General features: G+C 41.5%; 1 protein-coding gene across 4 annotated transcripts; it reads right to left on the reverse strand.

Annotated features, from left to right (window-relative positions):
• Window positions 1-13492: 13492 nt before the first annotated feature.
• LOC136867383 (uncharacterized) lies at window positions 13493-99635 on the reverse strand. Of its 4 annotated transcripts, none has more exons than XR_010859679.2 (3): window positions 99561-99635; window positions 16563-16722; window positions 13493-16483 (listed from the first exon to the last, which is right to left on the reverse strand). XR_010859679.2 is itself a non-coding variant. In XM_067144560.2 (3 exons), the coding sequence occupies exons 1-3, from the start codon at window positions 41649-41651 to the stop codon at window positions 16108-16110; spliced, it is 708 nt and encodes a 235-aa protein (XP_067000661.2). In that variant the 5' UTR covers window positions 41652-41694; the 3' UTR covers window positions 13493-16107. The 4 variants fall into 4 exon arrangements, 1 of the variants encoding a protein (XP_067000661.2); XR_010859678.2 differs by lacking the exon at window positions 99561-99635 and adding an exon at window positions 55505-55642; XR_010859677.2 differs by lacking the exon at window positions 99561-99635 and adding an exon at window positions 55497-55601.
• Between the last annotated feature and the right edge of the window lie 44544 nt (window positions 99636-144179).

The raw sequence follows: 144179 nt of genomic DNA on the forward strand, positions 1-144179 counted from the left end.
GAAACTAATATAAGACCTTGTACGAAACGGTATGGAGTGGCACCTCAAAGCGGTATTTGTTGGAATCAGCTCTAACATAGAGGTAACTACAGCACTAGCTGCAGTTACCAGTCGTTGCGCAGGTAACTGTGAAGAAGCCGATAACTTTTGTTTCGGAAACTCATTTTAAACATATCACCATGTTATCTACAGATAACTGTCATTTCAGAAACCGGCCATAAATGTGTCTGTGCAGTTCTATCTAGTGTCAGTTACTCTGTTAGTTTGTAGTCAAATACTAAATTGCATTTTAATTGTATAGGGAATCACGCCGAACTTCTACTTAATTGTAACACAATACATGTGTGCACAAGGGTGTAAATCTATCGCTAAAAAGTGCGCAGATAATACATTCCCCTGAAATTTATTTCCGTGTGTCTTCTTTTTCTCTTAACCTCACACCATCAGTCATCTTCCATTCTACAACGCTTTGATACTTAACAGACTTAACTCAGTGAGTAATGTTTTTTTCTAAAGTAGAAAATATTTGCCCCTGTTTCTCTTCCATTACTTCTATTACTACCAGAATTTCAAGCCTGTCACGAAAGAATAATACAGTCTACTACGGGACTGAGGGAGAAAACAAAATACCGCGCTTAAGAGATTGGTACGATAGCTCTTTCCAGCGAGAGTTAATACGGTGTTAGCGTTAATCCTCTGCCGAAAAAAGCTCGGTGAAACGCGTGACTCGCAAAAATGAGTTAAAATATTAGCTAGAAGCTAACAAACTCCCAGAGTGAGAGCATGTTTATAAAACCGGGCCTTACAAAAAAAAAAAAAAAAAAAAAAAAAAGTGAAACACACAAAATACGAAATACCAGCAGGCAGCGAGGGAAGAAAAGGCAATAGTGTTTAATGTTTTCTTAAAACCATGAATGAGTAATATAATGTAAGGTGTTCTGAACGAATCATTTACAAGATTAGGAAGGAGGAACAAAAATACGTTGTTTTAAGAACAGCTGGAAAAGTAAAACCGCAAAGAAAAAGGAAACAAACACAATCGACGAAAAACAAGGTTATGACGGTATTGTAGCGCGTAGTTCTCACTAGTTTCTTTGCCAATATTCCTCCCACTCTAAACGTAATTTTAGCTAAAGTTAACAGTGACACGCAACAGAACTTGTAAAGCAACCGGTGTTCTTCTTCTGCTTTTTCCACTCCGGTGAGATCACAGGTGCAAACTGTGTCGCACATGTGGATGGACTTCGTCCTGTTTACACGGCCGGATGCCTTTCCTGACGTCAATCCTATGTGGAGGGATATAATCACTTTTGTATGTATCCGCATGGCTTGGAAGGTGTGTTATGTGAATATGAAAAAGAGTGTGCTGTAGCAGACCAAAAATACCCTATCCCCAAGCCAGGGGTATTAACCATATGGGATAAAAATCCCCGGCGTGGCCAGGAATCGAAGGCCTCAACGCTGACCATTCAGTTAAGGAGCTGGATTTATAATACAACCTGTGATTCAATTTATTACTTGAAAGGTTTCTTCTTTGGAGTGATTTACCAAATCCCAATTACGGGGTGTGAATTACGTCGTATTTACAATTGAGGGCATCTGAAAAATCTCGCAGACTACATAATGACTGGGTTTCTGACGTGCGCTCTCTAGAACAATATACTGTATGAATACTACCTGTGACACTGTTCGTATACAAACCAAATCAATTGAAAATGTGCGTCACTACATGGTATGACGTGTGGAGACTTGCGTAGTTATCCATGACGGACATTTCAAGTATTTGTTGTAGCTGACCTAGGTTTGCCAAATCCGCCGGAATGGCCGGGGATCCCCCAGAACCAAATGTAATCTCTATCTCCAGACAGAGAAAGATCAAACATTTTCCGGAATTATGACACAACCTCTAGGGGCTGCCTGGCCGAGGCGGTAAAGGCGTGCTCGGTTCGCCCGGAAGGACGTGGGTTCGAATCCCCGTTAGCAAGTCGTAAAATTTAAGAAACTAGATTTCCACTTCCGGAGGTGCATATGGCCCTAAGGTTCACTCAGCCTACACCAAAAATGAGTACTAGGTTAATTCCTGGGGGCAAAGGCGGCCGGGCGTAGAGCTAACCACTCCACCCCATCATGTGTCGAGGTTAACAATGGTGGAAGCCTTTACCTTCCACTCCTCCAAGGGCCTTCATGGCCTGTATGGAGGTGACTTTGCTTTGCTTTGATGACACAACCTCTAATTTTCAATGTGCCCATATTCGTTCACCAGATGTCGTCGAATTGAGTTACACTATTATTATTATCAAGTCGGGAGAGCGGAAATAAAGTCATTGTTGGTTCAACGTTACGGTCTCAGTTTATTTAAATTTGAACACCGATTGTTAATACGAGTTTCAGGCAATGTTGCCAGATTGAGGGAAATTTCCCACAAACAAGGGAAAATGGACTTGATTATGGAACCCAGGGATAAATGGGAAAAATATTAATAATGACCAGAAAACGAGGGCATTTTAATATCGTCTCTCCTGAGTTACATAAATTATTTTACTGTTACTTGCTATGTTTGAACAAATGAACTGCCCTCTTAAAATGAGAGCCATGCTTTCATTTTATATACAGTAGACTATTGTACGTCTGCGACAATGTGGTAGTCACTCAACAATCGGTTGTTCTAATTAAATGGTTTAAGTTTCGAATGCATTTATATTACTTAACAATAATATTTTGAATGAAAGTGTACAAAAATATTTCACATTTCAGATTTTAATAATGCAGTCTGCTGGTAAATTTGGGTTTTATGGTAGGTATTGTCGGGACTGTTGGAGTGCTCCTCCGGTTCAGCAGTTACTAAATCTGAGTGCCCATTGTAGGAGCACAAATAATAAGAGTGATTTTTTAATTAATATAATAATAATTTGTGAATTACATGGCGCGCATAAAAGAAAAGGTGGATTTTCAGGGTGAATTATCAGGTAAGAAAGTGGGAGAACAACTGGTATATTACACCAATTACTGTTTCTGTTTAGTTTTTTTACAGCAACGAGAAGCATAGTTTGGCATTTATAATTATAAATATCGGACATGTGGGAAAAATAAGGTACATAAGAGAAATGTTAACAATGTGATGTGAATTTTAGTTGTAAATATCTGGCAACAGTGGTTTCAGGTTCGTATTATCTGTAGGACAGTGACATTGGAAGTAAGTTTATCATCATTCTCATTGCTAGTTCCGGAGCAAAACGAAGAAGTACTATCATACGTACAGGTGGAAAAAAAAACCGAATATGAAATTTTTGGCATGTTTAGATATTTAAAATGTAGACAACACAAATACGTTGAAAAATGATTATTATGGAAACGTGAGTATGTAAGACTTTAGTCACGAAGGTGCACTTTGGAAGGACCTGCCCACTTTTACGAAGGTTTACATTTGAACCCACAATTTCTAAACTATTACAGATAGATTTCTGAACTCACTTCCGTTCTACTTGATAAATCACACTGTTTATGTTGGTAAATACGAAAAGTTCTGATATCGTTTGTTTGTATTTACACAATCGTATATATATGTCATGGTGTTGTGATACTGTGTTTACCTAGTATCACTGCTGGAGTGCTCCTCCGGTTCAGCAGTTACTAAATTTTAGTGCCTATCGTAGGAGCACAAGTAATAAGAGTGATTCTTTTTGTTAATAATAATAATAATAATAATAATAATAATAATAATAATAATAATAATAAGTGAATTACATGGTCCACCTAAAAGAAAAGCTCAATAGAAAGCTTCTTGTAAGAGAAAGTATAAGGGAAATCGTTATACATGGAAATGTTACCGTGTAAATGAGGTTCGTTTCGGTGAATACGCGAGCGATTCAAGTTTGGAAGAGGTTAAGGTTGCAGAAAAAAACCACCACCACGTGCTCACCACACGTTGAACTTAAACTTGACGCAGGTATTGCAGCTACATCAAGTTCTTCAAAGAAAATATTTCATTCTCAGCAAAGATGGAAGAGATGAAAAGCAGAGCCAGAAGAAAATGGAGGAGCCTAAAAGTAATCAAGGTGGACAAAACTAATCGAGAGCATGGGTCAGGAACATTCTAAAAATTGTCTCAAGTTAAAATTTGAGTTGTAAAATTTTGGCATAGTTTTTTTCAGTTAATTTATATATTTTTTTGTACTTTGGTACCATTTACAAGAAAACTTCTAATAGTAGGTCCCTGAATTCTTTTCTGCACATCAACATGACCCTATTTAAAAGTAATAAGATGGGATTTTCCATGCAACACAACAAGCTGATAGGCCTGTAATGTTATTCACTTTATTTTTGTCACACCGTCCTTTTTACCCTGGGGCTACCGTACTCCATCAACTCTCCTTTTATTTGGTATAACTGTTTCATGCAAACAGTACTCAAATAAGTACTTCAGGTATGGTACTAGGTATATCGCATATTTCTAATTATAGTCTACTTTGTACCTACATGCTGTGGGTAGTAACAGTAAAAATATCATTCATGACACATGAGTAGTCTCCGAGTTTACCCTTCCGATAGCTTGGAGCGAATTTGCAGCTTTAAAACATTTTATTTATTTATTTATTTATTTATTTATTTATTTATTTATTTATTTATTTAATTTATTAATTTATTTACTCAGGATCAGCAACAGCATAACGCCAAATTATAAAGATCCGAGCTAGGTACAATAGATATTAATCTAAAATGAAAAATATATAAATATTTACAAAGGACACAAATATACACAATAAAATTGTACAACCATATATAATACATATTTACATAAACAACGACATTAACAAAGGAAAATACATTTGCAGTAAATACAGGAGCAGAACAGGAAAGAACAAGAAGGAAAATTATTTTATATGAGAAATATCATGACAGAAGGAAGGAAACGAAGATGTCTATGTTCTTATTGGCAGATAAGGTTTTAAACATTGCTGGAATACGTGCAGAAAGGGACCTTTGGGTGAGAGAAAGCCGGGAATAAGGAATATGGAATAGGGTCTTCATACTGGTATTACGGGATGGGACGTGGAGGGGGAATAAGGAAACTAAATCTGGAGACCTAAATAGACCATTAGCTGCTTTGTATAGCAGCTTTAGGTCGGCTACTTTCCTCCGAGCAGAAAGAGTCTTGAGTTTCAGTTTCCCAAGCACTTGGATAGTGCTTAAGTTGCGACATGCAGGGATCCTGGCTCTGACGATAGCGCAGAAAAAAGATTGTACACGGTCAAGGTGGCTGAGATTTGAAGAAGCAGAAATGGACCAGACTAGAGAGGCGTATTTAACAATAGGTAAGATACAGGAAACGTAGAATGCTCTGAGGACATTTACATCTGTGATGTCAGAAAAGCTGTAGAGTAAACCAAGGAGTGACATAGCACGTGAGGTGACCCTCTTTATCTGCGAGACAAACAACAATTTACCGTCAAAATGCACTCCTAAGTCTTTTTGATTGTCAACAAGTGGAAACGGTTGGTTCATTAGGTAATGTTCTTGTAGAACAGGGGATTTACGAAGTGTGAACGAAATGGTGGAACACTTGGAGGGATGAGGTTTAAGACGCCATGTAGTGCACCAACCTGACAGTGAATCAAGTGCATTTTGCAATTGGATTGTATCTGTAGGAGAATCGATCTGCTTGAAGATTTTACAATCATCTGCAAAGAGGATTTCACATGAATGGTGAGAGACAGTATCGATAAGGTCATCAATAAACAGGGGAAAAAGAAAAGGACCTAGGAAACTGCCCTGCGGGACACCAGAGAGGGTGGTGGTGGGAGAAGAACTGCGTCCATCAAGGATCACGCGCTGTAGTCTTTCGCTCAGAAAGCTATTAATTAGAGCTAAGAGTCTCCCATGCACGTTACATCGCTCAGAAAGTTTGTGTGCAAGAAGCGTGTGATCCACGGTATAGACGGCTTTCGCGATGTCGATATAGCATACATCAAGTTGAGAGTCCGCGTGGATGGCAGACGTGGCATGATAGAGGAGGATAGCTAAGTTAGTTACGCAGGAGCTTCCAGGAAGGAAACTATGCTGTTGGGGGTATATATATGGAATTGTAAACGCAAGCAAACGCTGGTGGATGATCCTTTCACAAATGATTGATAAAGCAGGTAATGTAGAGACGGGGCGATAATTTGCAATATCCGATTTCGGAAAGTAGCCGACTGACACGCACCGATTGAATATCACGCTAATAAGGTATGAAAGAGTTACTGCTGTATTCTTAAGGAAGATAGGACTGAGACAGTCGGGGCCAGTGGGTTTATTTTCTGACAAAGACGAAAGTAGGGAGTACACTTCAGATTCAGTGGTAGAAATATTAGTGAGGCTATGGGAAGTAACAGGTGTGATTTTAGGAAAATCAGCATACTGAACAGGTTTAACAAAATTAGAGGTAAAATATTCATTGAATAATTCAGGTCTATCTGCTCCACTGGCTACAGAATGGTCCCACGTCACTACTTCCGGTTTTCGTTTAAGACATAAATTGTCATAAAAAATTAACTACGAAGTTTAACCAGTAACTAATAAGCTAATAACAATCTACAATGCTCATTCATTGCACATGATAATATTTCTCCACCTGGAATAAGTATTTCTGTCCATATTATGATGAAAAAAATAGTGATTTTCTATTACTTTACTGTGGTCTTCACAGACGTGCGCCCTTAAAACGATGTCCGAACCGCAACGTAAATCGTGGATGTACTCTGGTGGGATCACGAGTGTAAACTGTGTCGCACATGCGGATTTGGTCTTGTTTATACGGCTGTATGTGGAGGGATGTAATCACTATTATATGTATCCGCATTGCTTTTGAAGAGATGCCACCTAGCACAGTACGCTGTGCCGTTTGCTCAAAAGAAGTAAAATACATATGCAGAAATGCTTGTGGGAAGATCCGGCGCTTAAAAGCACATAATATCACTGAAGGGGAATCGTCACAGAGAATATCTCCGGCCCGGTCTGCACCACAAGAAGCTACTCTGTCGACAACAATTGCGAGATATCCAGGTAGGTATACATCTTGTTGTTGTTGTTGTTTGAGTCATCAGTCCATACACTGGTTTGATGCAGCTCTCCATGCCACCCTATCCTGTGCTAACCTTTTCATTTCTACGTAACTATTGCATCCTACATCTGCTTTAATCTGCTTGTCATATTCATACCTTGGTCTACCCCTACCGTTCTTACCACCTACACTTCCTTCAAAAACCAACTGAAGAAGTCCTGGGTGTCTTAAGATGTGTCCTATCATTCTATCTCTTCTTCTCGTCAAATTTAGCCAAATCGATCTCCTCTCACCAATTCGATTCAGTATCTCTTCATTCGTGATTCGATCTATCCATCTCACCTTCAACATTCTTCTGTAACACCACATTTCAAAAGCTTCTATTCTCTTTCTTTCTGAGCTAGTTATCGTCCATGTTTCACTTCCATACAATGCCACGCTCCACACGAAAGTCTTCAAAAACATCTTTCTAATTCCGATATCAATGTTTGAAGTGAGCAAATTTCTTTTCTTAAGAAAGCTCTTCCTTGCTTGTGCTAGTCTGCATTTTATGTCCTCCTTACTTCTGCCATCGTTAGTTATTTTACTACCCAAGTAACAATATTCAACTACTTCCTTTAAGACCATTTCCTAATCTAATATTTCCTACATCACCTGCCTTCGTTCGACTGCACTCCATTACTTTTGTTTTGGACTTATTTATTTTCATCTTGTACTCCTTACCCAAGACTTCATCCATACCATTTAGCAACTTCTCGAGATCTTCTGCAGTCTCAGATAAAATAACAATATCATCGGCAAATCTCAAGGTTTCGATTTTCTCTCCTTGGACTGTGATTCCCCTTCCAAATTTCTCTTTGATTTCCTTTACTGCCTTTTCTATATAAACATTGAAAAGGAAAGGGGACAAACTGCAGCCTTGCCTCACTCCTTTCTGGATTGCTGTTTCTTTTTCAAAGCCCTCGATTCTTATCACTGCAGACTAATTTTTATACAGATTGTAGATAATTCTTCGTTCTCGGTATCTGATCCCTATCATCTTCAGAATCATAAATAGCTTGGTCCAATCAACATTATCAAATGCCTTTTCTAGATCTACGAATGCTATGTACGTGGGCTTGTCCTTCTTGATTCGATCCTCTAAGATCAGACTTAAAGTCAGGATTGCTTCACGTGATCCTACATTTCTTCTGAAGCCAAGTTGATCTTCTCCCAACTCAGCTTCAACTTGTTTTTCCATTCTACTGTAAATAATACGTGTTAAAATTTTGCAGGCATGAGATACTAAACTAATGGTGCGGTAGTTTTCACACCTATCAGCACCGGCTTTCTTGGGAATAGGTATAACAACATTCTGCCGAAAATCGGATGGGACTTCTCCTGTCTCATACATCTTGCACACTAAATGAAATAACCTTGCATGCTGGTTTCTCCTAAGGCAGTCAGTAATTCAAAGGGTATATCATCAATTCCAGGTGCCAGGTCACTCACAGCTCTGCCAAACTCTGGCCTCAAAATTGGGTCTCCCATTTCGTCAGCATCAACAGCCTCTTCATGTTCCAGAACCAAATTATCTACATCTTTACCTTGATACAACTGTTGGATATGCTCCTGCCATCTTTCTGCTTTGTCTTCTTTCCCTAGAAGTGGCTTTCCATCTGAGCTCTTAATATTCATGCACCTAGATTTCCTTTCTCCAAAGGTTTCCTTGATTTTCCTGTATGCAGCATCTACCTTTCCCAGGACCATACAGCCTTCGACATCCTTGCACTTCTCCTTCAACCATTCTTCCTTAGCTACCTTGCACTTTCTATCCACTTGATTCTTTAATCGCCTGTATTCTTTTCTGCCCTCTTCATTTCTAGCGTTCTTGTATTTTCGTCGTTCATCAATCAGGTCTAGAATCTCCTGAGTTATCCACTGATTCTTAGTTGATCTTTTCTTCCTTCCTAACATTTCTTCAGCAGCCCTACTGACTTCATTTTTCATGACTCTCCACTCTTCCTTTATAGTGTTTCCTTCAGCCTTTTCATTTAGTTCTTGTGCAACATGTTCCTTGAAACAATCCCTCACACTCTTTTCTTTCAACTTGTCTAGATCCCATCTTTTTGCATTCTTTCCTTTCTTCAATTTCTTCAACTTCAGATGGCATTTCATGACCAACAAGTTGTGGTCAGAGTCCACGTCTGCTCCTGAGAAAGTTTTGCAATCCAACACCTGGTTTCTGAATCTCTGCCTAATCATAATGAAGTCTATTTGATACCTTCCAGTGTCTCCAGGTCTCGTCCACGTTTACAGCCGTCGTTTGTGGTGTTTGAACCAAGTATTGGCAAGGACTAAATTATGAATGCAACCAGCCGACTTCCTCTTTCGTTCTTTTGTCCCAATCCAAATTCTCCTACTGTACTACCTTCTCTTCCTTGGCCTACCACTACATTCCAGTCTTCCATCACAATTAGATTCTCATCACCTTTTACATATTGTATTAAATCTTCTATCTCCTCATATATTCTTTCAATTTCTTCATCATCCGCTGAACTAGAAGGCATATAGACCTGCACTATTGTGGTGGGCATTGGTTTGGTGTCTATCTTGACGACAATAATTCTTTCACTATGCTGGTCATAGTAGCTTACCCGCTGCCCTATTTTCTTATTCATTATTAAACCAACACCTGCATTTCCCCTGTTTGATTTCGTGTTGATAATTCGGTAGTCGCCTGACCAAAAATCCTGTTCTTCCTGCCAACGTACTTCACTTATACCAACTACATCTAACTTTAGCCTATCCATCTCCCTTTTCATATTCTCTAACCTACCACAACGATTCAAACTTCTAACATTCCACGCTCCAACTCGCAGAATGTCAGTATCCATCTTCCTGATGATCGCCCCCTCTCGTGTAGTCCCCACCCGGAGATCCGAATGGGGGACTAGTTTACCTCCGGAATATTTTACCCGGGAGGAAGCCATCATCAGTACATCATTCATACAGAGAGAGCTGCATGTCCTCGGGAGGTAGTTACGGCTGTAGTTCCCCGTTACTTTCAGCCGTGTAGCAGTATCAACACAGCTAAGCCATGTTGAGTATTATTACAAGGCCGTATCAGTCAATCATACAGACTGCCGCCCTTGCAACTACCGAAAGGCTGCTACCCCCCTTTCGATGAACCATTCGTTAGTCTGGTCTCTCAACAGATACCCATCCGATATGGTTGCACCTGCGGCTCGGCTATCTGCTTCATTGGGATACGCAAGCCTCCCAACCGCGGCAAGGTCACATGGTTCGCAGAGGAGGGTATACATCTTATCTCCAGTTATTAACAAATTATATAGCTAAGATATCCATCTCGTGAACCGTGTAAGATTCTATTAACATTCTGTTTCACTTTCGTTAATGGTATTAAGGGGCTCATAACTGAACATCCTGTACTTTTCCAATATTTTGACAACATTTATCGGCACATAAGTTTCCATATGAAAATGTTATTTCACGCAATAATCAAACTTACGCTCGTAGTTACTGGGACGTCACACGGATCGCAGCACAGGAGAATCGGTCTCGAGATTCTTACGAGAATCTCAAGATCTGTGACGTTAGTCTCGAGTGAGAGTATTGCCCATTACTAGAGTCTTATATTCTTAAAAATTGGGGTCTTATCAGTGATTTATAAACACTCTCGTTCACATTTTTACTACATCTTACAAATACGCTCAAAATCTTATGAAGATATCTGAAGTCTTTATTTACAACCTAATTAATGTGATTATCCCAGTGACGATCTTTACTTATATTAGCACCTACGTACTTACAGTGATTCCCGTGAGGTACTTCCTCTTCTTCAGTATCGTAATCTGAAAGTCACCTTTTCTTCTCTACGAAATTTACAACCTCACTTTTCACCCCGTTTACCATCTCACAACATCGTTGAGGTCTTTTCTTGCAGTCACTCATTATCGTGTTATCTATATATTACTCCATTTGACCTCATGAATCTAAAATATCTGTTATATCCTTCTGGAATTTTGCAAGTTCTCGTTAAAATAACCTTTCCTAAACCGGAAGTGCATTCTATCAATTCGTCGATAATTTCTCAAACGTGTCTGAAATACTCAGAAATAATTCTTCTTCCATAGAACACAGCAAGCTGGCATGCCTGTAATTATTCACTTTATTTTTGTCACACCGTCCTTTTTACACTGGAGCTACTTTATCAACTCTCTGTTCATTTGGTGTAACACTCTCATGAAAACAGTACTCAAATAAGTACTTCAGGTATGGTACTATATCCCAACCCATTGCCTTTAGTATATCCCCAAAATGTTTATCAATTCCAGCTGCATTTCCAGTTTTCAAATTGTATATCTTTTTGTAAATATCTTTATTATGATATGTGAATTTCAGTACTTCGCTAGTTTAGTCCATTGGACATTCTATCCAACTATCTTTAAAAACTGCTGATTAAACGCTCCTACCTTCTGTAAATCCTTACACAGACACTTCCCCTTGTTCAAGGAAAATGCATGTAAACAAAATGTTACATTTGTACATGAAGAGCAAGCCCTAACAAGGTCGTTCCAGTCATTCACAAACCATTGATTTGGGCTTAGTTGTTGTGGGTAGGCCTAATTGCTTGTTCTTGGGCTGTACAATCACACGTTGGGGAATCGAGAATGCCCCACTTTCGGTGCGACATCTTCCATGGCCTGTTCGTGCATGGTTCAGTTTCAGTCATCAGTCATCAATGAATCTAAAATATCTGTTATATCCTTCTGGAATTTTGCAAGTTCTCGTTAAAATAACCTTTCCTAAACCGGAAGTGCATTCCATGAATTCAGTCGGTAATTTCTCAAACGTGTCTGAAATACTCAGAAATAATTCTTCTTCCATAGAACACAGCAAGCTGATATGCCTGTAATTATTCACTTTATTTTTGTCACACCGTCCTTTTTACACTGCAGCTACTTTATCAACTCTCTGTTCATTTGGTATAACACTCTCATGAAAACAGTACTCATATAAGTACTTCAGGTATGGTAGGACTGTCGCCCAGGTGGTAGATTCCCTATCAATTGTATACCTAACTTTTTCTTAAATATTTTCAACGAACTTGGACATTTATCGAACCTTTACCTTGATAATTTATTCCAATCCCTTACTCCGCGTTCTGTAAATGAATATTTCCTTAATCTGTCTTCTTGAATTCCAGCTTCATATTATGGTATTTTCTCCTTTTAAGAACTCCACTCAAGCTTATTCTTCTACTTACGTACGTTATTCCACGCCAACTCACCACTGACAGCTCGAAGCGTACCAGATAGTCGAGTATCTCGTCTCCTTACTCCCAAGTCTTCCCAGCACAAAGTTTGCAACATTTTCGTAACACTACTCCTTTGTCGGAAATCACCCAGAACAAATCGTGCTGCTTTCCTTTCAATTTTTTTTTCAGTTCTCGTATCAAGTAGTCCTTGAGGGAGCCATACTCCAACTGCGGTGTTACCAGACTTATATGTCCTCTCCTTTACATCCTTACTACAACCCCTAAATACTATCATTATCATGTATCTGAACCGTAACTTTTCTTAACAACCTCGTTATTATAATTACCCCAATGAAGATCATTCCTTATACGCGTAGACCACACTGGCGAGTTGTAATCAGCAACGGAATACACTAATGACATTCCTTCTCTAAAGAGGATTTCGGCCAGTATTTCGATCATATTGTTCCTCACCTTAAGTTTTCCAGGTGAGTTTTGTAAATCAGAGAGTGATCAAGAGTTACTCCCAAATATTAGAGGTGTGGGTTATGTTTTAATCTTCTGTCACGAAATGTAACATTTAGTTACTCTCTTGCTTTCTGCTGGTTACTGAGATGGAAAGCGGTTATCTGTGTTTTCGTTGGGTTTAGACCAAACCATCACAGTCAAAAAATAACAATCAATTTTGTTTAGATCCTGCGTCAAGGTTTGTTCTCCAGCTTCAAGACATTTTGCTTGTGCAGCTAAAGCAGTGTCATCAGAATAGCAAAATGTTTGGGACACACTTTCTGGAACGTCACTTGTATGCAAACTGAACAATAATGGAGGCAGTACAGATCCCTGGGGTAACATATTACGTCGCTCTGTTTACGGTGAATAGTTCGGCTCGCTGCGGCCTCGTCAGGCGCATAAACCAAGCCCCTTATCAACAATAACCTCACAATAACTGACTACTGTTGTTAACATAGGTGTGCTCTATCTCTCATCTCCGTTAGATGATATTACATCCTGCAATTGTAAAAGCTATGCTATTTTTTCGAGAGTTAACGTTTTACAGAAATATTATGAACAAACTATTAAAAATAGGACTATAATTTATTTTCAGTTTTGAAGAAACTATTAAACAGGATACAGTAAATAATAACATGTTTGAGAAATATATTTATTACATTAGATTTACTTCTTCACGCCATAAGTATATTCTGAAAGTCACTACGGTTTCCTGTTCGAACAGGCGATAGACTGTCTATAAAAGACACTTTGGAGGTCTTCCCGTAACTGTGCGTAAGTGAATGTATTTGTTCCGTTTTTGGAACTCGCTGCTAACTTTATGCAATCCTACACAACTGCAATCTGCAGGAGATTGCAAGCGCTGCGTTGCTGCCTGCTTGTTGAGCAGCTACTGCACTTGCTCCTTGTTGGAGCTCGATGTCACCATAGGTTTTTTTTAACTTATAAATGAAACTGTGGCTTACGAGAGAATCCAAAACTTTTGGAGTGAATAAACACACAGCTAATGAAATTTCTTCGTCACAATTTATACCAAATATGGAAAAAGAAACAGTGGTCTTTTTTTGGGAAGTTTTGGCAAAAAAAAGTTGTAAAATAGGTTATGGATGTGCAGCGTAAAGTTTTAAAACTGTCAATGATGCTTACGCTTCCCTTAACATATTTTACAGCATATAATGTATGTTTCACAGACTGTAGAACACTGTAAAAGAACAAATAATAGAATGACATGTTTCGTCCTACAAGAGCATCCTCAGACTCCAACAAATCACATTTAAACATGCATATATATATATCATATAATATTGCTTATATTGCATAAACTTGTCAATGATTGTGAATGGGTGATATTAGGAACAAGTGTGACAGATTATATGAATGTTCTAATCCGTTATGGACAGTTTAATAGATTTGAAAGTTTTCTGTACTTGTACCTGGTTCTGCACGTCTGTTATCTCCAGAGTTGTATGTTATAATATTGTTAATGTTATACAGGGCTCTCATTTTACAAAGAAACTTCGAATCATTCTGCCGCTGGCCAACACTTTTCGTTACAGAATTACAGAATAAAATAAGCTCACGAATTTAAATTAAAATACTGTGTGCACATTATACAGGTTTATTACAATCAGTCATCAATGACTTGCATTTAGGGCTGTCACCCTGGTGGCAGATTCTCTATCAGTTGTTTACTTAGCTTTTACTTAACCTTTTCAAAGAACTTTATCGAATATCCCTCTTGATAATTCACTCCAATCCTACTCCTCGTCTTATAAATGAATATTTGCCCCAATTTGTCCTCTTGAATTCCAGTATATCAGATACTGTTGAAAATGACCTCCTTCCGCAGTAAGAAATACCTCACATCGTTTAAATAAATTAGTGATCACTTTCCGTAATTCCGCTTCGGTAATAAACTGTGTTACACGTGATATTTCGATATTCAGTTCATAGAGCAAGGGGGTTATTCCGGTAAACTTTGCCCTGTAAGGTTCTCCAAAGATTATAAACGCAGTAAGTTACGTTGGCTGATCTAGGGAGTCATCAACCTACAATAATTATCCGATCATCAAAAACTGGATGTAAAGTGTCGTTAGAATTAAGAGCGGTATGGGCTGAGGTTCCATTCTGTTGAAAATATCCATAATCCTTTTCTTCCTGTGTTATTTCATTAAAAATTGGACACGAAATTGTTCTCGCATACACTGCTGACTACACGCGATCATCGAAAAATACAGGCCCTATTTTCCGCTGTGCGCTTAACACATCGTATCCCTATTTTAATGGGATGCAATGGCACATTCAGCACTATATGCGGGTTCTCAGCACTCCACGATCGCACATTTTAAGAATGTGCAGGTTCGGAAAAATGGAACCATGGCACGTCAGACATAAACATTAGCCGTGGATCCAGCGTTGTAAACACTTTCACGAAACCAATTTCCGAACCTTATTCTTGAGTTGAAATCTGTCTGAAAAATTTCCTGCACAAACCTTATTTTATATGATCTAAGTTTGAGCATTCTGGTCGCTCTGTGAACCGATCCCATGGATATTTTCATTTCCTGCGCTAGACGATTAGAAGATTTTCTGAGACTTACTTCTAACCGCGCCCGAATATCCCCAAGTTTATCTTCAATTAAAACGTGCCTTTTCCGCTTCTTCTCTGCATCAAAACTGAACCTGATGTATGTCACATTTTCCTCAACTTCGAAACGCAGATTACGTAGATTTTTTGCAAGCAAATCGCTGAACACCTCTTCTATAGCTATATTTTTTTAAGTAACTTAACATTCCACCGAATAAATTCGCTATTCATCCGAATACTTAATTTCCAATCGATTACCGTACTTAATACACAATCAATGTAAAAAATACGCATGCAACAGTCACACACACTTTCCGGTGCAATCTCAAAAGCAACTAACTGTTGGGATGTTTCGCACACTTAGCTTCCCACTCAGCGATCAGAGGAGCGAAAGTCGACGGATGGTAGAATGATGCGAAGTTTCCTCGTACAGCGTACACTGTATTAATTTCATGTTTCAAACTTAAAGGTTATATTAAATTAATCGACACTGAAAGAGAATGGCCTCCTTCTTAACGAATACATATACACATATATACATATAAATATATAATAGTGCTTACATTGCGTAAACTTGTCACTGATTGTGAATGGGTGATATTAGGAACAGGTGTGACAGATTATATGAATGTTCTAATCCGTTATATATATTTCAGCACTAACATGCATGATTACTTTTAGAGTTTATTGGTATCAGTATTTAAGTATCAATTATTCTGTGTTCGAGAGAGTAGTCAGATGCTGATTCACCAACGCTCGTCGTAAAACATCCAATAGTTGTATACGAGCTGCAACGTTAGCTTCATCGTTCAGTTTTCTCATTAAAGGAAGAAGAGAGAGCAAGAAATGTTTGTTAGCCATTTCATCGTCGGCTTCTCTTTGTTCAGACTGCAGTACACTAGTTGTTAACATATCTATTAACATGTCTTCATTCGTTTGGTGTGTCCGAGTACAGTTCATGTGTTCGGATTTATCGACGACTGTCGCGCTAGAACTTGCGGCTTCCACCTGAACATCACCAGCCTCAGAGATAGTATTATCCAATGGAAAAGAACTTTCTGGTAGATTTCTCCTGTACCTAGCGTTTCTGGAAAAAAGTAATACATATTTTTAAACAGTGTATTATAGCATCAATTAAATTACTGTATAAAATCATCTAGTCTTACCTTCGATAATCGAAACTAGGTTTCAGAAATAATAGTTGATCAAAATAAATATACTTTCTTCGTTTCGGAACCGGTTGACCAGAGCTGATTTTTCTTTGGATTTTCAGCTCCCGTATGAAATTGTCTCTCAGTGACTTCCACCTAGTTTGAATGTCACGACCTGATGAAAGAGAAATACAAAGATTAGAATTATTGTACCATCAGGATCACTTACACTAACGGTATAATGTAAACTCGTCTGAAGGAATCTATAATTAAAATCTGACAAGTAAACTCGACCACGTTCACAAATAGTGTCGCATAATGACGATGTAATCTCGTTCAAATCCAAAAGAGAACCTGGAACATTATGCTTCCCATTTCATCCAGGTTTAGGATTGGTAGCTTGCGTATGAAAACTAACATGGTTAAATATCATAGTTTATAATTTTCATGATCCGTGTTGATTTCCCAGTTTAAGTAGAAAAGGACTTTTTATTAGGAATCCACCTAATCACCATTATATAACACTGTACAAATAATCGTATCGTATCTCATAAGTAGTACCAATGTCGGTCACTGTGTGGCCATCTTCAGCTACATATATAAAGTGACTTAAAAACTAAACAACAACACACACAAACAATAATATCACATACAAAATCTATTTTTGTGAACATTTTTTACAATGCCATATTTGGTATAGTCTCTGTTGATTTAGATTAAGAAAAACATCCACATGTACTATCGTTGAAGCTTCTTAGGAATTTGTCCTATGAATTATCAATAAAATACTTTTAATGTTATTTGTTTTACGTCCCACTAACTACTCTTTTACGGTTTTCGGAGACGCCGAGGTGCCGGAATTTAGTCCCGCAGGAGTTATTTTACGTGCCAGTAAATCTACCGACACGAGGCTGACGTATTTGAGCACCTTCAAATACCACCGGACTGAGCTAGGATCGAACCTGCCAAGTTGGGGCCAGAAGGCCAGCGCCTTAACCGTCTGAGCCACTCAGCCCGGCAATAAAATACTTTTAAAGGTCTAAAAAGCTCTGATTGTCTGTATAGACAAGTAATCTGACCGTTTTTCAAAAATTTTAGTCAGTAAAAACGTGGCACATTCATGACTTCAAATCGGACAAACTCATTTACAATTACGTCGTTGGTGAATTGTCAAATGATGTATTACACTTGGTCAGCCAAATTTACGTTGGAAAAAACTATTGTTGACACCAAAGACACTTGGTTGTTATATTGAAGAAAAATGCCGGTGGGGCCTTATGAGAGGGAGAGTATCCTTACGTCAGATGGAAACCGAGTGAAATTGGGAAATCAAGGTGTTTGATCCAGAAGTTCCAGGCAATGTAGACAGAGAAGGAAAACGGCTCTCCCTCTCGCCTTTTAACCGGCTCCCTGTGTCCAGTCAGTCTACATTGTAAAGAACACATTTTTTTTAGATGTGTATATCCCATTATTGTTTATATGTGTTATTGTAAAAACTAACTTTAGCCTATATATGTAGCTAAAGATCGTCACACAGTGACTGAAACTGGTACTACTTCTTATGAGAGAGGATAAGATTTTGTGTACAGTGTTATATAGTGCTGATTAGGTGGATTCCTAATAAAAAGTCATTTTGCACTAAAAATGGTTGAATATGTTTGTTCGTGTGGAACTTGATGTTGTTGAGCCTGATCCTGAGCCTCGCAGAGCGACTGGAGCGGCAGCTGTGGATTTGATTGAGATCGCCGACCTCAGTATTTCCAGTATTTCGGAAGGCTAAGAAATGGCGAAAGTGGAGCGATTGAAATGTGGTGGTGGCGATAGTTTGCGACTTCTGTAAGGAGACTTGTTTGCGCTTGGGAAGGTGCTAGCGATGAGGATGTGACGTGGGGTGTTGGGGCACGCAGTGTTTCTGGGTGGGGAAGGTCTTTGGTTGGGCGGGGTGGGGGGGAGGGGTGCTTGGGTTATGTGTTGCTGGTGAGTAAGAAGAGGAGATTTCTGAGAAGTTCTATAGTGGGGATGGTTTGTGATGTGCGTCCCAGGTTTGGAGTAGGAGGAGGGTTGAGGTTGAGATCCAGTAGGGGGGGGGGGAATATGCAGGTTGTTGTTGTTGTTTTACTGTTGATTTAACGGCGTTCCAACTCAGAAAGGGTCTTATGGCGACGAACTGAGATACCGCTTAAGCATATGCCTCGTGTGGGCATGGGAAACCACAAGAAACAATCTTCAGGGCTGCCGACAGTAGGGTTCGAACCCATTATCTCCCAAACGCAAGCTCACTGCTTACATGATCCGAATCACGCAGGCAATTCTTTGTAGTAGTAGTAGTAGTAGTAGTAGTAGTTGCTGTACTTTTAAAGGCCTTGGACAATGTAAATAAAAATTATGAGAAGTAAGTTTAATACAATGTACCACATGTTCTCCACCGCTTTCCTTTTCAATGCTGCCAATAACACATCTCATATTAATTTATTCCGTCAGGCAGGGGGGGGGGGGGGGACTGTGCGCAACATTCTTCCCAGACCCTCTGCTCTCTTTCTCCCATCGTCGCCAAATACCTGTCGAGTTGGTGCGACGTTAAACCACTAGGAAAAAAATATATGGGCTGTTTCCCAGGCATAGCCGCAAGGTTTAAGGCGTAGAATGCAACTTTCTAACAAAATGAAGTAGTCCTAAATCAAATTAGATGTAACAAAAATATTCACTGAATACTATTTTAAAATTATGATTACTAAGTTTTTATTACCGAATTCCAGTCCACGGGTGCATTAGAAGTCCCGCTGTGCGGACACTACTTTCTTCAGCTGCGGGTACTCCGTGGCATACCGGTATTCTTCTGCAGACTTCCTGGGCTTCCTCGATTCTGAAGATTTCTCTCTATCCTCCCGAACGCGTTTACGATAGTTTCTTATTCATTTAGGTCGAATATATTTAGACATTTTGCAAATTTAGCACAACTTTCAACTTTTCAAGTGACCTGGTCACGAAGTTACGGTGATCAATTGTAGCTAACATGATAAGAATTCTACGAGACGAGACAAATGTAATGATACCAATTGCAACACTCCAGCACCACCGAGTCGCGGAGTCGAAACAAGCTTGATTCCAACACAAAATGGCGGAATCCTTCCCACTCGCCATGATGTCACCGGTCACTGAAACTAATCTGGGAGAATATTTTCATCGTTCACCTTGTCAAGTGTATATTGTATTGACCACTTAGATATTATTTATAGATTCGAAGCTGTGAAGCGGAATTTTCTATACATACCCGTGTGGCGCTCGAAATACTACGAGGAGCACAGTACACGAACGAAATCATTCTCACTTCTAGGCAAATGCCAGGACGTTCCTATTCATAGGCCTCCCACCCTTCACCTTACCTCACATCATCAACACACATCTTCTGACGAGAAAGAGGGCGTCACCTTTTAAGTGGCCCGCCTTACCCCTTCAGGGTAAGGAACGAAACGATACACTGCATTTCAATCCTCCAGACAAGTATCATGTTTGTCGCACGAGAACCTGGAATGACAACCCAGCACGCAAGTCGAATAGTTATTGACTTTTGATACCGAGTTTAGAGCTGAATCTTCGTAGCGAGGTTTTACGGCCGGATGCTCTTCTTGACATCAGTCACATCAGAGGAGTTAATGAGATGAAATGAATGGCGCGATATATGATAGTAGATGAAACCCGATACCGGCACATAGCCTACTCCTGTCGAATAGCAACAAGGAGTGTGCTCAAGACTTAACGTCCCCATCCAACGGACGAATCACCATCAACAACTTCATAAGCCCTCACTCCATATGAGCACTGCGGAGGGATATGGTACTGAATCCAGGCTCTTGGCACGCAATCCAGTGATTGGAAATAATTATATACCACCACCTCTCCTGCCAACCAACATTCTAATTGTGAAACTTTTTTTGGCCAATGGGACTCGAACCGGATGACCACGGTGTAAAATCATACAGATTTAACGCCTTAACGCTCATGGCCACCAGGCGGACTGCACTGTAAATCGTGGAGTATTTTACACAATTAAATGTTGCAGCTAATTTCCTGTTGTACTCATGGCCTGAAAATTAAAAGAAATAAACGTTATTACTAAATAAAGTTAATATTGTTTATATGTACAAAAAGGTTACATTCTTCGCGTAATATGTAAAAATATGTAAGATTACTCAGAATATGTACTAATATGTAAAATGAAACCTAAGTATAACCATATCAGAACCACAATTCGCCGACATTTTCCATTTTCACTTGCCTACAAATAAATAAATGCAATATGTATACATAAAAACCCGCGTCCTGCTGATGATCATCCAGAATATTGTATATTTCAGATAACAACCTCCAAAGAGTTAGCTACCGGCTCTTGGACTTTCACACGAATGCCATTGATATTTTACTTACTCCATCGGTAAAAAGTAATGAATAAAAATGTTTGTAAATGTTATTCTAAATAAATGTTGTCATGAGCAATAATACGTTACAGTAAAACCAACAGTAAAAGAGATACATCACGTTTTAAGTTCAAAGCCCCCTACAGAAGCGTAGCCCAGAGGGAGAGGGGTTAAGCCCCCGTGGAATTTTTACAAAAGAAAAGAAACAGAAACTGACAATAAAAAAGTGAACATCGACTCAATGGAATGGCTTTTTTGAACAGTCACAGAGACAGAATTGTAAAACCAACTGATCTCTTGAACCTATTTTCTATCAAGCCTCAAAGGTTGGACTTTGGATTGTAATCTTAACATACCATTCACCGTAAACTATTCACCTTGATCATATTGTTCTTGTTCTGTATTTTAATGTAAGATTTTGTAGTGTACCGGCACTGCAATCTGAATATCAACACAATTTGCTTGTACAGTGTCCTTATGATGACACTGCTACATGCGCGCACCATACACTTACAAGCACCTTTATTATGTTTTATCATGATCTTGTATTATAACCAACCCCCTGCCCCGCTATCGGTCGATCGTGGCTATGCTACTGCCTCTGAAGAACACCTCCTGCTGAACTGTTTGAACGAATTATAGCCAAGATCCTACTCGCACTTATCCTAAACTTAAATACCAAATTTACTGAAAATCCACCAATCCATTAACCTATGATGCAGCAGCAAACCGATAGATAAATAGAAAAAAATTAAACTGAACCTGGCAAAGGCTATTATCTGTCCAGTCCGGTATGAAAACCATATAGCAGGTTAATATTCAAAACGTACATACAGAAAGACGACTGATTGTATGTGCACATATAAAAGCCTGTAAGGTAGGGGTGGTGATTTTTCACAATAGTAATATTACGCGAAATACTGTACTTCTTGAAGATATGTAAATTTCGTCCATCTTTACTTTACATAAACTTCACGCGGTACGTATTGTACCCCAAAACTTCCCGTTGTGATTCAGACACAGAGCCGATCAAACTTTGTTCAAACAAAATTTTATTCATGTTTTTTATACTTATTCTGGAAATTTAAACTGAGATTTTTGTGCCCCTTGGACTGCCTCCAAATGCTGTTGGCTGTTAAGATGATAAACCCAGAGTTTGCCCAAGCAGTTCTGCAAGGATCTGGGATCCAAAAACATAATTGTAGATGCTGAAAAATATTCCAGTAAATACAATTTAATTGCAAGTTATAGAAAAAACATCAACGACGGAAGCGTGTGTTCAAATAAGTTATAAACTTATAAATAAGATTTCTTTCCAACCTGTCCATTATTAAAGAATATATCTTAAGTTAATTTTGTACAGAGAATTTTATTTTCATTACTGTTTGTTCATCATTAGGGTTCGGAAGTTTATGACCTAAAGAAGTACAAAATTTGCAAGGAAATATGCCCTAAAAACTAGCTAAATATGGCATAAAAAAATAAAATATGACTTAAGAGTTTTAGGGATAGGTAGCAAGTATTAGAGTATTACTAACATTAAAACATTCCACAAAGTTATTAGCGACAATACAGCAGACACATTTAATCATGCAAACTGACAGAGCTACAGTAGGTACGTTCATTCAGTATCATAGCCCTGAGGCACAGTTCTCATTCTGTTTTCCTAAAAAAGAACCAAGAAAACGATGCATTAGCATGCTTTTTGGTATCTGTCAGCGTAGTTCGTACAGGATCTCTTTCTCGGAACCGTATCTTCTAAACTCGTTACCTAGGCTATATGTTTCGAAAAAAAAAAAAGAATTTATATGCAATATAAAATTGCTTTAAACGAAGACAGTTATTTTTCCGATTTCGGGCTAAATGACCTCAGGAAAGAAATATAACTTTTCCATAACATCCGAACCTTAAACATCACTATAAATACGGAGGTCGACTCATAAGTCATGGCAACTATTTTTTTTCTCGCGAAACGTACAGTATGTACTTGCGAATGATGCCACTAGATTGTGCATGTAAACAACATTGTGAGTCTAAGCATGCCCCCAAGTTCAGTGTGTGAGTGAGAGCGTCACAAAATAGAAGTCAACAAGCAGGAGCAACGATCGTATATTAAAATAGCAGTTCTCCGCGGCAGAAATGCACGCCAATGCCATGCAGAGCTGCGAGAAGCGTTAGGTGTGTGACTATGATCTAATCCCAAAAGTCAAGAAGCCATTACATTGACAACGATTTGCTAACAAAGAGGACATCGTAACAGCATTTCGGAGAGAGGTGTCACACGTTAGCGATACACATGCAGCGAATGGTATTCAGCGCCTGCCCCACCGCTGGCAACGCACAGTGGAAATCTTGGGTGATTATTTCGAAGGTCTGCGACCAGTGGAGACCTGTCCTTTGTACGTAGCCTTGTGTATTTGCTGTCTATACCATAATAAAACAATGTTTACCAATGGCCTATGTTCTGTCACTTTCCTACGAGAATCTCCTGAAGTCAGAATTTGTCTTCAGGCACTATGCATAAGTACATGCTCTATATTTCCAAATGCGTATCTTAGATTTTCCGTGCTGTCTCCTGTTCGCGAGGAAAAAGTAGTTGCCATGACTTATGACTCGACCCTCGTAGAATAAGCCTATATAAATTTAAAACAAATGTACAGTTTTATTATCTACATAGCCTAAGTAAAAACATTCTTCAGTTTGTCCCAGTATTTCTGAGGTCGCTGGAGCCACCCGGGCTCATTCTTGGTTTTTCCGGGGGTTTAAAACCGGATGCTCTTCCTGACGCCACGTGATTCCTGAGATGAAAATTTCGACTCAGGACTCGAAACTCAGCCTCCCGGGTGGGAAGCCAGCAGCTAAGCCACCGAGCTAATCACGCTCCCTTATCTACATAAATACCGTGGTGTAGGGGTAGTGTGCCTGCCCCTTACCCGGAAGCCCCGGGTTCGATTCCCGGCCAGGTCAGGGATTTTTACCTGGATCTGAGGGCTGATTCGAAGTCCACTCGGCCTACGTGAATTGAAGAGCTATCTGACGGTGAGATAGCGGCCTCGCTCTAGAAAGCGAAGAATAACGGCCGAGAGGATTCGTCGTGCTGACCACACGACACCTCGCAATCTGCAGGCTTTCGGGCTGAGCAGCGGTCGCTTGGTAGGCCAAGGCTCTTCAGGGCTGTAGTGCTATGGGGTTCGTTGGATATCTACATAAATAAAATTATAATTATGTCTATATACATAAAGTGATTTTCTTACTTCGTTTCTATTTAACTTACACCTATTTACTAGCTGATGTACCGGCGCTTCGCTACGGGATTCTCAGAAAGACTGTCTTTGTAGTTTTCCTAACTACAGTTAACTTAGGCCATTACAAAAACGTCAGTAGGAATGTAGGGATTAAAAGCAATGTTATCATATAAAATACTCGCTCAAATAAAAAACCGCACATTTTCTTACACGAACAGTACTACGATGCCGATCTAACAGTCCAAAGTTCCAGTGCTGGTATGACCATAACGATCGAGAAAAAACCTCCACCTTTGAATGTGGATTCGACCCTAAAAGTTCGGCTCGTCTTCCCTTCAGCCGCAGACAACCGTGAACACTCCTCTGCCATTGTTCCGTTAAGTATACACACTGCTCATTCCAACCAGTGCCTTAGGGTAGGGATTGAATGATGAACCAGTTTGTTGCGCACCAGTAGTATCAGAAAATTTATGAACCAGAGGAATGGCATGCTTAAGAAGAAAGTTATCTAACTCCCCAGCTACTTCCCGCCATTATTCAGGCAAGCTGTTACACTCGGTACGACCGGGCGAGTTGGCCGTGCGGTTAGCGGCGCGCAGCTGTGAGTTTGCATCCGGGAGGTAGTGGGTTCGAAAACTACTGTTGACAGCCCTGAAGATGGTTCTCCGTGGTCTCCCATTTTATACCAAGCAAATGCTGGGGCTGTACCGTAATTAAGGCCATGGCCGCTTCGTTTCCACTCCTAGCCCTTTCCTATCTCATCGTCGCCATAATACCTATCTGTGTCGATGCGACGTAAAGCAAATTTTAAAAAAATACTCGGTAACTTATACAGCAGCAATCCCATCTATCGGACATGACTGGCAACAGAAGATTTTTATTAAATTCTGTTTAGCCATTTTCTCGTGACTTGGCGCTGATATGGACTTACTAACAAAAATCCAAATTCATGAATATCTCTGTTATCATAGCCGGTACGGTAAAAGTGTATAAAACATAAATGATCGGAAATGTAACACTATATAACTTAAGTAATGTAGTATTTGTCGATAGGAGCACTAATAACACAAATATTTGAGAATTACATTTTAGGCCTTTCCCTAAAATACTATTCACCGAGCTCGATAGCTGCAGTCGCTTAAGTGCGGCCAGTATCCAGTAATCGGGAGATCGTGGGTTCGAGCCCCACTGTCGGCAGCCCTGAAGATGGTTTTCCGTGGTTTCCCATTTTCACACCAGGCAAATGCTGGGGCTGTACCTTAATTAAGGCCACGGCCGCTTCCTTCCACTTCCTAGGCCTTTCCTATCCCATCGTCGCCATAAGACATATCTGTGTCGGTGCGACGCAAAAAAAAAAAAAAAAACTATTCCACTCAGCGTGAATAAAATTATTTATGGCCTACACTGTAGCGATTTATTTCCCGATTTTGCATACCGATTTTCGTTAAGATAAGATCACTAATAACATAAAAAATTGAGAATTTAATTTTAGGCCATCCCCTAAACTACCATTTCTTTCAGCGTGAATAAGATTATTTATGACTGGATTGTAGCGACTTATTTTATGACTTTGCATGCCGATTTTCATTAAAATAAGGCCACTAATACCATACAAATTCGAGAATTAAATTTTAGGCCTTCCCCTAAACTACCATTTCTCTCAGCGTGACTAAGATTAATTGTACCCTAGATTATAACGACTTATTCCCGGACACTGCATACCGATTTTCATTAAATTTTCTTCAGCCGTTTTCTCGTGATGCGTGTACATATAGACAGACAGCCAGCCAGCCAGCCAGCCAGCCAGCCAGCCAGCCAGCCAGCCAGCCAGACAGACAGACAGACAGACAGACATTACGGAAAATTAAAAATTGCATTTCCTTGCAACTATGGACACGACCGATACAGAAATACCATCCTTTTTAAATTCTGAACAATTTACAGACAAAACTCTTATTTTATATATAGATTTATGTAATCCGTTTAGGGAAGGCCCAAAATTTAATTATCAAATTTTTATGTTATTAATGGTCCGATCGATAAATACTACATAACTTAAGTTATATAGAATTAAATTTCCGATCATTTTTTTTTTTTTACCGTACCGATTATAACAGAATTTAAACTGTTGTGGCTTAGTCCATATCAACGCCGAGCAATGGTAATATGAAATGTTGTTCAATCGTGTAAACTGGCGATAGTTTCGTCATGATTGTCTTAAGGTGTAAAAGCGGGTAGTCATCGGTCCATATCGGTATGGAAAACTGTGAAGATGATTGTAAACAAATCAGAAAAAATCGTAAAGGAGCGATCGCTTGAAGAAGAAGATGAGTGGGAGTCACGAGAGAAGGATGGACTCCCTTTACATTAGATGCCCCAATATCACAGAGTCTGAAGAAAACTAAATGTGAAGGCCTACAACATCGAAATGTCATAAAACTGATCAACAATAATATTACATTGACCATTATTGTGATGTGATTTGTCTCTTCTGTTGCCATTCATCTCCGATAGATGGGAATAGTTAGATAACTCTGCACATGCTATGTGATTATCCCGTCAACCGGTGCTATTTGCTTTACGTCGCGCCGACACAGATATGTCTTATGGCGACGATGGGATAGGAAAGGCCTAGGAAGTGGAAGGAAGCGGCCGTGGCCTTCATTAAGGTACAGCCCCGGCATTTGCCTGGTGTGAAAATGGGAAACCACGGAAAACCATCTTCAGGGCTGAGGATAGTGGGGCTCGAACCCACTATCTCCCGATTACTGGATACTGGCCGCACTTAAGCGACCCCCGTCAACCGATAGCAACAGCAAGGGAAATTGTAAAGATGACTATAGAAATGTGAAAAAAGTCGTGATGAAGAAACGTAATGAAAGGAGGAAGAAAGACTCCCTTTACATCGGATGCCCTAATATCACAGTCAGTGGCGTATGCTGGGATCAAGACGTGGGCTACCACTTAACTTAGGTTACCCCTTTTTGATGGTTGGTTTACTGAACGTCAAGCCTACAGCGTTTTGAGCTGCACCCAGTAGCCAACGGAGTAGCTTGCTGTGTTGTCAAGGCTGCTTCACAAGCTACTGCCCTGGCCTCTACTGCTGCCAATGCTCAACCCCTGATCAGTGGAGATGGTAACCTAAGATTTAGCAAATTAAATTCCGGCTTTGTTGCTAAATGGATAGAATGCTTGCCTTTGGTCCGATGGCCCCGGTTCAATTTCCAGAATCAACCCCCTCATACTGTTAATTCCCCTTGCTTGGGGATTGGGTCTTTATGACGTCTCCGCCATTCATTTTATCTTCATTAGGACACCACCAAGCCTATACAGATGCCATGCACCATTATTATTATTATTATTATTATTATTATTATTATTATTATTATTATTATTATTATTATTATTATTATTATTATGAAATAAAAATGTTGAATTTTACAGCGGTCGTACCCATTGTTTACTGGTTAATTAGCTTCCTCGGGAGATCAGCGGCTGTGTCCGACCCGTGATCACGGGTTCTAATCCAACCAACAAACGAGAACACTAAAGCTGAAAGATCGCATTATATTTTAGCATATCTACCTATATTACTCCTATAATAGTAGCCCTGCAGTGTCTTCCTGCAAGGATGTAGAAGTAAACGGGAAGGAGTATGAGATGAGGAAGTATATACGATGAGTAACGCATGGTTGATGTTAGCAGTGGCGATCTTCTTGCTTTTTTTTTTTTTTTTTTTTTTTTCGGGGCCCCCCCGAAGCCCGCTCCCCCCGCGTGACCATCGACTCAATCTACATGGCCTCCGACATGCTATTATTTCTAAGAAGAACGAGATAGCAGGGAGGAGTGGGAAGTGATACAAGGAGTATCTGCCGGTTTCCGAGTCAGACTCGCTACCACGGCAAGAGTTTGTGTTAGGTAAGGTGGTGTTGATGTATGGTATTGAAGGGTCAGGGAGAAACCACATAGGCAGAAAGAAGAAAGAGCCTAGATGTAAAACCTGACGTCTTTTGATAGCACATGTAAGGATGTGGGCTGGAAAAAGACCAGAGGTTGTGTTAGTTAGGAATAAGTGTCATGCATTCATAACCATTTCCTTGCCTTTTTCTGTTATTATGGGGATCAGTCCTTCTTGTCACTGCCGGGTCGGCTCGGGTCTGCTAGCGTCTGGGCTTTGGGCCACAGGTTCGTCGCATTGTCCAGCAGCCAGCACTCCCTGGTGCCAAGTCTCCTTTTGGAGAGGGGGAATTAGAGCCAAGCCTTGCATGCAAGGGGCTATCTTCTTCCGCCTGTCAATGACCCTCTATGCGGTGTTGTTGGAACACACTTGTCACTGCAGATCTAAAATTAAGGTTATTAATAACATAAGTATATACAGGTTCTCATTGGAGTGCCGGCTGTTTGCCTGCTCTCATGTCCAGCGTTCTACCTAAATAGGGGTGAACTCATTAAACAGATAGATATTAGTGCTGTTATTAGGGCGCGGGCTGGTGTTCCGCTCCCATGTCTCTGTCAGGGGGCGGGGGTGGATTGATACGTCCTTGGCCGTCTGGCTGCGTTTCTATCCGATATACAGCAGCAAACCGCACGGGGCGAGTCGAGGGGAGAGGGGCGAGAGTCTGGGCTCCAATATCAGTCTCCGATGTCTTGCTCTCAGAAATACGTGCGACTTTTTTTCTCACTGCTTTTAAGTGTTGTAAATAGAAGATTGTGTCAGATGCTTACCTTATAATGTGTTTTAGATTTCCATCATTCTCAATTGAGGTTTGGCCTTCACTGATAGCCTTGGTAGCCCTCAGTATACGCCACTAATCACAGTCAAAAGAAAACTAGATGTGAAGACCCACAATATCGGAACCCGTTACTTGGCTTTATTTTATGTCGGAAGGAAGATATGAAATCAAGATTAGCAATAATACAAAACAATGTGAAACTGCAAAGGGCCACAAGGGGCTGCTTGGCCGAGGCGGTAAAGGCGTGCTCGGTTCGCCCGGGAGGAAGTGGGTTCGAATCCCCGCCAGGAAATCGTAAAATTAAAAAAAACGAGATTTCCACTTCCGGAGGTGCCTACACCAAAAATGAGTACCAGCTTAATTCCTGGAGGCAAAGGCGGCCGGGCGTAGAGCTAACCACTCTATCCCATGAAGTGCCGAGGTTACGGATAGTGGAAGCCTTTACATTCCACCCCTCCAAGGGCCTTCATGGCCTGTACGGAGCTTTTTTGAAAGGGGGACAGACAGCAAGGAAGCGAGTACGTCACGACAAGCCGCTGTCAGGGGGAGGCATGACACCCTCTTGCTATGACCCTATTATCATTGTACAAACATGAATTATTTCCATAACTATTGGAGTAATATCATCCTCTTTTTGATTTTCTTATATTCTATTTTTAATCTTCTTAGGATGAATACTAGTTCTCTTTGTTTATATCAATAGTTTGGCTTCTAATGAACTGTTTTATACGTCCATAAAAAATCTTGTCATCATCGTGTTAAAAATTACCTTGGTCCTAACAATTTCATCAATGAGAGATCCATATTTTAGAAATACATTGACCAAAAATATGGATCTTATATCTATTGATCTAATACCCAGTTTCCTAAACACAGAAGCTACGCCCCATTTAATTAAACTACTTATTTCTCACTTTAATTGTAATTGTAAAAATCAGAAATATTTTCCAAGGCCCTTTGCGACAAAAATTTTAATGGCTAAACCTATACGAGTATCTCACCCTTTATTTAAAATTGCTAATAATGCCTTCGTAGATCTACCAGCAGCTTCCAATATTTCTGCTTGATGAAATTTTGGCTCTCTCCTCGGATTATGTTTGATAATTCAAATCGCCACCGGTCTTTTCCAAGCTATACACTCTACCGCAAATGTAGATCTAGCTTTGTCTAGTGTAGTCTAGTGTGATGTCAACTACGGTTGATTATTACGCACTTTACATGCAAAGAGAGCATCTTTCTTTTTTATCTGCCTCTACCTTCATGTAGGTCGTGGGATATATTATGATTCGTATAATTATATACAAACTTGGTCCACAGGTGTTGTAATCTTAGTAATAGGAACAGCTTTTACAGGATATGTTCTACCTTGAGGACAAATATCTTTTTGAGGTGCAACAGTAATTACAAATCTCTTTATCAGCCGTTCTCTATTTAGGGGGTGAGGGGAATGCACAAAAATATAATGATGCACATGCTAAGTAATTATCCTATCAACGACGGGTACTTCAGCTAGTTAGGTAGGGCGTACACCAAATTTGAAAGTGGGTTCAGTTCAAGTTTTGTCAGACTGTTTGTTTGTGTGAACATTAAGGGACAGAATTTCTTGAAACTCAGTATTTAAGTTCAGAGATATCCGGAAAATGCACTAGGCTTTATATTATTGTATTAGTATAGAGCAGTGTAGCAACTGGGAAGCGCTACCAGAGCCACGAATACACAGTGCTCACATTTTACGAGAATAGTTCGGATCATTCTGCCGCTGGCCAACTTCCGGCTCTCTCAACTGCACCGTGGGAAGCCAGGTGACAGAACGAGGAAACAAGATTAGAATGCAGTGATTCTGTAGATTAGAACGGAACCCAGCCGACAAACACGTCTTTACCCGCCATTTATTTCAGATACTGTTGAAAATGATATCCTTCCGGAGAAAGACATGCCTCACATCGTTTAAATAAATTATGGGCCAATTTTTGTAATCTCGCTTCGGCAATAAACTGTGTTGGACGTGTTATTTCGACTTCAGTTCTTATAGAGTAAGGGGAGTATTTCCGTAAACTTTGCCCTTTTAGGGTTCCCCAAGATGATAATCGTAGGAAGTGAAGTCGGCTGATCTAGGAGGCCATAAACCTGGACGTAAGATGTCAATAGAATTAAGAGCGGTATCGGCTGTGACACCGTCCTGTTAAAAATATCCATAATCCTTTTCTTCGTGCGTCAGTTCATTAAAAAATGGACGCAAAATTGTTCCCACGTACACTGAATTCACGCGGTCATCGTGCCATGAACTCACTGCACATCATACCCCGATGTTAATGGGTTGCAATGGTACTTCTTATACAATATACGGATTCTCACAATCCACATTTTGAGAATTTACGTGTACACAAAGATGGAAGCAAGCCACGTCAGACCTAAACATTAGCTGCGGATCCAAATTTCTACTGTAAACACTTTCACGAAGCCAATATTTCTTGTAGCGAAATCTGTCTGGTGAAGTTCCTGCACAAACCTTATTTTGTATATGGTCGGAATTTTAGCAGTCTGGTCGCTATGCGGGCCGACCTCCTGGGTATGTCTGTTCCCTGCGCTGAACGATAAATTCTGGGACTGGTAAGCAGTATTCAACAAACTTTTAAATTTATCCTAATCCAGAATAGAATAAAATACACTCCCAAAGTTATGCTTGACCCAACAATTTTCAGAACACTGAAGGTCAGTTACTTCCATCTGGTGTTCGACAGGTAGATTTCCTGCTTCGACATAAAATAGATCCTGACTACTTTTGCGGACTTCGTCTTCATTACTCAATGTCATTCTTTTCTGAAACTCCTCACTTAACAGAGATACGTGCTTCTTATATTTTCCACCGACCACTGAATGATATTCCGATAGAATATTCTGTCCACGAGTTAGGAAATGTGACAAATTCCCGTACTCGGCTTTCATTTTCTTCCAGAAACACCTGAAACTTTTTGTGCTCGAATGGAGTTGACCAGAGCAAATACTATTTTCATCACAAAGTAAAATCCCAGAGCCTTTGAATATAATACCTGCTGATTAATTAAGAAGTGGAATTTTGCCAATGATTTACCAATATGCTGTTCAATGTTTTAGTGCCAACATTTATTCCACGCGTAGATGAGGTGCCATCAGTACAAACTGCTACTAAACTTTTAAAATTTAAAGAAAGATTTTCGGTCCACACCCCTTGGCATTTTCTGCGATCTCCTTTCCTGTTTTTCTTCCTGTCACTAAACACAAATCAGCAAGCTCCTCTTGTCATCTCAAAAAAATATTAATATCTCTAACATAAATTAAAAGCTGTGCTGACTCTTTCACGTCAGTACTTTCATCCATAGCAAGCGAATAATAGATGGTGTGAATGCCGCGTTTGCATTCGTTATACATCAAGTCGGCCGTGATCACGGAGATGTAACTTTGACGGTAATACATTTGTTAATAGATACAAATGTGGATATGACTCCAATTAATGCAATATATTGCCGAGTAGAAAGAAATATGATTGTGATATTAATCAGATTAACATAAACATGGACGGCCTTAGTTAAAACGTAATTTAATACTAAATGAAAACGATCAAATGCCATATTTCCCTATGAGGGATGGCGTATGGCTTTTAGTGCCGGGAGTGTCCAAGCACAAGTTCGGCTTGCCAGGTGCAGGTCTTTTGAACTGACACCCGTAGGTGACCTGCGCGTCGTGATGAGGATGAAATGATGATGAAGACGACACATACACCCAGCCCCCGTGCCAGCGAAACTAACCAATTATGGTTAAAATTCCCGACTCTGCTAGGAATCGAACCCGGGAGCGCTGGGACGAAAGGCCAGCACGCTAACCATTTAGCTATGGAGCCGGACATGTTTTCCCAAATGGTTACATAATTTCAATCAGGTAGACGAGCCGAAATAAATGGTACTGCGGGCCGCATGTTTCAGTATGTTGTTCAGCCTGACGTAGATCAACCTCCCGGAAGTTTGAACGAAATTGGTGACCCCGTAGCTGTAGCTTCCGACTGTAAGTTAGAATTTAAGTATTAGTAAAGCTAAAGCATTCAGATCAGAACAGTTTAACGAAATGCCCAAATCTGTCCTTCGATAAGACGCAGAGCCAGTTCATTCACACTTCGCTTCCGCCAGGATATTTAATGACACCATCCTCTGCAGTCCAGGAGTTCCATTAATGGAACTTGCTGCGTAAGTATATACGACCTCGTGGAGGTGAGTGTCCTATGGTATCTGCTTATTGTGTGAAACATTTTCTATCGTGAGCAATATGACCTAAATCCTGTTCCTTTGTGCCTAGTGTGGTCACTCGCTCCGATATTACTACTATTATTATGTCGAGGACGGCTTCCGTGGCTCAGGCGCCAGCCTCTAAGCGCTGGGTTCGTGGTTTAAATCCCGGTCACTCCATGTGAGATTTGTACTGTACAAAGCGGAGGCGGGACAGGTTTTTCTCCGGGTACTCCGGTTTTCCCTGTCATGTTTCATTCCAGCAAAACTCTCCAGTATCATTTCATTTAATCTGTCATTCATTAATCATTGCCCCAGAGGTGTGCGACAGGGTTCGGCAGCCGGCACAATTCATATCCTCGCCGCTAGTTGGGGGCTTCATTCATTCCATTCCTGACCCGGTCAAATAACTGGAAGCAGGCTGTGGATTTTCATTATCCCTAGGAACTTATCTTAACTGAGAATCTCGTTCAGAATCCTCGGAAGAGCCTCTCCCCCGAGGGTGAAACTGCCGCTCGTTTCCTGCTGTTGCGCTTGTTGTTTTTAGTCATCTTGGGAGCAGAACAGGGGCTGATTCATAATACAGAGTGTATCAGAACTATACCGACAAAAAAGTCAGGGATGATCTTCGTGTTATGTTATTTTGTCACTTCTGGGCGCGCGACTCAAATTGACGAACTCGTCGTCTTTTGCTGTGCCAGAGCACAAGCCGCTGCCGTGCTTCAAGTAAGAGAAGGGGAGGGAGGGGAAGTGGAGTGTATGATGGAGACAGAGATAATGCTCCGCGCATATGCACAAGTTTCCTCGTTCGACTCGCACAGGATTGTCTTTTTCTCTTACAGGCAATATCCACAGTTCGTTTATTAAACAGCCGTAACTGCACATAGAGTAATTAAGACACTCTTGTCAGGCAAGGATTGTACCAGATCGTTTCTCCTCTCGTCTGTTGGTCGCAGTAACGTTCTTTATCATTTAACACGCTGGAAGATGCAACGTTGCCGCCCCACGATTGTGTATTCCTTCACTCACAATATTGTAAATGGAATGAAATACTGAACGAAGGAAACAAGACGTCCAATGGTTTGAATACAGTTGATGTTCAATATCCTCTCCTCCTATTTCGATGCACAGTTCACAACGGTGTAATAGTGACCTTTGGACTCTGTTCAGGATGTGTGGTGAATCGCGAACGACCTGGAAAGCTGCCTGTATTCTTGGTACAAGTTCATCTTCTCTTTCTATCGGGTTCACACAGTAGTCTATTTGCGCAGAACAAACTGTAAGCTGCCTACTGGAGTTGGGAAGCGACTATGCGAAAGGAAACTTATGCACTCGCACCGAGCTTTACCTCTGTCTCTCACTTCCTACTCCTTCCGTCCTCTGACGCACAGGCAGCGGCTTGTACTCTGGCATAGCAAATACGGCGAGTTCGTCAATTTAAATCGCGCACCCGGAAGTAACAAAATAATCTCATTTTCTCGAAAAGAAACATTTTCTCCGCCAATCCGATTGCACCATCGTTCTTAAATAACACGAAAATCACCCCTGATTTATTTTTTGTCGCTGAAGTTCTAATACACCCTGTACAGGTTTACTATGAACGTGCCTAGAGGAGGCGGCATTGTGTGTGTGTGTGTGTGTGGGCTGAGGAATTTTGGATAATACCATTTTAACAATATCTACAATCATGTTGTTGCGAATAAAACTCCATCTGTTTCATTACTCTAATTTATTTCAGTATTACCTAATAAATGAAGACAAACATACTTAAACACACACAATTCTAACCAGTTATGAATGGCCACACTCACTAATTACATGTCTATTCACAAGTCCCTTTACCTTATGGCGCAGCAGGGGTCCAGTCCGTTTCTTTACCTGGGACGCTAATCCTTACTTTCACTTTCCCCAAGTTCAGTCACCTCCTGCAGCCGCTCTGCGTAGACCGCTGGGTTTGAACACAGTGCCACTGGCTACACAATACACGACGACTGTTCGGTGGTTCAACTCCACAGATAGTCCAGTACTTCACACAGTCACATGCAGCGAACTAAACAACTCAACAGTATTTAACAGCAAGACGATACTCCCAACAGCGAACATTAACACAGGTCCCTTTATCTTCGCACTCACGATAGCGGGTTTCCTCGCTGGCTCACGGCGATCCTCAGTTCACAGAATTACACGAACACACAGTACAGTCTTCCGTTCTGTCGTCTCCAGTTCACGCACTCACTGGTCTCTCTGCCACAACAACAACAGCTCCTGGTTCAGACCTTGGTTGGACACTACCAACATCCAACACCTCTGTCGCCCTCAGCCCAGCCACCGAATCCCCACACACTGAGTCTCACACGGAAGTCCAACACTGATTCCGAGTCCAACACCAACAATGACTGACTGTTCGCGGCTAGCCTCCCTTTTTATAGCTCGCGTGATTTGACCCAGAAATTTCGCGATTTCACTAGAGGCAGAACATTCCCTTTGAATCTCCAAGAAACTCACAGTTAAGCCGGCCGACGAGAACATTACATGGAAATGCCGGCCCCACCCTACAAGTCGGCTGGGAGATCTCAGGTAGTGTGAGTCACTAGCCCCTTCCGGGAACTGCAGAAAGGGGCTACCACGGGGCTGGCACGTAACAATATTTTTGTACAGTTTGAATAATTACTGTGATTACGAGATAGTGCCTCCATTTTTCGCTATTTACTCTGAGAATAATACACCACCACCGTGGTCTTATGTTTCTAACAGCATGGAACATACGTTTAACATAGGTATGTTATTCCCACCTCATTTTAATATGGCAGTTTTGTTTCTCGAGATATCACAACTGGCTAACGGTGCATCGGTGTCCATTCTCTCGTTAACAATAATCTCTAGAGAGCAGTGGTGTAACTACAGGGTGGCTAGACTGGCAAAAGTCCACGGGCCCACCAGCCGAAGTGGGTCACTGAGTATAGTGATTATTTCTAATTTCCATAAAATATGGTATGTGTCAGCATGATCAATTGAATCATATTTCTGTTTTCTGCTGTTGCGTTTGTTATTTCTCGTCATCTTGGAGAAAGGGCAGGGACGGATTCACACACAGGCACACTAGGAACGTGTCAAGAGGCGTTGGCATTGTGTGTGTGTGTGGCGGGGGGGGGGGGGACGGGACGGTGGGGTGAGGAAATTTGGAATAATATCTACAAATAGTATTTTTGTATAGTTTGAATAATTACAATGATTAGGAGACAGTCCCTTAAGTTTTCGCTATTTATTTTGAGAATAATACACCAGCACTATGGTTTACTTTACTGAATAAGAAGAGTCCCCGAAACCAGAATTATTATTCTTAATTATTATTTATTAATTAATAATAATTATACGTTGGGGCCTCAGCTATAAAGTGCGCAAGTATTTTAATTAATCTGATGGCATTTAGTAAGTCTGCGCGTCAATTTCAGAGTTCCATTTTACTCTACCAAATGGCAGAGAAAACCGGATTAATGTTGGGCGATCTACACTGCCTGACAAAAAGAAATAAATTAAGCACCCAGAATAAGAAATAGTCGGATGTCAATGCAACTTCTTACACGTACACATCATCGGCGGGTAAAGGAATCGCCACGTAAGGCAATACCCCAGAAAGTAAATATCGCCGCCCGATGCTCTTCTTTTCTCTTTTTTGTAATGGCTGATCACTGCTGCCAACCTGCCTGTTTACATATTAAAATCACCAGATATAACCATAACGAACTAACCTCAATGTAAACACCGATAATGAATGTCTCCTTACCCTAGTAAATGATAAAAGTTAAGATGAAATAAATCAAGTTATTCATAATTAAGTCGATTTCCACGCTCAATGAGGAATTAAGGAAATAAACACACTTTGTCACTCAAATTAATGTTAATTATCTCTGTCTTTATTTTGATATACGGTAGGCGTACTATGACCATATTCTTGAAAAGAGGGGCGTGTTAAACGATGCAATTTATTTAATAAGTCTTTGCAGTGTGATTTTCGAAAGTTCCAGACATCCAATGACTTCCCTTTCTTTTGCGCGAATATTTCCTTCTGTCTTCAATACCGGTAACCAGTAAGGAGAGAGATTATTGGGCATATTTTCAGCCTGCAGGCTGGTTATATCTTCAAGCTTATCAGGAAACATACAGGAATACTAATGTGCCAAGCTCCGTGAACGGAAATTAGGTCAGCTTTCAAGTTCACTGTGGATTTGAAAATAATAATGTTATAAGTTCTACTTCCAAAATTTCGTCCCGCAAGAGTTATTTCATGTACCGGTAGATCTAGACATGAGACTGGCGTATTTGAGCACTTTCATCATTTCACATAAACTATGTTATTAAATGCATTATCCGAACATGCCACAATTCTACTTACCTGGTATTAGCCAAATATATTTACAATCCCACAGAAAATGAAAATATGCTTTATATATTCTCGCAAATGTATCACTAGTGACTTTAACGGCAATGCGGTGGCAACACGCAATTCACGCTAGAACAGTGATTGAATGTTGCCAACGTGCCAGATTAACGGTAAATGTAAGACGTCGTATCGGCAAGTAGGGTCCCTAAACTGTATGGTTACCGACACTGAAAAAGACCTGCAAAATACCCAACAGCAAGAAAAGTAACTATAAATCAATACCTTATTATTACAGGGGTGAAAGGGTAAGGTTGCACCCTTAGGGTACGTCCTTACACGGAGAGGACTATATGTACAGTAAATGATTTTAAGAGTTGCAATTCTCTGTGACAGGTAGAACGACCACCAGCATGCATTAGTGTTATTAGGATTACCAGGCCTGGTAGGAATGTGACGGGCGTGAACAGTGTCAGATATTGAGTGATCACTATGAAGGATACGGAGACGCCGCGTACTCGTAATCACTGAAATAACACCACATACCTTCTCAAAACGTGAAGTTTCATTTCGTTTCCACCTCTCATTCCGGGTGCTGCAATGTTTTGTAAGGCAGTGTATGACAGTCGGGTAAACACCAAAGTACTTAGGAACAACAGCAAAATACATGTTCTTTAGAAAACGTTTCTTCCTAATTTTCAGACATATTTCAAGTATTTAGGATGTCTTCTCCCCGGATAGTAGTAAGGTGTAGTAAAGCTAATGCAGTGAGTGAGCTCGCAGCTGCGATGAACAGTATTCTGTAAGAAGGAAGTCAGTTCCCGAACAAAACTAATAATGTTATTGGCTTTACGTCCTACTAACTAATTTTACGGTTTTCGGAGACACCGAGGTGCTGGAATTTAGTTTCAGAGGATTTCTTTTACTTGCTAGTAAATCTATCGACAAGAGGCTGTCATATCTGAGCACCTTCAAATACCACCGGACTGAGCCAGAATCGGACCTGCCAAGCTGGGTCAGAAGGCCAGCGCCTCAACCATCTGAGCCACTCAGCCCGGCGAAATTATATTTACATCTGTCTGTTTTCAGACCAACTTTAAACGGGAGTGAAAGCTGTGTGAACTCAAGATATCTTATTCGTAAGTTAGAAGTAACAGGCATGAAAGTAGCGAGAATGATTGCTGGTACAAATAGGTGGGAACAATGCCAGGAGGGTATTCAGAGTGAGGCGTAAAGGATGTTAGGAATGAAAATGAAATGGCGTATGGCTTTTAATGCCGGGATGTGTCCGAGGACTTCGGCTCGCCAGGTGCAGGTCTTTTGATTTGACGTCTGTAGGCGACCTGCGCGTCGTGATGATGAAATGATGATGAAGACGACACATACACCCAGTCCCCTTGCCAGGGGAATTAACCAGTTATGGTTTACATTCCCGACCCTGACATGAATCGAACCCGGGACCTCTGTGGCCAAAGACCAGCATGCTAACCATTTAGCCATGGAGCAATGTTAGGAATGAACTCGATGGATGAAACGGCTTTCGTGGTGGGTTATGCGAGGCGAATGGAGGAGGATAGGTTACCTAGGAGAAGAATGTACTCTTTTGGTGGGTAAGAAAAGTAGAGGGATGATGGTTAAACTCAGTCTCTAACAATTTAAAGATTATAAGTATGGAACTAAACGAGGCCACAGAACTAGTTACATAGAAGATTGTGGCGGCGGTTATTAAATTCACAGAAGCTTGTAGAACGCTGAAAGGCATAGCAGTCTATGAAGATGAGGTACGTTCTCTTAGAGAAAATTCTTTTTTTCCTAATGTTCAGACATATTTCTGTCGGTAAAATGTAACTTGTATCGTACCTTTTGTAGACTTAAATTTACTTACTTAAAAAATAGTAGGATCCAAATAAATTCAAATTGATTTGCATATAACTGTTAATTAGAGCTGTATATTTCAAATATGCAGGATATAAAGATAAAAATTGTTACATATTATAAAATAATTTCAGTCATTATGTCACTTGGAGAAACTAACGAGGGGAAGGGGAGACTTTAAACATTTGCCAGCCGCCTAGTCTCATATTATGGTGTTCATAGGGTATGATAGTGATTGTTGATTTTAGAATGAAAGCAAGGTGGTAATCGTCTCCTCGTCTTAATATTAATAATAATAATAATAATAATAATAATAATAATAATAATAATAATAATAATAATAATAATAATAATAATAATAATAATAATAATAATGGCTTAACGTCCCTTCAAATGTTATAGGTAGAAACTTCGTGACTGCCACACTTCCTTAGGGGGTACAGAATTCTATTTTTTTTTTTTTTTTGCTAGTTGTTTTACGTCGCGCCGACACAGATAGGTCTTACGGTGACGATGGGACAGGAAAGGGTTAGGAGTGGGAAGGAAGCGGCCGTGGCCTTAATTAAGGTACAGCCCCAGCATTTGCCTGGTGTGAAAATGGGAAACCGCGGAAAACCATTTTCAAGGCTGCCGACAGTGGGGTTCGAACCTACTATCTCCCGAATACTGGATACTGGCCGCACTTAAGCGACTGCAGCTATCGAGCTCGATAAATTCTTTCTAAATTGACAGTGACGCATGCTGACTTGTATACATAAAATAATTCAAAATTAAAGTAACACCGAGCAAGTTGGCTGCTTGGTATGGCTGCCTAGCTGTAAGCTTGCATTTGGGAGAAGGGGGCTTCGAACCCCACCATCGGCAGCTCTGAAGATAGTTTTCCATTTTCACACAGAGCAAATGCAAGGACTGTATATTAATGAAGGTTCTTGTTCCATCGTCGCTGACGAACCGAGTTAAACCGCTAGGAAAAAATAAAATAAAAATAAATACCTTCCAAAGGGTTCGGTAAAGAACCGGCCAATCGCCAATTCGGGTACTAGAACTTTTTAACATTCTGGGCTAATTTTAACATGTCCAAAGAGCAAAGTTAGATGAGAAAATCGTGAATTTTCTCAGTTTCTATGGAATAAGCCATTTATGACATGTTCGACGTGTGGCTAAGGATATGTTAACTACTTTTTATGAAGTCACGTCACGTGGTTAACATACCTACATGAAAGAAAGGCAGCCATATTGTTCCACGTCACACATAAATAGCAAAATGTCAAATGTTTTAAAGCAAGTACATCTCATATATATAATCCTCTGAAATAATTATCTTTTTTTTTTATAAGTTGTCTTACGTCGCACCGACACAGAAAGGTCTTATGGTGACGATGGGACAGGAAAGGGCTAGGAATAGGCCGTGGCCTTAGTTAAGGTACAGCCCCAGCATTCGCCTGGTCTGGAAATGGGAAACCACGTAAAACCATATTCAGGGCTGCCGATGGTGGGGTTCGAACCCATTATTTCCCGAATACTGGCTGCACTTAAGCTACTACAGCTATCGAGCTCGGTTGAAATAATATCATAACACCAGAAAGTCGTGCAGCAATACTGATAATCCCACACACATATTCAAAATAGTCCAATTTTTAACACTTGAAAAATTGGTAAAACGTTCACCTCCGAAGCATAACGGTTAGCACTATTAGCTGCCATCCTCGGTGGCCCGGGTTCGATTCCCGTTACTACCAGAAAATTGAAGTGGGAGTGTGCCTGAGAAGAGCTGCACCACTTCGGTATGAAGACACGAGTTTACTTTACTTGGTAAAATGAATTAAATTGTAATACAATACACTGGACGTTTGAATTCTTTTATATGGCTTCCGAGGCAAAGGAATTAATCACACGCGGCTAAAATCTCTGAACCGGCCGGGAATCGAACCCAGGACCCTTTGAACTGAAGGGAGCAAGACCAGGGTGCCGGGCGTGTTGAAAGAACAATGAAATAAGCTAATGGTTGGAATATTATAAAATAAACTTACCTCTTTTATTGCGAGCTTCATTAGAAATGCCATCCCAGTCATGATACAACTCCCGGCATATTTCTATCCATGCCGTTACTCTTGTCTGCTTATCCGAATAATCTTGACATTTGGTATCATAAATAACTGGTCTTTTCTGAACAGCCCTGATTAAAACTTCGGTATCAAACATGATAGAACAGTCGTTACACTGCTAGACAACATAACAGACTGATGATGTGGCTTTCACAAGGTCACTGGCTTTGTAGCTGTCCACGTCTGTCTTGCAACGCACACGCTGTCGCTGCGCGAGCAACAGCGCTTCAGTGGCTTCTATGCACACTAGAAACGGAAAACGTTAACGCCGCGCGTCGAGCGCTTGCTTTTTTTTTTCCCACGGTTCTTCAGTCGATTATGTATCAGCGTTAATCGTTTTAGAATTATATGGACAGTACAGCTAGTGATCTTTGAACTTGTCTATTAATTTTGATCGAATTATGTCACGGTCAAGGTCATGTCATTACTGGTTGTAACCTTGACGAAGTGCTTGACTATGGTCTGTGAGGTATGTGACCTTGCAGTGTACTCCCTCTCCCGCGGCTGAGATGATTCATACTTCGCTGCCAGCAGTCTGAATAGCAGCTCCTCCTGGTTGCTTCAAATATCACTGAAGAAATTAATTCACTGGAAATCCATTTCTCCGTGAATTCGTTAGTCCGTTAAAATGTAACAGGATGGAAACCAGACGAGTGGCTTCTTGTTCCTTGGTTGAATGGTCAGTGTACTGGCCTTCGATTCAGAGGGCCCCGAGTTCAATACCCAGCCGGGCCGAAGATTTCAACTGTGCGTGGTTAATTTCTACGCCGCTGCGAGTGGGTGTTTGTTTATTGTCCCAACATATACTTCTTCATCTTCACACAGCACAGCACGCTACCAACCACAACAGAACCATGTAATAGTGAATAGGGCCTACATCCCTCCACATTGGTTTGGCGTCAGCAAGGGCATTCGGCCGTAAAACTAGACCAATTCCACAGGGAAGACAATTACCGAGTGAATTGGCTACACAGTTTGAGTCACGTAGCAGTGAACTTGCATTCAGGTTTCGAACCCCACTGTTGGTAGTCCTGAAGATGGTTTCCCGTGATTTCCCATTTTCACATGGGTGTCTTAAGTAAGACACCAGTAATAGCCCTGCTCTTGCCCATCCCATCATTAGACTTCTCTCTGTCAGCGCGACGAAAAACAACAGAAGAAGAAGAAGAAGAAGAAGAAGAAGAAGAAGAAGAAGAAGAAGAAGAAGATTGGCCAATTGCTAGGAAAAAGAGGAGCTGAAAATACAGTTTGGACAATTACTGTACGGCACTGTCTTCCAATTGGCTAAATAATTGAGGGATAGCGCTGACGACTTAATAGATGGGAAGTCTCAGACTCGATTCTTGCTGCCGACAATTGAGCTTGGCTTTTTATTTATTCAAATGTTTATTTATGTATGTATTTATTTGAAATATGTGTTAATATTATACAATATACCCATTTTAAACATGGTTTTTCAATGAAAAGTTCGCCTTTATGTCATGCTTTCTTCAAAATATCATTCTTTTTATGAGGAAGTATGCATCTGACACACAGTGTTATTTGGCATGTACAATTTTGAATAAGAGAATTAATTATATTTTGAATCAGAATTATCGCACACAATACTATACCAAATGAATAAATACTTTTCATAGAAAGAATGATTTTGTAGGGAACGACAAACATTTGAAAAAGCGAGCTGAGTTGCAGCTATCCCAGGTAAACTCTGGCTCATGTTGTCTGGTCAGTGACCCTTGGCCTAGCAGGGACTCTTAACTAGGTCGCCAACATCCAGGATTGGATAAGGCACTTGGATTTGGATTTCAAAATACATCAGCCTTGCGTCAGTAGATTTATTGACATGTAAAAGAACTCCTACGGGACAAAATTCCAGCAACTCGCTTCTCTAAAAAGCTAAAAATAGTTTGTAGGACCTACATGCAATAAGAGTGATAATTTTTAATTTCGTGTGGCTATTTTTAGCCGGGTGCAGCCCTTGTAAGGCAGACCCTCCGATTAGGGTGGGCTGCATCTGCCATGTGTAGGTAAGTGCGTATTATTGTGGTGGAATATAGTGTTATGTGTGGTGTATGAGTTGCAGGGATGTTGGGGACAGCACAAACACCCAGTTCCCCAGCCAAGGGAATTAACCATTTAAGATTAAAATCTCCGACCCGGCCGGGAATCGAACCAGGGACCCTCTAGACCAAACGCAAGCACGCCAAACATTTAGCCATGGAGCCGGTCAATAAGAGTGATTAAACATTATCGCTTAACTAAGCTGATGGCAAACCTGTTTCTGTAATAAATAATTATATTTCTTCTTCCAGCCCTTTTTCCCAGTTTCTTGGGGTCAACAATTAATGTGGATTTGGCCCGGTTTTACTGTCAGATGCCCTTCCTGACACCAATCCTAGCACGAGGGATGTGCATGTTTCTGTTGTGATTGGTAGCGTAGTGTGTTGTACGTAGACGAAGCGAGGTGCATGGAAACGACACGAACACTCAGTCCTCGAACCAGAGGAACGAAACATACACAGTGAAAATCCATGGCCTAGTCAGGAACTGAACTCCAGGCCCCCAGAACAAAACATCAGTACGCAGACCATTCAGCCAAGAAGCCGGATGCAACAAAGAACTATATCTACAGTATATTTCTTAATTAACAACTCGCACATACCAATATAGTAGATGAAGTAATTTTCGATCTTGCAAGTCTTATGCTATTTTCTTTTTTCATACGACGAATGGCAACAGAGATATTTACAATGCAATGAGAATAAAGCATTGGAGTCGGGAATAACGGACCTTCCTGCTCTTCACATCCTTTTCCCCATTACCAACCCTCGTCGGGGCCCATAGGGGAATGGGACCAAATAGCTTAATCATATTAAGCTATTTGATGGGACTACGTGATTTCTCTCTGCTGGAAGGGTTCATATCTCATTTTATTTTATTGTTCGCATTTCTTTCTTTCTTTCTTTCCTTCTTAATGTGTTTACCCTTCAGGGTTGGTTCCCCCCCCCCCCCGGACTCAGCGAGAGATCCAGCCTCTACCGGCTCAAGGGCAGTGTCCTGAAGCGTGGGACATTTTGTCGGAGGATACAATTGGTATGGGAATAAAGCACTGGAGTCGGGAATAACGGACCTTCCTACTCTTCACATTCTTTTGTCCTTTACCAACCCTCATCGGGGCCCGTAGGTGAATGGGACTACGTAATTTCCCTCTGCTGGAAGGGTTCATATCTCTTTTTATTTTATTGTTAGCATTTCTTTCTTTCTTTCTTTCTTTCCTAATTTGTTTACCCTTCAGGGTTGGTTTTCCCAAACTCCAAACTCTACCGCCTCAAGAGCAGTGTCCTGGAGCGTGGGACATTTTTTCGGGGGATACAATTGGGGAGGAGGACCATACCTCGCCCAGGCGTCCTCACCTGCTATGCTGAACAGCGGCCTTGTGGGGGATGGGAAGATTGGAAGGGACGGGCAAGGAACGGGGAAGGAAGCGGCAGTGGCCTTAAGTTAGGTACCATCCTAGCATTTGCCTGGAGGAGAAGTGGGAAACCACGGAAAACCACTTCGAGGATGGCTGTGGTGGGAATCGAACCCTCCTCTACTCAGTTGACTTCATGAGGCTGAGTGGACCCCGTTCCAGCCCTCGTACCACTTTTAAAATTTCGTGGCAGAGCCGGGAATCGAATCCGGGCCTCCGGGGGTGGCAGCTAATCACACTAACCACTACACCACAGAGGCGGTCAGTTCGCAGATGCGATCATTAATATTCTGTAAGAAGAATGTCAACTCCCGGTCGAAACTACAGTTGAACCTACTTTATACGGAACTCTGTTCTGCGTAATTCGTATTTGCACGTAATTTCTTTTAGGTCCCGGCAAAATGTAATTTAAAAGCGTGTTAATTAAACCTTATTTATACGTAATCAGTTTATACGTAATTCGCTTTTATACGTATTAAGTGTCAGTGAAATGGTTTTGTGTAATTGTAATGACCACGTGCTTTATTAAAATAAACTACAGTATTTACGAAGTTTCCTCTTTGTCGGCGTAGGCGGTGTAGACCGGTGTTCTGTGTAGAGCGGTCGGGTTTCGGTGCTGAGACAGAACACAAAGAGTTTCGCCGAGTGACATTGTTGACCATTACTTTCTGGCGGCTTAACAAAGGCCAACCGAGCGAGTCCCTTCACTCTCTATCTCGCTCCTCCTCTACCTTCGTCGCTTTTAAGCTTCACAATGCAGCCAAAGATTAAGGGTCGGTATTATAATGAGGGTTTAAACTGAAGATTGAGTTAAACTGTAACTTGACTTTAAACCGATGTTGAGTTTTATAATGGCCGACCTAAGTTAAACTGAGGTGAAGAAGGAAATATACGATCTTGGTAGCAGTGACTTGCGATAAAAGATGACTGTCGATAATGTTTTGCAGTGACTTGCAAGAAAAGATGACTATCGATAATGTTTTGTTTACTTCTTGTAGGTAAAATGGCGGATAAAAGCAGTAATCGTTGTCCTAATTTTACTTGTAAAGAAATATTATTGCTTGTGCAATTATATAGTCCGTGAAACAGCGGCCTTATGGATTCCTTCGAAATCTCCCATTGTAATAAACATACCACGGGAGGCATAAAATCACAATGCTATTAGTAGCTGACTGAGAGGTTCTACAGCATGATTTCTGAAATAGAAGGAAGTTGCTTTATTTTCTAAAATTTACACTTTTGACATTCAAACAGTTCAAAAAGTCATTTTTACATTTTTACCTTTTCGCTGCATGTTTCATTCTAGCACCAATTTGCTGAAATAGGATTATGACAGTCTGTTTTGCAAGCCTAAACCTATTTAAAAGCTATTTTTCATTCCATATATGAAATTGATGTGCCCTTGCTCGAAAAACTCGTGATGCCCGTAGTCGTTCAATAATTTGAACCACTTCTTCATCATCGCTTAGTATTTCTTCAAACATCTTTAAAATATCTTCAAGATCCATTCGTTCTGCCATATTGTAGGGTTATGTATTTTTAAACCAGTTTAAACGGTACATGAGTGGCAATAAACTTAATCTCTAGTTAAACTTAAGATTAAGTTTTATAATACACGACTAACAGATAAACCGAAGTTTAAACTGAACCAACAGTTTAAACCTCTGTTATAATACCGGCCCTAAGATACATTACAAGCAAAGTGGGCGGTTTCGGTGCGGAAACAAAAGAAAATATTTTCTGAATATGAGAATTTCTTTCGTGGGAACAACGGAGAAGTAAAATGTCCACGGCGCCGGTATCTGGCGTTTACTGTTGAACAGTAGTTTTGTCATTCAGTTGCGTTTTATTAGCCATGGAGAACAGAAAAAGGAAAAGTTATACCCTAGATGAAAAAGTCTGTAGCGTGGGACATTTTGTCGGGGGATACAACTGGGGGAGGACCAGTACCTCGCCCAGGCGGCTTCACCTGCTATGCTGAACAGCGGCCTTGTGGGGGATGGGAAGATTGGAAGGGACGGGCAAGGAACGGGGAAGGAAGCGGCCGTGGCCTTAAGTTAGGTACCATCCTGGCATTGGCCTGGAGGAGAAATGGGAAACCACGGAAAACCACTTCGAGGATGGCTGTGGTGGAAATCGAACCCTCCTTTACTCAGTTGACCTCACGAGGCTGAGTGGACCCCGTTCCAGCCCTCATACCACTTTTCAAATTTCGTGGCAGAACCAGGAATCGAACTCGGACCTCCGGGGGTGGCAGCCAATCACACTAACCACTACACCACAGAGGCGGACTGTTCGCAGTTGCGATCATTAATATTCTGTAAGAAGGATGTCAGCTCCCGGTCGAAACTACAGTATCTATAAACCGTTCTGTTTTCAGACCAACTATGCTTTACAGACAGACAGACCACGCGTCTCAATGGATATGCGGGCTGGAGCCCGGATCCTTTGAGCCATTTTAGCCCTTCGACCTTCCGGTATTGAGTGCTGCTTTCGACAGATATTAACTAGACTGTATTGATGTGGATGGTGGTGGTACCTTGAACGGAATCGGACTGGTCAGAATATGACCTGCACCCCGAGGGGTGGTTTACATTAGGATGGCCTTGGGTCTCTTTTGACGGAGACCCTCGGTTTCGTAATTTCCAAGAGTGGAGATAAGGGGGTTAGTGTTTGATCTGAGAGCAGAATAAAATTTCTTTGCGGATTTTTGGATCCTGGGATCGTGGATGTCACGATTCCGTTCAAACCATTGGGCACCTGCAATCATGCGAAGGGCATGATTTTGAAATCTCTGGACTTGTTGCAGGTGCGTTTTGGCTGCGATCCCCCAGACGGGACTGGGATACTCGAGGATTGGCCGAATGGAGGATTTGTATAACAGGAGTCTGTTTTCCAAGTTGAGCCCATTGTCGGCTTTCATGAGTGGAACAATTTCGTGGAGGCGGCGATATGCCTGGGCCGAAATTTTGGCAACATGATGTTTAAATGTTAGTGCTCTGTCAAGGGAAACACCCAGGTACTTAGTAACATCGGACCACCGAATTACTTCGCCGAAAAAATTCAGTGGTTCTGGGTCAGTTCTTGTTCGTTTTGAAAAGAGAGTAGCACAACTCTTATTGACGTTAATTTTGATTCTCCACTGTCGAAGCCATGGTTCGATAGTGGAGAGAGCATCTTGTAGGTAATTTTGGACTCTGGGTGGTTGCCAAGAGACAGCAGAGATTGCAGTGTCGTCTGCATACATGTAGACATTCACGCGCGGTGGGCGGGGTATGTCAGCCATATATAAGTTGAAAAGCACTGGGGAGATGACTCCACCCTGGGGGACCCCAGCCTCGATAGGGCGGGGGTCCGACAGGGAGTGACCCACCTGAACCTGAAATTTCCTATCAGAAAGGTAGCTGTAAAGGAGTTGGACCAAGTAGCCGGGGATTCCGTAAAGCTTGAGTTTGTAGATGAGCCCTTGGTGCCATACCCGGTCGAACGCGCGTGAAATGTCTAAGAAACAGACTCCTGTATGCCTCCTGTGATTAAAGTTCTTGGTTATCTCCTCAGTGAGTCTGATTAGCTGGTGGGTAGTGGAGTGGTCACTACGGAAACCAAATTGCTCGTCATTAAGGAGGTGGTTATCATCGATGATTTTCTGTAAGCGGGTGAGAAGAATTGCTTCGAATAGTTTTGAGAGGATGGAAAGGAGAGAGATTGGTCTATAATTTTGTGGAAAGGTGGGGTCGGCTAGAGCTTTGGGTATCATAATGACCTTAGCTAATTTCCAGGGAGAGGGGAAATGAGCAAACCTGAATATAGCATTAAACAGTTTCGTGATGAATGTTAACGCCTTTCTGGGGAGGTTTTTGAGGAGTGGCCGAAATGTTGTCAATACCAGGAGATTTTCTATTTTTCAGTTTACGGATGGCCGCCATGACTTCAGAGGGAGTAACAAATTTGAAGTCGGGAGGTATACTGTGTTCACCTAAGTTTTCAATTTCCTCCTCGACGAGATCGATGAAGTTATCGTCTGAGGGATCAATGTTGGGAGTGCAAGTGGTTTCAAAAGTGTCGGCAAGAGCGTTGGCTTTGTCGACATCTGAATGGGCCAATCCTCGAATACCATGGAGGGTGGGTATGCCAGTACGCTTCCTAGTGAATCTCCTAGCCATCCTGTGCAGTGAGTTGTCGGCCACACTTAACTCGGCTAATCTGGATCTCCAGGCTCTGATTTTGTGGTTTCTAATAAGTATGGCTAGGTTTCTAGTTTGCCGGTTCCAGAGGGACTTTAGGTACGGGGCTCTGAACCGGTGCCATAGTTTGCGGGTTCGGTTCTTGATTTTAATTTGATCTAGTATTTCGGTGGGAAGAGTTTCAACTCTTGTCTTGGCGAAAGAGGGTCCCACGGCGGAAGATTCAGCAGCCTCGATGATGGTGGAGGTGATTGTTGTAGTCAGTGTATCAATATCTTGGGGTCCTTTGATGCTGGGGTTGCCGGTGATGTTGGACTGGATATGGTCACGAAAGGATTGCCAGTTAATTTTGCGGAGGTGGATGGGAATGGGTATAGGTGAGTGAATGGGGCTGGAGGTTATGGTCATGAGCACAGGGAGGTGATCAGAATTTAGAGCTTCGATGGTGGTTAATTTGATGTAGTGACGGATATTGGAGGATATGACAATGTCGAGGGTGTCAGGAGCAATGTTTAATGTTTGGATTGTGGGAGTAGTAGGTATGTCGATCCAGACCATGGGTGAGAAGGAGCTTGTCGTCGCAGTGGCGTGAGAGTTGATTACCTCTTGTATTTGAAGTGCGGCTGTTCCAGCGGGGTTTCTTGGCGTTGAAATCACCCGCAAGTACATGTTGTTGTCTATGGCGTATAATTTTGTCCAGATCAGCCGGGTCAAATGTGGCTTTGGGCGATATGTAGCAAGCAGAGAGGCTGAGGGAACCTTTGTGTGTGGCTACTTCTACGGTGGTGGCTTCAAGAGCGGTGAGGTCAGGGGGGGGGGTAGGAATACGCTGGTGGGAGAGGGTATTTCTGATGAATACGGCGGTACCTCCATGTTCACGGTTGAGACGGTCGTTGCGATATGATTTTAAGTTTGGTATATGACAGGAGTGACGGGGTTTGAGCCAGGTTCGCAAAGGAGGGCGATGTCTACCTTCAGATCCTTGAGTAGCTCACACAATTCAACGTGTTGGCGCTGAAGACCTTCAGCGTTCCAGAAAAGGACCCTCAGCTCTCTGGGGGATGCCCTGTGGTTGTTTGTATTACTCATCTTGGAACCACTCGAAGACTGCTTCTAAAAGGGCTTGTTTTTTGGCAGCAGGCGTGGGTGCAGCAATTATACGGGATAGGGTCTTCTTGATAAGGTTAATTATACTTTTGAGGGAGGGATCAGAAAGTAGTTTGAGAAGTTGGAAAATTTCCGAAGTGTTGCTGGTCAGGGAGGGGGTAGACGGTGCTTCCCTTTGTGATAAGGGGGCCGCGGAGTTTGGGAGAAGAGGAAAATCGTCAAGTGAGAAATTGATACCGTTGGAGGGAGGGGGAGATTCTGCTTGGATAGGTTGGCCATTAGTAGCATTAGCGTACGTGACGTTTGTTTTGAGTTGAGATCTTGACGGCAGGGGGCCGAGGGCACCTTTGCGGGCGGAGGGGAGTCTGGAGTTGTATGACTGGACAAGCTTGAGGTAATGGGTGCAACCCCGGTAGTTGGCAGTGTGCTGATCTCCGCAGTTGGCGCATCGTGGTGTTTGGGTGCGGTCTCCTCTCTTCGGACAGTCGTTGGAGGCGTGGTAAGCTCCGCAGATGACACACTTAGGAAGACAATGGCAGCCTCCAGAAAGATGGCCAAACCGCTGGCATTTGAAGCATTGTACAGGGCCATTTGGGCTGTTGTATTTTTCAACCTTGATGTCCGTGCGGAGCAGGTGCTTGATGTCGAACATATTCAAGTCATCAGGATGATTAATGTTGTAGATGACCAGGAACAGTGGTAGTTTCCTCTTGGTTTTCTGGGAGGACATTTGAGCAACAGAAATGATGCGGAAACCTAAGTTACCAAGTTCTTCGGCAATGTCAGCTGGTTCTTGGGTTATGTGTAGACCACGGATGACGACTTTCCTGGTTTGTCTGTCAACCAATAGGCGAGTATGATATTGCCCTTTACATTTTGTGATCAGGGCCTTCAGGGTCTCAAAATCTTCAACGTTACGGGTTTGAACCCTGACTCCATCATGAAGTACTTTGAGAGAGTATTCAATGTCGTTGGCTTTGAGTAGATCAGTAAATTGATTGATGTTTTTAACATCCTTGACGTAGACTGGAGGGATTTTGATTCTGGGTGGACGAGTGGTTTGGGGGGTGTTCTGGACAGTTTGGGTTTGATTGGTGGCGCCAGAAGATTGAGAAGGGGGTAGGGGGGTGGTAGTAGTAGAGCTGGCGGGGGTGGGAGTTATTGAAGAGGCGGAGGGGTTGGGAGGTTTTGACTTGGGTGAGGAGGGGGGGGGGGGACAGAGGATTATTGAATACATCGAAGATATTAGAGAGTACCAATGGTCTAGGTTTGGCGTCCAAGTGTCTGGGACGTCTTCTTTGCGATCTTCCTGAGGGGGAAGAAAATTCAGCGTCTTCAGAGGCGTCGTCATTGGTATCTTCTGGGGCGTCGTCATTAATGGTTAAAAGCTGGGTGTACTTAGGATATCTTATTCATAAGTTAGAAGTAACCGACATGAAATTAGACTTTCCAAGACTGAAATGTTGTCAGTAGGTATGAAACCTAAGAGAATGATAGACAGTTTAAAAAAAAGGGGTGGAACATGTTGTAACGTCTGGTATGAATGAATATCCACTGCCTGTTTCTAGTCATTCGACCGGGTCAGGAATGGAATGAGTGAAGTCCCCATCTAGCGGCGAAGATAGTAGCTGTGCCGGCTGCCGAAGCCTGTCGCATTCCTCAGGGACAATGATTAATGAATGACAGATGAAATGAAATTATATTGGAGTGTGTTGCTGGAATGAAATATGACAGGGAAAACCGGAGTACCCGGAGAAAAATCTGTCCCGCCTCCGCTTTGTCCAGTACAAATCTCACATGGAGTGACCGGGATTTGAACCACGGAACCCAGCGGTGAGGGCCCGGCGCGCTGCCGCCTGAGCCACGGAGGCTCTAACGTCTGGTGTGTGAACGTTACGTTAATTTGGTAGATGGGGTTCCAATGGTCGTACACAGCGGCGAAGCGTGAACTAAGTAAGGGGGGAGACAGATTTTCAAAAAAAATTTAAACAATTTTAATCACATTAGTGTATATATGGAATTTTGTTTTCGACGCATACAGATCTACATTCAATATTATATTAATGACTGAAGCTAAGACAAATCATATAACAACCTATATTCCTACATGCACTCGTTTTATTTTTAAATATAGACTAAATGGACAGTGGGAGTTGTCATATATTGCTATGTAGATATATTAAGAGAAATAATAAATAAATAGATTGTCGTACAAGTCACCTTAAACAATATTCTTGTAAATGAGTTCAATCCGCCCGTCCTTCATTTCAGCAAATGTATCTATTACCCCTCGTCTTGAAGTCTCTGGTTGGTCACTGAATTCCTTAAATAGGTTTTAATTCGTTTCAAGGCATTAATAGCGCGTTCACTAGAAACTGGCGTTAACAGAATATACGGCATCTAGTTAAGCAATTTTGTTGTTTCCGTATGCACACACTGGAGTACATTATTCAGAATGTAAGCCAGTAGTTGTGGGGGTTATAATACCTTAACTAACAATGGCGGGGAAGGAAGTGCATGTACTTGAAGGGTTTTCATGCTGTCATTCATTTATTAGGTGTAAGTTTGCTATATTTCGTATTTGAATATGATTATTTTATTTTTAGACTGTCTTATAATAAAATAAATTCAAATTAACTACATTAAAAGCATGTCTGAGATGATAGCCAATAAGAGCACCTTTTATACCTGGGATCCAAATACTAGCCAATGAGAGCAAGAAGAGACGCTGGCAAGTCTGTCTACTGGGCGGAGAAATCTCGCTATAGGAAAGTCATAGTTACACAGTCAGCACCTACAGATAGCGTTAGTGTTGCTCTATCTGAAATCAAAGGGATCATACACATAATGGACAGCGTCTACTTTCGCCTACGTGCTTCGTGTAACTGATGCGAGCCCTAACATTGCCGAAGTGAGACGAAAATAAGTAAAGCGGAGATTATGATAATGTCATGAATGTGAAAATAACTGCTGTAATGTCCTAAAAATAACTGAATTAACTAGACAGTATTTCGTTCACAAAATGTTAAGGGTACACGCTGTCTACCCTGTCTCCCCTGACGCTTCGCCCCTGGTCGTACAGCATACCTTGAAACTTTATATGTCAAATCGAAGTTATACTCCATGTGTAGACGTAGCCATGTATTAAACTGTCAGGAGACCCCTCCAAACAAAGTGAATAGCGATGCGTCCGTGTGTGTACACAGACTACTGCGGTCATTTGAGAACGTTGTACGTAAACTGGCACATCCCATGAGTAGAGATGAGTATTATAGGCACTAAAAACAATTAAAATAGGCAGTCATATAGGCTCTTAAAATCGCCAAAATATGCATGTAATTAGGCAGTAACGTGTAAAATAGGCAACAAAATAAGCATGCAAAAATACTTATAATTTAATAACACACTCAATTACTAAGTTATAAAAGGAATTTACAAGAAGCAACTTTTCAAAGTTTTCCGGTAACAATCTTGTTCTCATGTCATGCAGAATGTTTTTGTACTGAGAGAAAAATATCTCAACATCACATGAAGTGAACGGACAAAACTTCAATGAAGCCACTTCATCTGGTCTCATTTCCATTGTTTCATCTAGCTCACCTCTCAGGACCCTGGCTACTTTTACTATCGCTTCCCATCCTGGATTCCGCTGCACGACCCTATCGAACTTTTCGCTGACAGCGGCTTCCTTCCCAGAGGTTCGGTCAAAACTTCCCTGACGCTTCGCCCCTGGTCGTACACAATCCTAAATGACTCCACCAGGTGCATGCCACTCTTCTCCAACTCGGTGATTGCTCCCGGCATCTTGTTGAAGTTTGCCTTCAGGAATGCGAAATTGGATCGAACCGATGGACAGGACAAGGCTTTCTTACCTTCCCTTATGCAGACAGCATCCTCTTCACCCGTAACCTGAATGACCTGCTAGTTGCTTTACGTCGGACCGACACAGAGAGGTCTTATGGCGACGATGGGACGGGAAGGGGCTAGGAGTGGGAAGGAAGCGGCCGTGGCCTTAATTAAGGTACAGCCCCAGCATTTGCCTGGTGTGAAAATGGGAAACCACGGAAAACCATTTTCAGGGCTGCCGACCTACTATCTCCCGAATACTGGATACTGGCCGCACTTAAACGACTGCAGCTATCGAGCTCGGTGAATGACCTGAAGGCACTGGGCAACTGTCAGGGCAGTGAAATAAAACCCTCAAAATTTGAACAGTAGTGTACCCACTTCTCATGCACAGAGAAGTTTGAAACATAAGTTGAATCTAACTTGGTGTTTACTGCTATAAAATTACTTTTTAAACTTACCGAAAAGTACGATGACTGCAGGTAATCCTTCCATAGTGTTGATGGACATGGTATTACTTTGCTCGTGTATTTTCTTAAAACTTCTTTGAATGTTAGATGCTCCAGTTTATGCAGGGCTATATTAGCTCTCACCAATGCAGAGTATACGTCTGAAGAAAATAGATGTTGGTCACTGTTCACAGTGGACTGGTAGAAAGGCTGCGTAGATACAGCTTTCTGTACTTGTGTCAGATGCATCACAGTATTTCTGTGTTGATCTATATTACATTTTGTCACATTTGACTTAAATTACAATGTTCCTATATCTTAAATTCCTACAGTTGAGCTAATTGGCAAAAATGCCAATGCATTTGTTTCATAAAAAAAGGGAAACTTAGAAATGATGCTTCCAGAAGTACACAACTTTAAAGTAGAAACAAGGGAATTCGTAATTTGCATGGATATAAGTCCTCAAAGATTCTTTCAGTTATAATTTGGCAATATCGTGTAGAGTTCACCGGGTGAAAAAATAATTTTTTAAACGTGAAACGTGAAAGGATACCTGAGTAGCATAGAGGAGAGATCCTTCATTTATGCTTGCCAGAGACCCAACGAGCTGCCCCTAGCAGGATTCTTACATGTCTAGAAGAATTAAAACGGAGGCTCCATAATTCTCAGATCTGTGAACATTTTATTTGTTGCTATTCGCCGGCTTTGGTCGCCTACGGACGTCAAATCGAAAGACCTGCACCTGGCGAACCGAACATGTCCTCGGACACTCCCGGCACTAAAAGCCATACGCCATTTCATTTCATTTCATTTCATTTCATTTCATTTCATTTCATTTCACAGTTCTCACGCACAATAAAGATAAAAGGAACAGACGAACTTACCTACTTACAGCAAGTTTGGCAGAACACTTCCCTTCCATACGTAGTGAAATTGGGATCCCCTGTGATCTACTGCTTCAGCCAGTACGTCTTCAACGATGTTTCTTTCAGAAATGCCGCGGACGCACCTCTTCCACACAATATATCACAACACGTTCTGAAGATGAAGCGCACGCGTACAATAGTTCGCATCGAGATGGAGGTAGAGGATATAGGTTGTGCAACATAGTTTGACGTTGATTGGTTCTCGCGTAGGTCTGAGGAGGTTGGAAGGGTTGAGTCTTGGAGGTAAAATTGTTCCTTGTTTCTCCTGGTGGAAATTTTCCAACCATTATTTCTGGCGACTTCCAAGAATTCAATTTTTTGTTCGTGGGGTAAACATATTGAGATTCGAAAAGATAATTATCTCGAGCACAGCAGCTTCAATGTAACGCATTAGAAGAAAACAGGCTTCTTTAAAATAAAGTCAAAAAGCATCAGATAGGCAACAATGCTCCAAATAGGCACAAACCCCTGAAATAGGTATCTATAGGCACAATAAAACCAACGAAGTCCGCCTCTGTGGTGTAGTGGTTAGAGTGATTAGCTCGGAGGCCCGGGTTCGATTCCCGGCTCTGCCACGAAATTCGAAAAGTGGTACGTGGACTGGAACGGGGTCCACTCAGCCTCGGGAGGCCAACTGAGGAGAGGGGGTTCGATTCCCTCCTCAGCCATCCTTGAAGTGGTTTTCTGTGGTTTCCCACTTCTCTCTGCAAATAGCGAGATGGTACCTAACTTAAGGCCACGGTCGCTTCCTTCCCTCTTCCTTGTCTATCCCTTCCAATCTTCCGATCCCCACGCAAGGCCCCTGTTCAGCATAGCAGGTGAGGCCGCCTGGGCGAGGTACTGGTCATTCTCCCCAGTTGTATCCCCCGACCCAAAGTCTCACGCTCCAGGACACTGCCCTTGAGGCGGTAGAGGTGCGATCCCTCGCTGAGTCCGAGGGAAAAACCAACCCTGGAAGGTAAACAGATTAATAAAGAAAGAAAAAAAGGAAGGAAGAAAAAAAAAAAAAAAAAGAAAGAAGTCAGCTCCCGGTCGAAACTATCTTTACACCGCTCTCACCCTTGCTTTACGGGAGTGAAAGTTGCGTGGACTCGGGATATCTTGTTCATAAATGAGAAAGAACAGACATAAAAGTAACGAGAATGATCGCTGATACAAACATATGGGAGCCATGGCAGAAGGGTACTTAGAATGATGAAATAGAGGATAAGTTAGGAATGAACTCGATAGGTGAAGCTGCGCTCATGATCCGCCTTCGGTAGTGTGGTCATGTGAGGAGGGTGGAGGACGACAGGTTATCTAGAAGATTAATGGACTCGGCCATTGTTGGTGAGAGAAACAGGGGAACATCTATACGTCCATGACTAGACTCAGCGTTTAATGATTTAATGATAGGTGCGGAACTAAACGAAGTCACAGAGCTAGTTACAAATAGAGGATTGTGGAGGTGTGCAGACTGAACTTTGAAAGGCATAGCAGTCTATAATGCAGATGCATATAATAAGAATTATGTCTGTACACTGCTCAGAATTTGAAAAGAATGATATTTCTGTATCGGTTATGTCCACAGTAACAAGGAAATGCACTTTTTACTTTTCCGTTATTTGTCTGTCTGTCTGTCTGTCTGTCTGTCTGTCTGTCTGTCTGTCTGTCTGTCTGTCTGTCTGTCTGTCTGTCTGTCTGTCTGTCTGTCTGTCTGTCTGTCTGTCTGTATGTATGTATGTATGTATGTATGTATGTATGTAGACGCATCACGAGAAAACGGCTGAAGAGAATTCAATGAAAATCGGTATGTAAAGTCGGGGGATGAGCCACTACAGTCTAGGCTATAAATAATTTTATTGACGCTCAGTGAGATGGTAGTTGAGGAGAAGGCCTAAAATGTAATTCTCAAATATTTGTATTATTGGTGGTCCTATCGATAAATACTACATAACTAAAGTTACATAGAATTAAATTTCCGATTTCTGTTGCTAAGTCCATATCAACGCCGAGGCACGAAAAAATCGGTTAACAGAATTTAATGAAACTCAGTATATAGAGCCGGGGAATAAGAAACTACAGTCTAAACTATAAACAGTGTTATTCACCCTGGATGAAATTGTAGTTTAGGGGATGGTGAAAATTGAATTTTTAAATAGGCTACCCATATTATTGGTCCTATCGAAAAGTACCACATAACAAAAGTTATAGAGAATACAATTTCTGATCATTTGTGTTTTATTCAGTCTAACCGTAGCGACTATGATAAGAGTGGTATTTCAGAGTCGGAAGAAAACTAAATGTGAAGGCCTACAATCTTGAAAGTGCATAACATTGATCAACAATAACATTACATTGACATTGTTTGTTGTGATGTTCGTTGTCTCTTAAGCTGCCAGTCATCTACGATAGACGAGATTACTTTTGCGTACCGAGTAAAACAGCCTGACTGAATATTGGCGGGAAATAGCTGGGGAGTTAGAAAACTTTCTTCTTTAGCATGCCATTCCTCTGGTTCATACATTTTCTGGTACTGCTGGTATGTAACACACTGGTTCATCATAGTATTCCAGCTATTCGATCCCTATTCTGACGCGCTGTTTTGAATGAGCAGTGTGCACACTTAAGGCAGAGACTCAGTAGTAATAGTAGTAGTAGTAGTAGTAGTAGTAGTAGTAGTAGTAGTAGTATGACCTGGTCTAGAATTAGAATTTAGGCCTATTCCAAATTATAGCACCAAATTTGCCTCCAAGTCAGATAGCTTTTTCCGCCGCCAATGTAGTGAATTGAGATTTTCCGACTCATCGGATACTCCTAGGAAACATATTAGTAAAAGGGCATGGTTTTTGTTCTGGGACTCTCCACTATTCGACCCCCTCCGCCGGCGAAAAAAGACGAAGAGTGTTCACGGATCACGGCTGTCTGCGGCTTGGTCATTCCACCTTTGGAACTTTGGACTGTTAGATTGGCAGTGTAGTACTGTTCGTTAAAAGTGAGAAAATATTTGGTTTCTCATTTGATCGAGTATGTCATATGAAACCATTACTTTTAATCGCGCTATTCCTGCTGACCTCATTGTAATGGCCTTTGTTCATTTCAGTTGGGAAAACAACGAAGACAGTCTTTCTGAGGATGTAAAAGGCAGGTGGAGAGTGAATGTCTGCCATTATGATTAAAACTCCCCAGCCTGATTGTGACTGATGGTAGGCAAGCGGGCCTACCATTACAACGAAAATTCCCTAACTCAGTCTTCATAAGAGAAAAGACGTTTGGTGACTTCCCCGTCGCGTTTCTTTTTTTACTAGTTGCTTTACGTCGCACCGACACAGATAGGTCTTATGGCGACGATGGGACAGGGAAGGGCTAGGAGTGGGAAGGAAGTGACCGTGGCCTTAATTAAGGTACAGCCCCAGCATTTGCTTGGTGTGAAAATGGGAAACCACGGAAAACCCTCTTCAGGCCTGCCGACAGTGGGGTTCGAACCTACTATCTCCAGAACGTCGCGTTCCTAGGGTAACGTTAAGAGCTATGCAATTTAATACAGTCTTGCTCACAACATGTACACTACATAGCCTAGAAATGTATGCAATGTATAATTCCGTAGCGAAGCACGGGCACATCAGCTAGTATTGTACTATCGAGATCTCCTCAAGTATAAAAAACAGCCAATTTCTTTGTAATTATTTTAAACAAAAATGTAATAACATCAAGACAATGATATTTTAATGAAAATTTCGTCAGATGTTCCTCTAAATATGTACTAGTTCCCTGTAAAAAAAAATCGTATGCCTGAGACCAAAAGTTTAAGGACAGGAAACATGTTCATGAAATATGCAGGTGCCCTTAAACTTTTGGTAGGACCTGTAGTAAGGATGTGAAGAAGAGGGTATAGGCCTATAAATAACAATAAGATCCCAGTTAGAGTACTCTTCAACTGTATGGGACCCTCACCAGGATTACTTGATTCGAGAACTGGAAAAAATCCGAAAGCAGCACGATTTGTTTTGGGCGATTTGCGACAAAGGAATATTGTTACGAATATATTGCAAACTTTGGGTTGGGAAGACTTGGGAGTAAGGAGACAAGTTGCTCGACTAAGTGGTATATTCCGAGCTGTAAGGGGCATTAGATAACCTTCCTTTTTAACTTGCTGCATTGCTGTTCGCCTGGATCATACATATTCTAATAACTAATTATACTTTGCCTGCCCAGTGGTGTAGTAGGTAGCGTGCCTGCTTCTTACCCGGGGGTGCCGGGTTCTATTAGCAGCCAGGTCAGGGACTTTTACCTGAATCTGAAGGCTGCTTCGAGGTTCACTCAGGAGCTATCTGACGGTGAGATGGCGGCCCCGGTCTAGAAAGCCAAGAAGGTCGAGAGGATCCGTTGTGCTGAGCACATGATACCTCGTAATCTGCAGGACTTCGGGCTGAGCAGCGGTCGCTTGGTAGGTCATGGCCTTTCGGGGCTGCTGCGCCATACTTTACCCATTGGTCCATCATTGTCTTCGAACTATTCGATCCGTGCCATGGAGGTGCTGATAGGAATGGGGAGTTTACACTAAACGAAAGACAACAGAGCGGTCTTTACCGCTGTCTGTGGCCAGGTCATCCCAGCACTGGAACTTGATATTGGTAGATCGCAAGCGTACAGTGGTAGTGTCTGTAAGAAGTGACAAACTGTACCGCTTTACATTTCATCTAGAAGAGTCTAACCTAGTCAGCGATCGGGAGCAGACGTTCTGAGTTGAGTGTGCCGGTAGAGCGGGAGTGGAGTGTGAGCGGTGAGTGGAAAAAGAAAGACGGGAGGGAAGAGGAAGATGATTGGTGTGGATCAATATCGGGTAGTGATCGGAAGATGGCAGGGGATATGGAAGAAGGAAACAGTAACGAGTGAAGGAGGTAAACTGGAAACAAGAATGATGGGTGAGATGATACTGGTGGCAGCGGTGATTATGGTACTGCTAGCTATAGAGGGTGTGGAAGTAAACCCTGGCCCGACTTCTAGTGGCAACATGGGCTGAAAGACGTGGAGGTCATAAGAAGAGTGGTTAAAGAAGTTGTGGAAGAAGTATGCCCGTTTGAGCAGATTAAAAATATGTTGAAGGAACAAGTGAAAGAATTTGAAAATATGAGGCGTTGGATACAGGGAAAACAGACGAAACTATGAACAAAGTGAAAACCAACGAGAGAGAAATTATATCACTGAAGATGAAAATAAGGGAGATGGAGGATGAGATGGTGAAGCTGAAGGCAGAAATAGAAGAGGGTAGCCAAGAACGCAGGATGAAATACTTATTTATATATGGAGTGCAGGAAGAAAAAGGAGAGGGCAAAGTGCTAACAATTTACAAAGTGTTGGAAGTCATTCAAAAAATGATGAAAATTAACTTTAGTGAAGTTGATATTGACGATGTGGAAAGGATAGGTAAAGCACGGGGTAATAGGCCGATAAAAGTGAAGTTGTTCTCCACCCTGATGGCGAAAATAGTGATAAGAGGCGCGGATAATACGGAGTACAAAAAAAATTGATTAAAAGAGACATGGGAAGAGAAGGGATTAAGAATATAAACATTCTGAAGAAACATTTGGTCAGGGCTAGATTGCAAGAGTTAAGAGCCTACAGTAAAGGTCAACTATTAGTGGTAACCAATGGACAATGGACCAGATTTTGGACAGTGACGAAATTACGGGAAATGGAAGAGAATATGAAGAACGAAGTGCTAATGGGGAAGAGAGTGGAAGAAATGCAAGTTAGAGACAGTAAAGTTGGTGATGACGGGCATGGGGATAAAGAAAAAAACTAAGGAATATAGGGCATTGCAACAGAGCTTGCAGCAAGAAGAAATTAGCAGGGCAGAGAAGGACGCGCATGCTATCTTCGAGTCGATCATGGAAGGAGCCAGGGAAGCAGCAATTGAAATGAGGAGGAAGACCAGGGCAATAGTTAAGGAGCTGAGGACGGAGGCCAGTGTGAGAGAATTCCGACTCGTTGGCTGAACGGTTAGCGTACTGGCCTTCGGTTCAGAGGGTCCCGGGTTCGATTCCCGGCCGGGTCGGGGATTTTAACCTTAATTGGTTAATTCCAATGGCACGGGTCTGAGTGTATGTGTTGTCTTCATCATCATTTCATCCTCATCATGACGCGCAGGTCGCCTACGGGAGTCAAATAGAAAGACCTGCACCTGGCGAGCCGAACCCGTTCTGGGATATCCCGGCACTAAAAGCCATACGACATTTCATTTTTCAGTGTGAGAGAAGAAAGGAAGATACAGGGAGTGAATGTGTGTGTGTGTGGGGGGGGGGGAAGCACAAGATGTGACAAGTGCACATAAACGAAGTGAAAATACGGCTTGGAGAGAGAAAGCAGAAGCAAGAGATGCCTTGGCGAAAGGGAGAAGCTTGAGACTAAAAGAGATGTGGAGTAAGACGAGTAATTTGGACGTAGGCGTAGTGACAAGAAGTAAAAAAAAAAAAAAAAAAAAAAACAAGCAGCAGCAGTAAGTAAATTGTTTAGGCTCATGAGAAAAGTGTAGGGTGTGTGTTATTTCTAACTGAGATAAGAGCGATTAAGCAGTTAAATTAGTAGGCGATGAAGTGTGTATATTAATTACTGTCATTATATGGTATAGGAAGGCTGTAATTAAGATGAGGCGGGTATTCGTTAGTAAGCAAGAAAGAGTGTGATTGTAAGCATGTGTGGTGACTTAGTAAATAATCACGAGGTTTCGTAAGTTAATGTGTGCCGGGCTGAGTGGCTCAGACAGTTAAGGCGCTGGCCTTCTAACCCCAACTTGGCAGGTTCGATCCTGGCTCAGTCCGGTGGTATTTGAAGGTGCTCAAATACGACAGCCCCGTGTCGGTAGATTTACTGGCACGTAAAAGAACTCCTGCGGGACTAAATTCCGACACCTCGGCGTCTCCGAAGACGGTACAAGTAGTTAGTGAGACGTAAAGCAAATAACATTATAAAAAAGTTAATGTGTGGAGATGGATGTATAAGGTAGTAGAGTGGATGTAAAATTTGCGATGAGGTAAGGCTGGCGGATGAATAGAGAGATAGTGATGTTGGATTTGTAATGCATGGAATGGCTGGCGAGATGGTCTCATTTAATGTGGAGAGTTGCCTGAAATTGTAAAAGAAAATAAGTGTAGCGAGATAATGGAGTTTAACAGTGGACAATAGTAATGAAACGTAAGGAGAATAATTGCACACCGGCACGACAGTGGAGGTAACACGAAAGCTGGGTTTGCAGCTCAAGTAGAACAACAGAGAGTTCAGTGCTCAGGAAGGATTGCGCTGAGTTGCGAACCAGGCCGGAAGTGATATGTAGTTAGTTTAAATTACAGATGCCGTCTGCTGACACTGTTGTACTCTACACAGTAATATGTTATTATTTTAGTTTCTTATTATCATACTGGCATACTGACTTCTGCCATGGCCAACAGACCGCCAATAAGGATTGATCTCGGGCCAGGCGACAGTGTTTATCCTGCCTCATTGCCATGTTATTATTATTTATATTATTAATATTGTTCTTCTTCTTATTATTATTAGTATTACATATGGTTTTGTTCATGTGTCTGCCTATCTGGTGGCATTCTTTTCCTTTTCTTTTTGTGAGCTGGTTTAGGTCAGACTTGTTATTTTTTCCCCCATTAATGGATCATATACATATTATGTAGATCTGGAGAAAGAATAAAGATACATACATTTCATCTAGAATTTCAAATGTTACTTTGTAGTATACAAATGTACAAAAATCACAGCTTCAGAGCTGCACACTGAGTCCATTCAGCAATGAAGTAGGGGTGATGGAACCTTCACAACATCTGCTTGTGATCCCTGATATGAATACAGCGGAGATTCAGAGAGGATGTGCTCCACTGCCTGGGAGGACGCTTAGTTGCAATCGGATGAGCTCCGGAGCAAATGTGCACTTCGACCATGATTTGTACGAAACCTATTCGGTAATGACCAAGTCTTGCGAGAGAGGTAAAAGCCTCTTGGAGCATGAGTACAATTGTATCGTTCGTTCGGTCATCATTGTTTAGCTGTGTAAATCTGTTGAAGGTTACACGTTTGAGTTATCGGGTTATTGAATTCACCCTGAGTATTTACTAGACTTACCAATAGAAACAAAACTTCGAAGGATGAAGACATTAATACATTACTCAAGGTCCCACTTTTGTGAAGAATGTTCAATAAATAATCAACTAGAATGTAGTCATGGAGTTGCTGAGTGATTGTTCCAGCAACGATGAGTACAACAGCTAGTTCAAATATAAAAATAGGTGTTTTTCTTAGCGCCCCCAGAGTAAAACATATTTTGGAAAATAAATCTTCGTACAAGGTTGCCTTCGCCTGGTTTAACATTTCCATAGTCATATTTATCTTTCTAATCAACAGGGGATAATATTCATGTGGCGTTGCAGCTTTTAAAAACAATCACAAGAGCCACTAACGTCTTTAGTTGGTTATTTACCATGCCCGCCGTTGATGGACGTACTCACATAAATTAATTTCCTGATTATCATACACGTTGAACAATGTAGTGAAATGGACAGCAGATAATGGTATGAATCTAAATGAGATGAAAAGTCAAGTTGTAAGTTTCACCAAGAGGAAAAGTCCTTTCAGTTGTCATTATTCCATCGATGGGGTGAGAGTATCTCATTTGGAACAATGTAAGTATCTAGGTGTTATTATAAAGAATGGTCTTCATTGGGGTTATTATATTAACGAGGTTGTTAAGAAAGGTTACAGATCTCTTCATATGTTTATGAGAGTATTTACGGTTTGAAGTAAAGGAGAGGGCGTGTAAGCTTTTAAAAGTAGGAAAGATCAAAATATTGTTACGTGCCAGTCCTGTCGTAGCCCCCTTCGGAGCTTATTGGAAGGGGCTAGTGAGCAGCCGACCGGGGACATCCGAGCCGGCCTGGAGGGCATGGCTGGCCCAGTGAGCTTCTTGGAGATTCAACGAGAATGTTCTGCCTCTAGCCACCTCGCGAATATTCTGGTTCACATCATCCGAGCTATACAAAGGGAGGCTAGCCGCGGACAGTGAATCACTGTTGGGCTCCGTGGTGGAGTCAGTGTTGGTGCTGGACTTGGAGTCAGTGTTGAACTCCGTGATGGAGCCAGTGTGAGACTCAGTGTGTTGGGGTTCGGTGGCTGGGCTGAGGGCGACGGAGGTGTTGGCTGTCGTTATAGTGTCCTACCGAGGTCTGAATGAGGAGCTGTGGTTGTTGGTCTCGGAATGTCCAGAGAATGGCTGGTCTGAAGACGTGCGGAAGGGAAGAATGTGTACTACCTGAGATTACTGTGTATCTGAGTATTTCTGTGGACTGAGGATGGCCGTGAGTCAGCGAGGATAGCCGTTACCGTGAGTGTGAGGGTAAATGGACCTGTATTAATATTCGATGCTGTGAGTATTGTCCTGCTGCTGAATACTGTTGAGCTGTTACTATTTAGTTGTTCATTGCATGACTATGTGAATAACTGGACTGTCTCTGGAGTCGAATTAAGGAATAGTCATCATGTGTCCAGCGGTCTACACACAGCTACTGTGTGAGGTGACCGGACTTGGGGAAGTGATAGTAAGGATTAGCCGTACCCAAGTAATAGCAATGGGCCGGATTACCTGCTGTGCAATAAGGAAGAGAGACTTGTAAATAGACAGCAATTAGTACGTGTGGCCATTCATGGTTGATTAGAATTGTGTGTGTATTGGGTCATCCTGAAATTTATTCGCAACAATATGAAGATAAAGTTGGAATTCAAGAAGACAAAGCAAAGCAAAGTCAACTCCACACAGGCCATGAAGGCCCTTGGAGTAGTGGAAGTTAAAGGCTTCCACCATTGTTAACCTCGGCACGTGATGGGGTAGAGTGGTTGGTTCTACGCCCGGCCGCCTTTGTCCCCAGGAATTAACCTGGTACTCATTTTTGGTGTAGGCTGAGTGAACCCCAGGGCCATATGCACCTCCGGAAGTGGAAATCTCGTTTCTTGAATTTTACGACTTCCTGACGGGGATTCGAACCCACGTCCTTCCGGGCGAACCGAGCACGCCTTTACCGCCTCGGCCAGGCAGCCCCCAATTCAAGAAGACAGACTGGGGCAAATATTAATTTATAGAACTAGGAACAAGGAACTGGAATAAATTATCATGGGAAATGTTCGATAAATTTCCAATTCGTAGAACATATTTAAGAAAAAGATAGGTAAACAATTGATAGGGAATCTGCCACCCGGGTGACAGCCCTAAATGCAGATCATTGATGAATAAATGACACGGTACGACCCATTTTGTGAAAAGGCGTTGCGATGTACCCATATCATCTTCACCTTTCTTCTGTAACATCACATTTCTAAATCTTTTCTATAAAGCAAAGATTTGCATGAAAGATACTTCTGTCGCTGGGGCTGTACCTTAATTAAGGCCACGGCCGCTTCCTTCCATCTCCTAGCCCTTTCCCGTCCCATCGTCGCCATAAGACCTATCTGTGTCGGTGCGACGTAAAGCAACTAGAAAAAAAAAAAAAAAAAAAAAAAAAGATACTTCTGTCTCCATTTTCAAACCAAAACTGGAACTTTAAGCGATATCTAGTTAAACATCGACTGGATATTGTTTATGCAATGGAAGATCGTGCTCGATTTAGACGTTGTTTAGGTAGACATTGTCTAAGTCTTAAAACTAGTCATCGTTTCTGCAATCGGCCCTGTATATTTTCTTCAACATGTGCCGTGCAAGGTGAGAGGTATTCCGCAGAATGTGTGTCCTAATACACGGCACAAACACATTACGCAATGACTACACAGGAAAGTCAGTTTGTATTAGGTAAATAATGGTACTTTCGCAATCCTGTGTTCCCACCGCGATACAGCCTTCAGCCCACCCACGTGAGAAGTGGGCGCCACATCCTCTTATATGGACGGAGCAGTGAAAGTGCTAACTCAGGTCTGTTATTGCTTACTTGTGACAGATCTCGCTCGATTCTTCGTAGAAGAGGGACGAATACACGATTTAGTAGGGGTTGAACTCTGGATGGACTAGATTAAAACTTATGGTTATTATTTAGCCTCTTTATACGAACAAACCTTAGTGGCTCAATCCGATCGCAAGATAATGAGTTCGATTTCGGCTGAGAGCGGTTGCATTTAGGGATGTTGTAAAATGTGTATTAAACTGTCATCGATAGATTATGATTAAACCCCTTGGTGCAACAGCCCCGAATGACCATGGCCTACCAAACGACTGCTGCTCAGCCCGAAGGCCTGCAGCTTACAAGGTGTCATGTGGTCAGCACGACGAATCCTCTCGGCCGTTATTCATGCTTTCTAGACCGGGGCTGTTATCTCAGCGTCAATAATTCCTCAGTTGAAATCACTCTGTTTTGTACAAAGATGCATAATGGGTCACTTAGAACTAGGCGCATATATGTTAAAACACGTTTCATGCACAAATGCATCGGTAATCTCCTTGATTGTCCTAATTCAATCCAATTGCTACCAATTCATGTTCCTTCCCGGAACACCCAATAGGCTGTCATCCTTCACTTACCCAGTTGCAGAACTGAATCAAACAAGAACTCTTGTTTTATGCAGGTCCTAATATCCCTGAATGAAATTGGGGATGTTGGATGTATTTCTCTCGTCAGCTAGTGAAATTCGTAGACATCTTATCGACGCCTCATAGACAGATAGTTTATTTGGTAACTGAAAGTTATATTTCCTTCTTTTATCTATCGGTCATTTCAAATGCATAAATAAACACTTTTCTGTTTTCATGTTTTCTTCCGTATGTGTTTCTAAAGTACAGTATTCATATATTGTATCTTGCTTTATTATTATTATTAGTTGCTCTTGTTGTTAGTATTGTTATTATTTGAATTTACTATATCATCTGTAATTGGAGAAGTAATGACACTGTTGATGATAAATAATCAAATCAAATCAAATCAAATCAAATCAAATCAAATCAAATCAAATCAAATCAAATCAAATCAAATCAAATCAAATCAAATCAAATCAAATCAAATCAAATCAAATCAAATCAAATCAAATCAAATCAAATCAAATCAAATCAAATCAAATCAAATCAAATCAAATCAAATCGAATCAAATCAAATCGAATCAAATCAAATCAAATCGAATCAAATCAAATCAAATCAAATCAAATCTCCAAACATATCGGTACACAACCTCCACAGCAACAACAATAACAACCATATAACGTGCATGGACGAGAGAAGTGTCACCGCCAACTGCTCTAAAATTAAACCCTATCTTGCTGTATATATAAATCTTACCTGACTACATCAACAGTTAAATTGCACAGTACTCAACTTTCAAATTTTAATGACACGAGTTCTTATAACATACCAATACAAAGTATATCAGCCATAGAACATTCTCGATATTCACCTAATACAACTTAATCAACACAAGAACTACAAGAGGATTGAAGAATGAATGCAACGCAACATGAACTCAAATTTTAATAGACGTTTTTTAAAATATACTATGCTTTAATGTGTTTAATGTGCTAAATTTTTTAGTGTCTTATGATGTGGCATATATATTTTAATGTGTTTATGTACTCATGTCCATGCTCAATCAATAGGTTTTCGTTTATTCTAACCATCACCACTTTTAATCAGAGATATTTTAACGCAACATACTGCAATATATTTTACTTCCATTTTTCATTAGACATCTGGATGCTCTAACGTAACACCTTTATAATTTTGTCTAATGACTGTAAATTTGTGTGCTAGCTGATGATGGCCAAGATAGGCCGAAACCGGTACTAGTGCAATAATTCATTCACAATAAATGTATTGATCGGTGGAACACTTTTCTTGTCTATTACATTGATGTCGAGTCTCCCCCAGAATCCGAACGAGACTCGTGCGCCGTGGCGTTCACGACGAGGGATTTATCCGAAGATTTACCCCCTGGGGTATGTTTCTTGAAATGTTGTCCCATCATGCTTTTTGATTTGACTTTGCTTTGGACGGGTACCCATCCTTTTGCAACTAGGGTTGTTGGCCCTAGAGGTTGCCTCAAGATGTTTTCTGGCTTCTGGTCATTTACCAGTCTTCGCCGTAACCCTGGCAAGAGCTGTGACTGGGGGCAGAGCCAGCGAGCTTCCCCAATTCCAATGGGACGCGCCCGATGGAGGTAACCGGTAAATCCCCACACGGGATTATTATTATTATTATTATTATTATTATTATTATTATTATTATTATTATTATTTCGAGGAGTCTGCGGGGCCCATTAAAGGCATTGTAGACCCTAACGTTACACCCCTCTGTATTATATAGAGAAGAAAATGTCAGGCGTTAACATTCAATACTCATGCGAAATAATATCATAGCTTACAGACAGTACAAGGAAGAGAAAAAGCAGATGATCTTCTCTCCCTTTTGTCAGCAGTATCCACAGCATAGTGTGAGGAGTGTTCGGCTCAAAGAACGAAATTATGGCCGCCATTAAAAGTGCTCTCTTACTGATACACGCAGCAGACTTTACGTTTATTAATCTTACGGGTCCCACACTCCAACATCTTGATCCACTAACATAATTATGTGGCGAAATGGTTGTTACCTGGAAAATGTTGATCAGATCCCCAGCTACCTACCAAAAAAAAAAAAAGGGACAGTACCTCTTTACCCCTGTAAGTCCATGTGGAAAATGCTGAAATGTTCCGTGACTGCCGGCAGTCACAGTTCCAACCAAAGCCTTGGGGAAATGTAACCTCCGCATTAAGTCACAGGGATTCTTTTGAAAATTTTCATTCTATATTTGTCACAATTTCGGATCCTTGGTTGAATAGTCAGCGTCGAGACCTTCACTTTAGACATTTTCGGATTTGATTGCCGGCCGGATGAGGAATTGTAATCGTGCCTGGTTAATTCCTCTGACTCGGTAACTGGGTGTTTGTGTTTGTACCAACACTCTCCTCTTCATATACACACAACACTATACACTACCAACCACTACAGAAACGCACAATTGCGAAGTCTTCCCTCCTCACAGGGCTGGCGTTAGCAAGGGCCAAGTCCACATGTCCGACACAGTTCGCATCCGCGATTCCGCTAAGATTGGGAAAAGCGGCAGGTTCGATCCTGGCTCAGTCCGATGGTATTTGAAGATGCTCAAATACGTCAGCCTCGTGTCGGTAGATTTATTGGCACGTAAAAAACTCCCGCGGGACTAAATTTCGGCACCTCGGCGTCGCCGGAAACCGTAAAAGTAGTTAGTAGGATGCAAAGCAAATAACGTAAGTCATTGATTCAAAATGCGTTTTAGAATTTACTGCTATTCATATGTTATTTTCAGACTTTTCGTTTGTCGTAAATTTGCATGTCCCTGTTGTTATTTGTCACTGACTGATCGGCCTTGAAATTCCACTTCAGGTACGGAGGCTCATGATGTCATCTGAGAGGGCGGGTCGTAGGACTTCCTGACACCAATATAATGTCATAGAATACAGGGCGTATAGAAGTCGGTGATGGCAAAATACTTCTGAATGACTCATCCTTAAAAGGAACACAATTAAGCTATTGTAAAATTGTGAAATAATATATCCGTACGACTAATATCATCGCTGAAAGCCACACGTGTCAAGGTCTACTGTGCGGCGGCTTTCTGCTTCTAGGTATCAGACTAGAGGCTCGGCCGGGCGACAGCTCCAGCTGACCGATTATATAAATGCAGCTTTTTTTTTTTTTACACGTTTGATCATTATAGCAGCAAGGTAATCACTGGCGTTTTGGAAGGGAGAGTGCGATCAGTGGTTGAGAGTATATTGGATGAAAACCAGTGTGGTTTCAGACCACAAAGGAGCTGTCAAGATGAGAATTTTAGTAATTTAAAAATGCAACGATAGGAATAGGCAGTTATGTTTACGTTTTATAGATCTAGAGAAGGGATATGTCAGAGTACCGAGAGAAAAGATGTTCCCCGTATTGGGGAATTATGAGATTAAGGGTTGATTATGTGCCATCTATGTGGACAATTGGGCTGCAGTGAGAATTGTTGGTAGAGTGAGCTCGTGGTTCGAGGTTCTTAGAGGGGTTGGACAAGGTTGTAATCTTTCCACCTTTGTTGTTCATAGTTTACATTGATAGTCTACTGAAAGATATATAGTGGCAGGGAGGGATTCAGTTTGGTGGAGATGTAGTAAGGAGTTTGGCCTATGCCGACAATTTGGTCTTATTGGTAGATTGGGCTAAAAGCCTGCAGTCTAATATCTTGGAACTTGAAAATATGTGGAATGAATATAATAATAATAATAATAATAATAATAATAATAATAATAATAATAATAATAATAATAATAATAATAATAATAATAATAATAATAATAATGGCGTAAGAGCCTGGACTCCTACAGGCGACCTGTATGTCTATGAGGATGGGACCCTACCTGAGATGATTTCTAATGTTATAATGGCGTGTGGCCTGCGAAGAGGCCTGGTGCGGGTCTTTCGAGTTGACCCCGTATAGGCGACCTGCGTGTCTATGAGGATGGGGCCCTACCTATGATGAATTCTAATGATGAAGACGGCACACACACCCAGCCCCCGAGCCATCGGAATTAACCAATTAAGGTTAAAATCCCATACCCGGCCGGGAATCGAACCCGGGGCCCGCTGGGCCAAAGGCCAGCACGCTAACCATTTAGCCATGGAGCCAGACATTTCTAATGTTAAAGACATCACAAGCACCCAGCCCCCGACTCAGTCGAATTAACCAATTAAGGTTAAAATCCCCGAAGCGGCTAGGAATCAAACCCGGGACCCCCTGGACCAAACGCCAGTATGCTAACCATTTCACCATGGAGTCGGACCTCTCATAGCTGACATTGCGTTTGTCGGATTCTTAAAACTATCATTACTACTCCTACAAGTGAAAGGCGTAATGAACAAGCTTTCAGACTCAAAGAAAGGTCTTCTCTAATTCAACTTCATTATAGAGTTGCTATTGCTAATAAGTAGGGGCTGCCTGGCCGAGGCGGTAAAGGCGTGCTCGGTTCGCCCGGAAGGACGTGGGTTCGAATCCCCGTTAGGAAGTCGTAAAAATTTTCACTTCCGGAGGTGCACATGGCCCTGAGGTTCACTACGCCTGGGGGCAAAGGCGGCGGGGTGTAGAGCTAACCACTCTACCACTCTACCCCATCAGGTACCTATGCTACGAATAGTGGAAGCCTTTATCTTCCACCCCTCCAAGGGCCTTCATGGCCTGTATGGAGATGACTTTGATTGATTGCTAATGAGTAAGGCCTGGATTCTTGTAATTATGGTGGTTCTCCTATGGTTAAATATATCAACTTACAAACAGTGAGTGACCACCGGGCGTAAGAGCCTGGATTCCTACAGGCGACCTGTATGTCTATGAGGATGGGACCCTACCTGAGATGATTTCTAATGTTATAATGGCGTGTGGCCTCCGAAGAGATGTTTTTTTAGCGAATCCTTAATAAAGGTGATGTCATTTAGATAAGTTAAAGACAATCCGAGGCTTTTTCATATGGCAGATGCCAGTTGCAGAGGACTCCTACTTCCAAACAGTAGTCCTTTAAATAACACACCAGTGATCAGGGAGGTACGATAGACAGGGTTCGAATAATAAGGTAATTGCTTTTTTATTAACGTTATTAACGTTATTGGTTTTTGCGTCCCAATGACTGCTTTTGACGGTTTTCGGAGACGCCGACGTGCCGGAATGTTGTCCCTCAGGAGTTCTTTTACGTACCAGTAAATCTACTGACACGAGGCTGACGAATTTCAGCGCCTTCAAATAGCCCCGGAATGAGCCAGGATCATACCTGCCAAATTGGGGTCTGAAGGCCGGCGCCTCAACCGTCAGAACCACTCATTCCGGCTAGACAGGGTTCGTAAATGGACTTCTTCTCCTGGCTGATTTCAGATGCCTGATGTTCATCCCTTTCAAGCCAGTCTTTATCAAACCAGTGAGGCTGCTGGGAATGATAAAGAATATCAGAAAACAAGTATTTCAGTTTAAAATAAAATAATTTAATAGTTAATAGTTGAAATAATGGTTTAGAAACACCAAACTAATGCAGCTTTGTCAACAATCGTGTATTTTATCATTTAGAATTATAATTGTTTCAAAAGTGAAATTTCACATAATTTTGTTAGTTCTTCTGGTGTGCCACAGGGGTCCAATCTTGGGCCTCTTCTATTTCTTATTATGGTTAATGATTTGCTAGGAATGAGTCGTTCCTCTGATTGTTTGTTGTTTTCTGACGACGACGTAAAGTTATATAAGACCACGCATCAATGCAGTGACGTGAATGATTTGCAACAGGATATTAATAATATTATATCATGGTGTGATAGCAATAAATTAGTCCTAAATGTTAAGAATTATAAAGTTATGGTATTTACCAGGAAAAAGGAATGTATAAATCTGACATATTATATTGGCGAAACAACACTTGAAATTGTAACGTCTATTAATTATTTAGGAATTATTTTCGACAGCAAATTAACTTTTAATAGCCACATTGAAAAAGTAATGAGTCTATCTAACAAGATGCTTGGTTTTATTATTATATATTTAAAATTATTTATTCAACAGGAAGTAATTTTTAAGTTGTATATAAGTTTAGTATGAAGCATGTTAGAATATTCATCGGTAATCTGGGACCCCCGTTATAAGGACCAAACACTTCACATTGAAACTGTACAAAATACATTTTTAAGTTATTTGTATTTGTATTTTATCCATTTGACATTTCAATCCAGTATTTAAGAAATTTGTTCAATGTAATGTCTTTGAAAAGCAGGAGAACATTAATTTCGTTACAGATATTGAGGAAAATTTTGAATGGAAAAATTGACTGTCAAGAATTACTTAACTTCATCCCATTTCACGTACCACAAGTTCAATCACGACAGCAAGTACCATTTCACATCCCAAGATCTAGAAGCGTTCATCATTCTAATTCACCACTAGTTAAAACATTATCGGTTTATAATTCAATTAGTGCACAAGTTGATTTATTTGCTGGCGCTAGGTTGTCCAATAAGCAAATAAAAGCTACTTTACTAAACCATAATCGTTATTAAATTACTTTTTGCTGGAATGCTAGGTACTCAGAAGTTTTGTTTTTTGCTTCTGTTCTTTTTTCTAACTAGTTCAGTCATTTCCCATATGTCATGAAGGAATGTAATTAGGCACAGCCTGTGTATCTTCGTACTATCAAATAAATACATATTTTAGTAAGTTACATACCTAGGCAATAATTTACCATTAAAATGTTTATTTCAGTCTTTTTTATTTATTTTATTTTTCAGAAACTAATCAAATAATTGGGGATATTTTGTTCATATACACTTTTATGCACATACTTCTCCCTACTAATATGTCTCCCTTCTGTACTGTTTTAGGTCATGGTCTTCCGCATTCACCCCAAGACCTTCTTCACCTGTTCCATTCATCTCTTTTTCGGTTCCCCACGCTTCCTCTTTCCTTGAACGTTGATTTCTTCCCATAGGCTTGCTTTACGTCTCTCCTCATCGCGTATTCAAAGTTCATCAACCCAGGCTCCAGTGTTACTAACGCACGTAGTCATTTCAGATTCCTTTCTGACCACTCCACACATCAACATAAGCGATTCACGTGTCTGCTACTTCCATCATCCATCCTGCTGATATTTTCTTTCAGAGTCACTGTTTTAGAAGAGGCTGGCTTGCCTACTGTGCTGTAGACTTATTTATTTTGATTGGCACCTTCTTATCTCACAGACTCCAGTCACATTCCTCCAGTTCTTCCAGCCAGCTTAAATCCTGCACTTCACATTATTCTCAATGTCTCCATCGTCTTTTACAAGTGAACTCAAATACAGTACCTAAAAAGCTACTTTCTTCATGGCATCTCCATAGGCGTGGGGACCGAGGGGATAGGGGGGATGGGTGTGCAAAGTTTCGGTCCGTCAGTTCGCCACTGCTAACCAGGGGGAGAGAGCGACCATGCGTTCCACATCACATATACTTCCTCACCCCATACTTCTGACTTAATTATAAAGATAACAGAGAGCTAGTATTTCATTTACACTCTCGTCTACTTCTACATCCTTGTAGGAAGACACTGCAATGTGTGCTGTTATAGGAGTAGTATAATTTTCTTTCTATACGTAGATCTGCTCAAATGAAATGTAATCTTTCAGGTTCTCTTTTGTTATTTGGAATCGAACCCGTGATCATCGGTCGGACACCACCACTGGTTTACCGAGAAAGCTAATAAACCAGTGAACAACGTGTAAGACCGCTTGTAACGCTGTAAAATTCCACATGTTCATTTGATAATAATAATAATAATAATAATAATAATAATAATAATAATAATAATAATAATAATAATAATAATGTGGTGCGTAGCCTCTGAAAAGGCTTGGTGGTGACCCAATGAAGATGTCATAAACACCTAGTTCCGAAGTGAGGGGAATTAAGCGTACGAGGAGATTTATTCCGAGAATTGAACCGGGTCGATCGGACCAAAGGCAAACATTCTACCCATTTAGCCATAAAGAAAGACTTTAATTTGTTAAACCCGCAGCTACCATTGCCACTGATCAGGTGTTGAGTTTTGGCAGTGACAGAAGCCAGGGCAGTAAGATTCGAAACAGCATCGACAGCACAGTTAGTTACCCCAGTGGCTCAAAACACGTACGGCTTGACTTTCACTAAACCAACGATCGAAAAGCTGTAACCTAAGTCTAGTGGTAGCCCACGTCTTGATCGCAGCATACGCCACTGCTTATTACGTGCTTCATTTTCGAACAAAGAAATGAATATGACAATTTTAAACCTTATAAACAATAAATCCGCTTCTGTGGCGTAGTGGTTAGTGTGATTAGCTGCCACCCCTGGAGGCTCGGGTTCGAATCCCGGCTCTGCCATGAAATTTGAAAAGTGGTACTGAACCCTTGGGCCACTATGAAGGGTAGGGTTCAGTAATTCTAATCTATCTACTTGAATGAAAGGTCTGTTTAAAAGATTCCTATTTATTCATGAAATTCTGAAGCATTCTGATTTGTCAACGGTATCATTGAAATTAATCGTGTCCACTGGTCACCACAATCATTTTTATTACATAGAAGGTCAGAACACTGGTGTGAGCCTTTGACGTAACTGCCTGATGGGCATTCTTACTAGAAACCATTGTCTCATTTTTTATTAAAGAAAGGAAAGTCTGGAAATCCTTAAATTCGGCTTCCATGTGAGACTACATATACCATCATAATGATTCGTGATGGTCCAGCCCTCGAAACACGAACTCTGGACTCTGGTTATAACTAAGGCAGTCCAATCGGTGTGTGCCACATAGTGGTTGTACGGCATGGACCCTTAATTGAATCGATGTGACCTGCGACTATGTTATGGACTGACATCTAAACTTCTAATCTACTTTAAAGTCATAGTGGATGATGACCGCAAGGAAAATGATGCTACAGTGGCATATGGCCTTAATCTAAATCACTGAGGTTGATGACCCCATGACTATCCAAGTTTCTAAGCTGAAGGCTAAACACAATTAAGTTACATCGGTTTCCACTTTACTAATCCCAGTACATTTAATGCTCAATCAATCAAAGTCAAATAATACAACAACAACGCTCACAATAATTTGTTGCAGTAAAATCCATTACCTTCGGATATGTCCCCTTAAGCGCTACGTTAATATTTGAACTTTCCCAGAAAAATAAACTGAGATTTCCAGAATGCATCTTCAAGTTATTCACTTGGTTTAAAGTTATTTCACAAATACGGTTTCCACTGAATTTAATAACTTAATAAATTTAAATGGTTTAATGAATCTTAATTAACAACAAATTCTATCTCCGCGGACGAATGGTTTCTTTCACCAGTCCCTACTCGAATTCTGACTTCGATCATGTTTATCGTCTTTTAGAATCGTGCAGCTGGAAGAAAATTTACATAATTGATTTCCAGTATTATATCTTGTTTCATGACATCACACTTTAAATTTAATCTAATACTAGCAATTATTAATACTTGGATAACCCTAATAATTAAGTACAAAACAAATCTGCATACATAACTCGTCGTAAAATGTAAGCCCATGACTGTATCATATCCCATCATGACATTTCCTAAAGCTTTGTACACCCCTCAAAAATAAATCAATCATCTCTACCGCCACTCTATAGTTTGGACAACCCTTGAATTGTTAACTTCGCTCATTATACCTTAACATCGTGGTTTCAAATATACATTACGATCTCAATTAAACAAATTAGTAATATATAATAACCTACACGTTATTCCCGGATGAAAATTCAACTAGTTCTCGCAAATTTAATGATCTCCGTTCTAAAGAATGCAATCTCATTTTCAACATGTAACAGGCAGCACACTCCCGTTATCCTCGAGCGATGAACTCCCGATCAGCTGGCGGTATCGGACCCTTCACAACTCTCGCTCTCAGCTTTGATATGAAACACCTGTCCTATGTCATGCGTAACTGGTCTACAAGAATGAAATCTTCGACTTTGCAAATAGAAAAAATACGATATTCCTGACCAAACAGATATGCACATAGATGCACTTTAAAATGTCATTCAATAATTGTACACGTCACAAATTAACACACGTGGATTCTCTCACCTTTCCATCCCAAACGTTATACAAATATCTTCCTCGGGCTCACATAAAATCCCGGCATCATTACAGGCTTCCAATCACCTGATTCGCAAATCCTATCTCAACTCATACGACAAAATCTAACCTCTTGCCTTCAACTCGACGACTCTCACTGACAAAAAGAAATTGAATAATAATACCTAGAATCCACGAAGCATAAATTACGCACAATACTTTAATAATGAACAGCTTCTCATAACATGACCTCGTATTATTTTTTAAAATGGATTTTCACAAAAATGACTAAAAACTTGACTGTTATATATTGTCAATCAGACACAGTTTAAACGGACATAGAATGGCATTCCCCTTGTGACCAATATTCACTTATCTACATCACTCAACACCACAGCGCATTCACACCCGATTGAAACTGGGTAACCACGGATATCTTGCACCAATTCCACTTATCGAACAGAATTTTTTACATCAAATAAGACATCTTAACTTGACATCACAAAATAGAGGCAATAGATTCACGGAAATGACGATCTACTATGGACGTGATATCACTTCGTAACCCTCATTAATAACTTTTTACAACATGTTACACGGCACTTAAAAAATTTATCCAACCAGAAAATAACACAAATGACCTTTCGTCATATTTCTGACATTCATGAAACATATGGGTGACCAACTGCGTCATATATACCCATTACAAATACTGGGACCTTTCCCATCATCCCCCATAGCTCATAGGACCATTTGAACGACATAAATGTGACCCTGTCGGGTCATGAACACATGGGACCTTGCTCCATGGAAGGCGACAGTCAAGGGACCTTTTCGGCCTAGTGACAATGCCGGAATTTCATATAATTAATCCACTCACGTGAGACGAAAAATGCCCTTCACGGCACAGCGAGGTCACCGCTACTCTCCCTTTCCTAAGATCTGAACCCAGGCCTCTCGAGGGCGCAGTGCGTTCGTGGCGATAAAAATACATCTTACAACTAACTTAAAGGCATACAATGAACGGAAGAGGTTATGGATGCTAAATTTCGACTAAGATAGGCACAGATAACTTTCTATATCAATTTACTTGGCGCTCGTTGAAACATATACACTATTTCTACAACCTTGTTAGATTAAAATTTAACAAGTACTAAACACTCGTTAAGCAACGGAAAGTCCGTGCTGCCATTCACATCAGCGTTCTGATCCACATTCCAAAAAGTCTCTATGTGGATTACAAATGTTCGCTGTTGAAATTTGATTATTCAAGAAATCATACCTTTATAGATCAACAACTTGAGTGTTACCTCCCTCTCCATTTTAATCTGTCCAGGAGGATGACATTTCTTATTAACAATTCACATTCCTACATTGGTTTTTGTAGTCTATCGATCCGCTGAATTTAACTGTTGAGTACGACAGATGAAATCATAATAACCCTCACATATTTACAGTTATAAGCTTTTACCCTCCAAATGCAAGTATTCCACGGGATTAAACCCCACATTACATACTTTAAAAATTCATTTTACACTGAAAAATGTCGTCTTAGAGTGGCCGCCTAACTTAAATTTACCGCAACAGAATATAGATAAAAATAAATCAAATGGAAAAATAATGAGCAACTGCTCCCGTAATTCAATACAATTCCACAAATATTACACATGAATCCGATTAAGGTGGTCATGAATCTCTCATTTACTGAACTAAACTATACACATAATCATGATCGAAACTCGTCATTTACAGCAATCATCAATGGACTTTCACGAAGTCTAGCTTCAAATAGAACACTAATTAACTAAACACATCTTCACACCCTGAAAAAGAATCACATATTATACACATACACAAGAAAACAATGGCTGTATTTTGTTCCATAAAATCCGCTACTTGTGTGACTTGCCGTTCTCATTGTGCTCCAGAGATTCGAACCAGAGACGTGTGGCCGTCTCCATCAGGGACGCTGAAATCAAGCCCTAGCTATCGTATCAAGTGATGTAGCAGTCAAATGTTTCTACATTGCTTTGGTCCCGGCTTGTGGCGGGTGTGGTAATTACGTAAAATATTCTGCCTTTATTTTCACAGAAGAACGCAACGTTTGAAAGAACCCAATTCCTTGGCCGGACGGCTCGCTCAGCTGGCTTTTCTCACAAGGAATATCGCCACCCTGGGGTTGTAAATCTCGGCTCGCGACCGCTCCCCTTCCACACTGAGGCAGTAGACCATTCGACACACTCATTATAGGAGATCAATGGGTCAATAAATTCTCACAATTCTACTGATGCATTGTATTCATGCTCAAATCAGCTCGTATGTTCTTCATGTCCAAGGATTATCTCTCAAATTAAGCCGCTATATCATGTCAAAATTCCCTCAACTTTCCGGAGGTCTGGAGTTCAGCAAACGCTCTCATTACCGTAAGATTCATCACACTTCCACCAGCACACAACCAAATAACAATGTTCTCTAATTCTCTGACCAATGAGGCGAGAGTGTGTACCTGACATCAATTAACAATGTGCTCAAATATATCGGCATCTAATATCCGATCAAATTAATACAAGTAATGATAATAATATAAAAATAAAATATTAAAAATTACCAAACAATAAATAGGCCTTAACATATGGAGCCTAATTAGTGTATGGGAGGGCGGATATTCGAACCTCAACACAGAACTCTTCACACAACATCCATATGCAGCCCAAATCTTACTCTAACATGCAACTCAATCTACTGATTGATATTTTATAAGAAAGTGCTGCAGCTATCCCACACTTATATATATTCAGGCACTTGGCGAGGATCCTTTCATCCGACAATCCTAAGTCTTTTATTCACTCACTCAGATGAAGTCTGCATCATTAACATGCCGAAATTCATATTTATCTTACCCCCTTTCCTTGACAGCACTCGCAAACACAAATAAAATAACATGCTCATGTAGTAACTAAAAGGGGTCCCCAAATTACACACATCTCCTAGTTCCTTTCCTTCCCCTATTCTCTCAAGTTAGATAGACTGAAAAGGGACTCATCTGACCACTCTAAGCGAACTAGCCCATCAATTTAATATTATAATTATCTTAACCCTATCTGTACATTGTTTTATATTTACAAGGGGGGAATACTAGCATTGGAAAAGCATAGCTCAGTACTCAACAGTTTGGTGCATCCCGCATTGTCCGGGCCTCCAGGGACCCGCCGATGGCTCATACTTCATGGCGCTGGCTCGTGCAGTCCTGGGTTCTACATGTCGCTCGACGGCTCTTGAGTAATCCATAGTACTGGTATTGGAATGACTGGAAAATATATTTCACACAGATTTTACACAATTTCTTCCTCACACGCCACTGTCAAAACTTCCCTTCTCCTTTTTCTGACACATGAAAGTTCCGTGTGGACAATTCTAACGGATGAATCAGCTAGTCTACTTCACTTTGATAAGCTAAGACGGACATTCACGGTACTCTCACTGCAATAGTTCATCACCTCAGATTGCTGTGACGTTAGCTAACTGTATTTATTATGATATCCTGTCTAGTCCGTCTGTTTCTGCATTTCTATCACTTCCCCGTCATTCAGTGCTATAATTTTGTCCTGATTTTTGTTCATAATCTAACGTGGATTTTGATAGTACTTTTTCACACGTTTACTTTTAAAAACAAAGGATTCAAAATATTAAAATCAGATGCCTCGAACTTGGTCCCTCTCACTGCTACGGGAAATTACTTCGAAATTAGCGTTCTCCGTCCGGAGTTTGATACTACATAGTGTAATAATTACACAGTTATAATGTACGACGTAATTTCGCGTAATTACTGGCTGCTTCGCGGCCGATATGTCATGCACACAGCACTATCGTCCCATTACTTTCTCCATCGGCACTGCACAAGGGAAATTATATGAGTTACACTCCCGTTTTTGTTCACTTTTTACAATATAAAGGAACGGCAATTCCGCTCACTAACCGGCTGTCGTTTCACCCCGGAGACTGCTTCTGGACTACCTCGCCACCCTCGGAAGTGCGTGCATATATGCTCAGACTCGGAGTGGGGGTGGTTCCAGGGACCTCGTCCCCACCCTAATTTTGAAATATCCTGAATCATAAGGTTTGTGAAGATCAGCTACGTGCCGGATTGTGTGGCCCGGTGATCGCAAGTACTCAATGTTATGCGGAACCCAACACGATCAGTGGTTTTGTTGTAATTTATCTGTATAAATCGGAGTGGGGGAGGGAACCCCCATTGGCATATGGTTTCCCCGTGAGGACGCCAAGCCACTTACGTAATCTCATTTAGACGCACTTTCATAGACGACATTCTTTTACCTCGGTTTATTATTTTGCTATTCATCCAATATTCTTCTAATTGCTATGGCATGTGCTTCCTGGCTAAATTAAACGTTATTAGGCCGAAAACACCTCTGAAATCACCCCCTCACGTTGGCTCTACTGTGAGTTGGCAGTTGTTTTCAAGGCGGAGTCATCAAAAACTGTATTCTTCTTCGCCTTGTTTCTTGACGCGCGCTCAGTTCGGGGGTTTTCTGAGCCATCAACTGCGTGCTCTAGGCGCCGCTCTGGCGAGAAGGATTGCACAACACGATGCCACCGCTAGCATCCTCACAAAAGAAGCTACAAGCCTACTTCTTTCCCAAATATATAAATCGAAATCAATATTCACTGTGACGATACGGTCACAATACATATAAGTGTGGTATCATAAAACAGAACAAAAAGCGTTGAGATGGCATACCACCTACCTTAACTGCACGTCAACTTCCATTTTTGGCTCACCAGTAACCCTGAGATTTTTATTTAGCCATTTTAGTACTTCTGGCTTCACATTTGGTTTTATTCATGTTTTCCTGGAAAATAAAGCATAAAAAAGAAATGTCCTTCACTCGGTGTCTTCGCTGATCGCACTCGACTGATTGTATTTGTTACCCGCACACGAATTACTTTGTTTACAACACAATATTTACAACTTCACAAATACTACTTCGTTATCTTGACCGTCTGTTTATCAGATTACTTTTGCAATGAACTACTATCTCCACTTGGAATCAAGACCCCGGTCACATCGGCCAAAATCTGTTTGCTGGACTTAGTCTACTTCTTGACGATCGATTTACTGAACAGTTCAACCCTCTCTCCTGAGTTTCAATGATACAAATGCAAGGGTTTCAAGATGGCGTCCCCTCTTATTTTATAGATTCTATCCCCTCTCTTCAGGCAATGTTCCTTGCCGCCAAGAAAATTTGCGTAATTTTTCCGACTTAATGGAACTGTATTTTAAAAAGGTTTTGCTGTAACCAAGTACTTGCTAACTTGCTAGCGACAGTGTTCACGAACATTTAAAATTATTCCTTACCAAATTAACTGGTTAAATGACCTCATTTGATAGGCACTATTTTCTGACGACTTGGCGTGTGTAAAATAGACACGCGCGTCTTTCCTGACGTATTCACGGAATTGGCTTAGCAGCCTCAAATCTGTCTTACTAAAGACCAATTGTCTTATAGATAAATACAGGACCCTCATTATACTGCGTTCACTACTAATTATTTTATTTAAATATACTTATTTAACCAAATCTTTCTTCTGTATCCATCCACCTTTGACACGTGCGGATGAAGTCACATCTCATAGCGTGGGAAAGAAAGCAGCCATTTTCCTGCCTCGTGTCGCCTCTGCGATATAAAAAATATGTTTGAGCTTCTCATTACAATTGACATGGGGCCTCATGTGGCAACTTTAAGTTTTTAAATCCTTAGGGCACAAAGGTCATGGGTTCAGTACGAGGGGCTGGAACGGGGTCCACTCAGCCTCGGGAAGTCAGCTGAGTAGAGGGGGTTCGATTCCCACCTCAGCCATCCTCCAAGTTGTTTTCCGTGGTTTCCCACTTCTCCTCTAGGCAAATGTCGGGATGGTACCTAACTTAAGGTCTCGGTCGCTTCTTTCCCTTTACCTTGTCTATCCCTTCCAATCTTCCCATCCCCTACAAAGTCCCTGTTCAACACAGCAGGTGAGGCTACCTGGGCGAGGTACTGGCCATTCTCCCCAGTTGTATCCCCCGACCCAATGTCTCACATTCCAGGATACTGCCCTTGAGGCGTTAGAAGAGCAAACCCTGGAGGGTAAACAGATTAAGAAAGACAGCAAGAAAATAAAGAACTCACAGCTTTACATATCACTGGAATGGTGTCGTCCCATTTGCGATCACTCAGGTAGAATACAAGACTAATTTATTTCTGACGGGTTAAGCATTGTCCCATTTGCGATCACTCTTATCAGTTGCTGTGAGGGAATTCCCTACTGAAGGACTGGTACAGGAAGACGGTTGCCGGACGATTGCGGTCACGGACATTTGCGGTCGCCGAGATAAACTTGTGCCCACTCACAGAAATTCCCCAGTTGTCACAGGACATTTGCGGTCACTGCAGCAGGGGATGGCTCTCATTAGCTTAATCTCGGGGTATCCCCGCTAACCTGCCTGAACAACTGCTCGCTCCTTGCAGATCAACATTTTTAATTGAGTGCGAGTGAGAGTGTGTTTGTGTATTTCCTAAATTTCTCATTAAGCTTGAAAAGCTATGATTATCTTGTACAAAGGAACTAAATTATAACGACGCTTACCTAAAAGCGACAAAAATAATTGACGAAGCTTTAGTTCAGCTGATTTTAAACACGCCAAAATTATTTCAGTACAATAACTATGCCAAGCTTTAGTTCAGCTGATTTTAAACACGCCAAAATTATTTCAGTACAATAACTATGCCAGTCTAAAGCCTGGATAAAGTGTGGTGGGAATCAGCATTTTAAAACATGTAATTTACTGTCGAACAAATTATTGTATGTGCCGGTACTCGAATTTGGAGGTTGTGCCCCCCTGTGGGTCGGGGACGCAGACGAAGAATACATCCACGGTATACCCTGCCTATCGTAAGAGGCGACTAAATGGGGCCCAGGGCGCTCACAACTTGGGAGCGTGGGATGGCAGGATCGAACCTGCCAGTTGTGGCCAGAAGACCAGCGCCTCAACCGTGTGAGTCACTGAGTCTAATTCTTTCCCATCGCATTTTCTCCGAAAAATATGTTAGCGTGAGGTTAGACTACCAGAAATAAATAAATACATGAATCAGTAAATAAATAAATGAAAATCCACAGCCTGATTCCGGGCATTTGACCGGGTCAGGGATGGAATGAATGAAGCTCCCATCTAGCGGCGAGGACAGGAATTGTGCCGGCTGCCGAAGCCTGTTGCACTCCTCTGGGGTAACGATTAATGACTGACAGATGAAATGAAATGATATTGGAGAGTGTTGCTAGAATGAAACATGACAGGGAAATCCGCAGTGCCCGGAGAAAAACCTGTCCCGCCTCCACTTCGCCCAGCACAAATCTCACATGGAGTGACCAGGATTTGAACCACGGAACCCAGCGGTGAGAGTCCGGTGCGCTGCCACCTAGCCACGGAGGCCAGTAAATAAATAAATAAATAAATAAATAAATAAATAAATAAATAAATAAATAAATAAATAAATAAATAAATAAATAAATAAATAAATTCATTTAATTAATTAACGATGAATTAACTTTAATTTGTTTTTCTAAAAATGAAGGACTGGAGCGGAATAAAACAGTGTTTTTTTTACCTTGGCCTACCTTTAATTATTCCACGATAAATAAATAGGAAACCTATTTTTTGAATTAGCCTCTGATGTTTGTATATAAAAATTCACTTTGTGGAGTATTAGAGTTTAAATATCAAATATACGAGTTTGTTAAAAATGACAAAGCCTTGGAACAAAATCTTTAGGCCTACAAATAAAATTATTATTTTCTGTGTGTACTTCAAATTTTTGACTCGTATTTCGTTTTTATATTAGCTAAATGATTGGCGTCAAGGTATTCGAATCAGAGGTTCTGGGTTCGATTCCAGGACGGATCGGGGATTTTAATTGCATCTGGTTAACGCACTACACTAACTAATACCGCAGAAAATCGCCATAGTGAATGCATCCCTCCACACAGGGTTGAAATCAGGAAGGGTCTCCACACAGGGTTGAAATTAGGAAGGGTATCCGGGCAAAAAACAGGGCCAAGTCAACATGTGTACAACACCGTTCACACCGCCGGCGATAGGAAAACAACAGATAGGGAATCTGCCACCTGGGCGACTGCCCTAAATGCAGATCAGTAGTGATTGATTGACTGAATGATGATTTCGTTTACGTGATGGTGGTGATTACTGTTTTTGTGAGAAATTAGAACGGTGCCACCATCCTCCTTTAAAAATAAACAGAAAAATTCGAATAGGTCCGACTCCCTTTTAGGGAAAAAGGAAGGGAAAGGCCACGAAGGACGTGAAAATGTAAGACTCCCTGGGCTTGGCAAACATCGTACCGTGGGGGTCGGAAGAGAACAAGAGTTGGTCAAGAGAGGCCGGGTATGAAATAGAATATATTTATTTATCATCTACAGAATTGTATGTTACCAAAAGGATGACATGACTTGTTCTTCGCCTCCAGACACACCCAGGTGACGATTTCATGTTGACCTTCCCTATACTTTCTGTACATATAACCAGTTGCCTTATTAGTGAATGTCAAATCCTTTACAGCACACAGCAGTAAATACTTACACCAGGAAGTTTCGATATAGAATTGTGTGTGTGTCTGAAGGTATCGTTCTCTAAACAATGCCGGCGACAGAAAAAATAATGTTGATCTGCAAGGAGGGAGCAGTACATAGCTCAGGCAGGTTAGCGGGGATACCCGGAGATTAAGCTAATGAGGCCCATCCCCTGCTGCAGTGACCGCAAATGTCCTGTGACAACTGGGGAATTTCTGTGAGTTGGCACAAGTTTATCTCAGTGACCGCAAATGTCCGTGATTTTGTGATGACCGCAATTGTCCGTGACCGCAAATGCACCAGGAAGACAACCCTCAACTAACTGGCGAAACTACATACCGTACTAAGATTCTTGCGAATCGTATGTTGAAACTCAGTAAATTACTTATATTTACCGTTTGAGGCTGATGCGTTAATATCGGGACTGACAAAGAATAAAGAGGACTCAAATGAACCTTTTATTTAGAGTTAGCAGATGGTTGTGGGTGTAAAGGTGGTTAAATGAGTTTTAAGAAGTGGGACAAAAGATTGGCGTATTAAAACCGTTGAATTTTACACTTTCCAAATTCAAACAAAGGATTTTGCTCTAACACTTTGCTTCTTCGGCAGTGCTACCCTTTTTGAAGCAATTGTAGCTCATCTCAAACTTAGCAGTTAACCTACACTTTCTTATACAATAGGAGATACTATTAAATTACTGCTTAAATAATGCTCAAACTGTCCAAATATCCATACTAACACGTTAAGTAAACAGCTGCTCAGAGTATAATTAGCGTACTTTCATCATATGCATGTATGTCTACCCCTTAGTCACGTTTCTTGATACCGGGTCGGGGATGAGATGAGATTAATTTATACGGTATGTTTCTACGGCCAAATGCCCTTCTTGGCACCAACCTCAGTTGAGGAGATAATGAAGATGAAATCTGTTATGGTGAATGAAATTGGGTAAGGGGGTGGGAGGACTCAGGTCTGGCCTGTGGATAGGAACTGTCTCGGCATTTGCCTGTAAATGCAAATATTAAACCACAGTAAAACTTCTGAGAACAGCCGACGGAGGGGTTCGAACCCACGCGTTTCTCGAATGCAGGGCTTAGTTCCATAGCCGTAGCGCGTTAAAATGCGCGGCCACTCAGTCTACTTTCACCTACAGTATATAAATAAAATGATAATTTTTGTCTGTACGCTCGGATTAGATGTGCAGGATTCTAGAACTTAATATTAAGAAAATGTTTTGATTAAAACAAGTTGAAGAAATGTTAATTCTGTCATAATAATAATATAATTTCGTCAGGCTATTTCTAGCCGAGTGCAGCCCTTGTAAGGCAGACCCTCCGATGAGGGTGGGCGGCATCTGCCATGTGTAGGTAACTGCGTGTTATTGTAGTGGAGGATGGTGTTATGTGTGGTGTGTGAGTTGCAGGGATGTTGGGGACAGCACAAACACCCAGCCCCCGGGCCACTGGAATTAACCAATGAAGGTTAAAATCCCCGACCCGGCCGGGAATCGAACCCGGGACCCTCTGAACCGAAGGCCAGTACGCTGACCATTCAGCCAACGAGTCGGACAATGATAGCGCGAAAAGATGAGATTGCACTCGTAAATAGTGGGTTCGAACCCCCTTGTCGGCAGCCCTAAGGATGGTTTTCCGTGGTTTCCTATCTTCACAACAAGCTGTACCTTGATTAAGGTGATATTTCGTGGATCAACATCGTTCACGTAACCCAATAATCTTACTTGGACTGAGCGATACTTCACTATCACAGAGTTATCACGTGCGCGTTGCACAATGGAAGGCGCCAGTAATCCTCGAGTTAAACCTGTGTAATGCTAGCCAGACAGCACAATGCTTCTAGACACGTGCATCATACAGTAATGGGAGGATTCATTCCATGGCCGTATTAGAAGTTGCCAGTTGTTGCCATCCTCAGTGTGTCTATCACTATTGCATACTCTCTTCAAATCGTACGAACCCTGCAGTATGTTGAATGTATGTAAACGTGTGTTCCAGGGATTCCAATTGGGATTCCAGCAAGATACAGCATATATTTTAGATTCAGGAGGTTAAATCGATGCTTGCTGTCATTTCTTGATGTATACAGTACTTTTACATCCATCTCATGGCGCAGGACAGAGCAAAGTGTAGCTTCCACCTAAGTCCCAGTCTCAGCCATGGCTGTGACAATATGGAAGCTGCTGGGGTATGGGTGGTGCTGAGTAATGACATTCAGAGCGCAACCAGTGTGTCTTGAGTCCGACTCCATGGCTAAATGGTTAGCGTGCTGGCCTTTGGTCACAGGGATCCCGGGTTCGTCTTCATCATCATTTCATCCTCATCACGACGCGCACGTCGCCTACGGGGTCAAATCAAAAGACCTGCACCTGCGAACCGAACATGTCCTCGGACACTCCCGGCCATACGCCATTTCATTTCAGTGTGTCTTGAGTGTTTTGAAAGGTGTTGCTTATTGGGTTAGTCGTGCTGCAATAGCACTGTCTGGACCAGTGAGGAAAGCAATGGCAAATTACCTCACTCCTCATCCTGCCTAATACGCCTCATTTTGGTGCTGCCATTGGTTTTTGTGGTTTTTCCTATAACTGCATAGCCAATGGTGGTGCTATTTGAGGATCCAACCAGCCTCTGGGCTGATGATCTAACAGACAGACACAGGCATCGCTATTGACCTAGCAAAGACTTCTGATAGGGTAGATCATGGAAGATTACTGACGAAAATGAGGGTTATTGTTATTATGAATATCCAATACAAATGAACCGTATTTTACAAAGTATTTTAGGGTTATAGTTGAAATATACAATTATAAATTAAACATAATGATGGTGATTTACAGAAGCAGTTTACGAAAGATGCGATGAATGAAAATTAGGAAATGCTTGTAACAGCATTTCTGTATGAAAATATGGTATAGTGGTTGTGAAAGCTGAATATTACAGCAGTTCAAATGAGAGTACAAATCAAATCTTGTTCTTGTAAACACAGGACAATCAAATATTAAATGATCAACTGTTTGAGTAGACCCACAAAAGCAAGAAAGTCACCTGTCAAAATCATTTTAAAACGTTCGAAATATGATTTGAAATTTCCATGGCCTGACATAAATTGTGTTAACTCAAAATTTGGCACCAAAAGTTTGCACTGAAGTCGGTTGTAAACTGTGGGAGAATATATTCTTCTAGTAACGGATCCATTTGAAGCAGAGGTCCAAAGGAGGTTCCATTGATTCAAGATATGTTCTTTGATTTGTCTTCCTGCATAGCATAAGGGAGAACTGTCATACATGACTTCCCGATTTGATTGAGCAGCAGCTTTTGCTAGTTGATCAGCTCTTTCATTTCCGATGGACCCAGTATGTCCGCGAATCCAGGAAATGCAGATATGACGGTTTTGGTGAACTATAGTTCTTATAGAGGGTTATTGGACTAGACAAAAGTGGTTGAATGGATGGCTCAATTTATAGGAAATAATACTCTGGGAATTAGAGTAGGTGAAGTATTAAATCCCGGTCCAGAAAGCCAAGAATAACGGCCGAGAGGATCCGTCGAGCTGACCACACGACACCTCGTAATCAGCAGGTCTTCGGGCTGAGCAGCAGTCGCTTGATAGGCCAAGGCCCTTCAAGGACTGTAGTGCCATGGGGCTTGGCTTGGCTTTGGAAATATTAAATCTGATCCTGTAATGATTAAGAGGGAGTTCTGCAGGACAGCATTATTGGACCTTTATGTTTTCTTATACATATTGTACCCACTCAAAGCCCCTATCAGGGTGCAATATGTATATATAAATGATATGAGTAAAGAACTGGAATCACAGATAAGGCTATTTGCAGATGATGTTATACTGTATAGAGTAGTAAATGAGTTGTAGGATTGTAAGCTACTGCAGGGGGACCTAGACAACGTTGTGACATGGACAGCGGATGATAGTATGATGTTGAACGGGATGAAAATTCAAGTTGTTTCACCAAGAGGAGAAGTCCTCTCAGTTTTAATTAACTCACCTGCTGTGTTAATGGGATGATAGTACCTCATGGGAATCACTGTAAGTACCTAGGTGTGAATATAAGGAATGATCTTCATTGGTGTAATCACATACACGATGTTGTTAAGAAAGGTTGCAGATCTCTTCACATGTTTATTAGAGTATTTAGGGGTTGTAGTAAAGAAGAGGGCGTATAAGTCTCTGATAAGACCCCAGCTGGAGTATGGTTCCAGTGTATTGGACCCTCACCAAGACAACTTGATACGAGAACTGGAAAAGATTCCAAGGAAAGCAGCACGATTCGTTCTGGGTGACTTCCGACAAAGGAGTAGTGTTACGAAAATGTTGCAAACTTTGGGCTGGGAAGACTGGGGAGTAAGGAGACGAGATGCTCGACTGTGTGGTATGTTTCCACCTGTCAGCGGTGAGATGGCGAGGATTGACATTAGTAAACGAATAAGCTTGATCGGAGCTTTTACAAGTAGGAAATATTATAATATGAAGATAAAGTTGGAATTCAAGAGGACAAATTGGGACAAATATTCATTTATAGGACGAGGAATAAGGAAGTGGAATAAATTATCAAGGGAAATGTTCGATAAATGTCCAAGTTCTTTGAAAATGTTTAAGAAAATGTTAGGTACAGTACTTACTATTACGTGTTTCCTTGCTAGTTTGTAGTGTGATGTTTCGCGAGTAAATGAAGAGTGTAGTAAGACGAACACAAACACCCAGTTCCGGAGTCAGAGGCTAAAATTTCCGACCCGGCCGGGAATCGAACACGGTTCCTCGTGAGCCGAAGATCACTACGTTGCCATTCAGCCAAGGTGAAGAACAGAGATTCCAATTACTGACAACGTGGGAACGAAGATTTAAACAAAGAGTTCAATATTAATCAGTACAGAAATTAGCTGTAATACGACTTTCTTTGGGCATGATTATTTAGTCCTCTGTTTTTTTTCAATTTCGTGTGGCTATTTCTAGCCGAATAAGGCAGACCCTCCGATGAGGGTGGGCGGCATCTGCCATGTGTAGGTAACTGCGTGTTATTGTAGTAGAGGATAGTGTTATGTGTGGTGTGTGAGTTGCAGCCGCCGGGCCACTGGAAATAACCAATGAAGGAATCGAACTCGGGACCCTCTGAACCGAAGGCCAGTACGCTGACCATTCAGCCAACGAGTCTTCTGGTGAGATACGTATATTGTTTACAGTGCACCACGTCTTCTGGTATGGGCTAGGACGAGGGTTACTTTCATCGATCTGTCTCAGTCTCATTTTTTGGTTTTGTCGATCTGAAATTGACTGGGAAATGGCTGGTGCTATAAACGTAGTTCCTTATACCAGCGGTTTCCATGCATGTGATACCCGAGGATTCCTTTTCCTAGTGATCATATACCGGCGACGCCCTCACGGCAGGTATTTATTTATTTATTTATTTATTTATTTATTTATTTATTTATTTATTTATTTATTTATTTATTTATTTATTTATTTATTTATTTATTTATTTATTTATTTATTTATTTATTTATTTAGCGTATGGCATAAAATGTACATATATACAATTGGATACAATAACAAAAAACATAATTTCAAATCAGAATGTCCAATCCTTCCATCCACTCTAATATTGCCTCTGATGGAGTCAAGAAATCAGCCCAGCTACCCGACTACTGTAGCCGCAGAAAATATGTGCGGTCGAGTTTAAACGCTAATACAATTTGAACCAGTCCACCAATCTAAAATATAATCACACCATCGTAAAACTTGTTTTATTCTGCGTTCTTCGGTGGCATTTGTAATTTTTTATTATGTTTCTTGTGCAAGTTATATTAGGCGGAATGCAAAAATTGCCTATTTTCTTGCCCATTTTTTTAAAACAACACATTTATAGTACCATTACATGAAAACGCACTGTCCGATTTTCATGAAATTTATATGGGTTATGGAATACACTATTATAAATATATTTTTGAAGTTTAATTACTTTACACACTTTGGAAAAAGTTATTACTGTTTTTTGTAAAAGACTGTCCGTTTGATACTGGGTGGTCTTCCTAAATCGAGGTTGAGTTTATCAGAAAGGTCTGATTTTTTTTTTTTTTTGTTTCAAATCGTTGTATACCGAAAACGTACAATGTTTTCTGTATTTTAAACCTATTTTTATTTGAAAGTGAGCAATAGACGCTCCGGCTTGAAATCAGCTTGCTTTCGCCAGGGGTAGTACAACTAAACAAATAAGGCCAGTTAGCGCAAGCCTCAACGTGTTCACTTATATTCTGGCGCTCACGTGTTACATTAGCGAAAGTTTGTAATTGTCTTGTCGCATATTACAGTTTTTACATTTCCCATCAGCTTTTCATACGAGGGCTTTGGATCTCCAACGACAGCTTTAAAACTGTTTCAATTTTTTAAATTGATTTTTTCGTATTTTGTAGATTTAGAATATTATGTACAATGTACAGTTTATACAGTACAGTACAGTGGAAATTATCATCGTTACTTTCGGAATCCAAGTCCTCAAGGTCAATAATTAGATGCTGTGTCATTAACGTACTGTATTTTCTGAGAGATGATCTTTCTCTCAATAATAATTCTCAATTTCATGTTCGTGCATTACATACGTTTTCCAAAGTTCAGGTGTCACGGGATGTGAAGTTTGCTCACACAGATCTCTGATTACATTTTCACGGTTCCCTGTTTCTTGTGCATCAGCCATATTAACATTTGCTATTTTATTTTTCATGTAAGTTCTATGGCATTTAACTCGCAATGCCCGACAGGCAACCACACCAATTCAACATCTTTGCGCAGTTATTTCGTAATTTGGTAAACTCTCTTTTGCAGAATTCCAAAATAAGGCTTAGCGTGATTAATCAGGGTGGCTTTTGTTAATATATTGAAGTTAGAGGTACCAGGAGGCAGATAAATATTACTTTTCTCTATCCAGAAAATAGAGTAATATTAGTTTTTTTTTACAAGCTGCGTTACGTCGCACCGAAACAGATAGATCTTATGGCGACGATGGCATAGGAAAGGGCTAGGGGGAGCGTACGTGACCTTAATTAAGGTACAGCTCCAGCATTTGCCTGGTGTGAATATGGGAAACCACAGAAAACCATCTTCAGGGCTGCCGACAGTGGGGTTCGAGCCCACTATCTCCCAGATGCAAAATAATATTAGTCTTCAGCCAAGTCATCGTTAGGCTTTTTGTTTCCGGGTCAAGCATCGTATGGTAAGGTGCCTGATCAATCACAATAGCCGACTTCTGTGGGAGTTTCATTAAAATCTTGCGAAACAATTCCTCAAAATGCTGAGAGTTCATCTCCTTGTGATAGTCTCCAGTCTCTTTCCTACGAAACAGAGTTCCGCCCCTTCCTAAAAGCCGTCTTCACTACCTATATGTAGTATTACACGTTTCCAGCCACCAGCTGGGGTTCTTAGCCCCTCTCCATCCAAAAACCTCCTGTAAATGTCCACAATAGCAGTCTTAGTCTGAGGAATTACAGTTCAATGCTTTTATTACGTTTTATTGCCAGGCATACAGTACTACTTAACCATGTGATTTTGACCGCACCAAGTCTCATCTGTGTAATACACTTTATACCCAGTTTCTCTGAGTCGTCATATTTTTCTTAAAAATGCATGCCGTAAAGCATCAACAGACACTAATTCCATAAGGACAGGCGTCCCGGTGCCTGTAACTTCACTATATTAACAAAAGCCGCCCTGATTACTCACGCTAAGCCTTATTTTGGAATTCCACAAAAGGGAGTTTCCGAAATTACGAAAGAACTGCACGAAGATGTTGAGGAGTTGCCTCTAATCAGTTGACGAAGCTTTGTACTTGATAATTGGAAAGTCTGGCATATTTTTCCAAGTTTATCCTTCAATGTTTTAACAGTTGGAAACAGTTTCTCCAGAAAAGAACTCGTCAATAGATCTGCGAATTACTCCGATAGTGAATTGATTCACTTGAATACTCGGCCGTCCGCTGAATATCCTTTTCCTCTTATACGGGGTCGATAAATTAGCGCACGATTTTTTAAAATATTTACCGCTTTAACTTTCTGGACTGATCGGAGCGAAATACCTAGACAACCTGCCACTCGTTGGCACGCAGGATATCGGTTTTCACGTAGCCTTTCTCCATCTAGCGTGAAAAAGCAAATTGCACTTACAATCATACGTACTTCACCTTCCGTAAAACCTAACCTGGGAAGCATTTTAACTCTGCCTTAACCCTTTGACCGCCAACGTCCGATTGATCGGACGTTCGAGGTTCAGTCTAAAAACGCCAACGTCAGATTGATCGGACGTTCCGGAAAAAGTACTTTCCAAGTTATTTATTCGTTTTAATAATGTATAATACATGTTTTGGACTAGTTTTGGATTAAATAAGACTATATACAACAAGTTTAGTTGAGGAACTTGCTGCCGAGTGGCTTGGTGGCCAAGCGGCAATTCAGCTCCCGCGGGCGGGTAACGACCCCCTTACTATTTTACCGAAAAAAAAAAAGGAACGTAACTGTTCCGTATTCAGAAAGAGTAGTACTAGTCAAGGTGGTAAATGGAATAAAGACAGTGTAAGAAGAGTGTACACCCTTTGAGCCTCCCTAAGCACATTTGGTAGAGCACGTCATAAACATGTGTAAATATTAGTAAATAATTTCTTATGTCATATTTTTAAGGCAAAAAGTGAATTTTTGAGCGTTACGTATGTGTGAAATATACATTAGTAGTAATTTTTGACTTAAAACGAACCAGGAACTGCAGCATTTGCATATAATGTAAGATTAGAAAATTTCATGTTTATGTAATAATAATAATAATAATAATAATAATAATAATAATAATAATAATAATAAAACTACTGTAACTGTAATATTGTACATAAGACTCTATCATTTTATATATAGCATAGGAAACACCACCTCTCTAAAATAATGCAGTTTTTGATAGTAAAAATATTTTTTTTCTTACCGGTTTTTGATCATGAAATATTTTTTTTTCAAAGAAAGGAAATATTTATTTGAATTATCACTTCATAAAATAAAAGTTTTAAAAATAAAGGTGCATTAATTTACATCAATAAAATGTCCGAAGCATTATCTTAGAAAAAAAATGTCCATCCAATTTACATGGATTGAACAGAAGTTATTACGAATAATTTACTGCAAGGAAAAAAAGTGCTCATTAGGCCTTGGCGGTATAGGACATGGACACCACGTATGAGGCTGGCGGTCAAAGGGTTAACTGAGCAATACAGCCAGTGATACTGAAAGCCCAGTTGAATGCAAATAACTATACCACAAATAAATCTGGAAATACCATGATTCACCGCTTGTCATCTTATCGTGAAAGGGAGTTCACGCAACGGGGTTTGCCGCTTACTGGACAACCCTTTGCTCAAGCTGCTTGACACGTCTGATTGCATACTGCACGCTCGCTTTCAGATAAAAATCGGAAAAAATACAGAAATCATTGTGGTTTTCGGTATGCAACTATTTGAAACAGAAAACTTCAGACCTTTACGATAACTCGATCTCGATTTCGGGAGACCACCCAGTATCAAGCGGACAGCCTTTTATAAAAACGATAATAAGTTTTTTCCAAAGTGTGTAAAGTAATTACATTTAAGAAATATATTTACAATAGTGGATTCCATAATCCACCTAAATTTCATGTAAATCGGTCAGTGCATTTTCATGTAATGGTACTATAAAGTTGTTGTTTACAAAAAACGGGCAAGAAAATAGGTACTTTTTGCATTCCGCCTAATATAACTTTCACAAGAAACAAGATTTACGATGATGTGATTATATTTTAGACTGGCGGACTGGTTCAAATTTTATTAACGTTTAAACTCGACCGCACATACTTTCTGCGCCGATAGTAGGCACGTAGCTTGCAGCTGCCGACGATTTCAGGGATGGTTTGCCGTGGGGCACCAACAGTCGCATTGCGGTGACGTTAAGCAGTACCATACACGCGACCCCTGGGTGATGCCAAGCGAACATCAATATTCTGGCAGCCAGTCTATCTGAAAAGATCTCCTGGCTTTCACATGATGTCAAGAACACCTCATGGCAGTCATAATACGATTGTATAAGACGGGTGTACTCAATACTGGTAGTGTGAAACCGAGCTTATGCAACTGGCTGCCTGTTCTGAGCCTCATACCTCTACTACACATTAAAGTAGGGAACAAGCGTTGCTGAGAGCAGCTAAGGAGATCTAGGCGTCACCCTCTTTACCTCTACTTCAATAATTCTGCCATCCATCACTATGACGAATTCGATCGAGGAAACATGTGTCACTGTAGGCAAACTCGGTTCTAGGGCATTTCGTACCATGGACATTTCGTACCACCGGACATTTCGTACCACTTGACCGGCTGATTACCTGCGAAGTGTCAGCTAATGACTTAAAATATTTAGGAGAGGACATTCCGTAGGCCTACCACTTCAAATAGTGAGAAGTATTGCGAAGTAAAAACCATATCCCAATGAATGTATTTACTTGTATATCCATTGTCCACTACTGGTGCAGAAGCCTCCACACGGTAGAACCACTACCGATGTTAACCTCTCGTCGGGCGCAACTGGGGCACACGTGTTAATTCTTAAATCGTATTCGTCATTCTCGGGTCCGACTCCTTAGCTGAATGGTCAGCGTTGAGGCCTTCGATTCAGAGGGTTCCGGCCGGGTCGCGGATTTTAATCACGAGTGATTAATTCTTCTGGTTCGGGGACCGGTTGTTTGTGTTTGTGCCAACATTCCCCTCATCATAATCAGACAACACAATACACGACCAAACACCACAGAAATACGCAATAGTGATTAGATCCCTTCACATAGGGTTGGTGTCAGGAAGGGCATCAGGCCGTAAAAAAGGGCCAAATCCACATGTGCTACTCAGTTCGCACCCGCGACCCCACAAGGTATGGGGAAAAAGCGGTAGAAGAAGAAGAAGATTCGTCTTTCGCGGCGACCTAGCTACTTTCCACCTTTCAGCACTTTCCCGTTTCCGCGTAACCTTCAAGCCCATATCAGCCAGTTCATCAGAACATTTTATTTTACTTACTTGATACTGAAATAATGCAGTAGTTATAAACATTCACAATAATAGTAATATTATCCATCCTTGTGCTCGTCAGGCACATTGCGCCCGAACACGGTGTATATTTCTATTTTATTGTTTTGTTTCAGTATTTATACTTCAAAAAATCGACTTTCTTATGATAATATTTACCTGTACATAGACATAAGTGATAAGTATAGTTTAAAGGCCAATTATTAAAAATAATATAGAAGTTTTCTTCAACAAATGTTGCAAATTAGTTTTGTTTCAGATTTCTAAAGGTGACATCAAGTGGTACGGATTGTCCTGGCGTAAATATTTGAGGATTACTGGAAAACAGTTCGCAGTTAGATAATGACCTAGGTGGTACGAAATGTCCTAAAAAATCAAGTGGTACGGAATGTCCGTGGTACGAAATGTCCGGACACCGGCAAACTCATCGCCGATGGGTTTGAATTAAATCAAAACGGGAAGGATGAGTGATCTACGAAAACATTGGGAACATGCGCCTACTACTTGGTTCGTACAAAGATGCCAAAGAGTTTTGACCTCCCAAGAAAGCTTTGGTGCCGCCTCAAGAGGCTTAGGATTGGACACGGCTGGTGCAATTACTTCTTGCACAAGCGAGGCAGAATCAAGATTGCATGCTATCTTGTACACTCTTGGGGCTCGATCAGCTCAGCAACGAGCAACTATGGTCTGTCTTCTTACCTGAGAAGTTGTTACTATTCTGTGTAATCATCACAAAATTAAATAAATAAATAAATAAATAAATAAATAAATAAATAAATAAATAAATAAATAAATAAATAAATAAATAAATAAATAAATAAATAAATAAATAAATAAATAAATAAATAAATAGCCTAACGGCTTAGACGCCCTCTATTTCTCTTATCCTTCATAGTCGAGTCCATTATTCTCCTAGGTAAATCATTCTCCTGCAATCACCTCACATGACCCCACCACCCCGAACCCGGTACATCTTCTTCCATCGAATTTATTCCTAACTTGGCCTTTATCTCCTCATTTCGAGAACCCCCATGCCGTCGTTTACTCCTGTTTGTACCAGCAATTCTTCTCGCGACTTCACCCAGGTTTCACTCTCGTGGAGTCTGAAAACAGACAAATGTAACGTTGGACTCATCCGGGAGTTGACTTCATTCTTACAGAATACCGTTGAGCCCAACTGTGAGCTCACTGCATTAGCTTTTCTGCACCTCCATTCACTTTCACTCTCACTTCCACTTTCCGACTCTTTGGGTGAATGGTCAGCGTAGTCGCCATCGGTTCAGAGAGACCCTGGTTCGATTCCCGGCCGGGTCGGAGATTTTAACCTTAAATGGTTACTTCGCTGACTCGGGGACTTGGACTTGTACTGTTCTCAACATTCCTGCAACTCACTATCCTCTACTACAAAAACACGCAGTTCCCATACACGCCAGATGTCACCCACCTTCCTTGGAGGGTCTGCTTTACAAGGGCTGCACCGGGAGAACCGAACATGACCTTGGACACTAACAGCCATACGATAGATAAATGAATAAATAAATTAGTATACTACCTATCTGTTCCGTATTTCCTATCTGACATCCAGTCCTCTTCTTTTCCTACCCCTTTTCCCACACCTGTGGGGTCGCGGGTGCGAACTGTGTCGCACATGCGGATTTGCCCCTGTTTTACGGCCGGATGCCCTTCCTGACGTCAACTCTATGTGGAGGGATGTAATCACTATTGCGTGTTTCTGTGGTGGTTGGTAGTGTAGTGTGCTGTGTGAATATGAAGAGGAGAATGTTGGGACGGGCACAAACACCCAGTCCCCGAGCCAGAAGAATTAATCAGAAGCGATTAAAATCCCCGATCCGGCCGAGAATCGAACCCGAGACCCTCTGAACCGAAGGCCAGTACGCTGACCATTCAGCTAACGAGTCGGACGTGACATTCAGTCCTATAATAATAATAATGATAATAATAATAATAATAATAATAATAATAATAATAATAATAATAATAATAATAATAATAATAATAATAATAATAATAATAATAATAATGGGACAAGTGAAGGCTACCGCCTCTGTGGTGTAGTGGTTAGTGTGATTAGCTGCCACCCCCGGAGCCCCGGTTTCGATTCCCGGCTCTGCCACGAAATTTGAAAAGTGGTATGAGGGCTGTAACGGGGTCCACTCAGCCTCGGGAGGTCAATTGAGTAGAGGTGGGTTCGATTCCCACCTCAGCCATCCTGGAAGTGTTTTTCCCTGCTTTCCCACTTCTCCTCCAGGCAAATGCCGGGTGGTACCTAACTTACGGCCACGGCTCCGCCCCCCCCCCCACCCACAACGCCCTTGCTCCGCATAGCAGATGAGGACGACTGGACGAGGTACTGGTCCTCATCCCCAGTTGTATCCCTCGACCCAATGTCTCACGCTCCAGGGCACTGCCTTTGAGGCGGTAGATGGGGTATCCCTCGCTGAGTCCGAGGGAAAAATAACCAACCCTGGAGGGTAAACAGATTAGGAAAGAAAGAAAGAAAGAAACAACACTCCTATGAAATGCAAACGTAACATTCCTCTACTAGACTCACGCGATTCACGACACCACTGTATAAAATAATTATTATGAATAAGCAACTGAATGAAAAACAAAAATCACACTACTTACAGCTGTGGCTGGTCCATTACTACAAACAATCCGTGTATATTTTGCGAGTTTGCAGTGTTCAATTAGGAGAACGATTTCTCTACATCTACGGATGACAGGATAGTGACAAGAGCGAATGTAGGTGTTAAGACTTGCTGGTAGATTCACATTCTCAGTATTTGTTTACAGCTACCATGAAGTCGTTTAAGGACATGCCCGAGGTTTCCTGGAATACCTTCCAATTTACGCTTCACTTTCTCCATAATGTCGAGCGAATCACGAAGACTCAACCTACGTGTTTCTAATTTCATTACTAAAGTAAACTCGTGTCCTCATCCCAAGGTGGTGCAGGTCTTTTCTGGCACACCCAATGGAGGTGAACTGTATGTACCAGCCCTCCTGTCATTCTTAAATTTCTGGCAGTACCGGGAATCAAACCCGGGCCTCCGAGGACGGCAGCTAATGACACTAACCGTTTCGCTACGAAGGTGGACAATTCTTGACTGATTCTGGTATGATATGAAAGTGTGTCATGATAAGTGCTAGATCTCTTTGAACCGTTTCATTGCCGAACGTGTTCACTGCATTAATTACATGTTCTTGAAGAATCGTCCGGTTCCATGGTTAAATGGTTAGCGTGCTGGCCTTTAGTCACGGGGGCCCCGGGTTCGATTCCCGGCAGGATCTGGAATTTTAATCATAATAATTGGTTAATTTCGCTGGCACAGGGGCTAGGTGTGTGTGTCGTCTTCATCATCATTTTATTCTCATCACGACGAGGCACTCGCCTAAGGGCGTCAAGTCAAAAGACCTGCACCTGGCGAGCCGAACATGTCCTCGGACACTCCCGGCACTAAAAGCCATACGCCATTTCATTCCATTTCTTGAATAATGCTTGTAAAACATGTTAAAATATGCACATTAAATGTAGAAAACATGCACAATAAATCCGAAATTGTATGCACTAATCTCAAATATATGCAACTGTGCATATATGTGCTCTACTAAACTGAATAATTCATCCAGTTTCACCTTCACACGCACTTCCTTGTCGGTTTTCGAGGTCTACATATCGGCAAACAAAATATGCATTTGCATACAAATCCGATGTATAATAATAATAATAATAATAATAATAATAATAATAATAATAATAATAATAATAATAATAATAATAATAATAATAATAATAATAATAAATTCCCGCAGCTTTCGTTGAATTGCCAGCAGAATATGATCTATGAATGACCAACTGCAGAAAAGATGGTCCGGAAGCCTTTGGCTGATAGCATGACACTTCCAGAAAGGCATGTCATACATTGCGTCATCTCCAAGGTCAGTTAAAATTTCTCTTCATTCAAGTTCTCTAGTTCTTCGTTATCAATGATTGGAAGTCCATGAATGACTTGTCAGTTCCACGCGAATGGGAGGTTGCGAAATTCGAAGTACAGCATTACACGTTTCTTACTAATTACTAATGCAAGTTGTGGAGAATTTTGAAATACGGCAATCGTGGAAATGTGTTTCATTGTCACGAGTGCATTCATTGCCCTTGTGCGATCAAATGCTTCGAAGTAGGATACTACTACTACTACTACTACTACTACTACTACTACTACTACTACTACTACTACTACTACTACTACTGTTGTTTGAGTCATCAGCCCATTGACTGATTTGATGCAGCTCTCCGTGCCACCCTATCTTGTGCTAACCTGTTCGTTTCTACGTAACTGTTGCATCCTATATCTGCTCTAATCTGCTTGTCATATTCATACCTTGGTCTACTACTACCGTTCTTACCCGCCTACACTTCGCTCAGAAACCAACTGCATAAGTCCCGGGTGTCTTAAGATGTGTCCTATCTCTTCTTCTGGTCAAATTTAGCCAAATCGATCACTCTCACCAATTCGATTCAGTATCTCTTCATCCATGGTTCGATTCATCTCACCTTCAGCATTCTTCTGTAACACCACATTTCAAAAGTTTATATTCTCTTTCTTTTTGAGCTAGTTATCGTCCATGTTTCACTTCCATACAATGCCACGCTCCAGACGAAAGTCTTCAAAAACATCTTTCTAATTCCTATATTAATGTTTGAAGTGAGCAAATTTATTTTCTTAAGAAAGCTCTTCCTTGCTTGTGCTAGTCTGCATTTTATGTCTTCCTTACTTCTGCCAATGTTAGTTATTTTACTACCCAAGTAACAATATTCGTCTACTTCCTTTAAGACTTCATTTCCTAATCTAATATTACCTGCATCACCTGATTTCGTTCGACTGCACTCGAACACTTTTGTTTTCGACTTATTTATTTTCATTTTGTACTCCTTACTCAAGACTCTGTTCATACCATTCAGCAATTTCTCCAGATCTTCTGCATGACGGTAACGGGTGTGGAGAATTCTGAAATACGGTAGTCATGGACAGTAGCGGCGATTAGGGGCTTTAGAAAGTGCTACACAATGTCTGTTTCGCAAGCACCGCATTAGGTGCTAATGGAAAAATCTTGTCCGGCTCCTGGCTGAATGGTGAAAGCAGTGGCTTTCCGTTCAGAGGGACCCAGGGTTCCATTCCCTGCCGGGTCGAAGACTTGAATCTTAATTCCCTTGGCTCGGGGACTGGATCTTTATTCTGTTCCCGAAACCCCTGCAACTCATACACCACACATACACTATACTCCTCCTCAATTACACGCAGTTTCTTCTTCTTCTTCTTCTTCTTCTTGAAAATCTTGTTCATCGAGCACGATGGAACGTTTGCTTTCAGGTGGTGCGAAAAGTATTTGTAAAAGATGCTGTGAGACCGTCATGAAAGCTAAGAAAAACTGATATGGTCTAGAGTTGATCTGAAACGGATAAATAGGCTATCCCTACATTCTTCTTGTACCGCTTTTCCCACACCTGTGGGATCGCGGGTGCGAACTGTTAGCACATGTGGATTCGGCTCTGTTTTACGGTCGGATACCTTTCCTCTCGTCAATTCTATGTGGGAGGATGTAATCACTATTGCGTGTTTCTATGGTGGATGGTAGAGTGTTGTGCTTTCTGAATACGAAGAGGAGAGTGTTGGGACAAACACAAACAGCCAGTCCCCGAGCCAGAAGAAGTAATCAGAGGTGATTAAAATTGCGTATATTCGAACGACCTTGTGACACACTGTGTTAAAACGCAGAGTTGCGAGAGGGGCACTGCGTTTAGATCGGAAACCAAATTGTTCCGGTCTCAGTATGTTTTAGGTACTCAGGTATCCATTGAGGCGAGTGAGAAGAAGTCTCTCGAATATTTTGGATGTGTGTGATAACAAGGTTATCGGTAGGCCTATGTCATTATGAGGGAATAATCTGTCCTTCCTGGTTTTGGAATGACTGTCATTTTACCAGTCTTCCATGTATCAGGGAATTATCCCAATTTCAAGCATGCCGAAAAAATTGCCAAAAGTACCACTGCCCTATATGGGAGGGATTTAATTTCCTTGTTTGATACCCTGTCATCATCTGAAGACTTCTTCTCATTTAGGTCCTTTATAACCCTGCGAACCTCTGCAGGCTTGATGTCGGGAATGTTATTAATTGGAGTCCATTGTCTTTTGAAAGTTGAGGCTTTTCTGCCTATCTCACGGGTCCGTCGTTAGTGTTTGTCATCGTCAGATTAATCGTGAGTTTCGCATTGACTTTCAATAGAGTCGCCCGATTGGTTGGGTCACTGTAATTTTGCCATCTTTTCCTATATGTATTTTTAATGTGGATCAAATCGTTAAGGAGATCCGGCGTGGTGTCGTCTTGGAAGTCATGGTTATACTGAACAAACAGACCACGCGTCTCAACGGATATGTGGGTGGAACCCAGATCCTTTGAGAAATGTTAGCCTTTTGGCCTTGTGGGCCTTGAGTGCTGCTTTCGACAAGTTGGCGGCTGAACTGCGTAGTTGTGGGGGGTGGTGGTTCCTTTTTGTAGAATCGGATTGGTCAGGATGTGACCTGTACCCCGAGGGGTGGGAAAGAGTGGCCTTGGGTCTCCTGTGTCGGAGCCCAAGAATATCATAATTTCCCAACATAGGGAGTGAGTTAATGGCGGCTCGAAGCGTGTGTGAGCGAAGCGAAGAAGTATTAATAGGTCACCCAAACCACGTCCATTGTTGCTCAGCTATCGGTGAAGCTTGTAGAGCTGTAGTACTTTCAGAAGAAGAAGGGAAGGATGTGCCGAGGAGCGTTCGTATTTATGTCTCGGCCAGCACCCGTTTCCTGGAGAGTCCGCCTCTTTTGACGACTGTCCTGGTTAATATTATTGCTCTTTCTTAATCCGTTTACCCTCTAGGGTTGGTTTTTCCCTCGGACTCAGCGAGGGATCCCACCTCTACCGCCTCAAGAGCAGTGTCTTGAAGCGTGGGACCTTTGGTCGGAGGATACAACTGGGGAGGAACACCAGTACCTCGCCCAGGCGGCCTTACCTGCTAAGATAAACAGGGGTCTTGCTGGGGGATGGGAAGATTGGAAGGCATAGACAAGGAAGAAGGAAGGAAGCGGCCGTGGCCTTAAGTTAGGTAGTATCCCGTCATTTGCCTGCAGGAGAAGTGGGAAACCACAAAAAACCAATTAGAGGATGGCTGAGGAGGGAATCGAATCCAGGCCTCCGGGGGTGGCAGCTAATCACACTAACCACTACACCACAGAGGGGATCATTATTATTATTAGATGAATAATTAGTTAGACTATTTAGCTCAAGGCTCCAATAACCACTCCGGTATACGCATTTCAGGAACTTACCAATCAATAGCTGTCTGCCACTTACAATATTGCCGTGTTCGTATTATCGCATTATCCGCTTATGAGTAGCCGCGGACTTTGTAAACAGGGCTGCATACACGCGCAGACTTATAAGTCGGAGGTAAGTCTGCGCAAACCAGTCTCATTAGACAAGCGTCTGTGTGTATGGCCGTCGACATGAAGTACGCAGGCAGGTCTCCAACATTCTAGCGCTGCTTGAATTCTGACGGAGACTTTGCGACGAAAGCTCTCTCTGAAAATGGTGGCAGAAAATTTAGTAACATACGAATACGAAACTGAAAGCAATTGTATTCAGTCCCTCTCAGGCAGCAATTACACACCGTTCAGTTGCACCGTGTCAGTGATCTAGGGATTGTATTTGATTTGCTTATTTTCACGTATTCTGAACAAAATGCGATGGTAGAGCGACTTGTTCTATTGGCTTGAGGAATTAAGACTACTGTACTTTCATAAATTCCTTGTGCACTTCATTGCACGATTCTTGTCATCCATTTATCTGTGGGAAATTATAGTGAAGATTGCAAATATACGGTATTAACGGAGAATTTCACATCTTCGTAATTTTGGCCTGTTGCAAGAAACCTTGATGTAGTAGGAAGGGGATCATGGGGTTTGATATTACTATTTCTCCTCGCGATATTTGGTTTTAGCCTCCAAAGGAGCTCGCCATATGTTACCTCATTCATCCTTAAAATTCAAGTATATCAAATATGCGAAGCTTGCAATCATAAATATATACTTAAAACAATATAAATAAAAAAATGAATGAATAAATAAATAATAAATATAAATAAATACATATAAATAAATATATAAAAAATGTTTAAAAAAGGTGAGCATGTGTGGGCAGCCGCGTACTTCCGACTTGCTTCACGGAGACATACAGTATCTATACAGGCAAGTCTCACAGAAGTCTGCGCGTGTATGCGGCCCTTAAGAATTCGAAGGGTCGAGCGACTGGCATTATTGCTATTCCTATTCGAATGGCATTTCCTGCGCAGCTGGAGCTCGGGAGTACATTACGGTCGACCTTGCAAGTAGTGCAATAGAGACATGTTTTGATGCCATTCTGCGGATTTGAGATTTGTAGAAGCGAATTACTACAGTCTTTTCCGAGAACCAGTGACTTTACACATAGGCAGAGTTGTAATTTAGGCACTTGTTTTTCTATACTGTACTTGCACTTTCATCAGAACAGCGCACTCGAACATCTTTATCAGTGTTACCAGTAGTGGAACAGGATTTCCCACTAAACGGCTGCCTGAAAACCATTAGGAAACACTAGCCCCTTTTCGCCCCAACCATTATCCTCCTCAAGTTTGATGTTGATTGATTGATGTTTGTTGTTTAATGGGGCCTAACATCGAGGTCATCATCCCCCACACCCCCTCAAGTTTTGCTTGAGTTATGAACATTCTACAACGAAAGAAAACTGAAGTATATCCTTGTAGTTCAATGGCTAGAAATACTCGAAATATATGTCAAGTCAAACATACGGTATGTTGTAACCATTGATGTATTTTTCAGACGCTTCTATAGAAGACACAGAGGAAGAAGCAGGAATAGAATCAGATGTTCGATATGTATTCACGGTCCCCTACATGTTATGATACTTCGTTTGGTAGCTCACATGACAGCATCGTATGTTTCTTCTCGGTTCTGCCCGAATCGAAAAAATCGAATATATCATTTTGTGTCTCATTCTATTTTTTTGGCTTCAGTTTGAATAATGTTCTACTGACTACAAATTCTCTCCAGTTTATTTCACACCAGCTGATGTATCCGTGCTTCGTACGGAATTCTACATTGTATAGACCTACAGAATTCTAGGTTAGCTAGTGTCCACGTTGTGAGCGAGATTGTATTAAATTGCACAGCTCTTAACGTTACCCTAGAAACGCGATGAGGCAATCACCAAACGTCTTTTCATTTGTGAAGAATGTGTTACGGAATTTTCATTGTAATGGCAGGCCCTCTTACCTACCATCAGTCACAATCAAGTCGGGGAGTTTTTATCATAATGACACCCATTCACTCTCCACCTGCCATTTTACATCCTCATAAAGGCTGTCTTAGTGGCTTTCCCAACTGAAATCAACATAGATCAGTATAATGACGCCAGTAGGAATGTCGCGATTAAAAGCAATGCTATCATATGAAATACTCGATCAAATTAAAAACCACACATTTCCTTACTTTTAACGAACAGTACTACACTGTCGATCTAACAGTCTGAAGTTCCAGAGCTGGAATGACCAGGCCACAGACAGCCGCGAGCACTCTTTAATTTCAGGGAGCAGGGGAGGATTGAAGGCGGGGGGAGGGGGCGAATAGTGTTGAGTCCCAGGACAAAAACTATGCCCTCTTACTTATCTGTTTAATAGCAGTTCCCAAGGAGTCTGAGAATCTCAGTTCACTACACTGGCGAAGGAAAAATCTATCTGACTTGGAGGCATATTTTTCCTCCAAGCCAGAGGAGTAACTGCTAATTTGGAATGAAATGAATGTAGAATTTAATAAAAGTGAAGAGGGAGAAGCTTTTCTTAAGAAACGTCTCTTTTCAGGGTTGAATTTTGACTTATTTAGTGAATTGTGGTGCTATATTTTGGAATAGGCCGAAATTGTAATTCTAGACCAGGTCATACTACTACTACTACTATTAATTGAGCCTCTGTCTTAAGTGTGCAGACGGCTCATTCAAAACTGCGCGTCAGAGCAGGGATCGAATAACTTGAATACTATGATAAACCAATGTGTTACATACCAGCAGTATGTTTATACTCGGTACGCAGCAGTAATCCCATCTATCGGAGTTGGGTGGCAGCATAAGAGACAAAGAACATCACAACAAACAATGGTCAATGTAATGTTATTATTGATCACTAGGGCTCGGATGTTTAGGAAAAGTCATATTTTTTCTTTGTCTCTATTTTCTCGCCTGATTGGATTTTGGTGAAAATCAGGTGATTATAGTCACAATTAAGTGATTTTTATTTGTCATATAAATGCATATTTTGGCTATTTTTTGTCATAAGGTCATATTTTGAGCTATTTTCGTAGAAACGTTATATTTCGATCATATTTGGGTGGTTTGGCGACAACTGTAGCTGTGCAAAGTCACCGTCAACTTTCCGAATGAGAACTAGTATTTACAAAACTCCTTCTCCGTATCAATGTATGTTTAGTCCTCAGCCCGAAGGCTGGTTGGATCCTCAACAGTTCCGCCATAAGCTGTCATAGATGGCCTAGGCATCACTGAAGAGGCGTACTAGGGAAATGAGGAGTGAGGTAGTTTCCCGTTGCTTTCCTCACCGAGTCAGAAGTTGCTAGTACATATCAGTCTGCCAAGCCCACTGAAATGCAAGCACCAACTGACCCTATGAGCAATATTTTCACACCATTCATAGCAGGGACTGGCTGCAGAAGGAATGGCATTACTAGCATCACTCATACCTCAGTCACTTTCATATTGTCAAAGCCAAGGATAAAGCTGAGACAGATCAATGAAAGTAACAAAATTGCTCTAGCCCATACCAGAAGACATAGTGCACTGCAAACACTAGGTCCTGCCAGCAAAGGCACCTCCGTATCAAATCTGTAGTTAATACAAATGGAATACTCTGACTCTTCTATCAAGATTGCGCAGGAATTGTTTTCCTACAGTTTGTCAGCAAGTCGGACACATATTAAGTCGAACTTTGGAATTATATCGAGTGCAATTACTCGCTTAGAAGCTGCTAGCTTAGAAATACATGCAAGTATTGAAATTGTGAGAAGTGTTGAACTTTCAGCACAACAATCACATGGAATAGTTGGCGTCAGTGTAATATAGAAACTTTAAAATTTGCTTAATCGAAGTGACGGTTTTCGCTGTGTGTGCAAGATAAATGTTGTTCTTAGAGGAGAAAGTACCAGTACATTTCAAGATGAGTGCATACTCAACAGCAGTGATTTAATATTATTTAAATATGCACCAACAACGTCTTGTGACGTAGAAAGGAGCTTCCCTTCTTAAAGAAAGTATTAAGTGATAATCGGAGATCTTTTGCGCCTGATGCTTTGAAGATGAATCTTGTCATACACTTCAATACCACCCGCGGAGAAGAATGAAAACGTTATACGAATTTGCACTATATGCCGAGTCGCCCTACCATAATGTATCGAAAGACATCTACTTAATTCGTTTCGTGGTGCTCAATTTAAACTTTAACGCATTTGAGTAATATTAATGTAATCTGGGCTTAAACGTTTCAAAATATTTTTAAAAATAGATTGATTTCTAGTTTTCTTCGTATTTCAAACCACCAATGAAGGGTACAAACATATTTTGACTTTTAAAATGTTGTGTGATCTATAATCTTAGCGAGCTTAGTACTTTATAGGTATGTATTCACGAATGTTTGATAAGTGAATCAAGGACAATACACTGTGAATAACTGCTAAACATGTATATTCAGAAAATTAATATGAAAGTAAGAATAAAGAATTTAGTTAACAAATATGTATTAAAGGAATTGGCGTCTCGATTTATAACTTATTTTAAAATGGCCATATTTAGATTAATCACTTTCGGGTCGTATTTTGTAATTTTTACGTCATATTTCGTCACTTTTGAGGTCATATTTCGTCACCTTTGAGGTCATATTTGCTTGCTTATTTGGGCTATTTTTAGGTCCTAAACATCCGAGCCCTATTGATCACTGTTATGCGCTTTCGATATTGTAGGCCTTCACATTTAGTTTTCTTCCGACTCTGAAATACCACTCTTATCATAGTCGGTACGGTAAAACTGAATAAAACATAAATGATCGGGAATTGTGTTCTCTATAACTTTTCGTATGTAGTACTTTTCGATAGGACCAATAACATAGGTATTTAAAATTTAAATTTTAGGCACCTTCCTCCAAACTACAATTTCATCCAGGGCGAATAAAATTGTTTACAGCTTAGACTGTAGTTTCTTATTCACCGACTCTATATACCGATTTTCATTAAATTCTGTTATCCCATTTTCTCATGGCTCGGCATTGATATGGACTTAGCAACAAAAATCCAAATTTATGAATATCTGTGTTACGGAGTTTTCCGTGGTAGTTAGAGGTGAAAGAAGGTGCGGGGGGTGAACAGGTCTCAGGCTACGAAATTAAAGTGAATTTAAAATTTAACAAGGTTATATTTTCTTAGCAAAAACAAGAAATAACAATAATGGCAGGTACAGAGTAGCAAAACCACTAATCGAGAATGTACAAATACAGGATTTGGGGCTCCGAGAGCCAGACACACAATTCTTGAGCAATTAGCCCAACTTTACGATATACAGAATTCAACAAAGGGGCAGAAGACCCCAATCAAGCCCAGGAGCACTTGCTCCCAATTACATCATAAAGCCTCCTCGAGGCGCGCAGAAACAAACTTCAAAAGAGCGATCTGCTCTCAAAGGTTAAGCCTATCAAAGGCCACACCAAACTCCACCTTCAAGTTTTCCTCTAATGACATAAACACAGGGGTAAAGATACCCAACCTACTGAGGCCTATTAAGTGAGAAAATTTAAGTACCTGGCCTCTAAAATACCAATTTGAGAGGAGGCGAACTTGCGCTCCTAATACACTTTGTTTAAAACCTACTTGGCACTAGGCCGTTAATGCAAGGGCTAATCCCATACTAAAGAGGTGACTTTTAGAAGGAAACAATTTACATTACGTTAAGGAAGAAACGGTTGTGAAAATAAGTTCACCTCAATGCAATATGAGAGGGAGCTCGAGAGGGTTAAGCACTCTCTATCCCAATATGAAGCTTAAAAGATAGAATAAATACAAAGATTCTTTACATTTTAGGGAAAGTTACATGGTGGAAAAGCTTCGGACCTGCCCCGAGAGTTAAACTGCTGAGCTAGCAAGAAAAGAAGTTATTAATCGGCCATTACCTGGTTGTTGAACTGCTGCCCGAAGAAAGAGGCGCTTCCCGCCCCCTGCTATGTACTTTACACACTGAAATATGGTACTGAAGTGGCCCAGAGACCCTAAAATCAGCAGTTTATATACTCTCGCAGAAAGTTCGAAGCGTTTCAGGAAGGAAAACACCCGCCCACAAACATTTTATTGGTGGATAAAGAAAACCCCTACACAAGATGAAGAAGAAACACATTATTGGTGGAAAATTAATTAAAGAAATTCGGGATTGGCTAAATGCAAAATAAGGGGAAAGAAAGGGTTAATATTGCCAACTTAAACAATGACTGAAAGAAATTTAGCAAAGAACAAACTTTTGAAATTAAATTTTCTCCAAAAAAAAAAAACAGTTCTTTCACTTCGCACTAGGGTGCGCCGTTGTAGTTCTTCAGTAGTGTCCTCTAGAAGAGAATGTTCACACTTCTTACTACAAGCAAAACAAAAATACGTCGAAAACAACACAGTTCAGAAACTTCAAAATCTCCAAGTAGTGACATCTTCAGGATAACTTGAAAATTAACACATAAGACAAAGTTCAGACTTCTTCCAGTAGGGGAGTTTCAACTGGCGCAAGGTTTGAATTAGCGGCGTGGAGGTGTACCGCCCGGTACAATCTGTGTAATCACAGCCAGTACGGTAAAAATGTATAAGACATACAGTAAATGATCGGAAATTTAATTCTATATAACTTTAGTTTTATAGTATTTATCGATAGGACCACTAATAATGTAAATATTCAAGAATTACATTTTAGACCTTCCCCTAAACTACCATTTTACTCAGCGTGAATAAAGTGATTTATAGCCTAGATTGTAGCGGCTCGTTCTCCGACTTAACATACCGATTTTCATTAAATTGTCTTCAGTCGTTTTCTCGTGATGCGTGTACAGACAGACAGACAGACAGACAGACAGACAGACAGACAGACAGACAGACAGACAGACAGACAGACAGACAGACAGACAGACAGACAGACAGACAGACAGACAGAAATTACGGAAAAGTAAGCAGTGCATTTCCTTGTTACTGTGGACACAACCGATACAGAAATACCATTCTTTTCAAATTCTAAGCAATGCACAAACAAAACTCTTATTTTATATATAGAGATTTGACCATGGCAACGCGAGGCGTGGCAGTGCAAATATTCCCAGCTCCTGAAACAGATTGGTGGCAGTAATTCATCACAAATTAATGGGTCCATTGTTTGAAACTATTTCACAAAGGATAGCCTACAGTTTTCCAACCGATATATTCATCTTCCGGCTGGCGTCCGAGTTAGGTGATTTAATGAGGAGAATCAATGACTCCATATCAATCTTAAGTGCGCTTCACACTTGAAGAAGTGACACTTTACTATGGAAGAAGATAGAAGTACGCACAGAAGCGTGCCTTGCTGCCTTATTTTTAAGGGAATCCCATACATCTCAGCTCCCAGGCCTTCCCCGATTAGCCTTTTGATGCCATCATGACAGTCAACGTCAAGAACTTAAATTTGAACTATTAGGCCTACATTGTTATATTCTCTTATCACATTGCATAAAACTTTAATTAAAAAACCAGCAAAATATCCACCGTGTGTTAAAATTCGCCCACTGACGAAGAGTAAAAAACCACTAGATTTAGTGGGAAAACCACTAAGTTGGCAAAACTGATCTTTATAGCTTCTTCACTCTATCAGCCTCAGCTGTCTTCAACAATAAAGTTACGTGTTCTTTTGGCGGCGAATGACATATACGGAGACTGCCATCCGAAGGGTTTAAATAAAAACATATTTTCCGTGCTGAAAGTTATGTTCTCTGTATATTTACGAATACCTATGCATTTTACTTGTTTTAAATTTGTGTAGTTTCATTATCATATTTAATTTTATAGTTATTCGCTAAATAGTTTAAATAAATACAAGAAATGAATAGAACATCTCTCTTGGTAAATTATTCCAATCCCTAACTCTTCTTCTATAAACAAATTTGTCGTTTCGAATTACAACTTTATTTTCATATTGCGATTTTCCCTCCTTTTAAAACACCACTCAGACTTATTTGTCTACTCAAGCAACACCTCCTAGATAATAAGGCCTAACAACAGCGTGGTGACGTCACGCTGCGGAGACGATGGCAATGCAGAGAAACGCGGAACATAGTTAAACACAGACATGATTTTAATATTTTTCGCCAATGGAATAATTTATTTACTAACAAATAGCGTTTAAATTTTAAAGTATACTGAATTATACTGTTTTTATCACCGTATTTTAGTGACTGCCATTAAAGATAAACATCAAACAGTTGTAAAACACGAAAGCATCTTGCAATGTTAACTTACTTAGGCCGAATTGCTAACAGCACAACAGGATGTTACAAATATATTTCAATTTAAATAGGCATTACATGATCTTAAAAGAAAACTAGCACGTATAATATTAGCATAGGCCTAACATCTAAGCTGACGTAGCATCTCTGGCAGTATTTGCACATGAGCCTACAATGTTTCCTCCCTTGAAGTTCATGTATGGTTTAATGAGAATTTCACCTACCATCGATGTTACCAATTTGTCATTCTGTTCGAAACCTTGAACTTTATGTTTTATGTATTGCAGAAAGTATGTAAGTTTCTCTCCTAATACTGGACTACCATTCTAACCGGAGCCTACTCTTTTAAAAGTACTGACATGTGGCAACATTAAATTGCTACTATGTCTCATAAATTTGTAAAAATCGCACGGCGCAACAGCCCTGAAGGGCTTGGCCTTGGTCCTGCTCAGCCCGAAGGCCTGCAGATTACGAGGTGTTTTGTGTTCGGCAGGACGAATCCTCTCGGCCGTTATTCTTGGCTTTCTAGACCAGGGCCGCTATCTCACCGTAAGATAGCTCGCAAATGTAATCACGTAGGCTGAGTCGACCTCGAACCTGCCCTCAGATATAGGTAACAATCCCTGACTTGGCCGGGAATCGAACTCGGGGCCTCCGGGTAAGAGGCAGGCATTATATCCCTTCACCACGGGGTCGACCGTAAATTTGTAAAACATGAGGTGATATCAGGCAGAAGGTTGAACAAATAACAAGAAAATCATACACATACTCCTTTATGAACTAAGAAATGTTTTAACTATGATTATTAAATTAACTGTGGGGACATCATCCTCGGTGTTCAATTCACCAACTAGGACTAGAATTAACTTATTTCCTAAATCTTTCTACACATTGTTACACTCATTCCTTGTAATGCAGCTATGATGTTTTGTAACTAAAGAATATACCGCATTTGTATTAGTAATTTTGTTCACATATATCTTAGAAATATTTTATAGTTTAATAAAACCCGTTTAAAATAAAGGCCATGTCATATTAGATGATTACATATGCTATGAAGTATGGTTGCCTTCATTTATCGACGTACAGAAAAATTACTTACGTTCCCTTCATCACAGTACAACAACCATCAAGTAACAACATGTTTATTGTACTTTTCAGCTGTGCAAGATTGTGGATTGAAATCCTGTGTACGGTATGAGATATGTACTATCTTCAACGGCTCTGTTTATTGCTTCTCTTTCTATTCTACTTTTTTGCCTGGTTCTTCTCTTCACATGCCAGAATGTGACGATAAATATGATGGGCAGTCATGGTCTTGGAAGAGGAGTAGTTAAAAGATTTCCTGACGATCAGTACCAGTTATTTCCCATAAAATATCACCGACTTTGAAATGTCTGTGGCATACCTTAAAACAATGTATCACCGTGAGCGAAATTCATGCATTTACGGAGTGAATCAGCCAACACCAGCAGCTCTTGCGTATAATAATAATAATAATAATAATAATAATAATAATAATAATAATAATAATAATAATAATAATAATAATAATACCGTTGAAATAATGTATTCCATGATTGTGAGCTAACATAACCTTATATCATTGAAGAGTAAATATGCCTACATATCAGCAGCTGTTGCGTGTAGTTAAATACGTCATCGGCCTATGCTCATTATGATTGTGTGAGAATGTAATAATAATAGTTACTCACCACTGAGTTATTAGTAAATCTGTAGTCTTGTCTTGGAATTGCACGTAAACAAATCTGCCGCATAACCTCGTCTTTCGGAAACTTAATGCATGCACTTCGTTATCACCGTCGCATTTCTCCTTACAATTGAGTACCCAACACATCAGTACCATTATGTACAATGGTATTAGCAATTGGCACCATTAAACGAATTAAAACTCTTCTAATTTCAGCGTTACATGGCCAAACTCATTGCTGTGTTATTACTGAAAAGGTTCAAGCTTGCCTGCCGATGCTGACGTCACAGTATATTCGCAGAACGGTTGTAAGGCCTTATATCTAGGAGGTGTTGACTCAAGTCATTTCACGCCATCTCTCCACTGCCAGAGCGGAACATATCGCTTAGTCGAGCAGCTCGTCTCCTTTCTCCCAAGTCTCCCCAGCCCAAACTTTGCAACATTTTTAAACGCTGGTCGTTTGTCAGAAATCACCCAGAACAAATCAAGCTGCTTTTCTCTTTTGCTTTTTGTTATTTTCCAGTTCTCGAATCAAGTAATCCTGGAGAGGGTCCCATATACTCGAACCATACTGTAACAGGGGTTTTACCAGAGACTTATATCCCTTCTCGTTTACTTCCTTACAACAACCCCTAAATACCCTCACAACCATGTGAAAAGATCTGTAATCTTTATTTACAATCCCGTTTACGTGATTACCCCAATGGAGATTTCTCCTTATATTAGCACCTAGGTACTTACGGTGATCCCCATAAGGAACTTTCACCCCATCAACGCAGTCATTAAAGCGGAGAGAATTTTCCCTATATATGAAACTCACAAACCTGAATTTTCCCCTGTTTATTATCATATCATTGCCTGCTGTCCATCTCACAACAAATTTATACATAGTGACTCCTATAATCTTAATTAAAACTTGCTTATATGTACTGCAAATAATGGAAAATATTTAACACTATTCAATCTAATGTTTAAATAACATTCAACTATCTCTTAGTCTCTTTTCTTAATACGGGGTCGGGGAATCACTCAACTGTTTGTTATTTTTATTCATTCAACTTCGCTAATCGGCCATCTAGGGGCCACGATAAGCCTCACTTTACATTCTGGCATTTCTTCATTTTTCGCTTGATCCACATCGTCTTCATTAGCTCACTGTGTTTAGCACGACGTTCTTCTGTCCATTTTATTTTAATTTTATGTTATTTTATTTTAATTAACATGTCTAAATTTATTTGATCGCCCGGAAGGACGTGGATTTGAATCCCCGCCAGAAAGTCGTAAAATTTAAGAAACGAGATTTCCACTTCCGGAGGTGCATATGGCCCTGAGGTTCACTCAGCCTACGCCAAAAATGAGTACCAGGTTAATTCCTGGGGGCAAAGGCGGCCGGGCGTAGAGCTAACCACTCTACTCCATCACGTGCCGCGGTTAACAATGGTGGAAGCCTTTACCTTCCACTCCTCCAAGGGCCTTAATGGCCTGTACGGGTGTGACTTTGTTTGTTTGTCTTGCCTAAATTTATTTGAACCGGTATTCAAAATCTTTGTCCTGCCTTGCAAATACACTGACTGACAGAGCAAATGCAACACCAAGAAGGAGTGGTCAGAACTTTATGCCAATTGGAGGGTAGACTGACGTCTCTGAGGTATGCTCATGATGTGAAATGCGCCGCTGTGCTACGCACGTAGCGAACGATAAATGGGACACGGCGTTGGCGAATGGCCCACTTCGTACCGTGATTTCTCAGCCGACAGTCATTGTAGAACGTGTTGTCGTGTGCCACAGGACACGTGTATAGCTAAGAATGCCAGGCCGCCGTCAACGGAGGCATTTCCAGCAGACAGACGACTTTACAAGGGGTATGGTGATCGGGCTGAGAAGGGCAGGTTGGTCGCTTCGTCAAATCGCAGCCGATACCCATAGGGATGTGTCCACGGTGCAGCGCCTGTGGCGAAGATGGTTGGCGCAGGGACATGTGGCACGCGCGAGGGGTCCAGGCGCAGCCCGAGTGACGTCAGCACGCGAGGATCGGCGCATCCGCCAAGCGGTGGCAGCCCCGCACGCCACGTCAACCGCCATTCTTCAGCATGTGCAAGACACCCCGTCGATTGGTTGAAGGAGGCCTGCACTCCCGGCGTCCGCTCCGCTCAGAAGACTACCATTGACTCCACAGCATAGACGTGCACGCCTGTCACGTTAAATGCCCACCGCTACGTGCAGCATGTGCTGCGGCCGGTGGCACTCCCGTACCTTCAGGGGCTGCCCAATGCTCTGTTTCAGCAGGATAATGCCCGGCCACACACTGCTCGCATCTCCCAACAGGCTCTACGAGGTGTACAGATGCTTCCGTGGCCAGCGTACTCTCCGGATCTCTCACCAATCGAACACGTGTGGGATCTCATTGGACGCCGTTTGCAAACTCTGCCCCAGCCTCGTACGGACGACCAACTGTGGCAAATGGTTGACAGAGAATGGAGAACCATCCCTCAGGAAACCATCCGCACTCTTATTGACTCTGTACCTCGACGTGTTTCTGCGTGCATCGCCGCTCGCGGTGGTCCTACATCCTACTGAGTCGATGCCGTGCGCATTATGTAACCTGCATATCGGTTTGAAATAAACATCAATTATTCGTCCGTGCCGTCTCTGTTTTTTCCCCAACTTTCATCCCTTTCGAACCACTCCTCCTTGGTGTTGCATTTGCTCTGTTAGTCAGTGTATATTGTACTGTACCCAACACGAGCGAAAGCTCTTGGGATCTTCGACAAAATAAATATTTTAAAGACAAAGGAAGAGGAAGAAGTCTGACCGTTCTAAGAAGGAAGGTATTGGCAAACGAATGGAAAGGTCCAAAAACAAGTGCCCACGGCTGGTTCGTGATCCGACAGCTATGCACTCCGACCGACCAACCAAGCCGAGGAGGGGTGGCTTTCCGGCTCTGCATTCGGGACACGGAGAGGGGCTGGTCCCTACCGTCGGCTGTCCTGAGAATGATTTTCCGTGGTTTTCTATTCTCCTGCACTGATGGCGAATGCCGTGACAGTTCCTAGTATAAGCCACGGCCGCCAACCCCTTCACCTTCTCCGAACATCTCCCTGGCCTGAGAGACGGCGTTACCGTCGAAGAATAAAGATTCACTAGGCCTCACAAATCTATGAGTGGGGGTGATATTAACGGTATCTCCTGTCTGTCGGAAGAGGCAACTAAATGGAGGGCCTCCCACGCAGCATGGGTTGCTGACCACACAGTCCGTAGATGAGCCTGGCATTCTTTCCACTTGCTTGTACCAGTGTTCTTACTTTAATATTTTCTTTCCGACCCCAGTGGAATTAGGTTTGCGAGGCTTAGGGTGTCTTTCATTTTCACTCCCTTCGTGACCTCCTTTATTTTGCTGACACCTTCATTCTTCGCAGGATCGAAACTCTTCCATTTTTTCATCTGATTCGTGTTAAGAGAGGATAATTGCCCAGTAGTACTCCCTCTTATAAAGAGTCTCCGTGGCTCAGGCAGCAGTGCGCCGGCCTCCCACTGCTGGATACCGTGGTTCAAATCGCGGTCACTCCATGTGAGATTTGTGCTGGACAAAGCGGAGGCGGAACAGGTTTTTCTCCGGATACTCCGGTTTTTCCCTGTCATATTTCATTCCAGCAACATTCTCCACTATCATTTCATTTCATCTGTCACTCATTAATCATTGCCCCAGAGGAGTGCGACAGGCCTCGGCAGCCGGCACAATTCCTATCCTCGCCGCAAGTTGGGGGCTTCATTCATCCCATCCCTGATCCGGTCATTGACTGGAAAACTGGTTGTAGGTTTTCATTACAGTACTCACCCTTATAACAATAATCAGTTAATCACTATCACCACAAAACCTAATACTGTCGATTTCGGAAGAAAACAAGAGTGGAACAAAGGAGATCACGTAGGAAAATGCACACTGGATAGACCTCAGTATCAAGCTCTGGACCTGGACTGGAACATGATGGTGGATGGAAGAGTGGGAGATAGATAGAGACCCGACAGCATCTGATTGAGCAGAATAATGACGAAAAACAGACCAAACCAAACCAAATCCCATGGTGCAACAGCCCCGAAGCACCTGGGTCTAGCAAGCGAACCCTGCTCAGTCCAAAGGCTTGCAGATTACGAAGTGTCGTGTGGTCGGCACGACGAATCTTCTCCGCAAGTTGTTTTACGTCGCACCGACACAGATAGGTCGCATGGCGATGATGGGATAGGAAGAGGCTAGGAGTGGGAAGGAAGCGTCCGTGGCCTTAATTAAGGTACAGCCCCAGCATTTACCTGGTGTGAAAATGGGAAACCACGGAAAACCATCTTCAGGGCTGCCGACAGTGGGGTTCGAACCCACTATCTCCCGATTGCTGGATACTGGCCGCACTTAATCGACTGCAGCTATCGAGCTCGGTACGAATCTTCTCGGCCATTTAGAACGGGGTCGCTATCTCACAGTCAGATAGCTCTTCAATTGTAATCATGTAGGCTGAGTGGACCTCGAACCAGCCCCCAGATGCAGGTAAAACATGGGACATGCTCGCTACCCTTACATCACGATGCGAGAGCGGGAGGGGGGCGGTGGCACGAAAAGCTGATTTCATAACCGAAATTTGATCATGGTGAAGAAATTGAATATCAGAGATTTTGCTTTTTGACACTTGAGTCTTCGTGAGTCACGATTTCTTTCGGTTTACTGGTAGTCTCAGTTAAAAGAAGTTGTAACTGATATACTGTACTTCGTCAGAGTACATTTACAAAAGTTTCAACTTTCTCTTCATGCGGCTTGCTTCAGCAACCTCAATTCGACCATCCTGCTGGCCTTGTTGCTTAAAACATGGCCAGCCAGAAGTGGGAGTGAGTCATTGAGGCCCTCTCAGGGGAATACCAATGTGTAATTGCGTGTAGGGATAGGCTTCAGGAAGGTTAACAATGCGTATTACATATGTAGGAATGTGTTACTCAAGACTTATTAATGAAGGATATTTTTCCTCCTTGTCCTTTCCGTAGAACGCGATACAACGCAAAGAAACATGTTTCATTTCATATTACATAGGACATATTTTTCTACTGTACGTCGTGTTCTTTTTTGTAGATCACGAGGGAAAGCGATGAAAAATATTTCTGCCGGATACGATAGAATAATTTTACTACAGTTACGTCGTGCCCTTTTCGTAGATCATGATACATATCTAGGAATAATATTTATGTCGCACATAATACATTCAACCCGTCTGTGGATAGCGATAGAATACATCCACAATGTCCCTTGTTTGTCTTAAGAAGCGGCTGAAGGGGAGTGAAACCCCACTCCCCACCACCAGGTACTCACCACTTGAGACGAAAGCGCGAGGTGGGGCCATACTATCCACAGCCTGCTTCTAGTAATTCGACCGGGTCAGGAGTGAAATAAATGAAGCTCCATCTTGCGGCGAGGATAGGAATTGAGCCGGCTGCCGAAGCCTGTCGCGCTCCTCTAAAGCAATGATTAATGAATGATAGAGGAAATTGAATGATATTGGAGAGTGTTGCTGGAATGAAATATGACAGGGAGTACGCGGAGAAAAGCCTGTCCTGTCTCCGCCTTGTCCAGCCCAAATCTCACATGAAATGACCGTGATTTGAACCACGCAACCCAGCGGTGACAGGCCAGCGCGCTGTCGCCTCAGCCACGGAGCTCTTTGAGTCTGTCATTGCCTCCTCTTCATTGTGTCAGCCTCCTCACTTTCATCTTTTCTGTCTGACCTCACTTTGTCAACTCGTGTTCTCTCATCCTCATGATAAGAATCCTTGACCTTTCCATTTTACATGGTCCTTGCCTGCCTTTAGCCAATGTATTAATTCTTCGAAAGGTTGCACCTATTTATTTTTCTTAGATTATACCATAGAGGGCAGGGCTGAGTGGCTCAGACAGTAGAGCGCTGGTCTTCTGACAAAATTTGACGGTTTCGATCGTGGCACATTCCGGGAGTAGACCCTAACTGGAAGCAGGGCTGGGAAAAAATAAATTTAATCAGATTTAAAAAAATAAATCAGGCTTTTTATTTAACTCATACCGTATTTTTAATTTAACACTCTTTTACTTACCGTGATTTTATTTTTTCATTAATTTCTATTTAACCTATGTATTGGCTCTTAAACATTTGTTTTTTCTTAAATGTATGTTTGGAATTAACTGAAAATTTCGCTTAATTATGTTTCTTTATTGCATTTGTGCATGAAAAAATGAAAGTACATGAGCAATACACCTACTGAAACATTTATTTATAGCAATCAATGTCATTATCTTAGTGCAGTATAATATTACTACAAAAATCCTTGCAGTTCAAACTTGATATACCATGGAGGAGGATTTAACAATTGTTAAAAATGTCTGTTAATACCATAACATGATGATGATGATGATGATGATGATGGCGTCATCCGTTCAGTCGAATGCGACCATCAGCGATTCTATGAATTAGCGCTCTTCAAGCTGTCCTCTTCCACATTGCCTGCTTTTAGTTGTTTCAGGGTGAGGATGGTGTCTGTTTTAATGGTGTCTAACCAACGAGTCCTCTGGCGACCTGGTCTTCTTGTACCGCTGATCATTCCTAGCATGACTGCTTTTTTTTTCAATGCATCTGATCGCATAAAGTAGCCAAAATATGCTAATCTCTGCTTCATAATCTTACCAACCAACGACATGATGCGCTCTAAAACTGCCTTATTGGTGATTTTTGCAGTTCGTGGTATTTGTGAGAGTCTTCGCCAACACCAGAGCTCAAAAGCGTCCTTTCGTCTGCCTTTTTCAGCGTCCAGCTCTCATATCCATACATGAACAGTGGGAATATAATGGCATTGTCTAGTCAGTACTTGGTGGTTACACTGATATCTCTGCTCTTCCAGATCGGTAACATAGTAAAAATGAAATAGCGTATGGCTTTTAGTGCCGGGATGGGGACATAAGTCATCATAACGATTTGTCCAAGCGAAACTCGTCTCTTGATATCAGGACCGCAATCTCCACTTTGACTGATTTTATCTGCTAAGAAGATGAAATTCCCCACACTCTCTATCTCCTCCTCATTTAGCTTTAGACAAACTGTACCATACTCATCTGTAGTCAGAACATTGGTCTTTTTAATATTGAGACAGAGGCACATTATTTCACTTTCATCTTTGAGGCGGGAAATTAAAAGCATTAGGTCTTCTTCTGTGTCTGACAGCAGGGTTGTATCATCAGCATATCTCAAATTGTTTGTGTAGTTCCTCCTCCAGTCTTCACACCAATGTCGGGTTCCTTGCCATCATGTTATCCTTGGCTGACTTCTTTGCTAGATTCAATTTCCTAGTAAGTTCCTTCAATTTCTCCTTACTTCCACAGCCATTTCTAATTCTATTTATTTCCAACCTGCACCTCCTTCGTCTCTTTACTTCTCTGTTATAATATAGTGGATCTTTACCATTCCTTGCCACCTTTATAGGTACAAACCTGTTTTCACATTCCTTAACAATTACTTTAAACCCATCCCAGTGTCTATTTAAATTTTTATTTACCGTTTTCCACGATCATAGTTACTTTTTTAAAACTCCCTCAAGCCTGTTTTATCAGCCATAAGGTACTGCCTAATAGTCCTAATTTTGAGACCTTCCTTTCTATTACATTTATTTTTAACTGCGTCAAAAGCAGCTTCATGATCACTAATACCATCTATTACTTCGGTTTCTCTATAGAGCTCATCTGATTTTACCAGCACCGCATCCAGTATCCCCAAGTCCAGCTCAACACAGTCAAAGGATTTTCTGTAGTCAATAAAACACATGTAGACTGTTTTCTGGTATTCACGTGCTTTCTCCATGATCCACCGCAGACCGAGCTCGATGGCTGCAGTCGCTTAAGTGCGGCCAGTATCCAGTAATCGGGAGATAGTGGGTTCGAGCCCCACTGTCGGCAGCCCTGAAGATGGTTTTCCGTGGTTTCCCATTTTCACACCAGGCAAATGCCGGGGCTGTACCATTAAGGCCACGGCCGCTTCCTTCCAATTCCTAGGCCTTTCCTATCCCATCGTCGCCGTAAGACATATCTGTGTCGGTGCGACGTAAAGCAAATAGAAAAGAAAAAAATCCACCGCAGATTATCAATATTATCGTGGTTGCCACGACCTCGACATAAAGCAGCTTGAACATCAGGTAACTGAGCTTCAGGAATGAGTACAAGATGTTTCTGTATGATTTTTAGAAGAAATTTGCTAGCGTGTGGAATAAATGCTATAGTACGATGATTAGAGCAGTCACTGACATCTATTTTCTTTGGCAATGGGATAAAGATTGATCTTTTCGAATTCCTTGGCCGGGTGGTAGTTCGCCATATCTCTTGGCACAAAGTAGTTATAGCTACCAAAGGGACAGGCTTTAGCAATTCAGCTGGGATACAATCGAAACCAAGAGCTTTATTATCTGGTAAGTGTTTCAGTGCCTATTCCACTTCTTCCTTCAGGAAATCTGGTTCTAATTCATGCGGTTCAGCGCTACATGGTGGAACAGCTTTACCATGGTGGGAATATAGCTGTTCAGTATACTCACGCCATCTGTTCTTAATACTTTGCTGTGCAGTCAAGATCTTCCCATCCTTGCACCTTATTGCTACTTTACGAGCACTAAAAGGAGTTCAAACTTTCTTTACCTGCATAAAAAGGTTCCGGGTGTGGCTCTTCTTGGAGTCCTCTTACTAATTGGTGGCACTACTGACTCCAGTCTATTTCCTTGTCTTTCCTTGCAGCTCGTTGAAAATCCGCGTTCAGCTGTCTAACGAGATCTATTTTTCCATTAGCCTTGGCTGATCTTTGATCTGCGATATGTATGGTATGTGCAAAGAGCCATTTGTGACGCTTCTCTGGTTTCTTGTACTATATAAGACATAAGATCACCTGTTATTTTGTGTTTGAATATTTTGTTACAATCAAAAGCTTCCTCTGTCCCTGATTTATCTCTTAAGTTGTGATTGCATTGCACCAAAAATTCTTTCTACACCTGGTAACATATTTTTCAGAAGTCTTATCTCATTATGCTTGTGCATTGTTAGATTGGAATTTGAAGAATCAAATTGATTTAAATAATACAACTCATTTATATAAATCATGATTAAGTCAATGATTTAAATCAAGATTGAAATATTTACCAACCTGGACTGAAGGTGTTCAAATACGCCAGCCTTGCGCCGGTAGATTTATTGCCACGTAAAAGAACTTTCTTTTCCTACCGCTTTTTCCCCACATCTGTGAGGTCGCGGGTGAGAACTGCATCGCACATGGGGATTTGGCCCTGTTTTACGGCCGGATGCCCTTCCTGAAGCCAACCCTATATGGAGGGATGTAATCACGATTGCGTGTTTCTGTGGTGGTTGGTAGCATAGTGTGTTGTGTGAATATGAAGAGGAGAGTGTTGGGATTTCCAACTAATTGAATAATTATCATCGTAGAGTTAAGATGACATGATTAACTTGTTGTACTTCCCTCTTAAAAGCAATAATCACAACCACCACGACATGGTGCATATCGAGAGCATTCTGACCCATGGAAGCCTTAACGAAAACATTCAAGTTGTTTCTTGTTAACGGTTATCACATACAGAACATCGCACGCTTTGCGCTTAAAGTCGTGAAACTGCGACGTTTTGCAACCCTCGCGAAATTTCATGTAACCTATTCTAAAGAAAAAGTGTCCCGTTAGAGGCTTGGTCCGCCAAGATTATTGCTGCCCAGCCAGATGGCCTGCAGATACTGGTATGGCACGTGGTCAGCATGAGGATATATTGTACCTGATGCTTGGGACTCTCGTATCATGCAGCTTCTCAGCTGGTCTTATGAGGCTGAATGAGCCCCGTTCCAGCCCTCAGTTTAGAATGAATGCTCCTTGTTTGGCCAGGAGTAAAACTCATGTCTTCTGGTTAAGGAGCTGGCACGCTGACCCTAATTATAACTTCATGAAGCAATTGTTAACCTAGTGTAACCCTTGTAAGAAAGATCCTCCGAAGAGGGTAGGCTGCGTTTGCCGTGTATGGGAATCTGCGCGTTAGTGTGTATGAGTTGCTGAGATTTTGAGGAAAGCACAAACAACCAGTCCCTGAGTTGAGAGAATCATAATTTAACAATAAAATCCCCGACACAGCACTGACCGTTCAGTCATATCTTTTGCAAATAATTTCACAAACAATATACTTTCAGATTAATATTTTGAAGTAAAACATATTTGAGGCGTCTAGTATCAAAACCGGCCAAGTCACAACATTTGCGAAAATGAGTTAAGGTTATTGACTTGAAGTAGAAGTCTTGCACTATCAGGTGAAACAAGAATATGCTTTGAAATCGTCCATGTCTTCACGTTACAGCGCACTGAATTCTTGGTCGTGCAACAGAATGGGTCAAGTCATGCAGGCAGTGAATTCAAAACCGGCCATGTCATGTTGCAGCGTTATTGTCTGGAATCTTGTGTTGTTACAATACGCAACAATGTAAAAATATCACTAGGCAAAATCGTTCGTAATATTGTACAGTGTATTTTTTGAAATCATAACAATCATAAGGTGTCTAGCATCAAAACCGGCCAAGTCACTGAAGGCATGTTTTTCAGTATGGATGAAAAACCTGTAGAGACAAAGCAATGATAGCCACAAAAGATTTTTTTTCATACTTGTATGCTTAATGGTTAATTATTTTAGTTCCGCTGTTTTGAGAAATCTGACATAATGAACCTTTCTTTTTGTTAATATAAATTTTGACTTGGTCGTTTTTGTTACAGTTTTGTATAATTTTAGGCTTTTTTTTCTGAAACTGTATCCAATATAAACTCCAAACCCTTGTGAAAAAAGGAATTTAATGAAAATAAATTGACATTGTAATTACTTTCTTTATCGCAATTTTAAAAAAAATTCAGCACACATTGGATAATAATATATGAAGAAGAACATCAGAAAACTGAGGAGAATACAAAATAGGATTTCTCTCACTACAAGTTTGTAGTTCACATAGATCTTGAACACAGTAAAAGAAAATGATCAGCGATAATAGTCACTTATATTAATATAATAATTATTAAGATAGGTACTGGTCACACATATTAAATAATATTGTTGTTTTAGGTCTTCAATTTGCTCTTATTTATAATACAATGTCAGGCATTTCACGTGGACTATTGATGCAGACTTCAGAGACGGTGTTGGAACTCTCATGACCAGTGAAATCTGTTTAACTTGCTAATATTATACTGTTGTTTTATAAAACTGCAGTGATGGATGATCTTGCCATGTTGAGCCAAAGTGGTTCTGCAGGAGATTTTTTGTCTTTCTGTTTTAGAGACAGGAAGAGTAATGCCTTTGATCACTGTGTGAGGTGTCATTTGAGCTAGCGATTTTACTCTTTTACACAGACTTCGGTACTTCTCAAGATCATTATTGTAAAATACCTCACCATTTACACAAACAGAATTTTGAGCGAGAAACTTTGATAATCTGTAGTAAAATAAAATGAAATATTATTCTTACCACTCTCACTTTCGTTGTTGTGATGTCCACTGTGATGTATCTCTTGTTCTCTTTCTTGCACTTTATCTGGGGGGTTTCATCTATTGATGTTTCCATTTTGTAGGACAAGGTATGAACATAAATTTTGCAGTTCACCACTCGGAAAATATACATGTTATACTATGCAATAATGACAAAATACGACACACAGGAAATAGGATTGCTTTTGCGCAAATGACGTTAGAAGCCTGCGAATACGTAAAGCAGTGTTGCAAACGAACAAACTACGAAATATTTTACTTATGTGGGAGTTTCGTTTGAGAAATTTTGTTCAAAATGTCATGAAATTCCTCCAAGTGGTTTAGAGCGTTAAAATGAAATGAAATGTCGTATGGCTTTTAGTGCCGGGATATTCCAGGACGGGTTCGGCTCGCCAGAGGCAGGTCTTTCCATTTGACTCCCGTAGGCGACCTGAGCGTCATGATGAGGATGAAATGATGATGAAGACAACACTTACACCCAGCCCCCGTGCCATTGGAATTAACCAATTAAGGTTAAAATCCCCGACCCGGCCGGGAATCGAACCCGGGACCCTGACCGTTCAGCCAATGAGTCGGACGTTTAGAGCGATGTTGTTCCGGTAGACAGGCAGACACGTCGCTTCATTTTTATATACAGTAGAGGCTAACTGTCGTACCCGTAGTTGACGGGTTAAAGTTTGTAGAAACTCAGCAGTAATCCCATCTAGCGGATATGAGTGGCAGCATACTTCAAGTAAAAGCAGTAGTCCAACAGGTTAATGTTGTAGTTGATACGTTTTAGGAACTAAGGACGTTTCCTTCGGGCTCGGTGATGTGAGACCATTCTTTTATGATTCCATTTTCCCTCTTTTTTGAGCGATCTTTTCCTTCTTTTTTATTTTTTAAAATTACGATCTGTTTTACGTCACATCGTCCAGATTGGTCTTATGGCGACAGTGGGATAAGAGTGGAAAGGAAGCGACCATTGCCTTAATTAAGGTACAACCCCAGCATTTGCCTGGTGTAAAAATAGGCAACCACCGGAAACCATCCTAAGAGCTACCGACAGTGGGATTCGAACCCACTATCTCCCGAATGCAACGTTTCCTTCTGTCTACTGCTTAATGTTGTGTAGCCACGATATCATTCTTCGCTCTTTTCCTCTCTTGCCTTCGACCTTCCACTTAACTGTAGAAGGTAATATTTGGAATTCTGCAAGATATGTTCCAAGTATGCAATCTTACTCAACTGTTTTTGAAGGAGTTTTCCACATGTATCCATTCTACGTTGTGCCATGAAACAGTATGACTTCCACCTTTCGTTGTTTTCTTGTTAATTTGTTCATGGGCTGAGTGGTGGTAGTGATTATTGTTTTAAGCGGTTGTACAACTGAGCAACCATCCTCTGTATAACACAAATCAGAAAGAAAAAAGGCAAGGGATCCGACACTTCGAAAAATGTAAGGATCAGCTAAAGATAGACAAGAGCCACGAAGGGCATGAAAATGAAAGACTCCCTAGGCCTCGAGTGCTCTAATACAGTCGGGGTCGGAAAAAACAAGAGTTGACCAAGGGAGGTCGGATAGGATAGATGCAAGTGAGGAGCCTGGCACAAGTAAGTGGAAGCAACGACAGGACTCAGCCAAGGGCCAGGTAGTTGCCAAAGCACGCTCCCGAGTTCAGAGTCCTTGGGGCCCCTTTTCTTCGTCGCTTATGACAGGCAGGGGATACCGTGGGTGTTATTCTACCGCCCCCCACCCACAGGGGGACTCACGGGCTGAAATCTTCACTCTTCATTGAAGCAATTCTATTTTTTTATTTCTTTGGGTGTTGCTTTCACAGTGTTGATCTCATCATCACGAACAATTCGCTATACCGTAATCTATGTCTACAATTTCCACAACCATGCGGTGTAACAAAACAACCACTCCCATGGGAGATCACTTGCCTTGTTCTTGCTCTACACGGAAAAAATATTTTACAGAGTATGAAGTGAGAGGCACGTTTGTACCAAAGTGTGATCACTTACCTGATTTTCCTCCAAATAAGTACCATTAGTGTGGGCCATCACAATGTGCACTTAACTCACTTTGTGATAACTAGGGGTCAGAAGTTGAAGACCTATAAGTTGCCTAGAAAAGACCTGTAAAAATACCTAAAATATCCAAAAGGGCCTAAAATCTGGAAAAATGTATGTAAAAATGCGATCTAAATTCATAAATAATTTTAGTTAGCCTATATTACGTATTTAATGAAGGAGAATATTGTTTTAAAATACACAATTCTGGTGGTATGCAACATTCAGTGCCAATATATATGTGTTAAATACTTCTTCTTTCAGACATTATATATTTTTAGATTAACATAATTAAAAAAAGAATTCAGTGTTTGTTAAAAAAGTACATGCAGAATTTAGAATGAATTTTTTTTTTTTCACCTAGAAAGAATTCACCGAACCCGCAATGGGTATCCTGGAGAAAGAAATTGAAATTAGTATAACTAGAATCATATTTAGCTTAACCACACTCGGGTTATAGAAATTGAAATTCGGAAAACTTTGGAGTATGTCGTAATAGGCAATGTGCACTTGTGATAAAATGAAACTTATCTGCTTTTTTTCTCAGCCTCTCATTTCCGAGCTTTCTTGTACATGAAATTGGTGATGACTTTTATTCGACTTATTTCCCTTCTCAAAGGTATCTCAGAAATAAGACGTGTCACATTTCGCCTTCTAAAATCCTAGGCACATAACAGTTATTGGTTTGTCCGTAGAGACATGTCAGCAATCGAAATAGACATAGCGTAGGCATCTCCAGGTTCTTAGTTGGAAAGGATCGTCGGTTTTCAGACAGCACGTTGCGAAACATCGAGAAACTTCTCTCCACATTAACGGATGTTAAGGGTTCATACTTGAAAAAATACATCGAATTTTTCTCCTGTCAATATTTCACTTATATTGCACGTAATTTGACACCCCTGTTGTTTTAAAGCATTAGTTTCACTAAATTTTCATTTCATTTTATCTCTTAGAACAGAAAATATGTTTAAGAGGTGATGGATGAACTAATGATAATTCGAATTGAGAATGGACAGTAAAAATGTAATCGAAATAAGGTATGTACTTCCTCTTAAAACAATAATCACCACCACCAGCAGCGCCGAAAGGAGGTAAAGTTGCAAAAATAACCGTTAAGGCCTTAAAAACTAAAGAAGGGCCTATAAGCCAAAAACTGCCGAAAAAGGCAAAAATGGACAAATAAAACCCACCATTTTCTGGCCTACAATGACCCAGAATGAACATATATAATGTTCGGCCTCGTATTCGGACACTCGAAAAAAAAAAAAAAAGATTTTTCCTCAACTTCCGAGCCCTTGTGATAAAATGTAACTTATCTGCTTTCTTTTTTCTCAGCCCCTCATTTCCGAGCTTTCTTGTACATGAAATTGGTGATGACTTATATTCGACTTATTTCCCTTCTCAAAGGTATCCCAGAAATAAGACGTGTCACATTTCACCTTCTAAAATCCTAGGCACATAACAGTTATTGGTTTGCCCGTAGAGACATGTCAGCAATCGAAATAGACATGCTTGGCCTAGACTAGCGTTAGCTACGGTAGTGTCCTCCTATCTGGATTTATTTTTCTACGTCGTTAGGGGCGCCATAGACATCCTGAACGAGGCGCTACATACAATAGATGTTAAGAAATGTTACAGATCTCTTCACATGGTTATGGGAGTATTTAGGGGTTGTATTAAGGATGTAAAGGAGAGGGCGTGTAAGTCTCTGGTAAGACCGCAATTAGAGTATGGTTCAGTGTATGGGACCCACACCAGGATACTTGATACGAGAATTGGAAAAGACCCAAAGGAAAGCAACACGATTGTTCTGGCTGATTTCCGACAAAGAAGTAGTCTTACCAAAATGTTGAAAACCTTGGGCTGGGAAGACTTGGGAGTAAGGAGACGAGATGCTTGACTATGTGCTATGTTTCGAGCTGTCAGTGGTGAGTTGGCATGGAATGACATTAGTAGACGAATAAGCTTGAGCGGAACTTTTAGAAGTAGGAAAGATCATAATACGAGGATGAAGTCCGAATTCAAGAGGGCAAATTGGGGAAAATATTCATTAACAGGACGAGGAGTAAGGGATTGAAATAAATTATCAAGGAAAATGTTCAACAATTCTTTGAATTTCTCTTTAGAAAAAGCTAAGTAAACAACTGATAGGGAATCTGCCACCTGGGCGACAGTCCTAAATGCAGATAATTGATTGATTGATTGATTGATTGATTGATTGATTGATTGATTGATTGATTGATTGATTGATTGATTGATTGAGTCCCGGTTATGCGACGTAAACGGGACGGTTTAGCGTGTATGTCGAGAGAGAGGGAAAAAATGCTTGAATGCTTACAGATGTCTTATTATTGATACAGTTGTCCGGCCCCATGACTAAATGGCCTTTGATCCAGAGGGTCCGGCGTTCAATTCCCGGTCGGGTTGAGGATTTTAACCTTCATTGATTAATTCCGATGGCTCGGGGGCTGGGTGTGTGTGCCATCTTTATAATTAGAATTTACCATAGGTAGGGCCCCATCCTCATAGATGCGCAGGTCGCCTATACGGCGTCAACTCGAAAGACCTGCACCAAGCCTCTTCGGAGGCCATACGCCATTATTATTATTATTATTATTATTATTATTATTATTATTATTATTATTATTGTTATTATTATATTGATACAGTTAATATTTACCTACACCGAACAACACAATTAAATTTTGAGCCTAAAAGGATGTTGATACAGACATAAATTGTTGGTAATAGACTTTTGCTTGTTTGCCGACTATGTTTTTCACGTCATCATATCACGTATTCTCGGTAGAAGTAACACACCAGTGATGGAGGCTTCTTCTTATTCCTCCACGTATTTAAGTGCTGTTTCAAGGCTTTGCGTCCTTAGTTTGGCACCACCTTCATCAACTACGTTTTCTACCTCTTCTGTTTCGTTTTCATCGTTGTTGACAATGCCGACGATATCTTCATCAGTCATTTCAAACGGGTCATCAGGGACAAACCACTCATTGAGGTCTTCATCAGTTACATCTGCACATCCAGGGATTTGTTTCAGTAAAGGCAACATACTGTCCATATTTTCCGTGCTAATTTCTTCACTGTCAGACTTTTCTCTAACTTCTTCTCACTTAGCAAAATATTTCACGATTTTGCAGTTGTACCTGAACCAACATTTTTTTTTTGCTAGGGGCTTTACGTCGCACCGACACAGATAGGTCTTATGGCGACGATGGGATGGGAAAGGCCCAGGAGTTGGAAGGAAGCGGCCGTGGCCTTAATTAAGGTACAGCCCCAGCATTTGCCTGGTGTGAAAATGGAAAACCACGGAAAACCATCTTCAGGGCTGCCGATAGTGGGATTCGAACCTACTATCTCCCGGATGCATGCTCACAGCCGCGCGCCTCTACGCGCACGGCCAACTCGCCCGGTCAACATTTTTCTAACATTGTGTCACTAGTCAACCCGCGTCATATGTGTTGTTTGGCGCACTAGAGTACATTCTGGGCTAGATATTAGTGGCACGGGGAGGAGAAGGAATGTACCGTTCGTGCCTATTCTTGTGTGTAATTTTTGTCGATTGTTTTACGAATGTGTCAGATAAGCGTTGGTCAGTTAAACGGTACTGTACTGTAATGTCGTGTTCCTCTGGGTGTATCAAGAGTCTAGTTCTATGGCTGACTGGTCAGTGTCTTGGCCTTTGGTCCTTGAGGCCCCGGATTCGACTTCCGGCCGGATCGAGGGATTTTCATCGCGAACATGCAAGTCACACACAACACTATCCTCCACCACACTAATACGGAGTTTCCTATAGACGACAGACGCCACCCACCCTCAGGTGGTGGTGATTATTGTTTTAAGAGGAAGTTCAACTGGGCAACAATCCGCTATATAACACTAATCACAGAGGAAGATCTAAGGGATCCGACACTTCGAAAAATGAAGGCATCGGCTAAAGAAAGACAAGGACCATGAAGGGTGTGAAAATGAAAGACTCCCTAGGCCTCGAGTGCTCTTAATACCGTCGGGGTCGGAAAAGAACAAGAGTTGACCAAAGGAGGTCGGATAGGATAGTTGAAAGTGAGAAGCCTGACACAAGTAAGTGGAAGCAATGCCAGAACTCAGCTGAGGACCTCGTGGTCGTCAACCCACGCTCCCAGTTAAGAGCCCTGGGGACCCTTTTAAACGCCTCTTATGACAGGCAGGGAATACCGTGGGTGTTATTCTACCGTCCTCACTCACAGGGGGATGCCCGCCCTCATCGGAGGGTCTACCTTACGCAGGATACACTAGGCTAACACAGCCATATACAATTCGTATACATCAGAAATACAAGATCCTGATAGCCGAATATGCTATTCATTATACAGTCCCTCCATTATCCATTCATGAGTGATGATTGTGTCACCGAGCTCGGTAGCTGCAGTCGATTAAGTGCGGCCAGTATCCAGTATTCGGGAGATAGTAGGTTCGAACCCCACTGTCGGCAGCCCTGAGAATGGTTTTCCGTGGTTTCCCATTTTCACACCAAGCAAATGCTGGGGCTGTACCTTAATTAAGGCCACGGCCGCTTCCTTCCCACTCCTAGCTCTTCCCTGTCCCATCGTCGCCATAAGACCTATCTGTGTCGGTGCGACGTAAAGCAACTAGCAAAAAAAAAAAAAAAAAAAATGATTGTGTCATTATATTTCCCTTTCAAACAAAAACCCACCATCACTTAATGGTTAATTCAGGCATTTCAACGTCACGAGCTGACTGACGGCTCTGCGTGCACGAAAAACAGCTGTTACGAGCGCTAGTCCAGGACGTTATCAGATAGCGCAAGCCTGGAGAGGTGAACATTACTCGTTCATAACTACAGTACTTCGGGAAATACATGTATGTATTCTTTCATAAGGACATCATCATCATCATCATCTGTTTACCCTCTAGGTTCGGGATCCCACCTCTACCGCCTCAAGGGCAGTGTCCTAGAGCTTCAGACTCTTGGTCGGGGATACAGCTGGGGAGAATGACCAGTACCTCGCCCAGGCGGCCTCACCTGCTATGCTGAACAGGGGCCTTGTGGAGGGATGGGAAGATTGGAAGGGATAGGCAAGGAAGAGGGAAGGAAGTGGCCTTAAGTTAGGTACCATCCCGGCATTCGCCTGGAGGAGAAGTGGGAAACCACGGAAAACCACTTCCAGGATGGCTGAGGTGGGAATCGAACCCACCTCTACTCAGTTGACCTCCCGAGGCTGAGTGGACCCCGTTCCAGCCCTCGTACCACTTTTCAAATTTCGTGGCAGAGCCGGGAATCGAACCCGGACCTCCGGGGGTGGCAGCTAATCACACTAACCACTACACCACAGAGGCGGACTCATAAGGACATACATGATTAAATGTGTTCAACACGGCGCGGCGTTTGTATAAAATGTGGGAAACACCCGTGTACCAAGAAAGTAAAGACTTGAACCGGTGAGACCAAGAAGGGAAAGATTCCACTTGACACTACTTTTGAAGAAAAAAAAAAATCATAGCAGTCAAACTAAAAGTTGGATGAAGAAACCCACAATTACAAACTTATTCATTGTAACCACAATAGCAATATTCCACTAGTGGTTTGTTTTCATTCATTCATCATCTGTTTACCCTCCAGGTTCGGCTTTTCCCTCGGACTTAGCGAGGGATCCCACCTCTACCGCCTCAAGGGCAGTGTCCTGGAGCTTCAGACTCTTGGTTGGGGGATACAACTGGGGAGTATGACCAGTACCTCGCCCAGGCGGCCTCACCTGCTATGCTGAACAGGGGCCTTGTGGAGGGATGGGAAGATTGGAAGGGATAGGCAAGGATGAGGGAAGGAAGCGGCCGTGGCCTTAAGTTAGGTACCATCCCGGCATTCGCCTGGAGGAGAAGTGGGAAACCACGGAAAACCACTTCGAGGATGGCTGAGGTGGGAATCGAACCCACCTCTACTCAGTTGACCTCCCGAGGCTGAGTGGACCCCGTTCCAGCCCTCGTACCACTTTTCAAATTTCGTGGCAGAGCCGGGAATCGAACCCGGGCCTCCGGGGGTGGCAGCTAATCACGCTAACCACTACACCACAGAGGCGGACGTGGTTTGTTTTTCAAATCTTTATTTCAGCTCTGATATGTTTTCAAAGTTGGTGGAATCTTTCCCTTCTTGGTCTCAACTGTGTAAAATAGTAAGGATAATACACAAATAACTTTTCACTGTTAATCACAAGATTTTATTGCCTCAAAACACAAAAAATGGATTGTATAAGTTATAGGGACATATTTACATTTCAGAAAAGTTCGGCTGCACGGCTAAATGGTTAGCGTGCTGGCCTTTGGTAACAGGGGTACCGGGTTCGATTCCCGGCAGGGTCGAGAATTTTAACCATAATTTTATTAATTTCGCTGGTACGGAGGCTGGGTGTATGTGTCGTCTTCATCATCATTTCATCCTCATCACGACGTGCAGGTCTCCTACGGGTGTCAAATCAAAAAGACCTGCATCTGGCGAGCCGAACTTGTCCTCGGTCACTCCCGACACTAAAAGCCATACGTCCTTTCATTTTTTCATTTCAGAAAAGACATCAGTTCTTCTCCTTTTAGTCTTTGCAGAGTTTCTTAGTCTTTACTTGCAACATCTTCAGTCTGACTAGTGGTGGCTAGTGATAGTCAGTCTGTAACGGGGTCTCAAGATTTCTGTTTCTCGCGAGAAATTTCGAGAAATCTCGAGAGCGTTGTCTCCGCATTGTGTGGCGAGTAGCATGTTATAAGCCTACAGGTAGTCAGAGCTGAATGTTGTTCGTGCAGATTATGCGAATAGCCAACCACGGGCCTTCTCCATTCTGTAAATACGTGTCAACAAGCGACTAGGACGTTCATTTCTTTCATTTCTACCGAGGTCTATTTTGACGCAGTATAACATAATTATAAAGGATACGCAGTCTGGCATTGTGTGCAGCGGTAAGTACACGAATGAGTAGGCTAAGTACAGAAAATGACGGTACTGTAGGTGCACCTACCCGGATGTTCCTTATGTGGTCACATCGGGTCAGCCCCATGGACCATCGAAGCATCTTCATCTCCATGGTTGTCAACATTTGCTCCTGTTGTTTCGTCATGGGGCGACATTCAGTCCCATAGATCGCTGCTGGCCGTACCACACTCTTATAAACTTCTGCCTTTAGATATTGAGGCATCTTTTTATCACAGAAGACTCCAGTGACCTGTCTCCACTTGAGCCAAGCTGCATTTACCCTCATCCGAGTATCAGGAATGGTGTCACAGTTTGAGGTGACGACGGATCCCAAGTACTTAAATTGCATGGTCTTCTACAGGTCTTCTTCACTGATACTTATGGTACCTCTGGTTTGGGGGCCACATTCCAGGTATTCTGTCTTCTGGATATTGAGGCGCAGTCCATTTTCAGCCAGTCTGTCCTTCCACGTTTGAACCTGATGCTGGAGTTCAGGACGTGTTTCTTGTGCAAATACCACATCATCGGCATAAAGAAGGCTCCAGGGATGTGAAGTCTGTATGTCAGCTGTTGCCGTATCCATGCAGAGGATGAATAGCAATGGTGAAAGGGCAGAACCTTGATGAACACCCACAGTGATATCGAAAGGCGGAGAGATTTCAGCAGGACTCCGGACGACACTAGTGGAATTGCGATACAGAAGTTGCACCCAGCTTACATACTCTTCAGGGACGCCATGACAGCGAAGAGCTCGCCAAATAAGTTCGTGTGGGATACGGTCAAAAGCCTTTTCTAGGTCTAGAAATGCCATGTGTACACTCTTCTGTCTCTCTCTGTGCTTTTCCATCAAGAGGCGTGTGGCATGGATAGCATCGATGGTACTGCATCCCTTAACAAATCCACACTGGTTTGGTGTTACAGAGACAATACATCTGAGTCTGCTGTCAAGTACACGTTCAAAGATCTTGAAAGTATGACAGAGGAGTCGTATAGGGCGATAGGTCGAGCAATCACTCACATCTCCTTTTCCCTTCCAGATTGGAACTGTTGTGCTAGTTGTCCTTGAGTGTGGAAGCTGTTTCTCGGCGATGATTTGGTTGAAGAGTGAGACAAGGAACTCTGAAGCAGGCTTTCCGAGCATTTTACAGATTTCCGCTGGTAAGTCATCTGAACCAGTTGCTTTTCCATTTTTCATTTTGCTAATGGCAAGCATTACTTCCTCGGATGTAACTGAGGGAACAGGGCCTACGATAGGATCAGGATTAGAAATTGGTGGATGCGTAAATTCTTTGTTGCTAATGTTATTAAAGTAATCTGCCCAACGCTGGAGAATGGATTGTTGATCTCGTAGCAGTTTGGCGTCGGCTCCCTTGATGTGCATGCCGTGTCCAATGTCCTGAGTTGAACGGTGACGGGACTTAGCAAGACGATATATATTGTTTTCTTCTGATGGTGTCGAGCTGGTCGTATAGTGACTGGTAATAATGGTCCTTTGCTGCAGCTACAGCTCTTTTTGCTGCAGATTTCAGGTCGCGATATTGCTGAAGATCAGTATCAAGACGTGAGTTCCACCAAGTCTTGTAGGCTATCTTTTTCTCCTTGATTGCTTGCTTGACTTCGTCTGTCCACCACCAGGTTTGTTTATCAATATATTTTCGTCCGGGTATGGTTTTCCCCAACGTTTTTGTCGCCGCCTGATGTATCTGTTCCACAGCATCTTTCCACATGTCTTGAACCGATTGATCGGACTTCACGGAGAAGTTTGTCAAGGCTGTCATCAACTCGTTTCGTTGGGCATTCATCCGCCACCACTTAATTCGGTCAGGCCCAGTCTTAGGTTTAGGTTTGGGTTGTGTAACATTGCTACGAATATCGAGGACAAGCAATCGGTGTTGAGGGGCAATGCTGTCATACGGAATTACTTTAGTGTCCGTTACCAGCTTAAAATCTTGTTGACGGATTAGCCAATAATCAATCTGAATAGCATGACTACCGCTTGTATAAGTAGCCAGATGTGTTGGCCTCTTTTTAAAATATGTGTTGGTAACAATCAGATCATGAGCCTCTGCGCAATCGAGTATCTGACATCCGTAATCGTTTCGCACACCAAACCCATGTCCTCCATGGCATCGCATATATCCTTCTTTGTGAGACCCGACATGTCCATTTAAATCTTCTCCAAGAATAATGGACTCATCCTGGGGAATTGCTCGAAGGAGGGCATCCAGAATGTTCCAAAATTCATCCTTCTCGTGAGATATTTAACGGGTTACTGGCGCATGATGATTGGTGGAATATTTTCCTTTCTCAGGTAAACAGATTCGTTTTAAAACGAAGAACAACATGGCTATTTCAGCTCGTTTTGTAAAAAAAGAAAAAGAAAGTGGGATCTTTCTCTTCTTGGTCTCACCAACTCAATTACTTAAAAGGTTGTCATTCGCAATGAAGTACAAAATAAAGGACAGTTTTTTAGGGGTTTTTATATGCTCAGCTCTCCTATGAACAATTATGAAGCAGAATTATGCCTATACTAAGTCGCTGCTACATCGCTTCTGTAGCAAAACGTCATGCTTGTATAAACTTAAAAGAAATTAGTCTAAGATAAAAATAGCATCTCTTCAAACAACCGTGTTGATACAAAAGTACACAAATACAAACACACACTAACAATTACTATGTCAAATGCAGATGAATGTTTTAACCATTACTTGTAGACGAAAACAGGTAACTTGAGCCTATCACCATTGGGCGTGCACAGCCCTGAGTGAGCAACGTGGAGAAGTACAAGACGATTGAGGGGAAGCGACTTGCGCACTCGAGCACAGGTATTTCTAGCACGGGCACTGCGCTTTTACAACCGTGGTTAATATGCACATGATCACCCACAAGGTGGAGTAAACGTATGAACCATGTTCTTTCGTTTGTTCTTTAAAGTTTGCTCTGCATTCTCGTTGTTGCAGACAAGGCAGGTCGAGAGAATGTCGACAGCAATATCACCCCCGCCCCCCATGGCGCAAAACCCCCGAAAGGCCATGGTCTACCAAGCGACCGCTGCTTAGCCCGAAGGCCTGCAGATTACTAGGTATCGTGTGGTGGTCAGCACGACGGATTCTCTCGGCTGTTATTCTTGGCTTTCTAGACCGGGAACGTTATCTCACCATATCACCGTCAGATAGCTCCTCAATTGTAATTACGTAGGCTGAGTGAACCTCGAATCAACCTTCAGATGCAGGTAAAGAATCCCTGGCATGGCCGGGGATCGAATCCGGGGCCCCCGGGTAAGTGGTAGGCACGCTGCCCCCTCACCGCTTGGCCGATACTACAATATCTCACACGTGCAAAGATGCGATGCATGGTCGTGATACAGGGTCTCTCTTATAAGCCCAGACCGAGCGCACGGTGTCTGTACTCTTCGCTACAGCAGCTGCCTTAGCCCAACTTAACGTCGCGCGCGGCCTTAATGCTTCCAGCGTGTATACAATCTTATATGAAACCGTACAAAAGATGCTGGAAGTGTCATCCTTCATAATGAGGGACACCATTCGGATTTTCTGCACACCAATAGCGAGAGTTATGACTGTTTACACGACCATTAAGATGAAACCGACCTCATCAGGAAAGAAGGCAAGCTGTGGTTCGAATAAACGATCATTCAATGATGCACGATGCCACTCACAATATTTCACTCTTGTGGCTGGATCAGCACAACGGGCCCGTGTAAATCTGTACGGTTTGATGTGTAACAGCTTTGTAGCTTTGTGTGCAGAAGAAACCGAAACCCCTACTTGTCGTGCTAATTTTGTGAGTGATTTATTTGGTGACCGATCAAGATTAGCACGAATGCCACCTACTAGCTATTCTCCTGTTAAAACTCTTCGTGTGCGCGCATATGTTTTATTGAGCACTGAGCCAGTAGTTTCAAATTTATTTACATTTACGTGAATCGGTGCTCATGAAGGTGAAACTTCACCAGGAAATTGCTTAACAAAATATGCATCGTGTATCTGTCGAGCCGAGTCGTTCTTAAAATAACTTTTACATACGAAAATACGGTGTTGCAATGAGAACTGTCTCAGCATGTTAACATCTGAAGCTCAGGCTGGCTACTGATGCTACGAGGGCAGATCAAAAAATAAGTTGCACTTCCCAGTTATGGCCATTTATTACACCACCTATACAACAGCAACACGACTATAACGACATACACTGTAATCACTTTTCCACATAGTTTCCAAGAGACTCCAAACATTTCTGCGAACGCACAACCAACTTGTCGATGCCGGATGCATAGAAATTTCCTCCAGCGTTCTGCAACCACTCGGAGACAGCGGCCTTCACCTCCTCATCGGTCTGGAAACGTCGACCACCGAGCTTCGTTTTGAGCTTATCGAACAGATGAAAGTCACATGGCACTAGGTCGGGACTGTAGAGTGTATGTCGCCAGACCTCCCACTTGAAACGCTGCAGCAGTTCTCTCGTTTCGCGGGCCTTGTGAGGTGTCGCGTTATCGTGCAACAAAATCACACCGGCGCTCAATTTCCCCCGGCGCTTCTCTTTAATCGCTTTACGCAACCGGTGCAACGTTTGACAATACGCCACCGCGTTGATCGTCGTTCCTTTCGGCGTGAATTCCAAGTCCAGCCTACCCACCATGTCAAAGAACATTGTCGCCATAACCTTACCGGCTGAAGGTTGAACCTTGGCCTTCTTTCGTTGTGGTGATGAGGGGTGCACCCATTCCATTGATGTTCGCTTCGTTTCGGGGGTGAAGTGGTGGACCCACGTTTCGTCGCCTGTGACGATTCGCCGCAGAAACCCCTTGCCGTCTGCGGCATAGCGTTGCAAAAATGCGAGGGAGGATTGAAAACGTTGTCCCTTGTGCTCATCGGGGAGAAGACGTGGGGCCCATCTTTGACACACCTTACGATATCCAAGGTCCTCGTGAACAATGGCGAACACACTGCCATACGACATGTTCAGCTGTGTCGCGATTTCTCTCTGTTTAATGCACCGGTTCTGTCTAATGATCGCATTTACACAGTTGACCTTTGCACGGGTCCTGGACGTTGCGGGCCTGCCTTCGCGATGCTTGTCGTGATATCCGTGCGTCCGGCTTCGAATTGCTGACACCACTTTACGATACCTTGCAGGGAAATGGCCCGCTCCCCATAAACAGCACTAATTTCACGATTAATGTCCGTGCAATTCTTCTTTTTGATCCATAGGAATCGGATCGTCGCACGCACCTCCTATTTGGAGTGAACATCCAGTTGACAAGCCATTGCATTTGGCTGCTATTCACACAATACTATACGAGACACCACAGCGACCTGCCTAACAGAGGTGTGGGCAGTGTCTGTCCGTTTCTCCGCTGTGCCCACGTTTGCGACACACAGCGCGCTGCTGCGGCGCGTTAGTGCAACTAACCTTTTGATCCACCTACGTAGGTCGAACACGTGCACGCTCCTTGCAAGGTCAAGAATAATGCGCGCACCTCCCGTACAGCTGCTTAGGTCTCGGAGAGTAGAAACGCCGCTGGACGGTCTGGGTTTATACGAAAGGCCCTATAGATATTCACCTGGATTGGGCGGTTTCTATTGTGTTGTCAACTTTTGTATAGAGTTGTATCCGTAGGCCTATGCATTTCTTCGAACTCTGCTCCCACTTCTACTTCAATTTCCAAACATCCTTCAAAATGATTCCGTTGTTCTCACATTTTTTGAGGCCTGTCGTATTCTTTAAATTACGGTGGCTCTCAAACAACGCACCCGTTTGTCAGATCGAGATACCAGATAATCATGTTTCCGTATCGACCTTTATCAAGGTTTCTCTTCCTCTGTGACATCACGACTTAATACAGTTTATTGAACCATTGTTTCCTTATCTGTCTCTTTATCTATGCTACGAAGAGTGGCGGCTGCGCTTTCTCTGGAACGGTTCCTTTGTAAGGGCGTGAAGGCACGCGCCTCTCTAGAACATTTTTGGACATTACATTAACATGGATTGACAGGGGCAAAAATCTCTATAGGTCGATGCCCCGAACATATTGCATTAAAAAAAACATGGATTGATAATTTCATGTAAATGTGAAGGATAATTTCATGTAAAATGTATGAAAGTTACATTTTTCTCAGTTTAGATAGTGTAGGTGAATGTTTTTAGATCATTATGTAATTCGGTGCGTAAGGTGTTAAGCCGAGATAATCTTGGAAGGAGGGATGCAGCAGAGAAGAGCTTCTGTATATTGTTTACCTCTTCCTTGTGTGATGATTCTCCGCCGAGGCTACTTTTCCTTGCAAATACCTGCCAGTTCTCGAAGTAATTTTGTAATGTTAAGCGCGCAAGCTCTATAGTGCAGTATTATGTGATTTATAGTTCAACTAGCAAATGTACCCGTGCTTCGCTACGGTATACTGCATTGTATACGAATATTGAAGTAAATACTGTACATGCAGTAAATAAGATTGTTTTAAAATAGCATGTCTCTTAGCGTTATCCGAGAAACAGCATGGAGAGGTCCCCATACGTTGTTTCCAATGTAAAGTGCTTGTTACGGATTTGTGATGATAACGACAGGCTCACTTGCCTACTGCCATTTACAATCGAGTTGGGAAGTTTATATTATAATTGCAGGCCCCATTGCCTACTGCGCGGTCACAATCGATTTGGGGAGTTTCCGTTACAATGGCGGCCCCCCTTTCCTACTTCCAGACATATTACAAATTGAGGAGTTTTTATTATAATGGCGGGAAACTTCCCTACAACCAGTCAAAATTGAGTTGTGCAGTTATCATTATAATGACAGGCCCTTTTTCCAACTGCCAGACAGCTTACTGCCAGTCACACCAAGTTGGTGAGTTTCCATCAAAATAGCAGGCCAGTGTGCCTAATGCCAGTCACATTTTAGATGGGTACATCTGTTTATAACTGCGGGAACGCTTGCCTACAGCCAAACACAATCGGGTAAGGGAAGTTTTGAACAAAACTGCATGCTCCCTTGCCTTTTGCAAGTCAAATCGAGAAGTGAATTATTCATTACAATGGTAGGTCTGCCTTATTAATGCCAGTTACACAGGAATTGGAGAAGGACCCCATTCCTACTGCCAGTCAAAGTCGGTGTGGGGAGTACTGATTACAATAGCAGACACACCCTTTCTCGATCGATACAAAATCGACATCATTGAATATCGACATACGAAAGAATGTGCTTGTTTACAATATTGCAGACCTTCATTTACAGATTAACTGCTGCTAAACGGAACATCATATCGAGAAAGGATTGTACCATAAGACGCAGGATTTAGCGGCCTAAATTGCTGGTCTTATGATATCTCATCTATTCACGGGTCAGTTTGACTTAGAAACGTGGAATAGGGTAAAATTTGTGTAAGATTATCTCACATTGCATTGCTTTTCGGATAATTAAGTGACAGCTACATACATAGCATTTGGCTCATATATGGCTGCTGGGTGGACCAATTTTCGTGTAGAGTTTGATGATTCTATCTTTCCTATAAGTGATGGAAGGTATGAATTATGTATGTGAAAAGTCCAAATTTACTTAACATCGAGAAATAGAGAAAAATCAAACGTAAAAGGGATAGAAATACGACAAAATGTCGTAAGACCAAGGTTGTAGATCACTCCAAATTGAACAGGGATTGTGCCATCCGTTATTTGATAATACTTCCCGAAGGTCTGCACCATCATTAAAATTGCCTCCATATTTCGATATTCTTCGGGATAAAAAGGGAAACATTTAAAGATCTTGGGAAGTTTTCCGTCCGTTACAGGCTAAAACGTATAATTTTGCCAAATTTCAATATCCTTCTTCGACTGGCAGATTATGCCGCAATCTGGGTTTTCGGTAAGGAGTGTAAAAATTAGGACTTTCAAGAAACTAAATAAAAAAATATGCAGATGGACATTATTACCCCTTAAACGTGTAGTTGGACGAAAAATCGCCAAAATAGTCAATGTACAGGCACACAGTCGTTACGATTTTATTTGCATAGATAGATAAGGAACCTGCTCCACGTACAACACATTTTGGGCTATATCCGCTGGACTTAACCTGAAAAACGGACCGTTTATGATATCTCCCTTATTAATCCTCCTGTCGAAAAAATGCACATGAAGAAAAGTTTTAGAGATGGAATTCCATCACGTTTGGTCGATTTCCAGTCAGGTTGGTATTGTACTGTACTGTATATATTGTGTAAGAGTAAAATCACCATTTCGGTTCCCTATAGACCTCGTGCGCATGGATGTTGCTGCGCTCTGGTGGCAAGTTGCTCGAATAGTTCATGTGACTTGCTCTCGTCAGTGAAGTGAAGCAACGCGATTATCAGCCTGCGTTTGTTGAGATACGAAATCAAATTCGAGACGGAAGAAAGTTCTACAAAGAGTAGAACAAATTGGTCTGTGGTTGGATGTAACTATTCCTATACAAATTGTCCTCCTGGAACGAAATTCTTCGTATTCCCAAACAATAAGCACACATTTGTACCTAACTCTTTTAGACAAAATTGTTCGTCTCGTAGGTGTCTTAGTGAACTTCAGTCCTCCGATCAATAAAACAGACGACTAGTATATTTTAGGTAAAGGCCTAAACTTAAACATGATTATATAATTATTGAATTGCACATGATTACATCGATTTAGTTCACTATTTTTAATTAATTTTTTTTTACTTCTAACTCAAGTAGAAATTATAGCATGTTTGAAATGTCTGAATAGTGGTAAAATCTATGCTTGAGTATGGTAACAATGTAACACTATGCATAACGCTTGACAATTAGTGGAAGGTAATGTTCGAAATAAAACCTCCGTGCCGTGAGAATAATATTTGAAAGGAATTCTTCTTTTCTGGAGACACCCACTTTCACACTTTTCTTTGGAGAATTTACAAAAAGTCACGGGAGTTGTGGTTCAAAATATACAATGATGCCTGTACCTGGGTGTAATATACGTGAGTTTCCTTAACTTGATATCGCCATCAATGTCAATATACAAATTTGGAACATTACACATGTTCTCATCAATCACGGGCTTTTCCCAACACGAGTAAGGGAACTTAATCTCCAAAAGAGAGGATCAGTCCTGACCTAGCACTATCCCATCCAGGCTACTAGGGTTGCTCTTCGTTTATTTAACAAACCCAGCTGTGACACGCAAAATTGGGACGATAAACAGAACTCCTGAAGTGCCTTCAGCTCATTATCTCTGCCATATCTCACTGCAGGACTGTTTATGTCCTTAGAAAGAAGCTGAGTTGGCAGTTTATTAAAATCTCCACTCTGCAGTG

The sequence above is a fragment of the Anabrus simplex genome, chromosome 3 (assembly GCF_040414725.1).
Source record: "Anabrus simplex isolate iqAnaSimp1 chromosome 3, ASM4041472v1, whole genome shotgun sequence".
NCBI lineage: Eukaryota > Metazoa > Arthropoda > Insecta > Orthoptera > Tettigoniidae > Anabrus > Anabrus simplex.

Coding starts and splice junctions, on each gene's coding strand:
- LOC136867383 (XM_067144560.2), bottom strand. CDS start 41,651: ATGTTTGATACCGAAGTTTTAATCAGGGCTGTTCAGAAAAGACCAGTT. Junction 16,723..41,479: donor TGAAGCTCGCAATAAAAGAG/GTAAGTTTATTT, acceptor CTCTTTCATCAG/GTCGTGACATTCAAACTAGG. Junction 16,484..16,562: donor CCTAGTTTCGATTATCGAAG/GTAAGACTAGAT, acceptor ACTTTTTTCCAG/AAACGCTAGGTACAGGAGAA.